At 51.6% G+C, this 114,492-nt stretch overlaps 4 protein-coding genes, 1 non-coding gene and 1 pseudogene across 10 annotated transcripts; 4 read left to right on the forward strand and 2 right to left on the reverse strand.

The window, feature by feature from the left end:
- Nucleotides 1-4,519: 4,519 nt before the first annotated feature.
- Nucleotides 4,520-10,633, reverse strand: ZNF319 (zinc finger protein 319). 4 transcript variants are annotated; one of them, XM_065925422.1, is made up of 3 exons: nucleotides 10,346-10,633; nucleotides 6,375-8,341; nucleotides 4,520-6,148 (listed from the first exon to the last, which is right to left on the reverse strand). In XM_065925422.1, the coding sequence occupies exons 2-3, from the start codon at nucleotides 8,112-8,114 to the stop codon at nucleotides 6,143-6,145; spliced, it is 1,746 nt and encodes a 581-aa protein (XP_065781494.1). In that variant the 5' UTR covers nucleotides 8,115-8,341; nucleotides 10,346-10,633; the 3' UTR covers nucleotides 4,520-6,142. The 4 variants fall into 4 exon arrangements, with proteins under 4 accessions (XP_065781494.1, XP_065781493.1, XP_065781492.1 ...); XM_065925421.1 differs by adding an exon at nucleotides 9,430-9,601 and having other exon boundaries at nucleotides 4,520-8,341; XM_065925420.1 differs by adding an exon at nucleotides 9,430-9,606 and having other exon boundaries at nucleotides 4,520-8,341.
- A 716-nt stretch (nucleotides 10,634-11,349) lies between these two features.
- USB1 (U6 snRNA biogenesis phosphodiesterase 1) lies at nucleotides 11,350-26,454 on the forward strand. 2 transcript variants are annotated; one of them, XM_065925423.1, is made up of 7 exons: nucleotides 11,350-11,543; nucleotides 12,761-12,927; nucleotides 15,616-15,799; nucleotides 20,418-20,471; nucleotides 22,903-23,008; nucleotides 24,229-24,312; nucleotides 25,363-26,454. In XM_065925423.1, the coding sequence occupies exons 1-7, from the start codon at nucleotides 11,446-11,448 to the stop codon at nucleotides 25,465-25,467; spliced, it is 798 nt and encodes a 265-aa protein (XP_065781495.1). In that variant the 5' UTR covers nucleotides 11,350-11,445; the 3' UTR covers nucleotides 25,468-26,454. The 2 variants fall into 2 exon arrangements, with proteins under 2 accessions (XP_065781495.1, XP_065781496.1); XM_065925424.1 differs by lacking the exons at nucleotides 22,903-23,008; nucleotides 24,229-24,312; nucleotides 25,363-26,454 and adding an exon at nucleotides 20,971-21,779.
- LOC136159161 (tigger transposable element-derived protein 1-like) lies at nucleotides 17,230-18,609 on the forward strand (annotated as a pseudogene).
- Nucleotides 26,455-39,966: 13,512 nt separating the features above from the next.
- On the forward strand, nucleotides 39,967-61,151 carry MMP15 (matrix metallopeptidase 15). Of its 2 annotated transcripts, XM_065925425.1 has the most exons (10): nucleotides 39,967-40,777; nucleotides 51,983-52,131; nucleotides 52,779-52,907; nucleotides 54,212-54,519; nucleotides 54,852-55,013; nucleotides 55,909-56,162; nucleotides 56,732-56,870; nucleotides 57,761-57,911; nucleotides 57,997-58,112; nucleotides 59,242-61,151. In XM_065925425.1, exons 1-10 carry the CDS (start codon nucleotides 40,616-40,618, stop codon nucleotides 59,709-59,711), a joined length of 2,040 nt encoding a protein of 679 aa, XP_065781497.1. In that variant the 5' UTR covers nucleotides 39,967-40,615; the 3' UTR covers nucleotides 59,712-61,151. The 2 variants fall into 2 exon arrangements, with proteins under 2 accessions (XP_065781497.1, XP_065781498.1); XM_065925426.1 differs by lacking the exon at nucleotides 51,983-52,131 and having other exon boundaries at nucleotides 40,693-40,777.
- A 10,547-nt stretch (nucleotides 61,152-71,698) lies between these two features.
- TRNAG-UCC (transfer RNA glycine (anticodon UCC)) lies at nucleotides 71,699-71,771 on the forward strand. The gene has a single exon. It is a non-coding gene; the product is annotated as a tRNA-Gly (tRNA).
- A 24,008-nt stretch (nucleotides 71,772-95,779) lies between these two features.
- Nucleotides 95,780-109,041, reverse strand: CFAP20 (cilia and flagella associated protein 20). Its single transcript, XM_065920512.1, has 6 exons — nucleotides 108,697-109,041; nucleotides 99,010-99,089; nucleotides 98,208-98,319; nucleotides 97,402-97,590; nucleotides 96,707-96,817; nucleotides 95,780-96,205 (listed from the first exon to the last, which is right to left on the reverse strand). The coding sequence occupies exons 1-6, from the start codon at nucleotides 108,778-108,780 to the stop codon at nucleotides 96,200-96,202; spliced, it is 582 nt and encodes a 193-aa protein (XP_065776584.1). The 5' UTR covers nucleotides 108,781-109,041; the 3' UTR covers nucleotides 95,780-96,199.
- Between the last annotated feature and the right edge of the window lie 5,451 nt (nucleotides 109,042-114,492).

Raw genomic sequence — 114,492 nt, forward strand, 5'->3', positions numbered from 1 at the left:
TTCCAAAGTCATGTGCAAAGCCATGGGTCCACTCACGTGCTTTTTCCATGAAAAATCTCCTGGTTTTCACTTGATTCTCAGGAGAGTCAGTGCCCACAGAGGTTAGGAAACCCTGACTTAGCATCCTCCTCATCACCTGCAGGTTTAAAAATCCCCAGAGATGGAGAGAGGCCACTGAGCCCGAGCCATTGTCTCTACGCCCTTAAGTCCCCTCAGTCCTAGGGGGCTCTTTGCTCCTCATAGACAGATTACTTTAGAAATTCTCCCTGTGGCCATTGCCTTGGGGACAAGCTTCCATGGCCTCACCTCTAGGCCTTCCTGGCCTGACCCCAAGCCACAACCCAGGTCCTGGACCTCAACGCACTACCCCAGCCCAAACCCCATCACCAGTCTCCTTGCTGTTCCAAACACTCAGGCTCTTGCCTGCCTCCTAACCCTTGGTCAAAGCCTTCCTCCCACGTGAAATGCTTTTGCCATCTCTTCCTACCCAAATCTCATCCTTTCTTCCAGGCAGTCCTCTCCCCAGTCTTCCTTTCCTCCCCAGTTCTTCCCCAAGATTATGAGGACAGAAATCATAGCCTCTGGCCCACAGTAGGCTCTTAGGAAATACTGTATTTGCTGGCCCCTCTCATCTGTTCAGTAGGATCTGGGACTTAGGAAGGGGGCCTCGGGCCTCCAAGAACCAACATAAGACCTGGATGAAATGAAACAACTCCTACAAAGTAATAGTTGTGTTTATTACAGAGTAACACACAAAACACATACTCTCACCCTGGGCCTGGCAATAGGGAGGATCGGGATGGAGGAAGGGTCCTGGCTGAGGGAGGGTGGTGGGAGGGTTGGGGAAGACTCTTGCATGTAGTATTTTGTACTGTATTCCAGCAGCTTTGACATTTTTGACCCTATCTTTTGATATACATGAAAACCTCAAAACTCTCTCATCCCAAGTCCTACCTTCGTGCCCAGTTGCACCAGCTTGGGGTCTGGCAAACAGCAGGTGCTCAGTGCTGCCTACAGATGAACAAAGGCAGGAATGCAGACCCAGAATGGGGATGGACATGCACGCAGAGTGAAGAGGGAGATCCCACAAGCCCTGGTCCACCCCCACCCCTCCCCTCGACCTCCTTTTCAAGGCCCTGTGAGGATGACTGGGCATTCCTGCCAGAATCTTTGTAGATCTATGAAAATCAACAGCAGCCAAGGCTTTTCCTAGAGGCATAACCGTCAAGGAACAAAGAATGCACCGGCTTGAGGATGGGATGCGGAGCTTATCACAGGCGAGTCTGGCCCAGGAGGGGAGGCCCTGGGCAACTCTCCAAGGTCTGATCAGTTTGTGGTCCTCGTCTGGGGCCTGCTCTGGAGAAGGGATGAAGTTGGAGGCTGGGAGGTCAGGTGAAGGCTCTCTATGGAGCTGCCTCTGCACAGATGGGAAGATGTGGAACAGTGGCTCCAATCCCTCAAGGAGCTGAGAGCACGCCACGCCCCCCACCCCCACTGTTGGTGAAGAGCTCTCCTGCTCCCCTGGCCAGCCCGGGTGCCAGCACCAGTCCCGGCCATTGTTCCCAGCTTCCTGGCCAGCAAAGAGTAGGTTGGAACCAGCACCCCGGGCTCCAGTGGCTGGAGGTGGAGGCCTGTGAGGTTCAGAGCCTAGGACAGCTCACCCCACTGCCTATCCCCGACCTGGCCTGTCTGGCCCACCTGGCCCACCCCCACAATTCCAGGCCTCTCTCATCACAAACTGTGTGGCTTTGGGAAGCCTCTGGACTTCTCAAGGGTCAACACAAAGCAGATCTTCAGGTCTGCCCGGCCCGTCTCATGGAGATGGTATGAGGCTCCAACCAACAGGTAGATAGGAAAGTGATGGGGATGGGGGGCGGTAAAGACAACCCTGACACTTGAATAGGAGAGCGGGGCTGGCTCCCTTCTGCCTTGGATATCCCAGTCCTCTGCTTTCCTGAGTGACTGCTACATGTCCAACACTCCACATGGGTCATTTCATGGGACCCTCATCCTAAGCCCAGAAGAGAATGTTACTGGCTCCATTTCACAGATGAGGAAAATAAGGCCCAGAAAGATTCAAAAACCTTCCCAAAGCTTTGGTGCTTATGAGCGGCAGAGGCAGGACTCCAGCCAGGCCTGACTGTGGTGCTCTTAACCGCGAGAGCACAGCAGGGCCACCACGGTTCATGAGCACAGGCTCCACTCCGGGACAGCGGGGTCCTCTCCCACTGCCCCGCTGTGGGGCTGAGCCCAGAGCCGGCCACACAAAGTCAGCAAGATGGTGGGCTCCCTGGGAGAGTTGTCTCTGGTGATCCAGCCTGCCCTGGCAATGACTTTGAGGACCCAAGAGAATGTACACCCACCCAAGCCATGCAGGAGGTATTATTAACTCCAAAATGTGAAAGTTATGTTAGTATTTCTCTTTTTTTTTTTTTTGGTTGAGCCTCAAAGCATGCAGGACCCTCGACCAGAGATCAAATGCACGACCCCTGCAGCCAGTGGAAGCGCAACAAACTACTGGACTGCCAGGGAAGTCCCTATGTTAGCCTCTCCCTCTTAGTCCTCTGGCTCTCATCCGGATGTCACCCCTCACCTCAAGGGACCACCCTCTCCCTATGCTGTCAGTGGTTGGGGCAGAGAGAATGATAAGCCAGAGACTAGAGAAGATAGTGCCTGGGGCTTCCCTAGTGGTCCAGTGGCTGAGACTCTCACTCCCAGTGCAGGGGTTCCGGAGTTCAATCCCTGGCCAGGGAACTACATGCCATATGCCACAACTAAGATTCAGCAAAGTCAAATAAAACAAATAAATATATTTTTTAAGAAAGAAGACAGTGCTAGTTTGTACCCCTAGCCATAATGTTGGCCGTTCGCCCATGAAAATTCCATGCTCTAAGGATGGAGTTTTGGAACACAGGAAACTGGGGGGTTCCTGGGTAGGTAGGTGGGAGAGGTTATCTGTGTGTGGTCAGGTACAGTGAAAGGCAGCTGCTTAAGCCAGTTTATGCTGTTTCTGTCACTTACAACCAAGAGAGCAGAATGAGGCAGGTAGGGAGCAGACTGGAGGCCTGGAGAGGCAGGGAGGGGAAAGGGGGGCCAAAGGTTAATCCTGTCACCTTCCCAGATTCAGGTCTCTTAGGAGCCTCAGAGATCAGAGTCAACACCTCTGCTTCAGATGGAACTGAGATCCCGAGAGAAGCAGAACCTACCTGGGACCACCTGCTATCAGAGGTCTAAGACCTGAACCCCCAGGCCAGGGCTCCATTTACTGCCCTGGGTTTGGCCCAGGTTGGAGTCCAGAGGCTGAGGGCCAGGTGGGAGCCCCACTGCTTCGTGAGAGATGGAGTGGGGAAAGAAGAAAGAAAAAGTCATTACAGCCTCTATGTGAGATCTGCCAGGGCTGCTCCTGCCCCTGGCATACGCGAATCACTGTCTATCCAGGAAGGGCAACCTGAAGCTATAAAGCACCAAACACATGCCAGTGCTTCCTAGGAGTTCCTGCAAAGTGGGTGGGCTTTGCTTAAGGTCACTCAGCTAGAAAGGAAGCCAAGATTCAAGCCTGGCAGACACACAAAGGGCCCTGGGCATCACTGCTGAGAGGCAATGAAAGGAAGGAACCACCAACTTCTCAAGGGCAGGTCCCCCATGGCCCCACACGGAGAGAAGCATGGTGTCCTGGTCACATCTGGGGTCCTCCAGCCTCCCCACTAAGCCTCCTGCAGCATTTTGAGTCCCCTGCAGCGGGGGCAACTTCTGGTCCTCTTTCTACCCTCACCTCCACCCCACCTTCAGGGCAGGGATCCCTGCTGACTACACTCCACTAGCTCTCAGACCCCAGGCAAAAGTAGTTGCTTCTCCCTTCCTCTCCCCACCTCCACCCTTGCCTGTGAAAAACAGAAGGAGCCTGAGTTGCCGTTGGCTCCCTGGGGGACAGGGATGGGGGCAGAGAGGGTTAGGTAGGCTGAGAAGGTGGCTGGGTTGGACATGCAAACAGATCAGCCTGTGACAGGGTGAGTGGAAATGAGGCCAGAACGGGCCATCCTTGGGGGCGGGGCCCACAGGCTGCTCCAGGAAGGTTCTGGTTTTCCACTGGAGCCAAGGAAGCTTTCCTGCTTACCGGGCCCAGGCCCCAGCTTCTGACCATCCATGACCTGCTGGTCCCTCAGTCCAGCTCCCTCTACAGCAGCTGCAGCAAGACCCCAAAGAGGTCAAGAGGTTGCAGCCTGAGGGTTCCAAGCATCCTGTGGTTGGCACCGTCAGCAGTGTCACAGCTTCCCCCCTGGGGAAGCTCCATATGCAACTCCACGTAACTCTCACAAGAACCAAACAAGGGTTAACCTCCCCATTTTATAGAAGAGGCAACTGAGGGCTTGCCCAAAGTCACATGACCAGAGTGTTGCAGACTCCGGATTGGAACCCAGCCTTAGACCCCAGTCCCCAGCCTGCCCCCCCCAGCCTGCACACCACCCCCTCCCCACGGCCCAACATCCCTCTGTGGAAGAATGACCAGAAGAAGCTGTGCTTTGGTCTGTGAAGGTCAATGTCTTTACTTCTAAAGCATACATTGGACTCACTATATATTAACATCAAAAGGGGCTATCTAAAATGGAGTCGTTCTTTTTAAAAACTCAAATCCTCACATTTTTAGATAAGATCCAAAATGACAGGAAATTAAACTATACAATGTTATGAACAGTATAACAACTGCTTTTAGAAAGCAAAATGAAAGAAAAGAAAAAGAAAATGAGCACTTGGGACTGTTGTCAGCCTGGGTTCCATGTCTTTTGAGGCATTGTGACTAAAGCCAGCACCGAGGGGAAGGACTGCCCCTCTCTGCGGGCACCGGAAGGGAAACCAGAAGGAGGAGGTGGACGTGGGCTTCTCAGATTTCTGAAGGTGACAGTGGGACAAGGCGGGTCTCCCTGCTCCTCTGGGATTTTGGGGTGGGCACTGATTAAAGTCTCCTTTTAAGACCCACAACCTGGGAGGGGGGTAGGGAGAGGGCAGGGGCAGAGCTGGGTTCAGAAGAATCATTTTGACAGTAAAGATCTTCTGGCCTTCTTGAGAAGAGCCCCAGCCATCAAGTGGTAACAGCTGACTCCATCCACCTGCTGGTTTCCTTAACAACCCTCTTCCCCTGCCCACTCCCTATCCGGGACACCCAAGGCTCCATGAGCCCTGTGGGTAGCCGGAGACCTAGGGGGACCCTAAAAGGACCTGAGGGAGAACACTCTGGTCTTGCAAATAGCTGGATGCTGTCCAGAGCATCTTGGCGGCACAAGACCCCTGGAGTACAGGCCAGCAGCCAGACCGATGGGGGAGGGGGCCCGGGGGCTGGGAGGGTGCTGTGGGGTCAGAGGCATGCCCACGGTCCTTCTACCTCCCCTACCCCGGGTACCCAGGCATGGTCTTGGCCCTGAGGCAGGGCTGGGGTGAGCTGATTAGGGCCACGCCCTTGAGACTTTGGTTCACACGATTTGATTCGAGTGAGCGAGTGACACTTGTTCCCATCCACTGGGAAGATGAAGGGCTTGGCCCTTCCACCTCCCGGGCACCAGAGGGTCTAACAATCCCCTTTTTTCACATCAGCAGTTCTGTCTGGCTGAGGGCACATTCCCCACCTGCACTTGGAACTCTGCCTCAAAGGTGGGAGGGGCGCTTCCAAAACGCTGGGATGAGCCCTCATTGCAAAGGCTCCTTTCCCCAGGGACAGCGCTGTCCCCGGCTGAGCGTGTCATGGAAGAACTTCTCTGCCTCCCCGCTTCCGGCTGGGCCAATCGCTCTCCAAGCAGACCCAGCCCACAGGCGTGCAGCACTGCTGTGTCTCGCCTGTCAGAGCCCTGGAGGGTGCGCTGCCCCTAGCTGAAGTGGACAGAGGGGACTGAGACTCACAGGTTGCCCTCCTGGCCCCAGGATTCCCTCCTGGAGTTAGCCTTCCCCCTTAAACAGCAACCTGAAGGGGGCCACCCTGCGCCCAGGCCCTCCTGTGACCCTCCTCTTTCCTAACCTATCTGCTTTCTCTAGGGAGACTGAAAGGTTTGGGAAGGTTGGGCTAGCACCACCCCCTCCTTGGGGTGGAGAGAGGCCAGTTCGACTTCCAGCCTGGTTCCACTGAGAAAAGCGAGGCTGAGGTCTCTCAAGAGAGTTAATCCTGTAAGGGGAAAGAGGTTTGCAGGATCAAGACCAGCCACGGCCATCTGCCCCCCACCCCCACCTCCTCCAGGCCAGTAGCAGGGGTGCCAGGCACCCACACCCTCCACCTGCCCGGGTGTCCATCCTCACGCCCAGGGCCAGGTCCCGGGGTGGGCGCCAGGGGGCCGGGCCGGGCCGGGCCGGGCCGGGGCCGCAGCCGGGGCTCAGGGCAGGCAGGCGGCTACTTGGTAGGCGCCCTCGGCTGCAGCGGCCGCGGCGCTGTGCTGCGCACTGTGCTCCTGCAGCAGGGCCACGTCCAGGAAGCGCTCGCCGCACCACACGCACTTGAACTGCTGCTCGCGGGCGTGCACGCCCTGGTGCTTGTTGAGGTGCTCGCGCTGCTTGAAGGCCTTGTCGCAGTTGGGGCACTTGTAGGGCTTCTCGCCCGTGTGCACCCTCCGGTGCCGCTGCAGGTCAGAGGCGTACTTGAAGCGCTTGTCGCAGTCTGGGCACTTGAGCGGCTTCTCGCGGGCCGGGTCGCAGCGGTGCTGCACGAACTCGGAGGACGAGAAGAAGCGGCGCTCGCACAGGGTGCAGCGCAGGGGCTTCTCGGCCGCCGAGCAGTGGGCCAGCTGGTGCTTCTGCAGGGCAGAGGCCCGCTTGTAGGCCTTGTGGCACACGGGGCACTTGAAGGGCCGCTCGGCCGCACCCGGCAGGCACTTGTGCCGCAGCAGCTCGGCCGACTGGTCGAAGCCCTTCTGGCACACGGGGCACTTGAAGAGGGTCTCGAGGGTGTGCACATGCTGGTGGTAGAGCAGGTGGCTGGGCTGCCCGAAGCCCTTCTCACACAGGCCGCACTTGAAGGGCTCCTCGGCCTTGTGCGTGCGCCGGTGCCGCATGAGCGCGTACTGCTGCTTGAAGCCCATGGGGCACAGGTCGCACTTGAAGGGCCGCTCGGCGCTGTGCGTGCGCTCGTGCTGCCGCAGGTCCGACGGCCGCTTGAAGGCCTTCTGGCACTCGCCGCAGCGGAAGGGCCGCTCCCCGCTGGGCGTGCATGGGTGCTGCAGCAGCTCCGATGACTCCTTGAAGTGCAGCTCGCACACGTTGCAGCGGAACAGGTGGTGCTCGCCCGAATGCGCGTACATGTGGCGCACGAGGTGCGAGCGGTGCTTGAAGGTCTTCTCGCACACCGCGCACTTGTACGGCCGCTCCGAGCTGTGCGTGCGCTTGTGGTGCACCAGGTGTGACGACTGGCTGAAGCTCTTGTCGCAGAGCGTGCACTTGTAGGGCTTCTCGCCCGTGTGGATGCGCTCGTGCCGGGAGAGCTCCGACAGGTGCTTGAAGGGCTTCTGGCAGATGGGGCAGCTGTAGGGCTTGTCGGCCGACTCCGCCGGGGCCACGGCGGGCGGAGGCGGGGGTGCCGGGGGTAGGGAGGGGGCGGCGGTGGCCTCGGGCTCGGCCGCCTCGGCGGGCTTGTAGGTCTTCTCGCAGATGGAACATTTCACAAGGCCCCCGGTGCTGCTGTGGGCGCTGTGGTGCTGCGCCAGCGACGTGAGCAGCGAGAAGCCCATCTTGCAGACGCCGCAGACGAAAGGTTTCTGCTCGGCCTGCACGCACTGGTGCTCCAGCAGGTCGGTAGCCTGGTGGAAGATTTTAAGACACTGCGTGCACTGGAACGAGCGGTCATGGCCCGCCAGACACTGGTGCTCATGTGGGCTGGACAGGTGCGCCAGGTCGTGACCGCACACGCCACACTTGGGGCCCGGCTCCCCCGCGGCCTGCAAGGGCACGTGCTGCGGGGGCTGCAGGCCCGGCTCAGGCTGCAGGAGGATGCCATAGACCGCGCAGCCCAGGGGGTTCTCAGCCGTGCCTGGAGGCAGCGTATGCTCCGCCAGGGCCGGTGGGGGTTCAGCATGGTGCTGCGGCTGTGGGGGCTGAGGCTGCTGCGGCTGTGTCTGCGGCGGCTGCTGCCAGCTCTCCGACATGCTTGGGAAGATGAAACAGGGTTTGGAGAGTAATGGCTTCAGTTTCCCTGCTTAAGGTGACCCACACCAGAGAGAGAAGCTGCGCAGGATCAGGGATGGACGAGGACTCGGACAAGGCACGGAGCAGGACTGGTCAGGCAGTCCAAGTCATTCACCAAGACAGACTAAAAGGCTGTGCCTACAGGACGGGGGTCTTCGGGCAGGGTGCCAGGAGTGGCAGGGAGGCTCTGCAGAGAAGAAAGAAATCGTGAGCTTGAGGCAGGGACACACAGCTGTTCCCAGGGCCTCTCCCTGATCTGCCTACACTCGCCACATTGACATAAAACACATCAGGGAAGTGAAGGGGGCTCTGGACTGGGAGATCTTCAGTTGCTGGCAGCGCAAGTCCTCCAGTAAAGAGGATGGTGGCTGTCTCCAGGCCCACCCATCCTCAGTTCCCCATCCCTTGGCCAGGCATCCCAATCTCCCAGCTTACTGCCAACCCGCTTCCATTAGCTGTCTCACAAGTGAGTCTGGGGTGATCTGCCCACAATACAAAGAAGTCACAAGTTCTGTTCATGCTCCCAGGAAAGAAGGACGGAAAGACTGACCGGTGAAGGCCTTGGGGCACAAAACAAGAATTTTAGTAACATAACCTTTTTTTAAGAGTGTGCAAAACACTTCTTATTTGGAAGCCTAATACAGAAGATAGATAAAAGCAGAGAGGCTCTGGTTGAGGCCTCCCTGTAGACCTGCCAGCTCCTCTCCTGTCGCTGCCCTGAATTTCAACCCAGGACACAACTGCTCATAAGAACAGACTGTAGATCTAAAAGGCCAGACCTCCCAGATCTGAAGGCCCCTCAGTCAATCAATATTTAAAACACCAGCATGGAATGGAGGCCCATCTCAGAAAACTTCTCCTGTGAGGGGCCGGCCCATACCTCTCTCAATTGTCCCCAGGTCCTCCCCCCTGACTGTGTGCCTGTTCTCTCTTCACACAATAAGGGGGATGGTTTTGCAGGGACCTGAGCCAATGCCTGATGAGGATGAGACCCACAGACCCACACAGCCTTGATGGCTACCCGGCAGAGGTTCCCCAGGCTAGTCATCTCCCAGAGCACCAAAAAAAGCTTTAAATCCTCTTAATATGATAGTGATAAGGCCTACAGGAAATGTAAGCAATTTTGAGTTTGCCTCTGCAATGTGGGATGTAGCATGCTAACCATCCCTGTCACCTTTCCAGAGACAACCCTGTTCCCTTGCTCCAAGTCTGTAACACTTTTGGATAATCCATGGAAGGTAAAGACCACCCAGCCCAGGCAAATCTCTAACTCACCACTTTGTGGCAGCATAAGGTAATGACAGCGAGAGGGAGGAACTTTTAGAATCAGATGCAACCCGCTTTCAGGTTCCCAGCTCCTCTGCTTCTAACATTGAAAAGTTTGTAAGTTTTCTCCGGATGAAAAGAGAAGGAAGGGGATGCCTTCACAAGCCAGCCTGGCCTCTAACTGTTCTGCCAAAGAAACATAAGAGTCAGGCTAAAAACTGTCAGCCTCAGCATCTTTCCGGGAAGGAAAGAAGTGAAGAAGCCGCAGCTCTGAGTGGAGGCAGCAGGTTGCATGAGCCAGCAGGTACCGAAGCCTCCCCAGGAAAGAGGGAAGCAGGACTACTCTGAGCCATGTCTAGGTCAGACTGCGCCAACCCAACTGTTGTTTTTTTTTTCCCCTGGCATGAATGGCTGCCAGACCCAGGGTCCCCAGCCCCGGGCCCCCAGGTTCGCTGCCCATTCCGGCCCCCCCTCCAGGAAGGTGCGGTCAGGAGGCCTCTCTGATCACCCGGCAAAGAGGATGAGAGACTAGGGTTAGGGAGGCAAGGGGAGGCCCCCACCTGCGCCCCACCCCAGCCCTTCCTCTTCCTTGGGAAACCGAATGAAAGCCGATCACCTCCCCGCCGGCACTGCCCGCCGGCCCAGCTGGGCTGCCTCCTGTCAGCCCTCGCCGGGAAATGGCCAGGACGCTGCGGCCCCGGCGCCGGACCCGCGGGCGAGTGGGCCCGAGAAAGGCCCCAGGGCTGCAGGCCGGGCCCGGGAGGTAGCTGTGTGTCGAGGTCGGCCTGGGCCGCCCAAGAGCTCAGGAGGCCGCCGGGTCGGGCCGGAGGTGGGGTTGGGGGGGGACTGCCGGGCCGGCTGGGGAAGGGGTGCGGCGGGCGCGGGAGTGGCCCCCAGACGCGGCCCCGGGCGCCCCGCCGCTCACCTGCTCCGGGCCGCCCGCGGGGTCAGGCGCGGGGCGAGTGGCGACTGGCTGCTCTCTCAGCCGCCCCTTTATTCCGACTCCATCCGCGGCAGCGCGGCCTACGCGCGCTGCCAATCCCCGGCCTCGCGTAGCGGCGGCTGCCGGCCCGGGGGCGGGGAACGGGCTAGCGGCGGCCGGAACCGAGGAAGCGACGTGCGCGGCCGGGATAGCGGGGCCGGGGCGGAGGAGCGCTGGGAGGGCGGGCGGACGGAACGATGGCCTTGCAGAGACCGGCGGACAGGCGGGCGGCGCGGGGGCCAGGGAGGCGGGGCCGGGGGAGGAGCGGCAGCCCGGGCGGCGGCGGCTGCGGGAGGAGCGGGCGGCACGGAGCGAGGCCGCCCCCTGCCGGGGACCCCGCGGCCGGGCCGGGTCGGACAGCCGGACGCGCTGGGTGGCTCTCCGGTCGCTCGGCCGGCACGTCTCTGATGACCTAGGAAGGGCGCTCTGCTTCGGACCACCCTACTCGGCCTTACGGGAGCGAGCTCCCAGGGTCCGGCCCACGGCCCGACCCCTGAGCCTGAGAGGAGAGCCCTCCTAGACCCTCTGATCTTCTGGAACGGACCCCGCCTGTGACTGTTCAGCTCGCTTTTAGGGGAGGAGGGCCCCCAGAGCTCGGACTTTGGGCGGGGCTTGAGGAAGGGGCCCCGGGACCTCTGACCCCCGTCCGGACGGCTAGGGCAAGGATCTCCGCTGGGTCTAGCGCTCTGACCTCTGACCCAGAGACCATCGGCTGCCGGGAGGTCCCGAGTTGCTGCAGATTGCGCAGCGGACAGAGAGGTCAGGACCCAGAGCGATCTCTGAAATGGGCACACGGAGGATGGCCGTGGCAGGAGGCTCCAAGGGAGCGGTCACAGCGAGGCCAGCCGGCAATGCAGCGTGGTCTGGGTGGGTACAATCTTTGCTCCCTTCCTGCCGGGCCCCGCCCCCGCACCCCGCCCCGAGGCGGTGCTAATTTGTGCCCCGCCCCCGGGAGAGCACTTCCGGCACAGAGGAATTCCGGGTGCGGTGAGATTGCCTGCCGACCCTCTGTGCGGTCTTGAAGGTGGGTGGGGGGGTGCCTCATGAGTGCGGTGCCCCTCGTGGGCTACAGCAGCAGCGGCTCCGAGGATGAAGCCGAGGCCGGGGCCCGGGTTCGGCCGGGGGCTGAAGGCCGCAGTCGGTGAGGAGCGATGAAGTCTTTCTGGGGAAGGGTGATTGGGGAGGGTCCGGGGCTGCTCGCGAGGGAAGGAAAAGGGGCACGGGGTGGTGGGGGAGGGGGGGCGGGAAGGAGGATCCAGACAGAGCCCGGTGTGCCCCTACCTGGCTGAGTCAAGGTTAGGAGGCAGGAAACGGGGTGGGTTTGGGTCCAGCCTCGGGCGCCGGCCCACTCTTCCTGGCACGCACCACTGTACCACGCTAGGTCTGTTTCCCCATTTGGAAAGTGTTTTCTTTAATCTAATAAATATTCATGGAGTACTCTCTCCGCGCCAGGCTGGGAACTGGGTACTCAGCAGTGAGCAAAGTAGGAAGTCTCCTACTTTGTGGAGGAGCTTTGGTTCTTAAGTGCCAGGCCTGGTACCAGCGGAGTGCTTTTCAAGCAGCACCTTGGTTCATCTCACTTTATGGATGAGGAAGCGGAGGTCCACAGAGAGCATATGACTCGCCTAAGACCACAGAGCTAGGAAGTGTCAGTCTGGCTCAGGCCTGTCCAGTTAGGCCTCCACAGGTTGCCACTTGCTCCTTTGTTTCCCATGGGGACCAAGTTCCTTCCAAAGTCTGCTTCCAGGAGCGTTGTCCACTCAGTCGTGTCTGATGCTTTGCAACCCCATGGACTGCAGCACCCCAGGCTTCCCTGTCCTTCACCATCTCCCCAAGCTTGCTCAAACTCATGTCCATTGAGTTGGTGATGCCATCCAACCAATTCATCCCCTTCTCCTCCCACCCTTAATCTTTCCCAGCATTAGGGTCTTTTCCAGTGAATCAGCTCTTCACATCAGGTGGCCATAGTATTGGAACTTTAGCTTCAGCGTTAGACCTTCCAATGAATATTCAGGGTTGATTTTCTTCAGGATTGATGGTTTGATCTTGCAGTCCGGGGGACTTTCAAGAGTCTTCTCCAGCACCAGAGTTGGAAAGCATCAATTCTTTGGCATTCAGCCTTCTTTAACGTCCAACTCTTAAATCTGTACATGACTACTGGAAAAAATGTAACTTTGTTGGGAGACACAAATGAAAGAGTGTTGGGGAAAGAGCTTTGTCGTTGTCTAAAAGCTGCACATGGTACCTGGTGAGAAAGACCTGCAGAGTCACCCTGTACGAGGGGTTACAACTTTCCTCGTGTGTACAGACATAGACAATCTAGGAAGCTAACTGGGCTTATTTTCTTTCCTCTTGCAGGGGCCAGAGCCCCCTTCCCAGCCAGAGGTTGCCAGTACCCGACAGTGTGCTGCACATGTTCCCTGGCACTGAGGAGGGGCCTATGGATGATAGTGCAAAACACGGGGGCCGGGTGCGCACATTTCCCCACGAGCGTGGCAACTGGGCCACCCATGTCTACATACCTTGTAAGTAATGCCTGAGGGACACGTGGCTGACACCGACAAGGTGCCTCTTCTGGGAGGAGGCTGACCCCAACCAGGAGGAAGCCAGAAACCTCAACCTCTGACACTGGTAGTGAGAAAAAGACCAACTCAACAGAGAGAGGACAAGTTTCAAGAACTAGGGAATTTTTCTTTTACACTTGATTTTAGTTTTGAATTCATTTTTTATTATTTATTATTAACCCTGTGTATACTGTTCTCCCTGCTTGTGAGGATGTGACCAAGGGAGGGTCTAGGACAGAGTGTCAAGGCCATCGCACAGTGCAACTGTAGCTGGTCCTTTGTTTCTAAGAGGGCTATAGGTGTGCTGGCTTCAAGTCCCACCCCACCCTAGCCCTAATGAGTGAGTGGCAGGCAGAAAAAGCCCAGGCTTCAGAATCTGACCTCACTCCATTACCCACTACTCTGGGTGCCCCTTAGTTAAGTTGTTGGAGTTCTCAGAGCCCCAGTTTCTTCATCTCTAAAATGGGGACGGTAGTAATACCTATATGGGGACAGTAAAATACCTCTAGGACTTCTGTGATGATTAAATGAGATACTCAATGTCAAATTCTTAGCACAATACACAGAGTACGTGGTGGCTCTTACTACTTTGTGTTAGATCAGGTAAACTCTTAGAACCTCCATTTCCCCATCCACAGAATGGGAATGATTCTCTATATTCCATATTCCACAGTAAGTGAAGTGAAGTCGCTCAGTCATGTCTGACTCTTTGCAACCCTGTGGACTGTAGCCTACCAGGCTGCTCCATCCATGGGATTTTCCAAACCCACTAGAGTGGGTTGCCATTTCCTTCTGCAGGGGATCTTCCCAACCCAGGGATCAAACCCAGGTCTCCCGCATTGTAGGCAGACGCTTTACTGTCTGAGCCACTAGGGAAGTCCTAAAGTGAAAGTTGCTTAGTTGTGGCACTTTCATTCCACAGGGCATCTGGGCAAATTGAGTAACTCATCAGGTGTGAGCAGATCATTAACCATGGCGCTCTAGTCATATATTTGGTTTAAAAAAAAGATCTGTGAACATACAGTGGTGTCCTTCTTGTGTTCTTCATCTTTATAAACAATTAGGAACATTCTACATGTCTGTCAGGAGATTCTAGATGTCTAATAAATGTCTGATTAAAGAAATGCACTGTTTCTAATCTAAGGATGGGTTACTGTGGAGCCGTAATCATGAGCTTGCCTTCTGTAATGAGAGGAAGGCTGTCCAACATGTAGTGTTATATGGAGAAAGCTCGGGGAAGAACTGCATGCCCTCATCTTTTTTAAAAAATAAAATATATACATTGGCACAGCACTGAGAAAAGCTAGGGAAATAAGCATCATGTTTGACAGTCTTTGTCTCTAGAGTAGTGGTCTTGAAAATGGGGTATGTGCCCTGAGGGAGAGATCAAGGTGACCTCTTAGAAAGAAAAGCATTAAGACTTTTTAATGTATTTCTCTTTATCTCATCTTTTAAAGTTTCTATTCTTCAGAGTGTACATTTTATAACACAATTTTGCAGTGGAACGCATGTTTGTAATTTATTAATAAATGCACATTGACTGTAGGTATGTGTGCAAGCTTGTTTGACTAATGGCACGTGTGATCACAGTAGTTTGGATAACCCTGCTTTAGATGTGGACTTAAAGGACCCCTGCTTTCTCTGTCACATATTTCTCTTTTTACTCAAAATCTTTTCAAAAAACATATGTATGTATATGTATCAGTTCAGTTCAGTTGCTCAGTCATGTCCACCTCTTTGCGACCCCATGGACTGCAGCATGCCAGACCTCCCTGTCCATCGCCAACCCCTGGAGCTTACTCTAACTCATGTCCATCGAGTCCATGATGCCATCCAACCATCTCATCCTCTTTTGTCCCTTTCTCCTCCTGGCTTCAATCTCTGCCAGCATCAGGGTCTTTTCAGATGAGTCAGTTCTTTGCATCAGGTGGCCCAAGTATTGGAGTTTCAGCTTCAACATCAGTCCTTCCAATGAATATTCAGGGTTGACTTCCTTTAGGATGGATTGGTTGGATCTCCTTGCAGTCCAAGGGACTCTCAAGAGTCTTCTCCAACACCATAGTTCAAAAGCATCAGTTCTTCGGTGCTCAGCTTTCTTTATAGTCCAACTCTCACATCCATACATAACTACTGGAAAAACCATAGCTTTAACTAGACAGACCTTTGTTGGCAAAGTAATGCCTCTGCTTTTTAATATGCTGTCTAGGTTGGTCATAACTTTTCTTCCAAGGAGCAAGCTATATGTGTATTCTATAACCATAAGTACATATTAAAATATGATTAGAATACATAGACATTGGCTGGGCTTCCCAGGTGACTCAGTGGTAAAGAATCCACCTGCCAGTGCAGGAGACGCAGGTTGGCTCCCTGGGTCAGGAAGATCCCATGGAGAAGGAAATGTCAACCCACTGCAGTATTCTTGCCTGGAAAATTCCATGGACAGAGGACCCTGGCGGGCTACAGTCCATGGGCTCAAGAAGAGTCAGATATGATGTAGCGACTAACAACAACAAGATGTAGGCTGCTCTCAAAGTAACTTTCTCTTAAAATCTAGAGTTTAGGTTTAAAATCTAGCCTTTCTCTGCTCCTGGCCATCATGTGGCCATCCTGCTAAGAGAATGGCCCACCCTCTCCACTCTTCCCCTCCAGATGAGGCCGGGGAGGAGTTCCTGGACCTGCTTGATGCACTGCTGTGCCACGCGCAGACATACGTCCCCCGGCTGGTGAGGATGGAAGCCTTCCACCTCAGCCTGTCCCAGAGCGTGGTTCTGCGCCACCACTGGATCCTCCCCTTCGTGCAGGCTCTGAAAGACCGAGTGGCCTCCTTCCAGAGGTGAGTGTCCCATGCTTCTGTCTGCTTCCCCTCCAAGGCTCCTCTTCCCATCCCAAGTTCCCATGGGGATGAACCTGTGGGATGGTGTTACCCTAGCAAGCAGGCCAGACCTAGAGGTTAGCGCGCTGAGTATCTCCCAGAGCTATGTGCTGTACACGTCATCCATGTGACTTTGATATATGAAACAGAACCCGTAAGATGTATGTAGATAAAAAGAGACTTATTACAGGTCTTGGCTTATGCAGTTATGGAGGTCAAGAAGTCCACTATCTGCCATCTGCAAAGAGAACCAGGAGAGCTGGTCATGCAATTCAGTTTGACTCCAAAGTCCTAAAAAATCAGGGGACTGGTGATGTAAGTCCTAATATGAGCCTAAAAGCCTGAAAACCAGGAGTGCTGATGTCAGAGGGTAGGAGAAGATGGATGTCTCAACTCATGCAGGGAAGGGGAGTTTGTCCTCCCCTTTTCCTCTTCCAAGGGATCTTCCCGACCCAGGGATCACACCCATGTCTCCTGCATTGGCAGGTGGATTCTTTTACCACTGAGCCACCTGGGAAGCCCATAACTTGAATACCAATTAACAACACTTAAATACTAAACTAAAGTCATTACATCTTATATTATGTGATAAGGGAGTAAGAGAAGAAAACAAAGATATTTGCTTAATATATGTACAGGCAAATCTTGCTTTATTATGTTTCACCGATACAAGATTTTTTAACAAACCGAAGGTTTGTGGCAAGCCTGCATTGAGCAAGTCTGTCAGCATCATGTTCCAACATTTACTCTTATGTCTGTCATATTTTGGTAATTCTTGCAATATTTCAAACTTTCTCATTATCCTTATATTTGTCATAATGATATTTGACCTTACTATTATAATTGTTTTGGGGTGCCAGGATCCACACCCATATAAGAGGGCAGACAATTGATAAATGTGAATGTTCTGACTGCTTCACCGACCAGCCATCCCCTGCATCTCTGTCCCTCTCCTTGGGCCTCACTATTCCATGAGATACAACAGTGTTGAAATTAATAACCCTACGCTAGCCTCTTAAGTGTTCAAGTGAAAGGAAGGGTCACACGTCTCTCACTTTAAATCAAAAGCCAAAAATGATTAACCCTAGTGAGGAAGACATGTCAAAAGTGGAAGGAGACTGGAAGCTAGGCCTCTTGTCCCTGTTAGCCAAGTTGTGACCGCAAAGGGAAAGTTCTTGAAGGAAATCAAAAGTGCTCCTCCAGAAAATGCAGGAATGATAAAGCAAAAGAGCCTGGAGAAATTTTAGTGGTCTGGACAGATGATGAAACCTGCCACGGCATTCCCTTCAGCCAAAGCCTGATTCAGAACAAAGCCTTAACTCTTCAATTCTGTGAAGGCTGAGAGAGGGGAGGAAGCTGCAGAAAAGTTTGAAGCTGGCAGAGGTCGGTTCATGAGGTTTAAGGTAAGAAGCCATCTCCATAATATGAAAGTGTGAGATGAAACCACAAGTGCTGGTGTAGATGCTGCCGCAAATTACCCAGAAGATCTAGCTAAGATCATTAATGAAGGTGGCCACACCAAGCAACAGATTTTTCAGTGTAGATGAAACAGCTTTCTATTGGAAGAAGATGCCAGCTAGGATTTTCATAGCTTGAAAGGGAGTATCAGTGCTTAGCTTCACAGCTTCATAGAACAGGCTGACTCTCTCATTAGGGGCTAATACAGCTGGTGATTTTAAGTTTAATCCAAAGCTCATTTGCTATTTCAAAAATCCTAGGGCCCTTAAGAATTATGCTAAAGCTACTCTGCTGATGCTCTATTAATGTAACAACAAAGCCTGGATGTCAGCACATCTGTTGACAACCTGGTGTACTGAATGTTTCAAGCCCACTGTTGAGACACCCAGCTCAGAAAAAAGATTCCTATCAAAATATTACTGCTCAGTGACAATGCACCTGGAGACCCAAGAGCTCTGATGGAGATGGACAGATGAGGTCAGTGTCGTTTCTGTGTTGCTAACATAACATCCGTTCTGCAGTCCGTGGATCAAGGGGGTAAATTTCAACCCTTAAGTTTTATTTAAGAAATGCGTTTCATTTAGGTTATAGCTGCCATGGATAATGATTCCACTGATGGATCTGGGCAAAGTCAATTGAAAACCTCTGGAAAGGATTCACCATTCTGGATGCCATTGTGATTCATGGGAAGAGGTCAAAACACCAACATACACAGGAGTTTGGAAGAAGTTGATTCCAGCCCTCATGGGTGACTTTGAAGGATGCAAGACTTCTTCACTGGAGGAAGTAACTGCAAATGTGATGGAAGAAGGAAGAGAGCTAGAATTAAAAGTGGAGCCTCACAATGGGAGTGAGTTGCTGCCATCTCATGATAAAACTTTAATGGCTAAGGAGTTGCTTCTTATGGATGAGCAGAGAATGTGGTTTCTTGAGATGGAATCTACTCCTGATGAAGATGCCATGAAGATTGTTGAAATGACAACAAAGGATTTAGAATATTACATTAACTTAGTTGATAAAGCCGTGACAGGGTTTGAGAAGATTGATTCCAATTTTGAAAGAAGCTCTCCTGTGGGTAAAATGCCACTAAACAGCATTGCATTGCATGCTACGGAGTAATTGTTCATGGAAGGAAAAGAAGGTTGATGGAGCAAACTTCATCGTTTGCCTTATTGTCTTATTCTAAGAAATTGCCATCACCACCCCAGTGTTCAGCAACCACCACCTTGACCAGTCAGCAGCCATCTACACTGAGGCAAGACCCTCCACCAGCAAAGAGGTTATGACTCACTGAAAGCTCAAATGATGGTTAGCAGGTTTAGTAATAAAGTATTTTAAAAATCAAGTATGTAGATTGTTTCTTTAGATATAATGCCTTTGCATGCTAAGTTGACTGCAGTGTAGCATAAACATAACTTTTATATGCACTGAGAAGCCAAAGAATTGTGACTCACTTTATTGCAGTATTCACTTTATTGCCGTGTTCTAGATCCAAACTCACAGTGTCCCCGAGGTGTCCTGTATTTATACTCACAGATGCATTCATAAAATAAGGAAATTCTCATGATGATTACAGTCCTCATTTCTGTAGCTGGTCACAGGATCGCAGCTGATTTTTACAACTACCTTCCACTTCCTAGCTCTCTATTCCCTTTGCCTTTGGCAAGCACCTCAGGTGGTTATGGTTCTTTACCTGGGGTAGTGACCCAAACCTTTATTCCTCAAGGGTCTGGGCCATTACTAGTCCTGCCTGGGTTGGTTGGTGTAATTTTCCACTGGCCTGAAGTCAGTAGGCGTGGTTAATACTAAAAGATCTAACAGATCTCCTGTATCCCAGACATCCTCTGCCTTATTTCCATCATGGAGTTCTAGTCCAGTTTCCCCTTGGTAGTCAGGATCAAGGACCCCAGCCAACATTGGAACTCTTTGTTGATTCAAAGGTGCAGGAGCCCAAGGTGGCAAGTCTTTTTTATTTTAATATTATATATTTGGCTGTACCGTATCTTAGTTGCAGCATGTGGGATTAGTTCCCCAACCAGGGATCAGGCCCTGGCCCCCTGCATTGGGAGTGTGAAGTCTTAGCCACTGGACCACCAAGGTGGCAAGTCTCAACTTGCAGTTCAATGAAAGCACTGTGTCTCCTGTGGGAAGCCTTCCTCCCTCTGGAACTAAGACCTCTGGGCTACCAGAGCATGAAGTTGTGGGAACAGAAAGTAAACATTTTGCTAATGGATCACTCATATTAGTGGTTCCACTCTTATTTCCATCCCTTGATTCCTGGCCCCGTGAATCCTGGCTATGGGAGAATCAGCACCGTATGTGTCTGCTGATTCAGAGCAGATACAGATAGCTGGGTTCTGTTAGAGAATAAAGTAAATGAAAAGTGTTAGTCACTCAGTTGTGGTCGAGTCTTTGTGACCCCATGGACTGTAGCCTGCTAGGCTCCTCTGTCCATGGAATTTTCCAGGCAAGAATATTGGAGTGGGTTGCCATTCCTTTCTCCAGGGGATCTTCCCGACCCAGGAGTCAAAGCTGGGTCTCCTGCATTGCAGGCAGATTTTTTTTACCACCTAAGCAACCAGGGAAGCCCAAGAATGCTGGAGTGGGAAGCCTGTCCCTTCTCCAGGGATCGTCCCGAGCCAGGAATCTAACCCGAGTTTCCCGCATTGCAAGCAGCTTCTTCACCATATGAGCTATGTGGGAAGCCCCCTGTTGTTGCTTAGCCAGGGTCAGAATTGTCTCTTTTTTTTAACCTGCAAGGAAAAAATTGGCCCTTAAGTCATCTATTAACACCAACCTGATGATGTCTTTCTCAGCTCCCATCAGTAAAGCTGAGATAGTCTCAAATTGCTTATCAAAAATCAACTGTTCTTAATAAAGTAAAATTGTTGCTAGCATCTGAAGGAAGCTCTGGGTTACCTGGACTCAGCGATTATTTAAGGTCTTGCCCAGCTCTTGTATTTTAGGGTTGAGTTAACCACGTGTATAATAGGCTGAGAGTACTACATGTGAAATGAGTTAACTGTAGTTTCAAAGTGATATTTTTTAATATAAACTGTTTTCTCTAAAACTTTTTTTCTTAGCATTTTTCCTGAAATGTGGTTCTTCTTCTGAATTTCAGATTCTGCTTTACCGCCGACAGAGTAAAGATTTACACCAATCAAGAGAAAACCAGGTGGGTCTCCCTGCTCTGCCCCAAGTTGTTGCCAGAAAAGGATTCTTTGCAGTATAGACTTGAGGGGGCCTTGTCTGTCTCATTTTTGGGTTTGTTTGTGTTTTAACCAGCTCTATGACTACCCAGGCAGTTGTCGCCAAATCTGAACCTTTCATTAAGAAAAATAACTCCGGGAGCATAAGAGGAGGAGCAGAGGTAGAGAATAACATCTTGGTTTAGTGGGAAAAGCCTGAGACTCAAAAAAACCCTGGGTGCCAGCCCAGCTCTGCCTCCAGTTTAGCGTTGAGCTCATACCTTCAACCTCTGTGACCTGGCATTGCCAAGCTGTCACAGGCGTGCCCTGACACATCTATCAGTGGGCAGTTGTGAGGCTCAAATGAACAGAACAAGTTTTATAAAGGCATTCAAGGATGAGATGAACAAAAGAAATTGTTACTAACAGGGTTTCAAAGCAAACCTCCTTGTCAGATCCACTCACTAAGTTGCCTTCTGCTCTCAGCACCTCTGAGAGGACGGCTCATTCCCTCATTCTGCAAAATTGGTTCAGCACGTCCTGGTGCCAAGGACTTGCTGTACACCGCAGATCAGCAATGAAAAGGTCAGCAGACCCCTTGCTCTTTGGGGTCTCACGTTCTGCAGGGGAGATAAACAGTGAACAAGGAAATGAGACTCTTAGAAACTACTGTGTGATGTGAGTGTGGATCATGCAGCCAAGGACGGCCCTAGGGCACTGGCATTTGCCAACGACCCAAGGATGAGAAGTAATGAGCCTTGGGAAACGCTGCTGAGAGAGCCTCCAGAGGACACAACCGAGGAGGTGGTCTGAGGAGGAAGGAGCCTGGCTTGTTTGAGGAGGCCAATGAAGCGGAACCCAGGGAGCAACTGGGAGAGCGGGAGGAGATGAGTCAGGCTGGGTTAGCTCCTGCCGGGCCTTCAAGGTCAAGGTCAGGAGTTTGCAGGGTCATGGAAGCCACTGGAGGGATCTGCACAGAGACGTGATCCAACTTATGTTTGTAAATGTCGGCCTGGCCCAATCGTGTCTGTGGCTCCCGTGTGGAGACAAGATGTAAAGGAGGTTGAATGCAGGGAGAGAGAGAGAGGAGACAGGTGTCACCATCCAGGTGAGGCGCCAAGGGTGTCATGACTCAGGGTGATGGCAGTGCAAGGGCCAAGAAGCAGGCGCATTCCTGATACACCACAGGTAGAATCAGCCAGCATCTGCAATGAGTCCGATCTGTGCACAGTAAGGGGAAGAACCAAAGTAGATACCTGAACTTGTGGTTTGAACAGCTGGGTAAATAAATGGCCCCACGTCCCGAGGTGGGAAACACCGGTGGGAGGAAAATCAGCTTTTCTTTGTCCCCAGGAGATGTTGCCACTGATGATACCCCCGGGTACCCGTGGGTGGAAGAGGTACATACACAGTCAGGCAGACAGGAGAGGTGCCAGCCGGAGATGGAAACGTGGGAGCCACTGGGCTGTGTGGTGCTGAAACCAGGGCCGGGGTGGGGGCCAGGGGCACACAGAGCAGATTGGAGGAAGTGGGCTGGGCTCGGCGGCCCCTGACCATTTAGAGGCTGGGAAGAAGAGAGGGCGGCAGAGGAGGCTGAACCGGAGGCCAGAGACAGGGTCACACCAGGACCGTGTAGTGGGTGGTCTCTTGGAGCCAATAGGAAAGAAATGGGTTTCAGGGAGAGAGGAACCAGCCGTGTCCGACCCTGCTGAGAGATCAAGGTGAGGCCGGAGAAGTGTCCACCAAGTGCAGTAACCTGGAGGTGGGCGGCAGCTTTGATGGGAGCTGGCTGAAGATGGCGGGGGCGGGAGAGACGGGAGGAGGGGGAGACAGCGGAGGGAGACAGAGCATCCGAACATCAAATCTGACCGAGGATGGAATGGGACTGGCCAAAAACTCAGGTTCAAAGGAGGGGTTTTAAGGATGAGAGTGCTCAGAATTCCCTGGCGGTCCAGTGGTTAAGACTCTGAACTTCCACTGCGGGAGGCACGGGTTTGATCTCCAGTGGGGGGAACTAAGATCCCACATGCTGTGCTGCGGGGCCAAAAATAAGAGAATAAAGATGAGAGTGTGCTAGTGGGAGGGAGTCAGTGCCAGAGAGGGAAGCCCTGGAGAAAGGGACCCACCTGGGAGCGATGATGGTGAGCCTGGGCACAGAAGCGTCGGGTCTGTAGACTTGGCAGCAGCAGATGAAGATGGTTCTACAGGGGATCTCAGACCCTAGGGAAAGAGGGTAGGTGTGCAGTTAGAGCTAGGAGAGGATGGGAGAGCCAGCTCAGAGAGCAGGGCAGTGAAGCGAGCTCATGACCCAGACCTCCCGGCTTCCTTCTGTCGCATCCTCTGCCCTCGTCACGGCTGGTTTACATCCTCAGCGGCCGTGTCTCACACCCGTGTTGCCTCCACTGCTGTCTCCCCCAGGACCTTTGTTGGGCTGGAGGTCACCTCAGGGCATGCCCACTTCCTGGACCTGGTTGCAGAGGTAGACAGGGTCATGGAGGAGTTTGACCTCAGCACTTTCTACCAGGTAAATCAAGGGGCGTCTTTTTTCCTCTCCACCAACCCATCTCTAATGGGAATAAAACCAGCCTTAAAGAAACCCTTGCAGAGCCCTCCAGAACTTTCCCAGGGGAAGCGTCCATTCGGCTGGCCCTCAGAGGACCCATACCCCTGGGGAGTTGAGGGTCTGATGTGGGGTCAGATACTGCCCATCCAAAGTCCAGCATTTCTTACAAATCTTGTTATCTCTTCAGTATGCTCGACGAGATCTATGCCTTCGATTCTGATGTATCCATGCTTATCTTTGTAATTTTTAAGAAGTAGCTTTCCCTAGTATTTTTTAGTCACATCGACACTCCAGGTGGAGTCAAAGCTTCACATCCCTTCCTGTATCTTGCCTTGTGCCCTCCAGGGGAACTTGAACCTGCCCAATTCGAATATTATGGCTTTAAAGGGCAGGTGGTTTTGCTTGATATATTCTTTTAAAATCATGCTGTGATATAGAAGTATGAATTCGAATGGAGCTAATTTACAGTTTTATCGTAACTTTAGATATTTCGGGTTTTGTTCACCTTAAAAAGTATGTCATCTATTGGAATGTTTTACATCAGAAAACATTAAATCTGGGACATGGGTTCTCTTCCATGTCCTAGATGTAAGGACTCAATGTTATGACATGTAAAGGAGAGCCTCTGAGAACAGGACTGTCTTAGCTCAGGCTGCCATAGCTAGATACCTGAGACTGGATGACTTAAACAACAGATCTTTATTTTCTCACAATTCTGGAGCCTAGAAGCCTGAAACCAAGGTGCCATCATGGTCAGTTTCTGGTGAGGCCTCCTTTCTTGGCTTGTCGATGGCCATCTTCCCATTGTGTCCTCACTCTTAACGTGGACACTAACCCCCTCACAAGGGCTCCACCTTCATGACCTCAGCTAAATCCAGTTACCTCCCAAGGGCCCCTTCTCCAAATACCATCACCTTGGGGGTTAAGACTTTAATATATGAATTGGGATGGGGGAGGGGGACACACAATTCAGTCCATAGCAAGGACTGGTGGCCAACATCCATCCCAGCCCAGGGCTATTGTATCTATTCGTGGAGGCACTTGGGATCAACACCAAGGATCTAGTCTCCGTGGATCACAAGGATCCAGCAGGGATACCGGGACAGCTCTTGTCGTGGAGCTCTTGTGTTGTCTGCCATGGCATCCAGGTGACCGCCTGCCTCCCTGCTGTTCCTCTGCAGGACCCCTCCTTCCACATCAGCCTGGCCTGGTGCGTGGGTGATGCGCGTCTCCAGATGGAAGGGCCATGCCTGCAGGAACTACAGGTGAATTCCTGGCGTGAGAGCCGGGCAGGTGCTGAACCCCGGAAGTGATGCTGTGGAAGGTGGGGGGTGGGACGGGGGCTGACAAGCCCTGAGGGTTAGGCCCCCAGACCTGAATCCCTGGGAGATGAACTGGCCTGGCTGGAGAGACCCACATCTCACCCTGCTCCTCTCAGCAGTCTCAGACCAGCGGCAGAACACCACCTGGGAGCTTATTAGCGACACTCACTCACTCACCCCAACCCAGACCTAAAGAGTCAGAAGTTAACAAGATGTCTGGGGATTTGTGTGCACGTTAAAACTGGAGATGCCCTGCCCGAGAACACTGATCTGAGAGGATGCTGCCGACCTCCCCTCAAGTCGCAACCCCTCGCTCGGAGGTCAAAGGCTCGGGTGCTCACAGGGGCCTGGCAGGGGTTGGAAATGAGTGAAACGTGCCCGGTATCCAGAACGTCCACCCTCACACTTATCATCTTGTGACAAGCAGGGGGTAACTTCCACTCTCCCGTCAGTGGCCTCAGAGGAGCTGATCCTCACCTCTCAGAAAGGCGATGGTGGGGAGTTGCCACGCAGGAATGTGGACCTTGTGGTGCAGGCACTTGTTTTTCAAGAGAAGCCAGAAACCTAGATTTTTTTTTAATGTGTAATCCCCCTATTTTCAAATGTTGGCCACCAGTATGTATTTTTTAAGAAAATATTGTTTGAGCCAAACGAAACACATGCAGGCAGAAGACAGCCCCTGGGCCACTATCAGGTGGCCACGTGTGCTCTTGGCCTGATCACGCTGGAGGCGGCACGGAGCTCTGGGCTCCGGCTCCAGCAGACCCAGGTCCCAAGCCTGGTTTTATTGGATTCTGTGATCCAAGACTCTGAGCATCCATTTCCTCGTCTGCCAAGGTGGGATGATAGCACTGACCTCACAGGATAGCAGAGCTGGTTAGACAAGGTAGCCTAACCTCTGAAGGATTTGGGTAGGCTGGCTCTCTTAGCAGTGCCATCTGGGTCCCTGACTCCCCTTAACGCGACTGTCTTCTCCTGGCTCCCGCTTTTAAGGGAATCGTGGATGAGTTTGAAGACTCTGAGATTCTGCTGCGTGCATATGCCGAGCAGATCCGCTGCAAGTCTGGGAACAAATTCTTCTCGATGCCTTTGAAGTGAGCACCAGAGGTCCTCATTGTCCTGGGCCCCTCTGCAGCCAAACAGAGATGGAAGAACCCACTCAGATCGCTGGGGATGCGGCCAGCCCTCCACTGGGGGGCCTGGCTGGAGGAGGCGCAGCCGCTCCAGGTGCCTTCCGGGAGCTGGTTCTCTTTTGGCCCCTTCAGGTTGCAGGTCGGGTACTGCTGCACTGCGGTCTTTCCCAGAAATCACCAGTAGAGGGCAGCCTGGGCTTCCTAGTTCTAGGTCTGTGGTGGTTATGCAAAAAAGCAAAACAAAACAAAAAACAGGGGTCACCTGGTGAGCCCACCCATACTCAGCCAGAACCCCCATGGTAGTCCCGCCAACAAACGGCCGCTCCCCCACACCCCCTTAGGCTGTCTGCATTTGGATGCCATTGGCCCCCAGACGAAGGCTTTTCAAAGCCATCATGCCCTGTCTCATCTCTGCTCAGGCCTGACAAAGAGTGCTTCCACGGGCCTGTCACGCTCCCTCCTTGAAGCAGTGTCGCTTTTATTTATTTATTTTTAGTCTCACCCCCTCCTATGCCAGTGGAGGCCATCTCAGGGCCAAGGCCCAGGGTGCTAATTTGTGGTTTAGCATCAGTTTTCTCCATTCCTACCTCCCACTCACCCCCGGCCAGGTGCCTGGGGAGACTTGAGCAGATGTTTCATCTTGGCCTGACTGATGGCTTTAAGCCAGGCCTCCAACGCTCTGACCTCTGGCTTCCCATCAGCTTCCCAAAGAAGCCGAGGCGCCTTCCCCAGGCAGAGCTCTCTTTCTGCCGCCTCCGGCTGCCTGCTGCGGCCGGCGGGCGTTCCGGGAGCACTCGGAGGAAGGGCCAGGGCTTGCACAGGGTTTTTTGTTTTCCTTGAGCCCTCACCAGAGCCAAGGGCCAGTCCTCTCTCCGGCTCCACCTGGATTTCTAGTGATGGCGGAAGAGACACTTTTATGTTTCAGTTTTAAATTATGTTCAGCAATTAAAACTTAGGGTTTTTATTTTGGACTTTGTTTTGGACTGCTTCTGTTCAACCAGGTGCAAAGATGATTTTCCTCTACCCTCATCTTCTCTAGCCTGCTTCATGGTGGGGATGTACCCTTGGGAGTCTCCGTTATGACCTCTTAAGGTGGCCATGAGAGGCCTTGACGATGCGTCAGTACAGGGGGCGAGCACCTGGCCTGCCAGGCCTGCTCGCCAGAGCGGGGCACGCACGGTACCTGGACCAAGGCATTAGCACAGACATCGAGACACGATCCTGCTGTGACACTTTCATGACACTTTGGGAGTCCTTTCTAGGACCCTCCCATCTATTCTTCCCAGGAACCCCCTGGAGATTAAACCAGGTAGGAGTGATTATTCTGCTTTCCCAGAAAAGCAGGTTCCATGAATTGCCTGGGGTCACGTGAAAAGTCAGACAAGGGCCTAACCTCAGTGCTGGCCTTTGCAACCTGCCAGGCCCACTCTCCCTGCTCCAGCCCAGACCACCCCCTTTCCACTGGGAAGGATGTGGGGAGAAGGGGGCCTGTGGCTCTGGTTCCCACTCTCCTTCCTGAACCTCCATGCTGGCCTCTTCCTGAGGCCTGCTCCCAAATCACCACCCTGGAGAGACCCAGGAAATCACATTCTGTGCCTTCTTCCCCAAGCCCTCTGCATGGAGCTGCTGATTCACCCGGGATTGGCCAGTCAGGTGTGCTGGCTTTTGAGGTCACACGGGCTGGAGAGGGAGATGCAGGCCAGCCTTCCTGGCAGCCAGCTGTGCAGCCAGCGCTCACTGACACCTGCTCCGTGCCAGCCCCTGACCTGGGCAGCTGAGTGAATCAGCCTCCTCCAACCCTCTGGATGCTCATGAGGGGGTGGGGCCGACAGGATGCAGAGAATACCCATTCCCATCTGGGAGATGCAAGCAAAACCACCCAATTTCCTGCAGGTTCCAATTTCAGGATAGAGACCAGCATCTTACAAGGCGGGTGTTGAGGGCATGGACCACCTGATCATCCTCATCAGGGCCCTGGAGCCTCCATCTCAGGCACTCCTTCCTGGGAGGGTCCCCCTCACCCCCCATGTCATGTACCATCACCATTAACAAACCCGGCGGACTGACTGACCAGCAGGTCCCCTGGGGGAGGAAGTGGCGCAAGGATGGAATTAGAGTGCGGCATCTTTGAGATGCGGGCCAAGATCAATAACCGGCTCTTCGAGGGAGAATGGAGGTGGTGATGGAGGAAGCAGGAGATTCACCGAGGGGGGAGGGGCGGCGGGCGGCAGGGCTTGGCAGGCACCCAGACCCTGAGTGCGCTGCTCGAGAGGCTGGATCACCGGCGCCGCGCTGACAGTGCAGAAGCAGCTGGGGCTCTTCCATAAGAGGAGATGTGTTCAGGAGACTGGAGGCGAGACCAGAGCCAGCTGGGGTCCACCCCTCGGCAGGCTGGCTCGGAATAAAGACACGCTCTCGAGGGGGGTTTTATCACACCAGGGAGGGTGCAAAATCAACACATCTGGCCTCAGTGTCCTTAGATGTTCCCCACAGGGCAGGGAAATCATCATCTCCCGGCCCGTTTGGCCCCCTTCCACCTGGCGCTCTCCGTTCTCTCCACACGCCTCTCCAGACCACCCCAGCTTTGTTTCCAAGGAAGAGGGAAATTACCCCAGCTTGTTTTGTTTATTCCAGGAGCCCCGAGGGGCCCGCAGCAGGGCGGCCAGGGGTTGGGGACGAGGGGCTCCAGGCCTGCCTCCAACCCACCCTGCCTTTCCTTTACTGAACGAGGGATCTTGGCTTCTACCTGAGCCAGAACTTGCCTTTTACAAATAAGGAGGTTGACCCCAAAAGGGGAGATCACCTGCTCAAGATGGCTCAGTAAATAAATAAAAAGTTTAAAAAAGGTTGTCCAGTAAGTAAATTTGTGCTGGGCCGGAACCCCTGGCCTGGCTTTGGATCCAGAGCTATTTGTATAACTTCTCACACCCCAGCAGGGTCTCAGAATGAGACTGTGCTGTGAAATGAGGTGTCTGGGATTTAATTCAAAAAGACTCCAGGGTGAAAAGGAGGGGAGGGTTAGGGGCTAGATGAAAAGATTGAGGCAAGATGTGGGTGGTGTTTCAAAGCTGGGTGACTGAGAATAGATAGATGTATATATATATATAACTGAGTCACTTTGCTATACACCTGAAATTAACGTGACACTGTTAATCAACTATACTCCAATTAAAAAAAACAAACTGGGTGACTGAAAGGTCAGAGTTCACAGGGCTTAGTCCCACTGATCCCCTCAGGCCTTGGGGTCTGGCCAGAGCCACAGAACTGCAGACCCCTGTGATGGGTGCAGGTACAAACCTACCTTGGAGCCCTGAGGTAGCGGTAGGGGCCGAAACCAGTCACTAGCGAGAAAACAGTGACCAGCCCTGTCTGACCATGTAGCAGACAGCACTGCTTACAGTTCCTGGGCTCCCGTCCTTACTAGGTACCCCCTAAAAGCAAGCCTTTTTTTTTTTTCAGTTTGCCAGTTGTGAATAAATATTATGAAAGATTGCAGTGCAATCAGCTAAATGGAGACAACCCAGTTGTCCATTTCTGATGACTACACTACATTTCCCAGAAGGAAATTTCAAAGTGAAAACCTTAGAAATCCACTTCCCAAATGAGGGACCCCACAAAAGTTCGTGGAAATGGATGAAATTGTCCCCTTTTGTCCAAACCTCGACTTCTTTTCTCTCCGGATGCTCTGTTCAACACCAGATAATGTCCACTGTTGGGACTGACCAAGACTCTGTGCTCGACCAAACTTAAGTCACGTTCTCTTGAACCCTCTCCCTAACAAGGAACAGAGGCTGAGTTAGAAGCCCATGTTTCTCTGTTTGTAAGTGGAAAGGCACCATGTTTGAGAACATAGGCTTCTTGGGACTTCCCTGGGGATCCAGTGGCTGAGACTCCGCATTGCCAATGCTGGGGTCCTGGGTTATATCCCTGGTCAGGGAACTAGATCCCACATGCCACACCTAAGAATGAAGATGGAAGATCTTGACTGCCACAACTAAGACCCGGTGCAGCCAAATTAATTAATTTTTTAAAAAAACATTAGTTTAAAAAAAAATAAACATGGGGGCTTGTTGATTGACTGAAACTGTCTTCATATTCCTGTGGACCACACGCTTCTACGGCCCTAGTACTGTCTGTCTTCACTGATGATACCTTACCCAAAACTCTAGAGCTAACACAGCCCCTCCTGGGGTTCCTGGAATCTGTTCAAATTAGCCTACCTAAGGGGAAGCCCTAGAGCAAAACAGAACTCAAATTTCTGATGCACGATGGTCCACTTTTCTCACTTGCTATGAAGAAGTCAGAAAGCAGCTAAATTACTCAAACTATTGAAGTTCTTCAACGATGTTTTCGGAAAATATTTTCTGATCCAGTAAACCCCATAGAACCCTTCACAGTGCCCGAGTCCCCCCTCCCAGCTCTCTCTGACATCTGTCCTTCTCCCCAAAATGTCCTTCACCAGCAGCGGACTTGGATTTGATCCCTGGTCTAGAAAGATTCCACATGCCATGAGGCAAATAAGCCCATGTGTCATAACTACCAAAGCCTGTGTGCCGAGAGCCCACACCCCACAAGAGAAGCCACGGCAATGAGAAACCTGTGCACCAGGAATAGAGAGTAGCCACTGCTTGCCACAACTAGAGAAAGTCTATGCATAGCAAGGAATACCCAGGGCAGCCAAAAATAAATAACCTTTTTTTTTTTTTTAATTTTCCTGATCTGCCAAATGAAAAGGGAAAGATTTATTGAAGAACTGAAGACTGTCCTGGGAGCATACTCTCCAGATTCCCCAACTGATGTCAACTCATCCCCCTACCAGTTGACCCTAGGGATGCTGCCCTTTGGTTTGGAAGGCCAAAGGGAATCCCATTTCTGAAGATTCTCAAGAGTCTCAGATGACCCTGATTCTCAAGGGAGAATGAGGGAAGTAAGAGAAAAGTCACCAGAAGCCATCCCACCAAAAGGGAGGGCTCCTGTATTCAAAATTGTAAACAGCAAAGAGATGAGCTGTGGCTGCCCATCTAATTGATGGCCATCTCCATCAATTAGAAATAGCCCAGTAAGAGCACCCGGGGCTGGCTCTGACCTCCCTAACGGCCTCTGCTCTGACCACAAGCTTTGTAAATGGCCTCAGGCCACAGCTCCAGGACACATTACAGAGAAATAGTATTAACAGACAAAATGCAAACTTGTCTGACTCCAGGCATTAGCCCAGCATTATGAAGATGGTATTTCCAGAAAATTGCAAGCTTAGGGCACTGCAGTTAAAACAGCTAGAAGGACCTGAAAATTCTAATCTATGGCAAGCTCCAAAATCACGGTCCCCTCCTTCTGAAATTGTAAGAAAGAAGGGCTTGAGTCTACAAGTGGCCAGACCTCAAGAAGAGGGGAAAGCTATCCCTTAAGATAGAAATGGATCTTTCCATGCCCCTGCCTAGGATTCCCCAATAGCACTGAAAGCCAGAAGGTCTTGAGGGGCCCTGACTGATAATCCAAGATTTACTAGAAAGGAAATGCTCAGCCCCTACTTCTAATCCATGCACAACTCCCATTTGGGCCATCAAAACCCGCAATGGGCAAGGAGGTTAGTTAGTCCAGATCTGAGATTTATTAAAATTTTCAAACTCAGATATGCCCTGATGCCTAGTACTAGCACTATCCCGTCTGCTGTTCCTCCCAACACCCAATACTTTTCAGCCCTCAACTTGTGTTCTGCCTTGTTTAGGATTCCCCTTTATAAGGAATCCAGTACATGTTGCCTTCACCTGGGATAACCAATCACACACCTGGACTGTTCTGCCCCAGGGATTACTGGGGCTCCCACTTCCTTCTCATACATCCTGAATGTCATTTCCAGGGACTTAAAATTCCCAGGAGACTCCTCCATAATCCAACAGGCAGATGACCTCCTATGTTCTGGCAGTCATGACAACCCCTTTTGGACGCTGAAGACCTTTCGAAGGCATTCGCAAGAAAGGGCCGCGAGGAGGCTAGAGACGAATTTCAGCTATGCTCTCTGTGTGTCTGCTATCTGGGTCATGATGTTTCAGCTGCAGGGAAAACTATCTCCCCAGACTCTGCTATTCACCATTTTTCCTCTCCCTGAAAAAAAAGGACAACTGATAGGGTTTGGGGGTCCTGTGGGATATTATAGGCCATGGAAACCTCATTTTTTTTTAAGTATTTTTATTTACTTTTAAATTATTTTTGGCCATGCTGGGTCTTGGCTGCCGCAAGGGCTTTCTCTAGTTGCGGCGAGCAGGGCAGGGCTCCTCTCTGGCTGTGGTGTGCAGGCTTCTCGTGGTGGGGGCTTCTCTTGTGGCAGAGCACAGGCTGCAGGGCAAGCAGGCTTCAGCAGTTGCAGCGCACTTAGTTGTTCCAAGGCATGTGGCATCTCTCGGGACCAGGGATCGACCCACTGTCCCCCGCATTGGCAGGCAGATTCTTAACCACTGGACTACCAGGGAAATCCTGTAATTTCTCTATGACTGCCTCACCCCTCTATTCCATGACTGGGAGGCACCCCCAGTCCCAGTAGTTCAGAACCCCCTTTCCAAAGATGCTTTCCAAGAACCTTAAGGACTCTCTGCTTTCACTCCCCACCCGTGAACTTTCCAAGGACTCCCTGCCTCTTTCTTGTCTGTGCATAAATGAGAGGGTCATGCCCTCAGAGTGTTATCCTAGAAGTGTAGCGGACACCCAAGACCTCTGGGATATTATAGTTTGACCTTTGACCAGCAGCTACGGCATAGCCCCCATGCCTGTCAGCCATGGCTACAACCACCACACTTGTCTGAGCTACCCCCGAGTTAGTATTAGGTCATCTGCCTGATACATATGTCCCCTGTGCTCCACAGACCCTGTCACCTAATGAAAATACACACTACTTTTCTTCATCTGACTTACCTCTCATGAAAGCTACTCTCTCCCGACTACTCTCTCTTCTCACGTTAGTATACATCCAAGTCAAAACCTTAACCCTGCTCTCTTGCTTCCTTTATCCACGGATGGGACATCCCTTGATTGTGTCATTAACACTAGATCATTGTTCTGTCCTAGGCTAGATTTATCAGAAAAGCCCCTCCCCCAAGTTGACCTCACTCTTCAGGTCAGTGGCTCCTACCTCTGGAAGGAAGATGAGGCCTTCCAGGCTGCACAGGCCATCACTGATCAACATAAACCTCTAGAATATCGAGGCTTGCCAAACATCAGTTCAGCCCACATAGCTGAGTTAATTGCTCTTACCTGGGCTTGCCTAACAGCAGAAGGAATGAAGGTTAACATCTATGCTGATAGCCACTACAACTTGGGTTAGTGTTTGATTTTGGTATATACTAGAAACAGAAGATTCATGACAGTAGCTGGTACCCTAGTCAAAAATGGGCCCCAAATAGCAGAACTTCTAAATTGTTATTACCCCAGCAGATCATGACAGTTAAAACTGAAATACATAGCATACAAAAATCCAGATAAAGTACAATAAATATGATAAATTAGCAGCATCTTCCCCAACCACCAAAAAAATCTAAGCAGTTTCCATGCTTTGGAATGGTGCCCCCTTGATCCCTCTTTGAGGACCTAGACCCCAGGGGGATTATTCACCTTCCCTCAAGGAACAGCACTAATTTAGAAGGACTCCTGGAACTTCCCTGGTGGTCCTGTGGCTAAGACTCCATGCTCCCAACTCAGGGGGTCTGGGTTTGATCCCTGATTGGGTAACTAGATTCCACATGCCACAAGTGATCCTGCATGCTGCAACAAAAATTGAAGATCCCTCCTGCTGCAAGTCAGACCCAGCGCAGTCAAATTAATTAGCTTTTAAAAAAGAATGACTCCTAAGAAAATCATAAAAGAGGTCCACATGGCCCAGATAACAGCTTCAGACTCAGAACGAATTTGGATGGGAAAAAGCTGTCTGTTCAAGCCATTCAGATGGACTTTGGAATCACCAAGATGTTTGCTTCATATCCCTTAAGTATTAATATCTCTCTCGAGTCATTGCATGTGGTTTACACAACATGACTCATACAGAAAGGACAGGATGCAGGATATATTAGGTAAAAAGTAGTTTGGACCATTTGGCTTTTATTTGGCTCAAGCAGTTCACTTGCCTCAATTGCCAGAATATAAGTAAAAGTGGGGCAAGAAGGGAGACAGCTCCCCCTCAGGCCTTTCTTTACCGGGAAGTAGATTTTATCCAGTTACCAAAAGCACGAGGCTACCAGTGTGTTCTCACCACTGTCTGCCTGTTTTCTAAATGGGAAGAGGCTTTCCCCTGCCCAAATGCCTCAGCAACATCAGTTGCCAAAGGGTTCCTGCAACAAATCTTCCCTACCTGTGGCATCCCGTCTACCATCTCTAGCAACAGGGGATCACATTTCACTGGTAAAATTATACAGAGAATGGAAAAGGCAACACAATAGTCAGAGAATCCACTGTCCTTAGCATCTTCAGCCATCGAGTGCCACAGAAAGAGCATAGAAATACCATCCTCAAGGCAGACTGGCTCCACTGTCCAAAGGACCAGGCTTACTCAGGCACAAGCCCTGTACCTTGTTCTCAGGACTCTTACATCGTCACCCCTATCTTCAGGCAAGCTATCTCCCTTTTTAAAAAAATATTTATTATTTTTAATTATTTATTTATTCAATGGTGCCGGGACCCAGTTACAACACGTGGTTTCTTGAGTTGCGGCAGTATCTTTCAGTTGTGGCATGTGGGATCCTTAGCTGTGAGGCATGTGGGATCTAGTTTCCTGACCAGAGATTGAACCCAGGCCCCCTTCACTGGGAGCACAGAGTCCTAGCCACTGGACCACCAGGGAAGTCCCAAGCTATCCCCTTAGGAAACAATCACAGGAAGGCTTTGGGGATGCCTTATTCATCTTGACTAGTGGAAGATTCTAGCTTTATTCAATGTGACATCCTTAGATACTGTCAAGAATCAACAAAACACACTTGATCCTAAATCAACAAGTCAAGGTTCCGTTGACTGCCTTCCCTTTAGAACTTCCTGATTATCCTTCAAGTGACTACAATAAGCAGTCTAGTCTTCTAGAAATGCCAATGTCAAAAAAACCAATCTCGAGCCTAGAAGTCTCAGGATTATTACACCACTTTCCTCATCGCTAACACTGCTGTCAAATCACTGGGTGTTCAACACTAGAGTTGTGTTTCATAACTAAAGAAATACAAGAGTCACATATAAGCAGCTCATATAACTCAACGTCAAAAACACAAACAGGGATTCCCTGGTGGCTCAGGGGTTAAAGCGTCTGCCTGCAATGTGGGAGACCTGGGTTCAATCCCTGGGTCGGGAAGATCCCCTGCAGAAGGAAATGGCAATATTTTAAAGTAATTAGTCTCCAACTAAAAAAATAAATGAAAAAAATAAAATAAAGTGAAAACACAAACAACCTGAATTTTTTTTAGTGGACAGAAGAACTGAATAGATATTTCTTCCAAAGAGGAAAGGCAGATGGCCAGTAGACACATGAAAAGATGCTCAGTATCGCTAATCATCAGGGAAATGTAAACCAAAATCACAATGAAAAGGACTTCCCTGGTGGTCCAGTGGACAAGACTCTACCTGCCCAATGCAAGGGACACAAGTTCGATCCCTGGTCTGGGAAGATTCCATGCCAAGGGCAATTAAGCCCACGATCCACAACTACTGAGCCCGCATTCTAGAGCCTGCAAGCCACAACTAATGAGCCGCTGTGTCGCAAGTGCTGAAGTCCATGTGCCGAGAGCCCGTGCTCTGCAACAAGAGAAGCCACTACAGCGAGAAGCCCACGCACCGCAACTCGAGAAAAGTCTGAGCAGCAACAAAGACCCAGCATGGCCAAAAATAAATTTTTAACAGACAATGAAAAAAACAAGGGAGGAGTTCCCTGATGGTTCAGTGGTTAGGACTCAGCACTTTCACTGCCAGGGCCTGGGTACAACTACTGATCAGGGAGCTATAATCCCACAAGCCATGTGACACAGCCAAAAAGAAAAAAAAGGGTGAGAAAAACCACAAGGAGGTATCACCGCACACTGGTCAGAATGACTGTCATCAGAAAGAACACCGGGAACAAATGTTGGCAAGGATGCAGAGAAAAGGGAACGCTTGCACACTGTTGGGGGAAATGGAAATTGGTACAGCCATTATGAAAAATGGAATGGAGGTTTCTCAAAAGTCTAAAAATAGAACTGCCATATGACCCAGCAATTCCACTCCTGGGTATATATACCTGAAAAAAAAACACTTATTTGAAAAGATATGTGCACCCCAACGTTCATAGCAGCATTTTTTACAATAGCCAAAGATAGGGAAGCAACCTAGATGTCTATCAACAGATGAATGGATAAAGAAAATGTGATATATATATTTAATAGAATGCCACTAGGCCATAAGAAAGGATGAAATTTTGCTATTTCAGCAACATGGATGGATTTGGAGGGTATTATGCTAAACGAAATAAATCAGACAAAGACAAACTCTGTATATCACTCACATGTGAAATCTAAAAAAATACAACAAACTGGTGATATAACAAAAAGGATGCAAATTCACAGATAAAGAGAACAAATTAGTGGTTATGGGGCAGGGGGAGAGGAAAGGGGGAAGGGCAATATACAGGTAGGGGTACACACTATTAGCTATCAAATAAGCTGCAAGGATATACTGTACAACATAAAACCCCCAAGCCACTACAGGAACTCTGCACATCCCTCATACAAGTGTAAATGATCCCATTGCCCCTCCCAGACTAATTGCTGAGACCCAGATCAACCACAGGAGGACAACCTTCAAACAAACCCTTTCCCCACCCAAATTTAGCATCCTTTGGTTACCTTCAGCCATCAGATAACTACCTCTATAGCCCCTACCTAACTCTAGATGATTCTTATTTTGTCCATGGAACCCATGCATATTGGCTGTTACCTTCCATCTGGGCCAGATACTGTTACCTTGACAATCTCACCCATCCCCTCATCTTACTCTATTTCCCACCATCTCCTTCCTCTCTTAAACTATCTCTAAAACAGTCATCATTCCTTCAGTTTCATTTCCCCCCACTATAGAAACAAAAGGTATTCAGGACATCATCTACATCACCATCTACAGATACCCTTGTAGATGATCTTGGTTCCGGGGGAGCAATTTAGAAAAAAAGTTATAGAATTGAGCCTACATTCAATCCATCCATGACCTCAGTACTATTTGGGGTCAAAGGTTTGCCACCTTTTGGGTACCATGCCCAGGAATCTATCATCTGGCTCAAGAGGTTAGACTCAACGACAGAACCTGCTCCTTGCTGAAGCAATTCAACTTGTCCTCAGATAACATCACTGGCCTCAAATCAGTGACTCACCAAGGATGAGAAACCCAGCACGCTGTTCTCCATAACTGCATCAGCCTTGATATGACCCAAGAAGGGGGCACGTGCACAGTGATCAGAAGCAACTGCTGCATCTTTGTCCTTGGCAATCTACATGAAATCTCTGCCTTAATCAGGAAGGTTCGAGACATGAATGAAGAAGTGCATGCATCACTTCCATCACCACCCACTGAGGAAGGACAAAGGACAACAGGTCTGGGGACTTCTTCTGGAGGATCCCTGAAGGTCTACGAAGTTGGGCACAGGACCAATTCGGCCTCTAGTCTTCATCTTTCTATTTATCTTCAAGGTATTCCTCTCATCAAATGCCTGGATCTCACAGCACAGCAATTATCAACCCTCATCAAGTTTCAACAGATGATTCAGCTGGTTCTAAATGAATAAAAAGCAACCAAATGAGAAATGAATGTATTAATATAATGATCAGAGGAAAGAAGAATGCCTCTCCTTCCCTTGAACAAGAAGGGGAACTGACAAAGACTCTCTGCTTAACCCAACTCTCTGCTTAGTCAGGCTCCTTTGACTATTCCCCCCATCAAGGCCCATCCCTGTACTTGAATCCAGTTTTAGCAAGAATCTTGCTAAGTCAGTTTACCTGAATACCCTGCCCTTGACACCTGATCAAACTCAGCATCCCCACTCTACCCTGGGGATATGTGATCACTCTCACCTGCCTTCAGCCAGAATGGCCCCCAAAGACTTGATAACTCTTCTTAGTAATTTTCCATCCACCAAAGCTGCCCCACCCCGCCACTTGCTCCTTGGCAGTAAATCCCCACTTGTTCTGGTTGTATTTTGAATCAGGCCCAGTTCTATATCCAAGTCTCTATTGCAATCTCTCTCTTTTTTTTTTTTTTTTAAATAAAATCTGTCTTGGCCATTTTAACTACTACCTGTTCTCTTTAACAGTGCTCTTTTCTGGACTTCCCTGGTAATGCAATGGATAAGAATCCACCTGCCAATGCAGGGTACATGGGTTCAATCCCTGGTCCGGAAAGATTTCACATGCTGCTGAGAAATGGAGTATTTCCCTGCCATATCAGTAAACAAGGATGTCCCAGCCATCAGCGATTCTGTCCCTCCAAATGTTAATTTCTGAGCTACAAGGGCACCCAGGAAGAACAGTACCTATAATCTGGCAGCCCTTAGGCTGCAGTCATTCCCTATGGTGAGCCTTGAGGAACTACGGATATTGACCCCTAGATAGCTGAGATGCATCTGAAAGGAAAGATTTCAGTGACCCTAGACTCTTACATCCTCCCCTACATAGAAAAGTGCTAAATTCCTTAAGTTGAAATATCTGGTTTGACTTAATTAACAATAATCTTTAGATGGTCAGACCACCTGCCCTGTTGCAAACTTCTATATAACCTGATCCCCCCTCACACACACACACCCTCACACCACCCCCCTTCTCAAACCTGTTCTCTCAGGGTCACTTCAGATGCTGTCTTCCAGGCTTTAAGTGCTAAAAATTCTCACCAAATAAAACATAACTCTCAACTTTCAGGCTGTGACTATTTTCTAAGTTGACACTGCAGAGCAACTAAGCCAGTCTGCCACAACTACTGACCCTGAGTGCTGCAACAACTAAAGCCTGCATGCTCAAGACCCAGGAACCACAACTACTGAGCCCTGCTGCAACTACTGAAGCCCATGCACCTAGAACCTGTGCTCTGCAATAGCAGAAGCCACTGCAATGAGAAGCCTGTGCAAAACTGGAGAGTAGCACCCCCCCCCACTCCCCTCGCAAAAACTAGAGAAAGCCAAGCAACAAGGATGCCCCAGCGCAACCCAAAAAATAAATTAAAAAAAAAAAGATTAACCCCTCCCAATCCAATCTGAAGTGAAAACAAAGCCATTTTTAAAAGAAAAAAAAAAAAAAAAAACAGTGCTCTTTGTCTTCACCTGGCAGGTCGGTGAACAGGGCTTTTCTGAAGCCCTGCCAGATCTCTACGGATTTCCAGGTTGGGAGGCCTGCCGGCAACCCGGAGGGCTTACTCTACCGAAACCTGCCCTCAGGTAAAGCTCCCATTTCCGGGGCTGAGAGGCGGCTCCGGGCAAGGCCTCCGCCCTCCTGCCCTCCCGCAGGCGACATCACCTCCTGACCTGACGCCAGACCGTCTGGTCAGGACTTCCCTTGGTCTGGAAGGTTACCTTTGTGAACCTTCCACACCAGGCCTCTCACCTCTAGCCTTCAGCAGCCAAACCAACCAGATCCTTAGATCCATCTTGGAATAGAAGTAAGTGAAAGTCATTCAGTTGTGTTCGACTCTTTGTAACCCCATGGACTGTAGCCCGCCAGGCTCCTGTGGCCCTGGAATTCTCCAGGCAGGAGTACTGGAGTGAGTTGCCATGCCCTTTTCCAGGGGATCTTCCCTACCCAGGCATCGAGCCCGGGTCTCCCACATTGCAGGCAGATTCGTTACCATCTGAGCCACCAGGGACCTGCACTTTGAAGTCCGCTCTGCGGGCAGTTTTGCCCACCCGCCCAGCACCCTATGGGGCTGCACTGTCTCATTTAGTCTGTACAAAATAATGTTTTTTGCTTGGACACCCAACGTGTGCTAGGCCTGGAGCCGGAAGCATATCTTAACTGCCCACCGCAGCCCTTCTCCCTGAGTTCCAGATAAGGACTTGGCGGTTCAGAAAAGTTAAGTAACTTGCCCATCTCCATGCTGCACGTTTGTAGCCACCCAGGACGGCAACCTCATCTCTGTCGCAGGGCATCCAAGGTACCCAACGCCTCACTGGGCAACTGAGAAGAGTCCTGAAAGGGCCAGACACCCCGAGGCTTTTGAAAAGAGGCCTTAGGCCAACCAATCTCTGGGTTTTATCTTTTTTTTTTTTTTCTCAGCCTAAGACCAGATACTTGGATCCCCTTCCAAGGCCCAGCTTCCTGACCTCGCTGCCTCAGTTTATCCCCACCCACGCAGTAGGCGGGGGAAAGAGGCATCTTCTTTCCTCCTTGCCCCTCCCTCTGTGGGGCGGGCCGCTTTGGGGGGCGGTCAGTCGGGCTCCCCCAAAGCAAGGATGGGAGTGGCGGGGGCGGGCTGGAGAGGATTCCCGCCGTCCCGGAAGAGTAAAAGGGGCCGCCGGTCCCGCTCCACCGCCGGCACCTGCTACCTAGAAACCTCGGGCTGAGGTACCGCCCCCGGCCCCCGCCCGGGCCCGTCCGCCACTGGAGCGCTGGCCCTTTAAGAGCGGCGGTAGAGGATCGAGGGGAGGAGGGCCGGGAGCTGCGCGGAATTCGCCGGGAACCTCGGGCGCCGGCTCCCTGGCTAGCTCACTCGCTCCGACCCGCGCCCTGCGCCTCATTCTTAGGCTGCCCGGGGAACCGGGCCGGGTCGGACGCGGGGCGAGCAGGGTTCACCGGCGGGAGGCGCGCGCTCCCGGCAGCGCCTGCCCCCCAACATGGACAGAAGGAGCTGGGCGCGCAGGGCACGCCGCGGGATCGGGCGGCCGGAGCGCTGAGGCAGACAAAGGCTCCGGAGTCGCGCTTGCTCTCCGCCGGGCCCCGGGCGCCGAGGCTGCAGGACTCCGCGGCGGGCGGCTGCGGCCCGCCCTCTCCCTAGTGGGCCGGCTCCGCGCGCCCGGACCTGCCCGGCCCGCTTCTCCTCGGCCGTGGGAATTTGCCGAGGCTCGGGCGGGGAGCCAGGGAGCGTCGCAAGTTCCGAGCCGCGTGCGGGGACCCGGCGCCCGCAAGCGGGCGAGCCCCGCGGGCATGGGCAGCGACCGGAGCGCGCCCGGACGGCCGGGCTGGGCGGGCTGTCTCCTTGGCGGCCGGGAGGCGGCTGCGCGGCCGCAACTGCTGCCGCTGCTGCTGGTGCTTCTGAGCTGCCTGGGCCGCGGCGCAGCGGCGGAGGACGCCGAAGTCAATGCCGAGGTAAGGACCCTCGCCAGCCGCTTTGCCGGGGGTTGGAGAACTTGAGACTGGGGGACTTGAGGGTGGGGAGGAAGCCACGCCCGCAGCTTGGAGCGTGGAGGGGAAGCGCGCAGAGATGAGCCCCTGTCCCGGAGTTGGGGGCGGGGAAGAAGGGGACCGAGCCAGCTGACCCTCTCCAGCTGGCCCTTGGCGGTGCACCTCTTCACAAACCCTGGAGGGTGTAGGGCTTGAGCCCACTCTCTACTCCTCCAGCCCTGTCCTGAACACTGATCCTTCACAACCCGCCTCCCGGGAGCTGCTTCTGCGGCCCCCAGCCCCTGCTCCTCTCCCTTCCCTTCCGGACGCCCGATTCCTCGAGAGCCCTGCAGACGCGCGGTGACGTTGTTTGCTAACCGAGAGGGGGCCGCTCTGGGGACCGGGGTGGGGGTGGGGACCTTGAGCACAGCAGCAGCGCTCCCGCCTAAGAGTTTGGTGACACTGAGGCGCGTGCGGCGCGCTGGGGTAGGGGGAAGGGGTGCGAACCTCCGAGGCAGCCGATCAGGGTTGAGGGGGCGCTTTGGCGACTTTCTCGGACTCTTGCGCGCAAGTCGTGCCACCGCCAGATGGGATCAAGAGGGAAATCGGATCTCATCCGGCGCTTCCTCCACCGGCGCCCCTACGGCCAAGGCCCGGGTCTAGGACGGTGGACTCCGAACATCTTTTCACCAGGAGCCCGCCTGACATCCCTCTGGGGACTCATCTCTGGATCGGTCCAGTGTACAATGTATGATTAGGCGGGGCCTCCTGGCGTAGAGCTGAGTCCAGCCTGCGCCCCCGGCTCCACGGGGTCGCCGAGCGCTGTCCTCCGGACTAGGGACAGTGAGGGGCACTAGCTCCACTGAGTTAGAGCAAAAGCGAAGATGTTTTTTCTCCGACACCTAAAACGCTGCTTCCTGCCCCAGAGAAGAGGTGAGGTTTGGGTGCCTGGTGGAGGAGACACCCTTCTCTGCACGTCCCCGGTAGGCTTGGGCCTCGGTGCCCTTGGGCCAGCCTGGAGCCTCCCGCAGCCGGGGTTTCGGGCCTGAGTGCCGTTTCTATTTGCAGCCAGGCCGGTGCTCCCTCCCAGCACCGCCCCCCCCCCCAACCCGCCCTGCCCCGCGGCTTCCCCACCTCCCCGGCTGCCTGGGAGTTTTTTCCGATAGAAGCCTGCCCTTCCCCGCCCTACTTTAATAAAAGCTCGGAGGAAGGGCAGGGAATTCCTCCCAGCTCAAGTTACACCTCCCAGCCAGTTCCCCACCTGCTCTGCCCTCCCTCTATGGCCTGGCCAGGGAAAGCAGCAGGGAGCCAGGCCCTGGCTGGAGGCAGAGCGGGGAGCCCAGGCCATGCCCAGTCCAGCTCCACCACCCCGCCCCTGATTCAGACAGGCAGGGGCTTATTTGAAGACTCCTGCTGGTGGGAAATGGCCCTCAGCCTGCCTCCAGGTACTGGCCAGAGAGTGCCACTTGCACCCACCTGCCACTCTCTGGAGTGGAATACCAAAGAATTGCAAGTCACAGACCCACCCCCCAGGAGTTTATAATCTACTTGGAAATGGCATCTCTGAACAGAAAGTAATCAGGGACCAAACTGGGATTTGGTAGCTAGGTATTGTGATTTGGCATCTTAGATGGATAGGAACTGGGGCACTGGGACCTGTGGTCCGAGGGTCTTTGTTCTCTGCTTTGCTTCTGCTCCTCCATTACCCCCTCCTCTCCCAGCTGAGTGAGTACCTGCTGCCCAGGGTCTACACTGGGGGCTTCCCTGGGGCCTTTGATGGTAAGGAATCCACCTGCAATGCCAGAGACCCTGGTTCAATCCCTGGGTCGGGAAGATCCCCAGGAGAAGAGAATGGCAGTCCACTCCAGTATTCTTGCCTGGAGAATTCCGTGGACAGAGGAGCCTGGCAGGCTACAGTCCATGGGGTTGCAAAGAGTGGGGCACAACTGAGCGACTAACACCTTTCACCTTTCAGGCTCTGCACTGGGGGCACAGACCATGGCCCTACACCTGTGTGGCACTGATTAGGGATTGATTGACCTGCAGGCCCTCTCCCCAGGGGAAACTTGGGTTGGGCTATTGCCGGAAGAAACTCTGGAAAGTACAGGGGACCCTTGAATGCTGGAAGCCAAGGGAGATGGGGGACTCAAGACGGGTGGGCTAGCCCAGATTCTAGAGTTGGGTTTTGGGTATAGGCTGTTGCTTCTTAGGGTCTCATCAAGTCTGACTAGATCTGGGCCCACAGCCAGCCCATTTGCCCCGAGGCTATAGAAAAACTGTGCCAAGTCCACTATCCAAGGACCAGCTTCAGAGATTCATGGGCCTGGCTACACCCTGTGTCCAGAGTCTCCATCCCTTGGAGAAGGGCTTTGGTCCTTGACCACAGCTCCAGACCTTGGTGCAGGTCACGGCTAGGACTGTCTGAGCTGCTGAGTCAAGGCCAACCCCTCTCTCCCTCCCTCCCAGGGCAGAGTTTCATCAGGCTAAGGAATCAGGCAGTATACGCGTGCAACCTGCCAGTCCCCAGCCTGGAGAGGGCTGTCTTTCTTGGGGAAGCCACAACTGAGCCACTCTGCCCTGTCCCACTCCCTCCCTGGCTGTTAAGCCCCAGTCTGCAGCCATTCTGCATAATCCAGGCCCTCCCTGCCTGACTGAGGTGCTAGCTGCAGCTCCTGACCTCCTCCGCCTGAGAATCCAGGCCCCCGTTTCTGTCCTCCTATCTCTGGCTCCAGCACCTAGTCCACTTAAGTGCCTTTGGCTTTTCATCAGAGAAGCTTTGGTCTCTCCCCACCCCCTACTCATCCCCAGACACACCTCTAGGCCCTCAGCCCTCCTGCTCTGCCCCAGGGAGGTGACTCAGGCTGCCAGAGTTCACAGGTGTGGTGCCCCTGCCACTAAAACATGGGCACACCCACTTTCCCGGAGCAGACTCCTGGGTATCTTCTTGCCCTTACCCAGCAGCTGAGGAGGAGAGCAGACCAAGGAGGGTAGGGGTCAGCTCGAATTCTGCCTTTGACCATCAGGCTTCTGGTGTTCCAGTCTCTGTCCACACTTCTGTGCTGGCCCTTGGGGCCCCCCGGGTGTGCCCATATTAGTGCTCTGTCCTAACTGTGGAGCAGAAGCTGCAGGGGGCCCCCATGCCCACCCTCAAGGAGAAGAGGTGTGATAGTGTGAGGGCCTTGTATTTGAGAACCTACAGAAGCTGAATCTTCTTTTCTTTCTGTGCTCTTATCAGTAGCAAGGCACTCTTCTCCATTCTTGTTTCAAAACCCAGGGAGAACTGTGCTGATGAGTGCTGCCAGGAACTCAGGATCTCATTGGGCCATGCCCTTTATGCCAAGTCCTTCTCCAGGGCCCTGTGTTTGGGCTGCCCTGGGGTCCAGTCAGTCTGCTGCCTCCTTGCAGAGAACAGCCTTGCATGCGCTCCATGTCTGCGTCACAGACCTGCCTGCTCTGACCCCTGGACGCAGACTGCTTCGTTTGCATCCAAGGAGAGTGGGGAGGAAATAACCTAGAAACACACCCAGACACCCCTCCCCCTGAAAGAAGACTTCCCCCAGAATCCCTCCAAATACTTCCTCCAAAATCCCTTCCAATACTGCCCACATTCTCTAATACCAACTCAGAATAGCAAGACTGCCCGGCAAGGATAAACCTCTCCCTGCCAAGCACTGGGTTCTGGCCACCCCTCCGTGCCCTCCAGATGTTCCCTGCCATGGACCCCTCTACCCAGCTGACAGTTTGACTTCTGCCTGATGCCAGCTCAGTTGTGGTGGTCGTTGTGATGGCTGCAGCTTCCCACCTCTGATTAAAGTTGTTGCTATAGACTAAGTGAAGCCCCTCCCCTCCCTCCACCTACCCTCACCGGCCTCAAATAATATGTTGAAACCTAACTTCCCCAAGATGATGATATTTGGAGGTGGGGGCCTCTGTGAAGTGATTAGGTCATGAGGGCAGAGCCCTCTTGGCTGGGATTAGTGTTATAAAAACTCTGAGAGACTTCCCTGGTGTTCCACTGGTTAAGACTCTAGGCTTCCAATGCAGAGGGTGTGGGTTTGATCCCTGGTCAGGGAACTAAGCTTCCCTGGTGGCTCAGTGATAAAGAATCCACCTGCCAATGCAGGAGACGCGGGTTCAATCTCTGGGTCGGGAAGATCCCCTGGAGAAGGAATTGGCAACCCAAACCCACTCCAGTATTCTTGCCTGGAGAATTTCATGGATGGAGGAATGTGGTGGGCTACAACCCATGGGGTTGCAAAAGAATCAGACATGACGTAGTAACTAAGCAACAGTTGACTAAGATTCCACATGCCTTGCGGTGCAACTACAAAAACTGCTGGAGAAATCTCCCTTGCCCCTTCCATCGTGTGAGGACACAGCAAGAAGTTAACAGCCAGACCTAAGCATGCTGTCGCTCTGAACTTGAATTTCTTACTTCCAGAACTGGGAAAAATAAATGTTGTTATGAGCCACCCAGCTTATGATATTTTTATTATAGCAGCCAGGAAGGACTAAGGCAGTTGGCACCTTCAGTATCGTCCCAAGATTTATGTAGTTCACACAGCTGGCTCCTCAGGCAAGGGCCAAGCCCCATGGCCAGCTCTGCCTTGGGCATGGAGAAGTGTTCTCTGGGTCAGCAGAAGCAGAGAGGGCTCGAGGCTCTCTGCTTAGAGCTTCCTCCATCTCACAGGGGGCCCCAGGAGTCCACAGATGAAGGTGAGGACCTGGCACCCTGTCAGCTGCTGAATACTCCAGGCCTGAGGCACACAGTAGGCGCTTTCTGACTGGACAAGCCCCGACTGAGTTAGGCTCATATGAGGCCATTCCCCAGCAGGACCCTGGTTTTAGGGATGCCTGAGCGCTTTAGGGGAGTAGCACAGATTTTTGCAGCTGTTTTTTGGGCAAAAACAGCAGAGATGTACAATGTGGGCCTGGATCAGAGAGACAGAAAGGAACACCTCTTACCAGCTCCCATTTCCCTCATGGGATCAGCAGACAATGAAAACGTACACCTAACTCAACCTCTAGGATCTGGACAGACAGACCCTGGGTCCCAGCCATTAGCCAGCCCTCAGAGATGCCCCCATGGCCCTGGAGGCTGGAGAGCAAGGTTTGGAGCTGCTCTCCAGGACTAACCCTTGAGCCTTGGAAACCACCTTGTCCTTCTCCCAGAAGCTACTGACCACCACCACCCCCACCCCCCAGGGGTGAGAGCCCAACATCGTGTCCACTGTACTTGAGCACGGCGCCTGGTACATAGGAAGTGCTTACAAAACGGTGGCAAAATACAGTGAGAAGCAAATGGCATTTGCTGTTGGGCAAATCATTGACCCCATCTGAGCCTCAGCGAGGTAACACTTAGAGATGGTTCCATGGCATCACTGACTCAATGGACATGAGTCTGAGTGAACTCCGGGAGATAGTGAAGGACAGGGAGTCCTGATGTCATGTACTGAAGTCCATGGGGTCGCAGAGTCGGACTTAGCAACTAAGACAGACAGCCTGTTTCCTTGTCTCCAAAATGAGACTACTAGTAATATCTACTGGATGGTGTTATTGGGGAAGTTCAGTGTGTTTGTATGTGAAATACCCAATGCTCCACACGGTGTCCCTCATGCGGTGCCCAGGGGAGGACCAGGTGTTACTTTTGAGCACCTGCAACGTACTTGATTCCATCCTGGGCAGGGCCTACAGGTGTTCTGTAAGATTTTCACGTTTAATCCTGAATTAGCTCTGTAAGTTTAGGTGCAATCATGACCCCACTATACAGAAGAGGAAGTGGAGACAGAGAAATCACCCTTGATCCTGCAGCCTGGATGGTAGCAGAGCCGGTTAGTGTGGCTTGGAGCCTGAGCTCCCAGCTCCTGGCTGGGTGAAAGGCTGCAGGTCAGAGCCCAGGGTGTCATTTTTTGGAAGCTCCCTGGCCAGACTGGAGCCTGCTGGGCCAGAGCCAGGTGTGAAGGAGGGGTGGGGGTGGGGCCAGGGCCGCCCTCAGCCACGTGAGCCTGGAGCCCTACCCCCACCTGTCCAGCCACACGGGCCAGGCCCACTGAGAAGACCACACCTACAGGGGGGTTTCCAGGTGGATGGCCCAGGCCTGGCCCTCAGCCAGCCCGAAACCGCCAGCCAACTGGGTCCTTTCACCCCACCCCTGCCCGCCCACTGGCCAAAGGACCCGGTTGTTGTTTCTCCAGGTTAAGGAGTGCGGGGGTGGCCCCGGGGTAAAGAAGCGGCGTCCCCTTCCTTCCTGTTTCCCTGGTCAGACAGCCCCACCCCACCCGCTTTCCCTACCCGGAGCCCTGTCCCCACCTACAGCTGTCCCATCTTGAGGGGTTAGATTTGAGCCCCAGAAGAGCAAATGTGTTCTCAAACCTCTTGAATATAGACCATGCTGCCTCTAAAGGAAGTAAATGGTCCACCAAGGACAGGGCGGCCTGGCTTGGGGCCCCCGTAACTGGTCCCAGGACACCATGAAAGGTCTGTGTCCATTGCTGACGGGCCTGACAAGACGCCTTTTGTGCCTGTCTGGGCAGTCCTGCCAGGGTCTGCCTGGCCTGCAGAGAAAGCGGGGTGACAGAAGCCCAGAGCTGAGCCAGGAGAGACCGCTCTTATCGTGTGGGGTTTGATAAGGCCGGGTGGGAGGGGGCTCCACTGATCCGAGCCTGGGGGAGCTGGCTGTGGGGCAGCTGAGGCTTAATGCACATTATTGATCTGGTGGCTCCTTCCCAGACACGCCCTCAGGATGGGGGAGGGCCGGCCTTGGCGAGGTCTCAGCAGTCCTGGGGAGCAGCCCTGCTGATGTGGCCCAGTGCCCAGATCCAGACGCCCATGGTGGGGAGGATTAGACTCCCTCCCCCAGTGCCCTCCCCAGCACTGTGCTGGGCACGATTCCCCAGATGGGCCAGAGCCCAGCATCCCCAGCCTCAGGCCAAGAGGAGCCAACAGCGCTGCCTCCGGGCTCCAGTTCTACCCACAGGCCAGCTGTGTGACCCTGGGTGAGCCGGGCACCCTCTCTGAACCTTGCAGTCTGTGTAATGGGGATGGGCTACTTGTGAGCATTGAAAGGGGTGATGAGAATTGACAGCCTGGCTCCAGCAGATTCTCAGCCCCCGGCTGCTATATTTGTGGCCTCTCCTATAGGGCCAGGGGGCCAGACTTGATGGCTCTACATCTCCTTGCCTGGGGCCAGCCACTCACCTGAAGCTTCCGTCCATACTTATGGGGCAGGGTCTGGAGCTGGAGAAAGAAATGACTGAAAGAGCGGGTTAGTGGGGGTGATTCTCTGACAACAACCTCCCTCCCTGGGCTGCAGGAGGCAGGAGGGGGCCTCGGCCTCTCCCTGTAGAACCCTTCCCTGCCTCCCACTGGGCAGTGGTCCTCACGGACAGGGTCTCCCTACTCTGCTGTTTATGGACCTGCCTGAGCCTCAGTTTCCCCTTGTGAGAAACAGAACTTCACTGCTGGGTTCATCCCACCTGTGAGACGCAGATGACAGGAAAAGGAGTCCTGATGAAAGGGGGTGGGAGGCCGTGTTTATACCGCTAGGAGCAGCAGGGGCCTGAGCAAGCCTCTCCCCCACTTTGAGACCAGCGGTCTGTCATGACTTTGGGAATTGCTCCCCATTTTTGTCGCGTGGCTGCAGGTCTCCTCAGGAGACTGGAGTCAGGGCAGTACCTGCCACACATCTGTGCCTGCCCCAGACCGTGCCCTTTTCCTTCCACCCCCAGGGCTCATGGCACTTAGAACAGCAGGGTGATGAGAAGCTTCCTCCTGGATACTGGCGGAGGCAGGGGTGGGGTGGGGTGGGGTGGGGAGCCCCAGCCCAGCGGGTGATGTAGGCTGGTTGGTGCTTGGTCAGCTCTGAGCCCATTGCTTGCCAGTCAGGCGTCTCCATCAGCTCCTTCGCCTTGTCATCCAGGGCCTCAGCTGTTCTGCCAAGGCCGTTTCAGTCTAGTCCACTCACGTCACCAGTCCTCAGCCTCAGCTTTCTACCCAGGCAGTGGCCGAGAGACATTTGTCACTGGAGAGGCTTGGCTGATACCGAGGTGGAAGCTCTTGGCTTCCCTGGGACTCAAAGGGTGCTTGGCAGTGTGACGGAGGGTCCACAGGCACCCTTGGGCCTTTGATGTCAGCCCCCGAGCTGCCCTAGTACTGAAGGGGCCCCTCTGCCCCTTCCGCCCCGCCGGGCTCTGGACCTCTTCACTGCAGACAGGCCCGGCTCCCTCCTTTGCCCTCCTTTCCCCTCCCCAGGGCCCCAGCCAGCCTCCCCCGCCTGCCCTGCCCTCCTGTCACTCGCCAGACACCACTAATCAGCCCCTTGGTGGCCTGTGATTGCGCTCCCCGGGATATTTTTACCTTATGCAAATAGGTGATGTAGAGGTGCCCTCGTCTGTCAGCTGCAGCCCCAGGCCCTCCCCCCACCTCCAGCCGGATTCCTCTCACTGTGAGAGCTAGCCAGCCTCACAGCCTCTCCTTCTAGATCTCTCCAGGCTTCTTCAGGCCAACCGCGTCCATCAAGGGTGGTGGACGTCCCCCTCTCCAGACCTAACAGGAGCCTCAGGAAAGGTTTCTGTGCTTGGGAAGAAGGCTGTGGAGGGTGCCCGGAACACTGCCAGGGTCTGGGAGCTGGAGGAAGGGGCTGGAGGGGTGAGGGGGGGGTGCTGCAGGGCACTCCAGCCTCCCCCAGCTGCCCTGCACCCACCTGAGGCTGCCTTGTCCCAACCTGGATCCTTCAGCCCTGTCGATAGAGGCAAAAGTCTGCTGTTCTAGGAACAACAGGGCAGCCCCCCACCCCCACCCAGCCTCTCTCATTAATAATACATTTATTGAGCACTTTGCCTGCCCCGCACGGTGCCCAAGACTCCTGTGGACCTCCCCATTTCATCCTCATGGAAACCCATGAGAGGAAGCAGGTCCTGACACCACCCCCTTTCCAGAGGCACAGGAGCATAAAGGGGGCCGAGCAGGCTCTGTCCCCAGAGCCGTGGTGTTTTCTCAGCTCCATGTCTCTGCCTCGTTCGTTGTCCTGTGACTGTCGCCCAGGGCCCTGCGAGCCCTCCAAGCGGAGGCTCGGCATCCTCGGCCTCTGGCCGTCTCCCCACTCTGCCCTTCTTGGCTCAGCCTCCACTCCCTCCAGCGGCAGCCTGGCATGGCTGAGCCGGGCTGTGTGGGCAGCCCGTCCGCTCCGGGGGCCTGGCCGGGTGCCAGAGTGGCCCCGAGGGGAGCCGGTACCTGAGGAACTGGGCGTGGCCCTGGGGCAGACTGATGTGCGCGTGGCCCAGGCAGCTGGCACGTGGCCGTCGGCCCACAGCAGCCTCTGTGTCCAGCCGCCATCTGCCCCGCGGGCCCGTGCTCTGCAGCCTCTGCCTTCCAGAGCCTCTCAGAGCAGATCCCCTCACTCTGGGGGTTTTCAGAGACTGAGGATAACAAGGAAAGCTTCAAAGGACACGCTTCCGTGTGGCCAAGGCCCACAGCAGTCCTCCCACAGTGGTCACCATGATCTCATCGCCTTGTGGGCACGAGGTGGGCAGGGCAGACTCCCCTTTCGCACACCACTCAGCTTGGCTCACTGGGGGTCCCACCGTCGGGTTTCAACTGCAGTGGTCCTGTCTGCTCACAGACTCACAGGTGTGAACTTCTCCTCTGCAGTGGGTCTCCTCGGGGAGATTGTAAGCCCCTGGAGGTCAGCCAGGGCCTCCTCCACGGCCTCCAGCTGGCATGGTGCCTGGCACAGAGAGGGTACTCAGAAACATTTGGTAGGGTGGCTGGCTGGCTGGGTGGACAGACAGACAGATGGATAGATGGATGAAAAGACTTGCCCAAGGACTTGCCTGGTGGTGGAGTGGCTAAGACTCCGAACTCCCAATGCAGGGGGCCTGGGTTCGATCCCTGGTTAGGGAACTAGATCCCACATGCTGCAACCGAGTTTGCATGCTGCAACTAAAGATCTCACATGTCTCAAGGAAGATCGAAGATCCCACATGTGGCGATTAAGACCCAGCACAGCCAAATAAATATACAATTTTTTGGATCTTTTTTTTTTTATATCAAAAAGACTAGCCAAGCAAATTCTGAAGGGGATAGGCGCCCCCACTGTGTCCCAGCTGCTCTTCCCAGGGCCGTCTCATGTTGCACCCACCAGCAACCCTGTGGCTCCCCATCTTTCACGTGAGGAAAGTCAGGCCCAGAGAGAACAGAGTTAGTGGCAGAGCAGAAACTGAACTTCAGGCCTCCAGTCCCACCCTGCTGGGCCTGGGTGGACTCCCTGAAGCCATCTGCTCTCGTTCCAGAAGGCTTAAGGTCTGGTGAAAGTGTTAGTTGCTCAGTTGTGTCCGACTCTGCAATCCCATGGACTGTAGCCCGTCAGGCTTCCCTGTCCATGATTTCCCAGGTAAGAAAACTGAAGTGGGTTCCCTTCTCCAGGGAATCTTCCTGACCCAGGGATCAAATCCAGATCTCCCACATTGCAGGCTGATTCTTTACCACCTGAGCCACCAGGGAAGCCCCATGGTTTTCCTACTAGGTGAGAACTCAAGAGGTTCTAAACCCCATAGGGATCCCAATGGTCTGCTTGGATGGTAGGGGACCCACCCCTGCAGGGGCCAGTGCAGTGATAAATACGGTGACTATGGGCTATCTTCATGAACACAGCTTCCGTCCTCACGGGGGAGGACAAACGATAACCAACCAAGTGAAATACAGTGTATCAGATGGTGATAAGGGCAGGCAAGCAGGAGAGAGGGAGTACAGGGCACAGCAGGTGGGCGTGTTTTCTATATTTGTCAGAGAATACCCCTCGAATAAGGGGAGGAAGCAGAGGTCTGGGGAGGGCACTCCAGGCAGTAGGAACAGCAAGTGCGAAGGCCCGAGGCAAGAGGGAGCCCGGCTGGGCTGAATGATAGGAGTGAGGTCTGAGAGCCAACCTGGGGCCCAGTAGCTCCTGAAAGAATCGGCTTTTCCTCTGAGATGGGGAGTCTTTGTAGGATTCGAGGCAGAGGACTGATCAGACCCGGCCTTTTTTTCCAGCTCTTGTGTGAGAACAGACCACAGGAAGTGGAAGCAGGGAGAGTGGTCCAGAAGCCCACACTGGTGGGAGGTGATGGGGGTGGGAGGTGGTGGGAGGGAGACCGCGCATGCTTGGAGGTCAGGGTGCCAGGACCTGCTGACCAGGCCATGGCCTCTCCTTTGCAGAACTGGCTGCGGCTCTACGGCTACCTGCCCCAGCCCAGCCGTCACATGTCCACCATGCGCTCCGCCCAGATCCTGGCCTCGGCCCTGGCCGAGATGCAGCGCTTCTACGGGATCCCCGTCACGGGTGTGCTGGACGAAGAGACCAAGGCGTGAGTCCTTCCGTCAGGTCATTCCCAGACCCCACTGGCACCCGCCCTCCTTCCGGCCTGCTCTGTTGAAGGCTTGGCCTGTGGAGTTTTCCAGGAAAGGGTAGCCTAGATACGAGGTGACAAAGGGTTTGATCCTCCATGCTAGCTCTCATTGGTTGGGAGGGACCGCTGCTGTCTTGTGTTGAGAAAGCTCCTGAGGCCGAAACTCAGCTCAGCATCAAGGAGCACAGGATTGATTAGTGATGTCTGCCACAGGCTTGGGAATGGGAGGTGCTGTGATTGCCTAGTTAGGCCTTGCTCTGAGTCTGACAGATGCTGTGACCCAGAGCCACATTCTTGATGAGCACTCCGAGCAGAAGGTATCAGGGATAAAAGGGCTCAGGGTAACTCACCTCCCGTTCCTGGGCGTACTGGTAACAGGGGCTCTCCTTTGCAGAGCCTCTCCTAGGCACCCAGTCTTGCAGTACCAGGTCATCATACCATTTTCCTGAGGAGGAGCTCAAAACTTAGGAAGAGTCTTCTCACTGCTGCTGCCCTCATAATAGGTGCAGCTGGAGGCCAGTGGCCGGAGGGTGGGAGATGGTGGACTGCCTGGAAGAGGCAGTGCCCAGAAGCAGGTGTGTTGAGAGGAGGCTTTGTGCTCCCAGGTGGATGAAGCGGCCCCGCTGTGGGGTGCCAGACCAGTTCGGGGTACGTGTGAAAGCCAACCTGCGGCGGCGGAGGAAGCGCTACGCCCTCACGGGAAGGAAGTGGAACAACCACCACCTTACTTTCAGGTAGAGACTCCAGTTGCCCAGAGTGGCATCCCCTCAGGGCATGTTCCTGAAGTGCTGGGACCTCTCCTTCCCTGGGCTGAGGCCGCAGGCTTCCCAGTGGGCTTGTCTGGAAGGCTTCCTTTCCCAGCAGCCCACTGCAGGGTGCCTGGCCTCCCCATCTAATCCCAGCCCCATGCTGCTTAGATCGGCCCCTTCCCCACCACAGTCTCCTTCTAGAGAAGGCTGGGACCCTTTGAACAATGCTCTGTCCTCCTTTCCTCCCTCCCAGCACCCACCAGCAGCCTAGGGCTGGCCTCACCCAACCAGGTGGGCTCTTACACCAGTGAGAACTGGAGGCTTTGGGGGTGTGAAGGATAAGGGACGCCCTGGAGCATCTGGGCAGTCTAACATCTGCCCAGGGGGGATCTGTGCACCGAGTCACCCGCACAAACCCTGCTTCAAATACCCCTCCTCCCTTTCCGCCAAGTTATTTGGCCAGAAACCCCCGTGAGCCTTGAGCTGTATGGCAGTCCTCAAGGGTCCCCCTTTCCTGTTCCAATCCAGCCACGACCCCACCCTCAGCTCCATCTCCTGAGGAAGTGCAGCTCCTAAGGTCCTAAGGGACCCAGGCCACTAGAGTGAACTCAGGATCCATGAGCTGATTCATGACCTCTGACGGAGCTCTGCCCAGCACACAGATGCTTAATCTGCTTTAAGTGGGCAATTACAGGCCTCACCACGCTTTTATCATGTGCAAGCACATGTTCTACGTGAGTTAAGTCATTGAATCCTCCCAGGGACTCCATCATGAAAGTGCTGCCCTCCTTTTCCCATTTTACAGATGAGGAAGCTAAAACTCAGAGAGACTTAAGTTGCTTGCCCAAGGTCACCCCGAAAATGTTAGAGCCCAGCCTTGAACCTGATTCAGCCTGACTTTGGAGTCCAACATTCAGAACCACTTGGCCTGTGTTTCCCAAACCTCAGCCATTTGCATCCCACTTTCTAGGTCTTTCTCTTGGCTGTATATCACCTATACTTTTAATTACTTAATGTTTTCTTAAAATAAGCGTATTTGGCAAAATGCAACCTTATTCAGTGATATCCTAATGAATTCCTGGGCTTGACAACTTGGTTCTTTTTTTTTTTTTCAAATTCACATCAGAGTAAATTAACGGTAGGTATTGATGAGCATTGTCCATGAACCAGCTCAGATGCTATGCCCTTTCCTTGAGACTGTGTATCCCTGCCCCCAACCCAGTGGATGCTAGCAATGGACCACAGCCCCAGCCATGGGCTCACTCATATGTCTTCCCACCCGCCTGCAGTATCCAGAACTACACAGAGAAGCTAGGCTGGTACCACTCGCTGGAGGCAGTGCGCCGGGCCTTCCGTGTGTGGGAGCATGCCACGCCCCTGGTCTTCCAGGAGGTGCCTTATGAGGACATCCGGCTGCGGCGGCAGAAGGAGGCGGACATCATGGTACTCTTTGCCTCTGGTTTCCATGGCGACAGCTCACCATTTGATGGCACAGGTGGCTTTCTGGCCCACGCCTATTTCCCTGGGCCTGGTTTGGGTGGGGACACCCATTTTGATGCAGATGAGCCCTGGACCTTCTCCAGCACTGACCTGCATGGTGAGCACCTCTGGTCAGGGTGATGACAGGGGTGGGGGCTGGGGAGAGTACAGCTGGGGGCTGGAAGGTGAGAGCATCCCCCATGCAGTTCTTGGGAGCATTGATTCTTGGTCTCAGTGTACTGTCCATCATCTCCAAGGGGGGGTGCTAGGGGAAGGAAGGGATTGCTGTACCCATTTTCCAGATGGGAAAGATAGAGGCTCAGAAGTCAGAGTGACTCAACTTCTTCTGAGAGTAAAGCATGGGCAGGCTCTTTGGGCCCCTCAACCCATAGAGTGGGGTGTCCAGGTCCTGGGCCAGGCCAGAGCTGACCCCGCTGCCCACCATGACAGGAAACAGCCTCTTCCTGGTAGCAGTGCACGAGCTGGGCCACGCACTGGGGCTGGAGCACTCGAGCAACCCCAGCGCCATCATGGCACCATTCTACCAGTGGATGGACATCGACAACTTCCAGCTGCCCGAAGACGACCTTCGGGGCATTCAGCAGCTCTACGGTGAGTGGGTGGTAGTGGGGGACAGGGGGCTCTGCATGCCTGCTCTCAGCTCCCAGCCCCATGAAGCATCGGGACCACGGCCACACCCATTTTGTAGATAAGGAAACTGAGGCCCAGAGAGAATTAGCGATGGTCCAAGTCATCCAGTCAATAGCGGATAGTTCTAGAGACCAGTCCAGGGCTGGCTGACTCCAGGCCCAGGCCCTCACCCAGAGCTTCCATGGTGGCTCCAGGGGACACAGGTGGCCCCAGGGCCCCTTACTGCCCCCGTTTTCCTCCTCACCCTGAGGGATAGTCTTATGAGACCCAGGGTGTCCCTGGGGTCCCTGTTCCTCCCACCGTCACACTCAGCCCAAGCGTTCCCACTGAGGCTCTCCTCCGAGCAGTGCTGGTTTATCGCTTCCCAGCTCCTTAGAGGCAGGTAGCACCCCCACCCCCCAACCCCCCACCGAGGAAGCCCCCAGTGGGGAGGTCTCTGGGGGCCAGTTCAGGGGGCCAGTGCCCACCCCGAGCCCTCACTGTGTTTCCAGCCACCTGGGAACCACATTCTTCCCTCCACTTGTGTCTACTGCTTATGGAGCCTCCATTGGAACCGGCCAGCCTCCTAAGAGAAGCGTCCCCAAGGGGAAGTGCAGCCAGGGGTGGCCTTAGGGCACAGTGACCCTAGTCCAGGGTGGGGAGGTCAACAAAGGGGCTGCATGGAAGAGACGAGGTCCCCCCGAGCAATGGTGGTGTGGGGAGGGGTCTGCTGTGGTCAGATAGGGCCTCTCACGTGGGTGGGCTGCCCGTGGAGCACAGGTCTCCCCAGGCCGCCAAGGTTCTGAGTAGGAGAAGCTGGCATCCTGGCTGGGTTCTGGGGTTACCCTCTTCACTTCCCCCTCCCGCCCCTCTGCAGGCACCCCGGATGGCCAGCCACAGCCCACCCAACCTCTTCCCACTGTGACCCCCCGGCGGCCTGGCCGGCCAGACCACCGGCCCCCCAGACCCCCTCAGCCACCTCCCCCAGGTGGGAAGCCGGAGCGGCCTCCAAAGCCAGGCCCCCCACCCCAGCCCCGCGCCACGGAGCGGCCCGACCAGTATGGCCCCAACATCTGCGACGGGGACTTCGACACGGTGGCCATGCTGCGGGGGGAGATGTTCGTGTTCAAGGTCTGGCCCCCGCCTGCGCCACCCCACCCCCCACCCCTTGGCCCAGGCTCAGAGCAGAGAGTTCCCTCCCACTTCCCCCCCAGACTCTTGCCCCACCACCACCCCCCTCACTAAGCGGCCCCTGGGGAGCCATCAGACCCTAGACCAAGAAGAAAACAGCCCGACGGACAAGGGACTTGCCTGGAGTCATACAATAAGCCTAGGGGCCCGCACCCACCTGGGGCTCTCTCTCCTTGTGCCCCACCCCCCAAGACCCCCTGCACCAGACTCTCCCAGGCAAGGGGAGTTGTCCACGTCATCCACTGGGTAAAGGTGATGCTGGAAACCAAACCCAGAGCTGGCTGACTCCAGGGCCTGGCCCTTACTGGCCCTCACCCAGAGCTTCCATGGTGGCCCCAGGGCCCCTCACTGCCCCCTCTTTGCCCCAGTCTGAACATGTTATTAGACCGAGGGTGTTCCCTGGGCTCCCAGGACCCCACTCTTCTCACTGTCACTCCCAGCCCAAGCGTGTCCTACGGGGAGGGGTGGGGGGCCCCCATGCCGTCCACTCACCCCCACATCCTCCCCAGGGCCGCTGGTTCTGGCGGGTGCGGCACAACCGCGTCCTGGACAACTATCCCATGCCCATCGGGCACTTCTGGCGGGGCCTGCCTAGTGACATCAGTGCCGCCTACGAGCGCCAGGACGGGCGTTTCGTCTTTTTCAAAGGTGAGTTGGGGCAGGTGGGAGGGAGGGGGCTGGGCAGCCTTCCTGCCCTCCCCTCTGGCCTGACCTCTGACCCAGCTGGGCCTGAGAGAGGATGGAAAGGAAGGAACGCGTGCACATCTTGTCCTGTCGCCCACTGCGGGCTTACTCAGGGGGACCCGATCCTGGCAGCAGGGCAGGGGTGGGGGGTAGACAGAGACCAGAGGCCCGGGGGGCGGAGGCGGACTGAGGGCAAGTGTCCCCCTTCTGCAGCACAGGGGCCCCACCCCATCACCTTCCTTCCTTGTGTCCTAGGCCTCTTCCATGCCCCTTCCTCATACGAGCGGGTCCCCGAGCCCACTCTGGGGAGCGTCCCTCGGTCTGTCTACAGAGACAGTGGAGCTCCCTCCCCCCAGCCCCCATTCTGGGGCCTGCCCTCCAGGAATGGGGGGCAGCACCCCTGGCCTGAGTCTCAACCAGGCAGAAACTCCTGAAGGACCAGGCTGGGCTCACACTAAAAGGGAGGAGCCTGGGCTGTGTACTGGGGGGCCCCAGGGACAGAGCCCCCAGATCGAGGCCAGACCTCTTCCCTCTCTCTGTGTAAGAACTGTGTGTGGGGACAGTGGATGTTCGAACAGGATCGGAGGCGCGTGTGTACCATGATTGAGTGTGTGGTGTGTGTGCCGTTGTGAGCTGGCAATGTGTATACACGTAAATGGGTGCATTACAGGTGTCCCTGAGTGCCACATGCGTGTAATGCGAGCGTGAGTTGTCTTGGGTGTGGAGTGTCGGTGCTTGTTCTGTGTACCAGGATGTGAGTGTGTGTGTGTGCGTGGTGAGTGTAGCAGTGAATGGGAACAGATTTGGGGACCCAGATTCTCACTACCTGTGCCCGCCCCCAACCCCTCCCATAGGTGACCGCTACTGGCTCTTCCGAGAAGCAAACCTGGAGCCGGGTTACCCACAGCCGCTGACCAGCTATGGCGTGGGCATCCCCTACGACCGCATAGACACGGCCATCTGGTGGGAGCCCACAGGTCACACCTTCTTCTTCCAAGAGGATAGGTGAGTGCCCCTCCGCTAAAGGGAAAAGGCCCCCATCCTCAGGCCCTCCCAGAAAGAACCCACAACTTGGTGCTTTTGGCCACAGGTATTGGCGCTTCAATGAGGAAACGCAGCATGGAGACCCCGGCTACCCCAAGCCCATCAGCGTGTGGCAGGGGATCCCCACCTCCCCTAAAGGGGCCTTCCTGAGCAACGATGCAGGTACCAGGGCCAGCCCCCGCCCAGCCTGCCCAACACCCACATCCCCCCGCCTCCATACACACGGGACAGGGCTTGCCTGCGGTCACCAGCATCAAGATGGCAGGCACAGGGGACCCAGCTGGGCCAGGCGACCATTGACACCATTTACCAAGGACAAAGAGAACTTGAGTAAGGGGCCCCAAATCCCACAGTGAGGAAGTGGTGGAGTCAGGAGTCCAGCCTGTATCCAGAACTGGTATTCAGAGCTGCCCTGCTCCCTGCAGAGCCTTGAGCCTGGCGGGGTTGTGGGGTGAGCTTGGACTCAGAGCCTCAGGAGCAAGAGTCCTCCCAGGGAACCCCCGTTACCTGCCTGCCAGGAAACCCTGATCTCTGTCGTGATAACTGAGCAACGGGGAGTTGTGGCTTTTATTTCTCCAGTGGGGTCTCTGGTGAGTTTCAGAATGCCCATCAGCCTTCAGGTTCTCAAGGGCTCCGGGGAGACCCGGCTGGCTTTGCTAATGTTCAGGTGGGTCACATGGCTTCCATGCACAGTGGCTTCACTCTGCGGCTGCTGTGACCTCATTGTGCTCCGCTGAGCAGGGACACATCTAGTGGCTCAAACCTGGTCCTTCCTGGGGCTTAAAGGATGTGGACAGAATGCCCTGGACCAGAGATCTGGTCCAAGGGGGCATCAGGCTCCACTCCGGGTATGACTGTGTGGCCTTGAGCAAGACACAGTCCTTTCCAGTGTAGACAGAAGCCAGACTGGATCCCCTGACTCTAGCCCCCGACCCAGCGGACTCTAGGACCCCTATCTGCACTGCCCTGGTCAGTGTCAGCATAGCCAAAAAGCATGGACAGATTTCAAAATGTCCAGGGAAGCCAGTGAGAAAGAGGGTGTTTTAAAGCCGGGGCCCCGGGAGGTGGGAGGGGGGATCGGGATGGGGAATACATGTAACTCTATGGCTGATTTATATCAATGTATGACAAAACCCACTGAAATGTTGTAAAGTAATTAGCCTCCAACTAATTAAAAAAAAAAAAAAAAAAAAGCCGGGGCCCCTTCAGCTCGCCCTGGTTCTCTTCGAGGGTCTCTGGCCAGCGGGGAGCCCCCACCTAACACTCCTCTGGCCTGCTTTGCCCCCTGCAGCCTACACCTACTTCTATAAGGGCACCAAATACTGGAAGTTTGACAACGAGCGCCTGCGAATGGAGCCCGGCTACCCCAAGTCCATCCTGCGGGACTTCATGGGCTGCCAAGAGCACGTGGAGCCGGGGCCCCGCTGGCCCGACGTGGCCCGTCCACCCTTCAACCCCGACGGGGGTGCAGAGCCCGGGGCCGGCGGTGACAGCGAGGAGGGCGAGGAGGGCGGCGAAGCGGGCCCCGGCGGCGGCGGCGGCGGCGGCGGCGAGGCAGGGCCGGACGCAGATGGGGGCAGCCGCGTGGTGGTGCAGATGGAGGAGGTCACGCGGACAGTGAACATGGTCATGGTGTTGGTGCCCCCTGTGCTGCTGCTGCTCTGCATCCTGGGCCTCACCTACGCCCTGGTGCAGATGCAGCGCAAGGGCGCGCCTCGCATGCTCCTCTACTGCAAGCGCTCTCTGCAGGAGTGGGTCTGACCCTCGGCGCCAGACCCTCCCAACTCCCCACGGTGCTAAGGGGCCAGGCTGGCCGCGCCTGTGGTTCTGAGATGGCTCTTGGGGCCTTTCATCTGGAGCCTTCGGTGGCTCCTCAGCCCCCTGGGTGGGGGTCCCTCCAGGCCCGCTGACATCCCTGCCAGCCCCGCCCCCTTGTTTATTTATGCCCAGGTTTTTTTTTTTTTTTTGCACACTAATTAAGCATTTCTTCCTACTTGCCTGACGGGGCGGTCCCTCAGGGCAGGGGCTTAGAGGTTTCTCAATATACTTCTGCACCAGACAGGAGGTTAGGCTCCTACCCACCCCTGGCTTAGCCAGAGGAGCAGTGGGTCCGAAGGCCCTGTTGGAAGAGTGGTCCAAGGGTTGCTGGGTTGGTCTCCACCCTGAGCACCCGGGTCAGAGCCGAGGGCTCATGTTGGTTTTAGAGCTTGGTGGGGCCCGACTGGTCTCCAGCCCCCGAGTCTCAGAAAGAGCTTCCACCTGGTGGCAGCCTCAGGCCAAAGGGGGCGGGGCGGGGAGGTGGCCCTCTGATCGAGAGTCCTGTTGAGGTTTGGTTGCGTCCCAGCCCACTTCTAACAACCCCAGCAGTCGGGATTCCTTAGGCCCAAGAACCCTGCTCGCACCTGGCCAGCCCGGGGCCAGCAGCCCCCAGCTCCCCTGTACCTCCTCCCCTCTCTGGAGAAGGGGCCCTGGGCCTGCCTTACCAAGGACCAAAGGGGGTCTGCCAAGGCCCCTCCCCCAAGAGTATCGCCAGCCACGCCCCCCGGGGGCTGGGCTTCCAGTCTCCCGCCCACTCTCTCCGCTCTGAACTGCGACTCAATTGGGTTCTTTGCAGGAACATCCTCCCTCCCTCTGTCACCCCCCACCACCACCCTCAGGGGTCTCAGAAGCCCACCAGCCTCAGGCTCAGCTGCCAGTGTCCTAGTTCCCCCGGGGAGAGAGGGGGTAATGGGTGCTCAGGCCAGGGTTGTAGACGTCCAGAGACGCATGCCCACCAGGCTTTAGGGGTTCCTCCCTTTAGGGGTCCCTCGCTGTCCCCCAGGGACGCTGGTGGGGTGGCGTGGTGGCCAGCAGCTCATCCTCTCTCAGACTATGGGACGGGACTGTGGACCCCCCAGAGGAGCCCACTGTAGCCTGGGGCCGCCCCCGATCTTGGTTTCAACCCTGTGGATGGAGGTGATTTTCCTCCCTGAAGCAAGCAGGAGGCGAGGCTGCCGTGGGAAATGGTACTGTAGAGCCGGCCTGCCGCCCGGAATCCCTGAGGCCCCTGGGGCGAGGGGCCCCTCATGGACTGGCCCCCAGTGCGGGTCCAGCAGCATCCTCCCCACCTCCATCCTCAGAACCACTGGAGAGCCAGCCGAGGGGGGTGGGGAGGGGGTCAGTGTCTGTCTGTAAATAATCTGCACTGATTAAATCATATGGCCGGCGACTGCGCCTCCTTTGTAAGAGGCCTCGTGCTGGAGGCTACAGCTAGAGGGGCTGCAGGTGACTTGGGGGCGGGGTGGGGGGACGTGGTCCCAGCTAGGATTTGGGGACTTGTTCCCCTCATGCCAAAGAGAGCTGATTCCCAGAACTGTGGGGGCTCCTTCCAAATTGGCCCTGGGAGAGGCAGGTCTCTGGGGAACACTGAGAGGTAGCTGCCGTGGATAGACCAGAGTGGGGTGAGGCAAGGTACCAGGGCTGGCCATGCTGGCATCAAGCGGAGAAGGGATGGGGAATGTACTGGTCATTCATTCATGGTGAGAAAGAGCAACCAGCATCCAGCCATCTCAGAACGGTGGGAAAATCAGTCCAGGCCACCCAGCCTTCCCACCCGTCCAGACTGGTTTGGGGCAACCTGAAGACCCGGCTTGAGCAGGAGGAGATGGGAAACAGTGCCACTGTGGAGTCAAACAGTTTCTCTCACCACACACGCTGCTCGGCTGGTGAGGGGCACCCAGCATCTGCCCTCTTTGTTTTTTGTTTTTGGCTGTGCCACACAGCTTGTAACATGTTAGTTCCCCAACCAAGACTTGAACCCCAGCCCTCCACAGTGAGGGCATGGAGTCCTAACCACTGGACTGTCCAGGAATTCCTTACAATGTCAGTTCAGTTCAGTTGTTCAGTCGTGTCCAACTCTACGACCCCATGAACTGCAGCACGCTAGGCCTCCCCATCCGTCAACCAACTCCCAGAACCTACCCAAACTGATGTCCACTGAGTCAGTGATGCCATCCAACCATCTCATCCTCTGTGGTCCCCTTCTGCCCTCAATCTTTCCCAGCATCAGGGTCTTTTCAAACGAGTCAGCTCTTCGCATCAGGTGGCCAAAGTATTGGAGTTTACTTTCTTTTTTCTTTTTTTGGCTGCAATGGTTGACATGCTGGATCTTAGTTCCCTGACCAAGGATCAAACCTGTGCCCCCTGCATTGGGAGCCTGAAGCCTTAATCAGTGGACCACCAGGGAAATCCCATGCCATCTTTGAAGAAGCAGAGTATCTCGTGCTGCGCAGGGAGCAGATGATACTCAGGAGCTCAGGAGAAAGGCATTGCCACCCTCGGGTCTGAGCATTGCTGGGGAGCCTTTTGCTCCATGTCCAGCCTCAGGCCCAGCCTGCTGGGTGCTGACCTGCGCACCCAGGCCCACAATGCTCACTCACAGAGCAGGCTAGGCCCCCACAGCCCCTCGGGCAGGGTCCTCCAACCTGCTCCAGGCCCCACCCTCCCCTGCAGCTGCACGCCCCCTCCCCAGCTCCCTGCATCCCACCCTTTCCTCTCTTTGTGTTGAAAACTGGCTGAAGAGAGTAGGAAACGCTGGCCCTCAGAAGCTGCGGAGGCCTCTCAGGCTTGGCTAGGAAACAGCCTATATGCTTCCCCCCACCCCAGGGGCCTCGGGGAGCGGTGCGGGACGGGAGGGAGGGTCACAGATGGATACCATCGCCGTCAGTCTTCCGGTGGCGGCAGCCAGGTCTGCAGGCCCCACCAGGTCCACCTCTTGCCTGAAACCTTAGGGGTCACCCAGAAGCCCAGAGGTCAGCAGGCAGGTGGAGGGCAGTGTGGAGGCACAAGGAGGAGAAAGGACAGGATGAAAGGCCTCCTGGTTGAGTTCTTCCTCCGAGGTCGGCCAGAGGAGACTTGGCAGAGGCCTCACCTCCTCAGGAAGTGGCCTGAGGACCTTCCACCCCCGAGCTCTGGTAGAATCTCTCAAAGAAACCCAGCGGCTGCAGGAACAGCTTATCTCAAGAGTTCATCCTCTCTGGGGGTCTCACATGGGTGAAGGTCTCTGAGGGGAAAAGGGTGGTTGAAGCACCTGGGCCCTGCCTCCCCATCCCCAGACAACCCAGTGACCTCCCCCCTCCTCCCCAGGATGAAACAGAAGCCCGCATCTTTAAAGGGTTTTGTTTCTTTAAATCAAGCTGTAACCTAAATCACCTTGGGCCATTCCCAGCCCCCATTCTGTCAGTATCTTTCGTTTCTTTATATTTTGCTGGTTCCCAAGTAAAACAATTAAGACATTAGAGATAAAAAAGAAGAAGAAGAAAAACATAAGTTGCCGGCACTCCCCCGGCCAGTGTTGACTGCTTGGCATATTTCCTTTCAGCCTCTTTTCCTCTGCTTTTGCACAGCGTGGAGTTTTAGAGTCCAAAACATCCTGGGCTTCAGCCCTGGTGTTCCTGGTACTTAACCCTCCATGGAAGAGATCACGTGACCTACCCCACCGGCTGCTGGGAGGACTCTCAGAGGATGTTGCTTGTCCAGTGCTGCCGAAGGCTCAAAGTGTGATCACGACTCCAGTAATCTTGCGTCTTCCCCTGCTTACATTTCACTCCTGAAATGAGCAAGGCCCAGACAGGTGAAGTGACCTGGCCAAGGTCACACAGCCAGGAAATGGCCAATTTGAGCCCAAACAGACCGACTTGCACAGTAGCCCACCCCCCAACCCCCATGCTGCCGGAGAATCCAGCAGGGATGAGAGGGCCCCTGCCCACCCTGGCCTTCCCTCCTCACATGTTCTAGACATTGGAGACCCCAGGGCCACCAACAGAGCCTCCTTTCAGGCTGGGGCAGGGCCGAGCTGGCTGCTTCCTCCCCCTCCAACTTGGCAGAAAAGCCTTTTTGTTGTGGCTCACATAGAGGCCATTCTCCTCCAGCTCACGGAAAGGAATGGCCGGCTTCCTGTCCATCCATAGCCGCCCAGGCTGCAGTGGCCCCCCACTCCATGTATGTCCAAGAGGAGCAGGGCTCCCTGCCCCTCCACCTCCTCTAGTTCTGCCTTGGGGGCCTGAGGTTGCCAGGCTTTGCCCCTTCATCCGTGAAACCACACCAGGGGGCTAGACACTGCCTCCGCTCAGCTATTCTGGCACATGCTGGGGATTCCAGGCCTCAGAGCACTCTCAGGGCACAGCAGTACCACTCTTGACCCCCTGCTCAAGTATATGTGCCTCATAACCCACAAAGTGCTGGCAGAGCCCCCTGCCAGGCTGCTTGCTCTGTCCCAAATGTTCTCTGCACTTGCTTGCCTCTGTGCCTTTGCTTGTGCTGTTCCCTACCACTGGAAAACCCTTCCCTGCACATTAAAAAAAATTTTTTTTGTTTATGTATGTATTTGTTTGTGCCCAGTCTTAGTTGCAACACATAGAATTTTCAGTCTTCCTTGCAGCATGTGGAATCTAGTTCCCCCACCAGGGATAGAACCTGGGACCCTGCATCCAGAGCACAGTCTTAGCCACTGGACCACTGGGGAAGTACTCTGACACATTTTATCCTATTCAAATAGCCCAGATCCTTTAAGGCATCCTTAATCCTTTAAGATTAAGGCTTGCCTATTCCGGATTTCTTCCCTTCCTCCTGAAGATGATTGAGCTTCCTTCCACCCCTAGCTCAGCCAGCACTTGTGTCCTGACTATTCCTTGCCTTTGACTCCAGTCAGCCCATCCTACCAGGCACCCAGATGCTGTGTGTGGCTCCATCGCTCACAGGCTGTGTGTCCTTGGGCAAGTCATCTCACCTCTCTGAGTCCAGACTCCCATCTATAGAACTTGGCTAATAGCCATGCCTATTTCATCCAGCTGTGAGGCTTGATGAAGCTGATCCATGTAAACACTTAGAACAGCCCACAGCAGGGTCTCAAGAGTTAGTCACTAGTATCTCTTTTAGGAACAGGTACCTGGTGGACACTAGACTTCCCAGGTGGCTCAGCTGTAAAGAATCCTCCTGCCAATGCAGGAGACTTGGGTTCAATTCCTGGGTCAGGAGGATCCCCTACAGAAGGAAATGACACCCCCTCCAATATTCTTGGCTGGGAATTCCCATGGACAGAGGGGCCTGGTGGGCTACAGTCCATGGGGTCGCAGAAGAGTCAGTCATGACTTAGCAATTAAACAGTAACAACCTGGTGGGCACCAAGGAGATGTCCCTCCTTGACTTCCTTCAGGAGTGTTTGTGGGATGGGGTCAAAGGTCGACAAGCCCTGGAACAGGTGCCGGGAAGAGGAACATTCCTGTCCTACCAGCTTCTCTCCTCAGCTGCCAAGGCCTCACCCTGCCGACCTCAGGGGCCCAGCCCCTCTTTCCATATCTTAAGCACGAGGCCCCGGCTCAGGTTTTTTCCCCCAGCTCTCTGTCATCTTCCACCCCTACATTTTTCACCCACCTCACTCTTTGCCAGAAATAGCCTCCAAACTCCCCTTCTCTTGCAGACAATCTAGCAGGCCCCTCCTGGAAAAACTATATCATTCCCCTGCCAGCATGGATCATGGCAATAGCTGGATTCCATTAAGAAATTATTCCGAGTCAGTGGAAAGGGAGGGGCAACTATGCCCCCAATAATTGCATCATAAAATTACACTGCACCATCCTAAAACCTGTCGACTTCAGCCAGATCAAGCTTCCTTTACAGACTAAGACCATGAGGCCTGGACGGTGGGCTGATTCAGCCACAGTCACTCATGGAGTCTTTAAACTGATGTCCAGCGAGACTCCTGCAGCCCCACCCTCTCTCACCACACACCCCACACTACCTCCCCACCCCTCGGGGGGCCTCCCTCTTCTTCACTTTGGAAGAACTGAGGGCAGAGTGTTGTGGTTATTCCAGGTTTCCTGTTAAAGGGCATTTGACACAGCTAGTGAAGGGTCCGGCCCTCTGCAAATAGCCCCCTCCACCACCACCCCCCTGCCCCGCCCCCCCGCCTTGTTCCAGGAGAACAAGACCCCCCTCCCCTTCCTCCCAGTCCATGGATTCTGGTAGAGCTGGCCCCATTCCCTTGGTGGCCAGAGGATCTCGTGACCTAAAGCCCAGCCAATCAGAACCCCAGTACATGATCCAGGGGTGGGCAGAAAACCCAAATCTGGCCAATCAGGGACTCCCTGTGACTTTTCCTGGAATCCCAGGAAGAAAGAAGTCATGTGTCTGCTATTGAGCTACTGGAGTGTGACTCTGGAGTTGCTAATGGATCATCTCACCACCACACATAGACAGCTTTCCTCAGAGCAGAGACAGTAAAGAAAAATAGAGCCTTGAAGACTCTAGAAGGCACCTTCTGAGCACCTGGATCCAGCTGTGCCTAAAGCTCTTGCAGTTACATGTACTAATAAACTCCTTTCATTTCTTAAGCCAATGTGAATTATTATTGGGCTGCTGTTGTTTGTCCTCTGATGCCCAGGGTGCCCTGAGTTCCAAACTTGTGCTGAGCTTGACACATTCCTCTTGCCAATCTAAGACTCTTCTCAGGAAAGCACCAAACCCCAGGGTCACATAGCACCATCTCTTCAACACTTGAATATTTACTTGGGTCCCTGGCACTACCCCCCAGCCTCAGTAATGCTGCCTAAAACAACACAGGACCCCTGAGTATTCACAAGAGGCCCTGGGAATCATGTAACCAAATGGGGGCAGGTGAGGGAGTAGGAAGGGTCACTTAACTGTAACATGGACTTTTTCAGATTTCATAAGGTAACAGATAATGAGGAAATCACAGAAAAGTCAAAGCTGTCTATGAAAAATGCCAGCAATTTCTAGTCTCCTGCCAAACAACCGTAACTTTTTTTTTTTTTTTCTGTGCCATGAAGCTGATGGGATCTTAGTTCCCCACCCAGGGACTGAATCCATGCCCCCTGCAGTGGAAGCACAGTGTTAGCCACTGGACCACCAAGGGGGATCCCCAACCTTGACAATTTAAATGTAAATTCTACAGGCTTTCCCTTATGAGTATATATTTTATTTTTTAAAAGTAAGCTCATACTTTTGAACTGTGCTTTTGATGCTTTTGAACTGTGGTGTTGGAGAAGACTCTTGAGAGTCCCTTGGACTGCAAAGGAGATCAAACCAATCAGTCCTAAAGAAATCAGCCCTGAATATTCATGGGAAGGACTGATGCTGAACCTGAAGCTACAATCAGGGCCACCTGATGTGAAGAGCCGACTCATTAGAAAAGACTCTGATGCTAGAAAAGATTGAAGGCTGGAGGAGAAGGGGACGACAGAGGATGAGATGGTTGGATGGCATCACCAACTTGATGGACATGAGTTTGAGCAAGCTCAAAGAGTTGGTGAAGGATAGAGGATCCTGACGTGCTACAGTCCATGGGGTTGCAAAGAGTCAGGCATGACTGAGTGACTGAACTGAGGCTCATACCAGACATGTTTTTTTAAACCTTTCTCATTTACTAATTTGGATGAGTAACTTGACCTACAGGAGACCTTCACTTTATTTGTTCCTTGAATTTCTCTGAGCATGCTCTATTTGCCAGTCATGATGAAATAAGTGAGTAAACAGTGTATCTTCAACCCCTTTTCATGTCCACAGGTTGATTTCTACAACATGCTTTTTGTTGGGTGCATTCTATGAACTCCCTGGAGCTGTTTCCTCAACCAAAACCATAACAGTTACAGATAACGTTTTGGAAAAATCCATAATTAGAAAATAGTTCTTGAGGACTCACACTGTACCAGACTTTTTTTTTTTTTTCTTCAAACTTTAAGCTTTTTATTTTGTATAGGGGTATAGTTGATTAACAACGTTGTGGTCATTTCAGGTGAGTAGCAAAGGGACTTAGCCATATATACACATGTATCCATTCTCCCCCAAAACCCTGTCCCATCCAGGCTGGCACGTGACATTGAGTAGAGTTGTGTGTGCTATACAGCAGGTCCTTGTTGGTTATCCTTTTTGAATATAGCAGTGACTGCCCCAGACTTCACCCATTTTACTGAAGTGAATCCTGATAAGAACCCCATGGGGTAGTTCTTCTATTTGTACTTCACACCAGGGAGGTATGGAACTTGATCAGTTCACACACGTCAGGGAGGTGACAGAACTTAATCAAGGTCACACTGCTAATCAATGGCAGAGCTGCAACTCATGCCGCACCTGCTCTCAATTGTTTACTTATTCAATAAACATCTGCTGCTGTTAAGGGGCGGGCCCAAGGATCCAGCGGGGAGTAACACAGAACCCTCATGGGGCTCATATTGGAGGGAAACAAGCATCCCAGGCAGAGGTAACAGCCCGTGCAAGAATCCTGAGGCTGGACCAAGCCTGGCAAATCTGAGAAAGAGAAAGAAGACAAGCAGGGTGACAAGGAAGGTGAAAGAGAGCGAGAAAGAGAATAAGACCAGGCCACAGGGTCAAGAATTGGATTTATTCTAAGCCTGACAAGAAACCTTTGGAGTATGGGAGGGAGGAGGCTTTGATTTTATTGCAATAGAATATTTCTCTGCCTACTGTATGCTCTGCTAGACCACCTTTGCAACATCCATGATTCTTGCCTCTAGAGAATTTTCTAGTTGTGAAATCAAAGTGGACTCACCAGCCCACAGTGTTCTAAGGCTTTTATTACATACTGACAAAGTACCCTCCAGAAAGGTCACACCTGTTTCTACTTCTCCTCGGCAGTGGCTGAGTGCCCATCCCCCCCAACCCCGACACACCTGGAATGAGATCACCTTTATCAACATGACTGGCGGAAGCAGTATTGTTTGGTTGGTTTTACTTGTAGTTCTTTGCCACTGAGTTTGAACATTTTTTGCATGTTTGTTGTTAACCATTTAGAAGTTTTTTGTTTTTTTTTTTTAGGGGAGGGAAGTTTGGCCTCCTTATGCCCATTGCTCAGTTTTCTTTGGGGGCATTTCTTCTTATTGATTTGTGGGAACTTTTTATAGTGTGAGGAAATTGACCCTTTGTCAATCAATGAGTTTTAGAGCCAGAAAGTTCTTAGCCCAAGTTCCGTGTGTACAAACGGGTTAACTGAGGCTCAGACAAGAATGGGTACCGGTTCTAGTTCTAGTCAGTGCTCCGAGCTCTCCAGGGTCTCACTGGTTCCAGAAAGATGCCTCTGCCAACTGGGTTCATTGCCTGGAGAGATCCCCTTCCCTGCTGGTGTCTTTCCCTGCTCCTGCCCCCAACTACCCACCAGATTCTCTTAGAGGTTTCAGGTAGATAGGAAGACATTCTGCAGACCATTGGCTCTGTGTGTGCAGGTGATGTCACTGATGAAGGAATGGGTCTCAGAGAACAGAGCTTAGTTTCCTGGGTGGGGAGAGGGTGAGGATGAGGGTAAGGGGGTAGTACCCCCATCCTTCCCTTGGCTCCAGATACCAGGAGGGGCCACAGAGTCTGGTTGGGAGACTAACTGTGTGCACACCCTGCACCAGCAATCTTCCTTGGCTAGTGGGGGACCACAGGAGCATGAAACATGAAGGGGATGTCAGAGAAGGGGCAGTGGGGTGAATCAGAAAAAGTTCTAGATCAGGGCTCAGAAATCCTGGGTTGGAGACCAGATTTGTCTGGACAACTAACTCTGAGCTCTCAGCCTTTGCCATGAGATGGGGCTTTTTTCCCCAGAGCCGGTGCTAAGAATTGGTGGAACGAAGGACTTAAATATGTGCAAATATGAAGCTGTGTTTACTTTGGTGGCAGCGGTGCTTTTGCCTGCCCAGCACCCATCTTCCCATCTCTTGGCTCCTCTAGGGAGCTACCCCTTTCCTACTCTGAGTTCATGAAATGCAGAAAGGCTGCCCCTCTCCCCAGTTCCAGGGGCAGGTGAGACCCAGGTGGAGGCAGCCCCCTATCCCCACCTCCATCTCTACCTGGGATGGGAAATGTCCAAGTCATCTCTGGCCTTTGTCCACACATGGAACTGCCTGCGTGAAAATGAGTAGCACAAAGGAAGAGAGACACAAGACAGAAAGATGGCATTGTTTGAGCCCCTGGATACAGCCAGACCTGATGGCCACCCCCCTCACACTTAGAAGAGACAATAAGTACTCTCTTTGGTCATTCCAGTTTGAATCAAAATTTCCGTGATTTGTAACTCAAAAGAAAAATACAACCAAAGACAATTGTCATTTAATTCAGTCCTTCAGTGCCAAGTCTGGGACTCAGTCACAACAGACTTGTCCCAGGTCACATACCACTCAGCTGCAAAGTGAGAGTTCTGGAAGCCCAGACACATGCCTCCATGACCTTCCAGCTTCTTCCCCTGCTGGCCTGGTCAGGATGTGCAGCCCAGTCACTCTCCCTCACTTCCTAGAGGATTTGCAAGTTAACAAAAAAAAAAAAAGGCTTTGTAAACACATGATCTTGGGTTGGTTTGTTTGTTTTTTCATAAACAAATCAAGCAGAGTGTAGATCTGGGTCTAGGGTGGCCGTGGCACCCCACAGGGCTGGTCTTGGGCCTCGACTTGCCCTTTAGTGTCCAGTGATCCTGATCACACCTCTGTTAAGCCACTAGAACATTTTGATGGGTCTGTGTGAAGAGAATTCTGTTTTGTGCCTGGCCTGGAACTGATACAGCTGGAGAGAAGGTGAAATTGCCAGGTCCCTGGACATGTGTGTTGTATTTGCATACTTGCTTCCACGTTGCCCTTCCAGGTCATATGACAGCTCACCTGACCAGACTACTGGGCGCCCCAGTGGGAAGTTGGGGGCATGGGCCTCCCTCCAGGGGTCCCTGCACTGCCCCTGAGGTGCAACCTCAGGTTCCGGCTGATGGACAATCACAGCCTGGGGCACCCAGGGCCACCTCTGCCTGGATGCATGCCCAGGAGCACGTGAGGGGCCCAGGTCCCACCAGCCACTAGCGGCCACTGCCAGCTGAGGCCAGCCTGGGGCGCCTTCCCCTGTCTTGCTCAGGGGCAGGACAGAAACCTGATGAGCGTGTTTTCACCAGGGTGAGAGTTTCGGCCCCTCTTTGGGGACTGTTTGTGTTTCGGGTCACACTGTTTGCTGCCCCGCCCCCTTCTTTCCTCTGCCAAAGTGACATTCCCCGGGGCGGCCAGAGCTCCAGGAAACTGGCAGTCCCTGCCCTGAGCTGCCCAATGGGAATCTCCTTTTTGTATTCCAGCCACTTCCATATCCTCAGTTACATTTCATTCTATCATCACAGTCCAACAAATGGTGAGTACAGCCTTCACATCACAGATAGGGAGTTGAAGCCCAGCAAGGGAGGGTAGCTTGCCCGAGGTCACACAGCAAGTGGGGGCTGAGAACATGAAAACTGATCCCCACCCAGTATCCACTCCCCACTTCCCAACCAAACGCAAACTCAACCATGGACAAGGACCAGAAAAGTGTCAGTCCCTCAGTCATGTGAGACCCCATGGACTGCAGCCCGCCACGTTCCTCTGTCCGTGGAATTCTCCAGGCAAGAATACTGGAGTGGGTACCATTCCTTTCTCCAGGGGATTTTCCTGATCCAGGGATTGAACCCAGGTTTCCAGCATTGCAGGGAGATTCTTTACCATCTGAGACACCAGGGAAACCCAGCAAGGGTCAGGCCTGATAGCAATCCCACCCTCTCCAGTTCATCCATTCATTGAACAAATACTGAAACATCCCAGGCACCAACCAGGTTGGCCCTGGACCAAAGCCCACCCACCTCCTGTTTTTGTAAATAAAGTTTTGTTGGAACACAGCCACTCCCCTCCATCTGTTTAAGTGATGGTTGCTTTCTGCTGCAGGCAAAGTTCAGTCAAAACAGAGAACAGGGGACTTCCCTGGTGGTCCAGTGGCTAAGACTCTGCACTTCCAATACAGGGGACCTGGGTTCGATCCCTGGTCAGGGAACTAGATCCCACATGCCACAACTAAGACCCTGTACAACCAAATAAATAAAAATATTAAAAAAAAAAAAAAAAAAAAAAAAAAAACAGAGAACAGCTGGCCTCCAAGCTTAATATATTTACTATGGGGCCCTTTATGGAAAGAGTGTGCCCAGGGCCACATTATGACTTTCTAGGTGCTTTTGCACCTTGGTGAAACTTCCTTGTAAAGAACTATATATATTTATGTACACATGAATCTGAGTCCCCCTAAAACCAAATCCCCTTACTGAGTTTATGATTAATATCTCTATCCAAAACTTGACCCACCTGCCCTGTCTCTTCTGTCTTCAACCTCTTTCTTGTACCCTCTGATCTCCGTCCTGTGCTAACTGAGCCCTAATCAACCTGAGTCAGATGACTCAGATTGCTGTTGTCCGTAACATCATTAGTGTTCTAAGGTTGCTATTGCAGATTCACCATTAATATACAAACCTGGGTTGTTTCTCCAGGGCAAGATGAGCTCATAGACAAGCCCTCTAGCCCCACCTGAACCATGGACCACCTGGCCAGAGAATCATAAGCTCAAGACATCCTGATTCCCAAACTTGCGATTAAGAAATGTCACAGAATGTCACAAGCCAAAGATTAATCACACTTCCTTTGTTCTTAACCTTTAAAACACCCTTAACTCAAAGACCAAAATGGAATGGATCTGAGGCTTGGCTCCCACTTCCTAGCTTGGTGCCTGCGAATATACCCTTATTTTGCTGCAAACACTGGCTGTCAGAGTTTGGCTGTCTGCACTGCACCTTGGGCACAGGAGTCCTTGCTCAGTTATGTACACATAAAATTATGGATATATAGACATAGGTATAGATATATCAATGTGTGTACTTAATTGGCTAGTCATGTCCGACTATTTACAGCCCCATGGACTGTAGCCTGTCAGTCTCCTCTGTCCATGGAATTTTCCAAGTAAGAATACTGAAGCAGATTGCCATTTCCTACTCCAGGGGATCAAATAGATACACTTAATTATATTTTATGACCCTGTTAGTAAAAAGACAAATATAATCTAGGCATGATTGTATTCTCTTTCTACTGTTTCAAACCAATTCCAACATTTCCATGAGTCCCTGGAATGCTTGTGGACCCCAGGCACTTCACCTGTTCTGCCTCATGGAGAAGTCAGCCCTGAATTGGCCACAGGTGGACCCCATATTGCTGAGAGTAGAGCCCCAAAAGGAGACACCCCAGTATTTAGTCCTCACTTTGGTCCTTAACCTAACAGTAGGGGTCACATGGAGAAGTTTTGACAGCTCTGAAGGGAACTATTCAGGACTTAAAGTGATTGCATACATTTCTTAGGATGAAAAATTGTATTCCCTTTCGAATGCCTATATTTTATATTTTTAAATTTTCAATTAGTTTGGTGGGATAAATAATAGACACACACAGGTTAAAAATATGTTGAATGCAAAAAAAAAAATGTTGAATGCCCCCAATGATTTGCAAAAGAATATAAGGCTCTCTTCTACTCCTGCACCACCACCCCCTTCCTATCGCTGGTGTGAGTCCTTCCAAGCAGACTGCATTTTCAAGATGTATGCACAGTTTACCACACAGACTGTTCCACTCTTGGCTTTTTTCCCCTCTTAAGTCTACATTCTTATGCATACATTCATCTTGTCTTTATTGAATAGCTCTTTAGCATTGCACTGAATGAATATATCATAATTAGGATGTGTGGGTATTCCCAATATTTTTCTCTTTATTTTTGACCTCTTCACATAGCTTGCAAGATCTTAGTTCACTGACTAAGGATTGAACCCAGGCCCCCAGCAGTGGAAGCAAGGAGACCTAACCACTGGACTGCCAGGGACTCCCTCCAGGATCGTTCTTTCTCTTAAAACATAATTTTACTTGTTTATTTGTTGGCTGTGCTGGGTCTTTGTTCCTGCACCGGCTTTTCTCTAGCTGCGGCAAGCAGGGGCTTCTCTCCTTAGTAGCAGTGCGTAGGCTTCTCGTTGGGGTGGCTTCTCTTGTTGCGGAGCACGGGCTCTAGGGCACACGGGCTTCAGTAGTTTCAGTACACGGGCTCTAGAGCACGGGGTCAATAGTCGTGGTGCACGGACTTAGTTGCTCTGGGGCGTGTGGGATCTTCCTGGACCAGAGATCAAGCCCGTGTCTCCTGAATCAGCAGGTGGATTCTCTACCACTGAGCAACCAGGGAAGCCCCCTTCAATATTTTTCTATTACAGACCTGAAGCAGAGAATATGTCTGTACAGACTGGCTATGCCTGAATATTAGGCAACGTTTTTCCGCTCCAGAAAATCTCTCTCAGAAAAGAGGACGTCCCTTTACTGTATATATAAGTTCTGATAAAGGCTCCCATTACCTGAGGATTTCTGATTCCTTTATTTCAAAGAAGGAAGTACTACTTGTGGAAGACACAATAGCCTGGAATGACCTCAGTGAATTCTAATTTGAGATATTTATGGCGGACACTCAACAGGATTGGTTGTGGGGGAGAGAGGAGGCAGAGGCATTTAACACACATGCCGTAATTTTTCCTGGGGATGTGACTTCACAGTTGCAAGTGTTAAAATAACACTGTAAACAAATCTTTTTCAAGATTACTTTAGAAAGCAATGCTTTACAATTAAGAATGTCCCTCACCAGACACCATTATGAAAATGAAGAGGAAGTCGCAGAGCAGAAGAAGATACTTGCAATCTGTATATCTAACAAAAGATCTGTATCCAAAATATATAAAGAATATCTGTAAATCAAGAAGGGGAAAAAGATGATCCAGAAGAAAAATGGGCAGAAGACTAGGTCAGCACTTTATTTAAAAAAGGATATTCCCATAACCAATAAACATACGAAGACATGCTTAACTTCATTAGCCATCAGGGAAATGCAAATGAAATCAACAATGCAATCCTGCCATCTACTCACCAGAATGGCTAGAAGGAAAACAGAGGATAATGCCAAGTGTTGACAAGGACGCAGAGAAACCAGAACTCTCATTCCCTGTTGACAGGAATACAAATTATACAACTTTAGAAAACTGTTTGGCATCATATGGGAAAGCTGGACATACGTACACTCTCTGAGCCAGCAGCCTTGCTCCATATGCAGCAAAAATGCTCACATATATTCATGAAAAGGCATGTTATGAAAATTCAAAGCAGTACTATGATATTGTGATTGATAATAAAAAAAATACACGCTTGGTCTTCCTCTGGGTTCCTGGCACACAGCTTATAAATCTCTTGGAATTTCCTAAGTGATGAGAGCAATAAAGGTATCCTGTTACTCTATTGAAGTGACTTTTGGAAAGCCCCAGGTAAGCTAAGATTGGGAGCAGGTTGTCAAGGGAACCAACCACAGGATTGGAGGGTTGGAGCTTTCAGTTCTACCCCAGTTTCTGGTGAGGGAAGAGGAGTCAGTGATTAAGGTCAGTCACCAATGGCCAATGATTTGCTCTGTTAATCCAACATAATGAAGCCTCCATAAAACCCCCAAAGGGTGGGGTTTGCAGAGCTTCCAGGCTGGTGAACACACAGATGTGGGCAGAGTGGTGCTCAGAGAGGACATAGATGTTCTGAGTCCCTTCCCATATACCTGCCCTATGCATCAAGTCCATCCAGCTATTCCTGAGTTGTTGTTGAGTCGCTAAGTCATATCTGACTCTTTCGAAACCCCATGAACTGTAGCCCGCCAGGCTCCTCTGTCCGTGGGATTTCCCAGGCAAGAATACTGGAGTGGGTTACCACTCCCTTCTCCAGGGAATCTTCCTGACCCAGGGATCAAACCTGGGTCTCCCGCACTGGCAGGTGGGTTCTTTACCGTCTGAATCACCAGGGAAGCCCAAGACAAGTCTAGTAAAATGTAAATTGCAAAGCCTCCATGGTGGGTCAATGAATGTTCATTGTACGATTCTTTCTACTTTTTCGTATGTTGAGAATTTTCATAATAAAATGTCTTGGGTGGAAAGAGGTTCAGTAATCAGGGATGTGTAAATTGTGAGAGTCTATGTGCCACCCCCTGCATCGAATCACAGCAAGACTCTATTTTCTACTCTCTGGATTGACAAAGACGTTAAAGACTCGGGGTACAGTAGACACACAAAAGTGTGGGGATTCTCACACTAGGTGGACAGAACCGTGATGGTATCCCTGCAAAGCCACTGGCCCTGACACCCCGAGTGTTTCCTTCCTAGCCCCTTCCTGCCCTGATATTCTTGTTCTTTACATACGATGTATACAACGTTGTATCCTGTTTTCCCCTCAGTTTGGTATCAACATTTCCCCCCTTCTTGAAAAACTCTTTGTAAATATTGTGCTTAAAAGAAAACAGGTATTGCAGGATTTGGGTGTGTGTGTGTGTGTGTGTGTGTGTGTGTGTGTTTTAATGGTTACAAAGTTCACTGTGGAAAAATTAGAATGTTCAGAAAAGAATAAAGAAGAAATAAAAATCCCCTGATACTCTCTGCTATGACCTTTTGTCGGTACTCTTTTCTGCTCTCTCTGTGAGTATGCGTGGGTACACACACACACACACACACACACACACACACACACACATTTTTATGTTTGTGTGTATTTTAACAAAATTGGGATCCTACAGGATATTGTGTTTTATTGTTTGCTTTTCTTAATAAAGTTCTTCTGGGGCATGGTTTTACAGGCTGCCTGGTTCTCTAATGAGGGATCTTGTTGTTTCTCCATTGTTGGGGTTTGGGTAGGGTCAGCCTGGTGCTCACCACGCCCTTGGGGAGCCCAGAGCAAGGACAGGCCCACTGACACCCATTTAGAGATGTGCGGGCCTCTTGGGTCAGAGGGCCCGGCAGAAGCACCCCCTGATCTGGGGGAGCCTCCTTGACCTGGCCGCTGGCCTCTGGTCTGGCTGCCCCAGCTGCTCCCATCACCGCCTGGGTCCCAGCTCAGCTGGGAGCCGAGCCCATCACGGCTCTTCCCTCGGGGTTCCGCTGCCTGTCCTGGCGTGTGCTGGCCTGTCCTGAGCTGCCCTTGTCTGGGCCGGGTGGGGTGAGGGTGGGCCCCGCGGCCTCTGAGGACTGTGGGAAGAGCCGGGCATCTGAGGCCAGTGGCCAGGGAGACTTTGCTTCAGCAGAGCCTGTGGCCTAAGAAGCCTCCTCGGTCCAGCCCTCGGCCTGGAGGAAACCCCTGCGCCCCAGGCCTCATTGTATTGTCAGGATTTCCTGTTTCCTGACCGCCTAACCTATTTATGGGCCACAATGGCCGCTTCCCAGGGGAGGCCCGTACTGTACTTGGGCCGGTCTCCACAGATCCCGTCGTGGGCCCGGCCTGGCCTTTCTCTGGGGCAGGGACCCTGAATGGGTCACTTCACATGCTAATCCAGTAGGTGGACAGAACCTGGCAGACATAGTGTGAGGACTCTGAGGCTCCATCTGGGCTCAGCAGGCTCTCCATCAGCTGCAAACGCTGTGTGGGGCTGGGTGATGGCTGCCCTAACTTCTCATCTCCTACTTCCCTTTCCTCCACCACAGGTCCACTCCCTGCGCTGAACATGCCCTGCCTTTTCCCGGGCTTCCCTGGTAGCTCAGAAGGTAAAATATTCACCTGCAAGGCAGGAGACCCGGGTTTGAGCCGAGTAGAAGGGAGTGGTAACCCTCTCCAGTATTCTTGCCTGGAGAATCCCAGGGACAGAGGAGCCTGGTGGGCTGCAGCTCATAGAGTCAGATATAACTGAGTGCTTTTTCCTGCCCCAGGGCCCTTGCTTGTATTGCACCTCTGACATCTCAGGTCCTCAGCAATTAAATCAGGCAAGATTGACTCAATGGACACAAGTTTGTGCAAGCTCTGGGAGACAGTGAAGGACAGGGAAGCCTGGAGTGCTGCAGTCCATGAGGTTTCGAAGAGTTGGACATGACTTAGCGACTGAACAATAACAAGATATATCACATGAAACAGGCACTGTTCAGCTCAACAGTTCTTACTCAACCTTCAAGACCCCGATTCAAATGTCACCTCATCCAGCAGGCTTTCCTGTGCCCCTAAGACTGCCTCCCCATTCCTCTTCCCCAACCTTGATATCATTCTATCAGCGAGGCCACCAGGTTGATTCTGTGGGTGTCTGAGCTCAAACTCCCTAGAAGCAGAACCTGAGATGCAATATTTATGCAAGTGGTTTATTGAGAATCTCAGTTTGTGTGAAAGTGAGGGAAGCAGGCAACAGGGCAAAGGAGGCAGCCCAATAGAATACGGCTTCAGGAGAACTCTTGCCTCAGCCTGATCCCCCGGGACTCCGGAGGGTGAATGGTACAGAAGACGCTGTGGATTCTGCAGGCTGGGGGACTGCGCTGCTATCTGCCCACATCGGTCAGCCTCAGCTCATTACCTCCTGGGCATCTGTGGGTTATGCGGCTCCCGTCAGCCAAAGGCAGCCTCAGGAGGGGGTGAACTGAGAGCAGCCCACTGCACAGCACCAGACGCACCAGCCTGGGGATCCAGGCACCCGTGAGCAGCGCCTGCCTCAGGGGAGTCCAGTGTCCCCACCAGGTGGGAGCTACCCAGGGCTGCTATGGCATCTGAGGCACCCCAGAGCTCAGAACTGGTCACCCGAAGACAGACACGACATGTGACAGCTGAACCCAAGGAGGGCAGCGGCTTCAGACCTGCTACTGGCTGACCCAGCGGCCCAAACCCAGATGTGTGGGATCACCCTACCCCAGTGTCTTCCCAGGCCTGGTGTCTACGCTGCCCGGCCTCATCTCCTCTGGCTGTGTCCCACCTCCCTCCCCGAGGTTGGGCTGGCTATGCGTCCAGCAGGCTCTAGGAGAGCTGCAAAGCCTCTTGCCAAGGATGCTCTGGTCCCTTCCCCAGCCCTGTCCACCTCCCACTCCTCTCTCTGCCTTGGGCATCATCCCCACACAAGTCACCCCTAGACGGGCGAGTGGAGTGGACTGCTAGTTGCTCAGTCGTGTCCAATTCTTTGCGACTTTATGGACTGTAGCCTGCCAGGCTCCTCTGTCCATGGGATTCTCCAGACAAGAATACTAGAGTGGGTTGCCATTCCCATCTCTAAGGAATCTTTCTGACCCAGGGATCGAACCCAGGTCTCCTGCTTTACAAGTGGATTCTGAGCCACTAGGGAAGTGGCAAGCAACTCCCTAAATCCCTCTACCTTCTGGAAGCTTCCCCAGACCCAGACTCAGGAAGTAGGTGATACTGGGGAAGGGGCATGGTTTGGGCTACTTCCTGTCCCCTGTTGGGGGGTAGGGGGTGGGAGGGATGGGGATGACCAAGGAGCTGGTCTCAGGAGCCTTGTTCATCCAACCAAAGGCCATGGGGTCTAGACCCTGATGAGGGGGGTTGGGGTACAAAGCTGGGGTCTGGAGAAGGGCTGGGTCCCTCCAAGCAGCCAGTGGGGGGAGGCATTCATGTCCCGGAAAGGGGCGGGGCCAAGGGGCTGTCCAGAAGCCTCACTCAGCATCCTTACCCCGTTCAGCCCCCTCTTCAGGGAGGGGTGGGAAAAGCGGCGGGGTTGGGGCCAGGCAGCAAAGCGGGAGGAAGCAGAGTGTGCCTGTGTTGATAACCCTACCAGGAACCAGCCTGTGCTTAAAGGAAGGAAGAGAGAAAAACAGCCCACACCCGGGACCACCAGGCAGGAAGCCGGAATCCCAGCCCTGCCTTACGTGCTTTGCAACCTGAAGCTCCGGGCCCCTGGGCCTCAGGCTCCTCAAATGAGTGACAAGGAGTTGGAGCAGGTGGCTTCTGGGGATCCTCTGGGCCAGAAAGGGCCCCGGTCCCTGGAGAGAGGTGGCTCTTCACAGGGACAGGACAAGGAGCCTCAGAGCCCTGGAGGGAGAAGGAGGCGCCCGGGGGCAGTACCTGAATCAGTCAGACCGGGCTCCAGTCTCAGGACAGCCACTGGCCTATCTCTGAACTGGGAAAGGGGCACGGTAACAGCAGCACCTGTCACCAGAATGGTTAAGTGCACTGGGTATCCAGGGGCCTCGGGGATATGTTCCCACTCCACCCATCTTGGCATCTGTGACCCTTACATCAGCCCTATTAGGGGAGCGGGACAAGGGGCACGCCCATATCTCAGATGACAAAACGGAGGCTCCAGGTGCTCAGCTCAGGCTGCCTCTTTCCCTCTGAGGCACCCTGCCTCCCCCACACCCATGGCTGCCGGCGATGATGGCCAGGCAGCACCTGTATGCACATGTGTGCACACACACTCACACACATGCTCACACACACGCTCACACACACACCCTGCCCCCTCTGCAGGGCCACCATGGGCTCAGCTCTGCTGAGGTGGGAGTTGGGAGAACTGCACGGTTTTTCCAGCTGCTGGGCTCCTCCAGCCAAAAGGGGAGGGAGGAAGGAGTGGAGCTGGTGGCAGGAGGGGGGTAGGGTGGGGGTGGAGGGGTGAAGTGGCGGGAGGCTGCCTGTTCCATGGAAGGATGGGTTTTTCCCTGGAAACACTCCTGCCCTCCACCGCCTCCCCCAGCTGCCTTTTCCTGGAACAAAGGCTGGGGGTGGAGAGGAGCTGGTCCCACCTAGACAGATGCTGTGACTCCTGCCAGCCCGCCTTGACCCCAGAGTTCTGGCCCCAATCCCATCGGGGAACTCAGGCCCCTGACCACCATTCTGCCTCATAGGGGGAATCCGAGGCAGATGGTCAGAAAACCACCTCCCTTCAAAAAATTGGGTCCTGTCAACCCAGAATAGGATGGTGCGGCCCATGCCCTTGGAGAGGGCTTGGTGGCCAGTCCCCTGCCTCGGGAAGGCCAGAGCTCCAACAGGGGGGCACTTCTCTTGAGGGCCTGTTCTGTTGTTTCATCAAAAAGTTCCTGCTTCTGTCCAACTCAGTTGTCCCCAGTGGAGGACAGACCAGCCCCCGCCATGCCCCCTGCCTCGCTCCTGGGCCAGCGAGGATTGGGGTGGGGTTGTGGGGCGTGGGGCGGGCAGTGGGAGGTCAAGGCTGGGGAGGTCTGGGGAGAAGCCCTCTGGCTTTTCACCTGCTCTGCTTTCTGCTCCGCGTGGCTCTGGCTCTGGCCTAGGTCTCCCTCATCCTCTCCTTCCCCCGCTCTTTGCCCCTTTCCTGCTTTCTCCCCATCACCCTCTCTCTTCCTCTGAATCTTTCTTGTTCTCTCCTTCATGTGTGTTCCTCTGTCCTGGGCGCTCTCTCACGTTCACTTTCCTTGGCTTTCTCCTTCACTGCCTTGGTCCTTCTCTCTTTTCCTCTCTTTCTCCCTCCTTTGCTCCCCCTCCCGGTGTCCCCCTCTCTCCCTCTAACTCTCCAGCACTCCCCTGCCTGAGAGCCAGCTTCCTGCAGGCATCTCCCCCTGAGTTGTTCCACCAGCTCCCCAGCCTGCCCCTCCTCCCTCAGTGCTCCCCCAGGGTCTCACCATCCCCCACCCCGGCCGCCATGTGCTCCCCACTTCCGCCTGTCTCCCTGCAAAGGCAGGTCTCTGTCCAGGAGAGAATGTCAGAGCTGCTGTGCGAGGGACCTGACGCAGATTAGGGCTGAGAAATCCAGGTAAAGATGAGCCTGGAATGAACAGACCCAAGAAGAGGCCAGTGGAGGTGGCACCCCAGAATAGCAGAGCTGGGGTGCGGGGGTTCTGAAATTACCAACACAACCCCTGCACTTTGCAGCTGGTAAGTCGGGGGCGCCCACTGCGGGGTCCGGGGCAGGCAGCCCCCCGAGCCAGTGGTGCAGAACTCTCTGGTCGATGCCAGCTCAGCAGGCAGCCCTGCAGCCCAGCAGACTGTAAATCATCACCATTGTCTGGCCTGGCCCCAGTCTCGCCCGTACTTTAAAAGGAAGGACAAGAATCTCCCAGAATGCGGCCCCTCTGCCCGCCAGTCCAGAGAGGGCTGACGCGGCAGAAGAGAAAGGGGGTCTTTATGCCCACAGGCAGAAGGGCACTGCATCCCCTCCCAGTCCCCCGACATTGCCCTCTGGTGAAAGGAGCCTCTGTGATGCTCCCTGAGACGGGCCAGAGCAGACACAGCATCCCCCCCAGACAGGAGGCAGGAACAGGCGGCTGGGGGTGGTGTGGAGGTCTCTGCCCCGCAGCGAGGAGGGTCACAGGCCACACTGGGGGAGACCTCTGGGCCCACGGACCTGAGAAAGAAGCCCTGGGTAGAAAAGGAGAAAAGAGACACTCACACGGCGGCGCGGAAGCGGGGTTAGAGTGGTCATGTCCCGTGTCCACACAGCCCTGACCTTTCACAGCTGCGGAGGAGCGAATTCCTGTGGAACTGGTCACAGAGGAGGGGCAGCGCCCCCCGCCCCCTCAGCCTCGCTGACCACATTCTCACCTCCTCCGAGCCTCACCCACTCTGCTTTCCCTGCTTCTTGAGTCACTGGGCATAGTCCATGCAGGTACTTTGCAATGCTGTCCCTCCATGTAGGACGCTGCTCCCTGAGTCTACACTGTCCATTGCCTCAGAGGCGGCCACTTGGACCCCTTCCCCACCCCACCCCCACCCCCCGGGGCTTTTATCCCACCTCCTCACCTTCCAGCCTCCTGTGTCATTTCTTAGGTCTGTATTTTTACACAAAGCCTTTTAAAAATTATTTCTTTATATTTGGCTGCCCTGGGTCTTCTTGGCTGCACGAGGACTTTCTCTAGTTGCGGGGGGAGGGGGTCTACTCTCTAGCCGCAGTGCACAGGCTTCTCATTGCAGTGGCTTCTCTTGTTGCAGAGCACCAGCTCTAGGTCCATGGGCTTCAGTAGTTGTGCACGGGCTTCATTGTTCCACGGCATATGGGACCTTCCCAGACCAGGGATCAAACCCCTGTACCCTGCATTGGCAGGCCGATCCTCAATCACTGGTCTATCAGGGAAGTCCCTATTATGTCTGTATTTTTTGGGTCAGTCTCCCCAGTCACAATGTGAGTTTGATGAGGAAGCCTGCATTCATTTCCCATTTATCTCTTGTCCCAGTGCCTGACACACAGTAGGTGCTCAATGACTATTTCTTTGAATGAACATATAGATCATTTCACTTCTCCTTTCTCCTACCCTGAGGGGGAGGCACAATGGTTCCCCATCCAGAAACTGAGGGATACTTCTCAAGTTATATAGTGGAAAAGAAGTGGAACTAGGATTCAGATTCAAGGCTACCTCACTCCCACAAAACCATGCCTTTAATCCATGTGTTCACTATCTCCCTGTGACAGCCACCCCCACACACCAGGACTCGGCCAGATGGAACCCCAAGGAGAGAAGGGCTTAGCCCTGAGGGAACGTTTGGACTGCCCCATGCCTCCCTTACAGGTTGGAAGGGGGCCCAAGGCCAGGTCCTCCAGCAGAGCTTGGTCCCTGTGAGAAGAAGGGAGCAGCTCCCCACTCCCCCACACCTCATCCCTGCAAGTCTGCCCCTGCCCAGCTGTGCATCATTAGGCTGGGTTCCTGCTCTTTCTGGAAACTTCTGCCAGTGGGGCAGCAACACCTGCTCAGCAGGTGCACCTGTGAGCACGAGTGAGAATGTGCAGAAACGGCTCCTGGGACCGGACCGGAAAGCCACAGACCCTCTGCAAAGGCCCGAAACTGGCCAGAAGTTGGGGTGGGAAGGGCTCCAGGGAAAGGCTTGGTCCCCCTTGGCTCCCAGCTGGAGGGAGGGTTCAAGTTGGGGCTGCCAAAGACATGAGTCAGCTGGCCCTGAAGAGCCAGGCAGCCAGGGAGTGGAGCCCCCAGGGTCTCCGGGGGCCTACTCCATGGGTGCAGATGGTCTCCCCAAGTTAGAGCAAAGCCACTCAGGCCAGGAGCTGTTGAAATCTGTCTCATCCAAACCTGATCCAAAGACCTGGGTGATGCTAGCAGTGGTCCTTGAAAAGGGGGCTTCCTTATAAAGGATAAACATGGGGCTGCCCAACCTCTCCAGACTGCCTTCATGCCCCCAACCTACCACCCCATCCCCACGAGTCCACAGCGTCCCCTAGGGCCCCTCAGGGCCAGGGCCAGGGCCTTAGCGGACAGCGAGCTGGGCCCTTCATCGTGCAGATGGGGAAATCATCCCAGGGAGGAGCAGTGAGCTGCCAGGGGGTCACACAGTCAGCCAGTGGGCCCCAGGCCGCGCACCTGGCTCGGCTCCAAGGACAAGCGGCTCAAGCGCAGCTGTCTCTCGTGGTGTGGGTTGGATGCTCTGGCAAAGGCAGGCTCTGACCTTGGAGTGGAGATCCCAAGCAGCCCCATCTCTCAGCACCTCCACCCCAGCCACATGGAACTTCTTGCACTTCCTCAAGCTGGCTCTCTGTAGCCTTTGCCCATGCCGTCCCTTCTGCCTGGAAGGTCATCTCCCCTTTCTTTTTCCCGGAAAATCTGTGCCCATCCCTCAGCTCTCAGCACAAACCTTAGACACGGCTTCCTCCAAGGAGCACTCCCTCTCCTTCCTCTTCCATGAAGCCAGGGCGTTGATGCCCTGTCTGGGTTTCTGCCCATCGTAAAAGCTTCGCTCCCAGCTCCCAGCACTGTGGCCGGTACACAGCAGGGGCTTAATGTTTGCTCAGGCAGGGGGACTGTGAATGAACCGATGAGCGCCTCATGGTGGAGGGTTTCTAGGATTGGGGGCAGGCCACAGGGAGCACGGCCCTCCTCTTTCTCCACCTTCCCCCTCTAGACAGAGGGGAGAAGAGAAGGTACCACTCTCTCCCCAAGGACCGCCTTCCTCTTGGAGAGGCCGACTCCATCCCTGTTCTGTTGGGCCCACTTCTCATCAAGTCCAGCTGCTAACTGGCCCCTTCTCTATTTCCCTGTTCAAATTCCAGACAGAAGGACTTGACGGCCATGTCCTGGGTCACTGACTAGCCCACAAGTTCATCATCTAATCTTCTTCTGCCAGCGCCCCAGGGGCCACCTGCCAGACAGCTAATTCACTAAAAAAATACTTCATTTATTCATTCAAAAAATTTGCTCTGAGCACTAAAATGTGCCAGGCACTATCCTAGGTGCTGGGGACACAGCAGGGAAGAAATAGGACGTGGGCCCTGTCCTTTCAGGAGCACAGTCCTGCGGGCTGGTCTCTCTTCCCTAAATTTCTGGGCGCCTCCATCTTCCTTCCTGGAAAAGATGTCTTCATTTCTCCTCTCCGAGAAACCCCTTGAAGCAGGCAGAGACACCTGGACCAGAAAGAGGCTGACCACCATGACATCCATGAGGATGATGAACTGAGAACAACTGTCGCCATAACACCCGCCCAGGGCTGGGTCCTGCCCTAAGCGCGGTCCCCTCATGCTCTCCATGAACCCTGACAACAGGCCTGTGAGGCGAACGTCACTCCTGTCACTCCTGTTGCTGTAAAGCGGGACGGCTCAGTCGCTGAGTTCACAGGGCTGGTGAGCAAGCAGTGGAACCAGGATGCAAGCCCGCACTGGCACACGCTGCAGGGAAGGGCTTAACCACGGGCCACTTGGCTTTTCCAGGCTTAGAGCAGGCACATCCATTCATCTCCCTGCCCTACAGTGACCCCAGAGGGAGGAAGGCCAGATGTCCCAGAGGCTCTGGCCTCCATCAAACTTGCTTTCTGCAGGGAGGGTGGCGCTGGGGAGGGCCTGCCTGGAAGAGAGGGGACTATGACCAAGCAGCCCAGTCGCTTACAGGCAGCTCTTTCAGGGGGAGACACCCCTACCCCTACCCTGCAGCCCCAGTCCGGGTCACGGGGACTCCTGGGGCCCATTTGGAGAGGCTATCTCCACCTTCCCCACCCTCTCCAGCTGATACCAACTACACTCAGGACATGGGCTCTGTTTTCTATATCCCCCATCTGGGGCCCACTTCCCCCCACTTGTCCGTCACTCTCCCCTACACTCCATCTCAGTGAGGACCATGACCTCCTCCCCAACACCCTCCGTAATTAATCATGACTCTGGTTCTGCTTGCCCACCCCATGGCCAGGCCCCGACACGACCATCCACCTCTCCTGGTCAGAAGCCAGTGACCAACTCAAAATAACTATTTCCCTTCCCTCCAACACAACTGTCTTTCCCGGGGAGGACAACAGCTGCAAGGGATTAGGTGTGGGGAATGGAACCAGAGAACCCCCCCACCCACTGAGCCAGAGGCTGGGCCAGGGAACATGAAGTAGGAACCTGCCCCACCCCAGTGTCCAGCACCCAGGGCTGCCTGCCCCCTGGAATAAAGTCCTCTTCCCCAGGAGCAGGAGGTGAAAGAAGGGAGCTGAGCGCCAGCGCCTGCCCCAGCTCAGCCCACCTGTGGCCAAGACTAGACCCCCCAGCCTGAGGTTGCTGCTTGAAAGCCAGATGTAAAGACCCTGCGTGATCTGGTAACAGGAAGCCAGAGTTCCCACTTCCAGGCCTTTGCTCCTGTTTTTCCCTCTGCCTGGACTTGCCCTTCCTCCTATGGCCTGGGGTCCACACCTCCTGGCCCCCAAAGTCCTCCTCCAGAGAGCCTTCATGTGGTAAAATCTCCTGCCCAATTTGGAGTCTATTGTGGGATGAATAGACTCATCCCCCCACACCTCTAACAAAACTTACAGACTGGACGTTACACCTTTTACCTGATCACACCACCATCTCTGATGGTCCTGCTCATGAGAATGAACCCTGGGTGAGGGCAACTCAGTGAGAGGGCAGGGCCACCCTCAGCTGGAGGAGATGGGGGGGCTCTTTGAAGACTCCGGAGTTGAACTGAACTGGACACACTTCACTTGGAGCAGTGACCCTTCAGCCAAGATCAGCTCAGCCAAAGACAAGGGCAGACGTGATGGGGCTGGGGAGCGAGCTCTAAGCTGAGACCCCAGGCAGGGATGTGTCACAGGGGCGCCAGCCTTGGTACACGTTTTCCCACCACGTGTTGGGCTGCGGCTTCTCTGGGCCTGTGTCATTCTGCCCTGGGGCCACTCAGAGGTCACCTTGCCCCTCACTCGCACCTGCGGCTCCTCCTCACTCCGCAGACAGACACCCATGGTCCCTGCGTCCCTTCCCTGAGGCAGCTGGATGGATCGTGGCTTTCTCCCTGCAGGTCCTGGTCACAAGGGCTCTCAGGCCACACTTTCAGGCCAGCCCCTCCCTCAGCAAACACGAGAGCAAGAGCTGGTGTGTCAACACACCTTCGTCAGGCAGGAGGCACGTCGCCCTCCCACCCCCAGCCCGTCATGTCTGAATAAGGTTACACAGTGACCAAGGTCAGTGACTGAGGTCAGGAGTAAAAGGCAATGCTCATCCCTCGTATGGTTTTGAATTTGCATCCCACTCCTGAGGCTCATCACCTAAAATCTACCCTAAGTGTTTGTAACTAAGCTGCCGATCCCTTGTGGCTCAAAGGGAGGTCTGTGGATCAGCAGCATTAGCACAACCTGTGAGCTTATTAGAAATGCAGAATCTAGGGGCTCACATCAGATGTGCTGAATCGAAACTCGCGTTTTAACAAAATCCCTAGATGATTCCTAGGCAACATTAACGTTTGGGAAGCCTGCTCAGATCCACCTTTAAGGAAATGATTCAGCTACATTGAACTTTTTTGTGTGTCTGAGTCTTTGTGACCCCATGGACTGTAGCCTGCCAGGCTCCTCTGTCTGCAGGATTTTCCAGGCAAGAATGGAGTGGGTTTCCATTCCTTTCTCCTGGGGATCTTCCCAACCCAGGGATGGAACCTGGGTCTCCCGCTTTGCAGGCAGATTCTTTACCGTCTGAGCCACCAGGGAAGACCCTTTTTTGATAGTGGTGGTAAAATTGTGTTCTGTTGAAATAAGCATTTAAAACAGCATTGTCCCATCAAAATTTCCTGTATCTGCATTGCCCAATATGGTGGCCATCAGCCACATGTAGCTACAGAACACTTGAAATCTGGCTAGTACAACAGAAGGGTGGAATTTCAACTTTATTTTAAATTAATTAAAATTTAATTTAAATAGACACAAGTGGCTAGTGGTTACGGTATTAGCATGAACCCACTTCATTTTCTTCAGGTCTGCCAACCCAGGAATCTGCTGCCTGGAGCCCCTCTCCAAGAAAATATGCACAGCCCTGAACTCCTTGTTACAGTGTGAAACCATGATATAAGAAGAAACGCAGATTTTGGTCTTTGGCTCCAGCTCTTGGCCAGAGCTCCTAAAACCTTTGCAGTTTTGTAAACTCCTAAGCAGTAAAGGTGCTTCTGTTCTGATATTTGGCCTTTGACCTCAGTTCCTGACACAGAGGTCTAAATCCCTGGGAATTTTCTGGGTGATAGGAAGGTCTTGTTCTAAAGAAGTGACTCTTGGTGGGTTCCTGGATGGGAGCTGGTCACCTGGAAGACCAAACCATAATTAGAAGTTCAGAACTTTCAGCCCCTCCCCATCCTCCAGGGAGAAGAGTGTGGCTAGAGATTGAGTTAATCATTAATCACACCTACGTGATGAAGCCTCCATAGAAATCCCTAAAGTATGGGCTTTGGGGAGCTTCTGCACTGGGGATCACACTCACATACAGAAAGATGGTGCACCCCAACTCCACAAGGACAGACGTTCCTGCAGTCAAGACCCTTCCAGACCTAGCTTTCTCTGTCTCCCATCTGTATACTTGACCACATCCTTTACTACATAATAAACTAGTAAGCGCATTTATTCTGTGAGCTATCATGGCAAATTATCAAACCTGAGGAATGGGTCAGGGGAATTCCCAACTCGTAGCTCAGTCAGACACGGGTGTGGGTAACCTGGGGGCCCACTACTGGCAGTCGGCCTCTGAGTTGGGGGTGGAGGGGGCTGTCTTGTGGAACTGAGCCCTCAGCCTGCGAAATCTGATATGAACACCAGGCAGACAGCATCAGAAGTGGATTGTAGTAATGGGGCTTCCCTGGTAGCTCAGGTGGTAAAGAACCCACCTGCAATGTGGGAGACCCGGGTTTGATCCCTGGGTGAGGAAAATCCCCTGGAGGAGGAAATGACAGTCTACTCCGGTATTCATGCCTGGAGAATCCCATGGACACAGAGCCTGGCGGGCTACAGTCCATAGAGTTGCAGAGTCGGAGGACTGAGCGGCTAACACACACATACACAAACACACGCAGCTGGTGCTGGAAAACTGGTTGGAATCAGAAGTACTGTGTGAATAGAGGAAGACATCGAAGTTTTTCTCTTGCATGGTTTCACAGACAAGGCGGGAAAACTGGTGCCTCTGAGGACCAGGGAGCCCCCAGTTGCAGGGAAGGTGGCAGCCACCCCCGGTCCCCACACCAGGTGAACTCAGTCTCCCAGGGAATGAGTGATGCCCTGAAGCATCTTCAGCCTCAACCGCTTCCTCAGGCGAGGGCAGTAGAGAGGGACAAAGCTAATGCACAAATCCCACTGGGAAGCCCGGGGGCCCCTCAGGGGCTCAGCTCCCCTGCACCATTTCTCTTCCTTAGGGTTTCCTGGGGGCAAGGGCCTCTCCCCCCCCGCCCACTGCTCTTCCAGCCCACTGACCGGAGTGAGCACAACTTGTGGGAACGAATCTCTGCTCCCTGTAAGCAGTGCGGGTATATATCAGAAATACCTTTCCCTAAGAAATAAAGAAGGAGAAATTCTTTCCACTGGGGAAGTGAGTCAATTCCAAAATATGCAATAGCCAGAAACATTTTACGTGTACCTCTGTCTGTCCCCATTAATATGGGGCATGCATGGGGAGTTGGCAAGCCCAGCCATCCAAGACCTTCAGAACGGTTTAGTCTGGAACTCAGATGGGACGGGCAGCTCATCCCTCCTCCCACCTGTGGTCCTGCTGTCCCCACGGGCTCACAGTCCCCACACAAGAGCACTGTGGGAGAGCACGCAGACACTTCACCAAGCTTTAGGAACAGGTGACATGAGTCTTTTTTTGCATGCTCACTGTCAGTTTTGTATTTGTGGTCTGAGACGTGCTTTTACAATACACCACATGCGGTAGCTGGCTTGGAGGGGACAAATTTCACCTTTCCTCTACCTCCTCTGACAGAGGGGCCCAAAAGTCACCAGGACCCACATGTTGGCTTAGGCCAGTTTCCAGCACCAAGAAGAGAGGCCCAGGCTTGGGAGCATGCTTTAGGTTTCAAGGGCAGCACCGGATGGGAGGTGGATTTGAGGGTGACTTGGAACTCAAGTAGTCACATATGGATGTGAGAGTTGGACCATAAAGAAAGCTGAGCGCCCAAGAATTGATGCTTTTGAACTGTGGTGTTGGAGAAGACTCTTGAGAGTGTGTTGGACAGCAAGGAGATCAAACCAGTCAATCCTAAAGGAAATCAGTCCTGAATATTCATTGGAAGGACTGATGCTGAAGCTGATGTTCCAAAACCTTGGCCACATGATGCAAAGAACTGACTCGTTTGAAAAGACCCTGATGCTGGGAAAGATTGAAGGCAGGAGGAGAAGGGGACAACAGAGGATGAGATGGTTGGATGGCATCACTGACTTGATGGACATGAGTTTGAGCAAGCTCTGGGAGTTGGTGATGGACAAGAAAGCCTGGGGTGCTGCAGTCCATGGGGTCGCAAAGAGTCAGACACGACTGAGCAACTGAACTGAACTGAACTGGAACCCAAAGGCTAGTGTGTGTGTGGACTGATTCTACTGTATTTCCTGATTTTACTGTATTCCCTCCCAAATACCAGGAGGATTCACAGCTTAAGACTTTATGGAAAAAAAGAATTGGGGGGAACCCATGTGATGGAACTCACAACGGCCCGTATTAATATTTATTACCCTCATGCAATAAAACAGCAGAGGTTCTCAGTGACATTTTACACCCTTTAATAAGGGGTTCTGTCCAATGTGTTTCCATATCCCACCCTTTCACACTGTTTTGCTTTGCTTCAGACACCATGGATACCAAGAAGCACAATTTTTCCAAAGCTCACGCTCCATCCAGATGTTCAGTGCCTTATGGATTTACAATTTGGAAGGGCCTCTATTGCAGCCCAGAGGCACTCGTGGTTTGCATTACAAGACTCCATATTTTCAGGTTACAGAAAAGGAATAGAGATATAAAGTTATGCACTAGAGTTTTGTAGAAAGGCAATGTAAGGCTCTGGGAGATAGGGGGCTGTTATGGACACATGTGCCAGAGTTGGTTTACTTTATTTACACTCTCCTTCCCTCCCCGCATATGACTTCTCCACACTCAGAGGTACCACATCAATGCTTGCTCGCTCCACCTTGGAGCAGCTTCAAGTGACAGAAACACCAAAACCCACCAGGGGCAGATGTCGATCTGGGCCAGATTTAGATCTCCTGAAAGAGAATCTGCATTTTGATAAGCTGGGCCCCAAGAGCCTGCATTTTAATAAGCTAGGACTAAGTCATCTAAATTTGACCTTTTTTTTTTTTTAATTGAGAAACATAATCAGAAGAATATATTCAATGGTGTGTGTAATTCAAATAGTAATGAAGCAAACATTGTTGAGTAAAAACTGCCCAGGTTAAGAAATTAAATATTGATGGTCCTGAGAAGCCCCTAGAGTGCCTTCCCCAACACTTTTTTCCGCCACCCCCAACCCCACTTCTAGGCAAAGCACACTCCTGAGTTTTGAGATAGTCTTCTGCCTGTTGCTACAGGAGTCCCCAAAGGGATACATTCCAAGACACCCTGTGGACGCCTGAAACCCTGGAATAAGCATGAGCTCAGTCGTGTCAAACACTTTGCGACCCCAGTGATTATATAGCCCACCAGGCTCCTCTGTCCATGGGATTCTCCAGGCAAGAATACTGGAGTGGGTTGCCATGCCCTCCTCCAGGGGATCTTCCTGACCCAGGGATCGAACCTGGGCCTCCTGCATTGGCAGGTGGATTCTTTACCACTGAGTACATTCCAAGACCCGCTATGGATGCCTGAAACCCTATATATACTACTACATATACTCCTTTTTTCTGATATATACATGTCTATGCTTGTACTTAGTCACTCAGTCGTGTCTGACTCTGTGTGACCCATTTGAATGTAGCCGGCCAGTCTCCACTGTCCACGGGATTTTTCAGGCAAAAATAGTGGAGTGGGTTGCCATTTCCTTCTCCACAATACATGCCTATGATAAAGTGTAATTTACACTTTAGGCACAGTAAGAGATGAACAAATAATAAAACAGAACATGTGTAACAATACACTGTAATGAAAGTTATATGAATGCGGTCTCTCTCAAAATACCTTAGTGTACTATACTCCTCATTCTTCTTGCAGTATGAGATGATAAAATGCCTACCTGATGAGAGGACTTGAGGTGGGTGACACAGCATTAGGCTACTACTGACCTGACAATTTCAGGTGGAGAATCATCTTCTTTAGGTGATCCTGTGTCATTGAGCCATGACAAGGTCGATGGTGGACGGTCAGAGGCAAATGATGGTGAGGTTGGACATCCCAGGTGCAGCACAAGATTTCATCATGCTACTCAGGGTGCTCCACAATTTAAGACATGAATTATTTCTGGAATGTTTCATTTAAAATGCTTGGACTGCAGTTGAATACAGAGAACTGAAACCAGGAAATGCAGAACTGGGGATAAAGTGGGACTACTGTATAGACTGTCATTTATAAATGCATCCTAAACAATATATTGTTTTGTCTAATTAAAAATTGTATAGAAGTAGAATCATCCCTTCTATATTTCACCTTGCTGTCTTCATGCTGCGTTATGGTTGTGTGGTTCTGCTGTTGCACCTAGCTGTAATTTGTCCCTTTTCATGGCCGTATAGTATTCCCTTGGGTGAAGTTAACACAAGAGATCTAATCTATTGTTCATAGGTGGACACCTCACCCCACCCAGCTCTTAGGTAAGTTTCATGTGTTTTATAATGAGGCTATTGTTAGGAGGAAACAGCAAGCTAAGAAGTCAAGTGATTTAAGAGCCTAGCACAGGAGTTAAACAGCATGAGTTTGAAACCTGCTTCTCCCACCACTGTGTGAGCTTGGGCACAGTAATCTCTGGGCCCTGGTTTTCTCATCAGTAAAATAAGAATAGTTTCTATTTCAGTATCATGATAATTCAGTAAAACAAATACATGTAAAGTAGTTAAAAGTCAGTCTGGTCCATTCAAATACTTTCAGTTCAGGAATGGGAATGGTGACTTTATCTTACTCCATATTCTATATGCTGTTTGAATTTTCCATGAGCCTATGCTACTTTTATAAGCCATTAACCACAAACCTTTGCCCCGAAGCTTTCTATCCTCAGGCTCAGGCCCTGAAGTTCAGCTAAAGTGCAACCATGAAGGGACACCCCAGGCGAGCCCTCACCGCAGAGGCAGAGCTGAGTCTAGTCTTCCTGAGCAGCCAGTTCTGGCCTGACCCAACCTCCCAGACAGACATTATCTTTGTTTGTTTTTTCAATATTTTTGTTTATTTGACTGCACCGGGTCTTAGTTGCAGTGGGCAGGATCTTTTAGTGATGGCTTGCAAACTCTTAGTTGCAGCATGTGGGATCTAGTTCTTGACAAGAGTTTCAACGCGGGTCCCCTGCATTGGAAGCTCGGAGTCTTAGCCACTGGACCTCCAGGGTATCCCCCCACAAAGGCATTATCTGCCCCATCAATGCATCTATGAAGAGGACAGCCAGCCACGGAGGAAGCAGGGGAATGCAAGCACACGGGAGGACAAGGATGTTATATGACTCCCACCAGGGTTCTAGGTCCTTGTTCCACTCCTGCCACCATAGGAGTCGCTCAGCCCGTAGCTCTCCAGGTTACAGAGTCCTCATCAGCAAAATGTGGGAAGAGAGGGCTAGACAGGAAGAGCTCTAATATCTTTTTCAGTGAATTCCTGACACCTGAGGATTTTGGCTAACGCTGCTGAGGAGCTAAAGAAATCAGCTCAGGGGGCTATTTCCTGGCATATTTGCCTCCTTGAGAAATGCCCCAGGAGGTGGCTGGACCAGCACAGTCAGCCTTACTGGCCTGGCTGTGGGGAAGCAGTCAACACGCTGGTAGCAAATAAGGGTCGTGGCAGCAGGCTCTCCCCCTCGATGGGCCCTGTTGGGAACGACTGCATGCCTGTCCACTTAAGTGCACACCAATTAACCAACACTCCTCCTGGGAAGGGAACTCCTTCTAAAACACACACCATGGCTTCCAAGGAGCCAGCTAACACGACCCTGCCTGCTCGTTTCCTCAATCCGAGGTCACTCTGGCCCCGGCTCCGTGCAGGAGGCCTCGGGGCCCTGCAGCCTGTCCCTTCATTCCTCCTTCCCTTTGCCCCATAATTAGCCGTCGTCATCTTCCTGGGGAGCGGAGGGGTAGGGGCCGTGGCTGGTGCCACAGTTCATGTTGGCCGGGGTCCAGCTTAGATAATACACCCCATCGCCCTCCACACCCCCTCACTTCCTCTCGGATGGATATGTGAAGCATCTGTGAAGGCAACAGCTGCCGCCTCCCACCCTGAAGAGGGTGGTGAGGTAATCCCCGAACTTAGCCTGACAAGGGCCTGGGGGAGAAAGGGGCTCTGTGTGGAGGGGAGTGCGTGACTGTTTCTCCGGACTTCCAGGAGCGCTCCGCCGATGGCCCGGCACCGGAGAGAGATGAGAAGTTGACCGGGTTTTCTCGCCTCCACAAAAGCAGCTTTCATCCCACAATAGACTCCAGATTGCAGGGGAGATTTCACCACACAGCGGCCGGAGACAGAAACTCTGTTGACTCCCGGAGCGCCCCGCCCCCACCCACTTCTGAGGATCCCCCTGTAACCCAGAAGGCTCAGGACAGACACACGGGGTCTAAGCACGGGACGCTCGGGTGTTGAAGGATGGAGAAGCAGGGTCAATGTTCAGATGTGGCTGGGGGTGGCCCTGAGAGAGCAGGCTGTCACCTGGGCCGACGGGGTCTCTGTGACAGAGCCGTGGGGACTCTCCAAGGAGAGCCACTGTGGCGAAGGTGGCTCCATCCGGTTGGCAGAGGACGAAGGCAAAGTCATCTTGGCTGAGCCCACCTCAGTGTCAGGCCCCCAACGACCATGAGAAGAAACAAGAACTCAGTGAGTGTCTGAGGCAGCAGCCGGGTACCCTCCCCTCCAGCCCTCCACATCCTGAGTCTCAGCCACGCTTACCCAGAGCCCACGCTGGAGGATAAGGATGTGGGACAACAGGGCTCCTTGCCACTTAACTTCTCAGGAGGCAGCCATGGTAAAGACCAATTCAGCCCCGTTGTTTGTTGTTTTTTTTTTTTTTTAATACTTCTAATCTAAGTCAAAATGCCCACACTTTCATTTACCCCGTGGGATGAAGCCAAATCCAAGGGAGGGTAGGTAAGAGCATGGTATCCAGGGTGGCCTTTTGTTGTTTTTTGACTTTGAAATTTTATTACAAGTACCACCTCAAAGAAAATGTTTTATAGTATTGAACACAAAAAAATTATATAAGCAATAGCACCATTCTCTCCAGTAGTAATCACGGCACAGTTCTTATGCACCCTATGAGATCTTAGAGGTGTCGTTACATAGGCTCTTCTCCACCCCCGAATTGTTTTCCCTTCAGAAATATTACATACGGTAGTGTTAAGTGGTCAACTTTTGTAAACATAACTATCTGTGGCAGGGTCATTTCACCAGCCCCAAGCACATGCTGTAGAATAACAGGGAGCTGGGAGAGTGGTGTTAAGATTTCAGTTCTTTCAAGTGAGTCCAGTGTTTAAAAAACACTTTTCCTCTAAGTTCCTAAACTCGAGGTAAGTACTTCATCTGGAGCTCAAACAAGGAGGCGGTGATCAGTTCCAATGCTGAGGAGCACTAGACGTGCTGATGGTCACACAAGGGCAAGTGAGGCTTCAATGTGACACCTTCCCAAGGGGTGTAAGAGCAATCTGGAATACGTGCCATTTTGTCTAAAGCTCCACTTGAGACCCGCCCCCCGCAGAATAAGATGATTCTAGGTGATACGAAATTCATGTTTCTCCCCATTTAGTTTATCTTGGGAGTTGTTCCAAATCAGAATCTATAGATGCCCTGTTCTTTCAGTGCTTACTGCAAGTTAATTCACCACATGAATGTACGGGATGTTCTTCGCAAAGAGTTCTATTTTCATCCCATAAAGAAAGAGAAATGTCACCAATGTAAAAAAACACACACACACACAAACCAAGAACAAATTTACAAACCAAGAATATAACATTTTATTCATTTCCAGATTATGAGCGCTACACAGCATATACATATATTTAGATAACATATAAAACAAAGAACAAACCGTAGGAAGAAATATTGGTCTGAAACTGCCTTACGGGACCATCTTTAATTCTGTAAGTTCGTGGTAAATCTATCTCCCCACACATCAAGGCAGGCAGCGAGATAAACTCCAGCATTCACATATCAAAGGACAGCTTATCCCCCACTGTACTTACAACGCATGGCATAGTCACTGGCGTCCACAAGGGATGCCAAGCAGTAGGTAAAAGAACCATAGCACAGTGAACTAATATAAATATCTGTTTTTTTGCATTGTCCTCCAAATAGTTTCCTTTTTAAACTAAGAGTCATATCCAGGGTCTATCCCTTGAGCTGCATTCCAGTTATTGCTAAAGGGGAAAGAAAAAAAAAAAAAGAACAAATGCATCAGTTTAAGTTATTAGAAAATAGATGGTCAATGGCAGTGACCCCCTACCTCTAGGGGACACTCAAGGGGATGCTGGCTCATGGAGCGGTGCATACGTGCCAGCAGTGGGCAGGCCCAGAAGCACCCGTCATCATGCCAGAGGGGTTGATAGTTGGCTGATAGTAACTGGGGCTGATGAAGAGGTTCAGATGGAAGATATTCTGCAAGGAAGGCCTGGGGTCAGGAAGGAGCAGGATGTCCCCCAAGAGGGGCAAGGTCACTTCACGGAGGTGAGACAGCAGCTCATGGGATTATTCCTGACTCCCTGCTGGTGGCAGACCTAAGAACTTCTGATGTAAAGGCCCTCCATACTCCATGTCAACAGAGAGAGGCTCTGCACCTGACCTTGTAGAACACAGCCCTTTTCGGGGACACAGCTTCTCCAACTCACTATCTGGCCTTCCTCTGAGGAAAGCCGGCTCACCTTTGCCTTGTTCTGAACTGGGAGATACAGTTTGAACTCTGCTGGCAGTTCGTCTTCTGAGTAGAGTCTGTCTGAGAAGTAAACCCGTCGGATGCGGCAGTTTGCATGGATCTGTGAATGTAAGACTTAAAATAAGTCTCTTAAAGTAAGAGGCAAATTATGACTGTCTTTGTTTTTTTTCCTGACTCTCCTCCAGCCCCCTCACCCCGCATGGCGCTGTCATAAGCATCATCTCTTTGGCATCTCCTCAGCTTGGCTTAGGCGGAGATTCTGACAAGTGGGAGATGTTGCTTGTTGTATTCTCCACCATGAGGCTTCCCTGGTGGCTCAGTGGTAAAGAATTCGCCTGCAGTGCAGGCGATGTGGGTTGGATCTCTGGGTCAGGAAAATCCCCTGAAGGAGGGCACGACAACCCGTTCTGGTACACTTGCCTGGAGAATCCCGTGGACAGAGCAGCTTGGCGGGCTACAGTCCAGAGGGTTGCAAGAGCTGGACACAACTTAGTGACTACATCACCCCCACACTCTCTACTATTACTGAGCAGATGCCTGAACAGGTCCTGAGCCTCTGCGGTGAAAGCCCCCTGAACAGTGACTTGGGAACTTTAGCCAGAAAGCCACAGAGTTCTGTCACCTAGGTCACAAACCAGGTGACCCTCTCCCGTTTGGGGCTCCCTCTGGAAAAGGAGCCAATACCTGCACCCTGAGGGTCTCAATGTAGTTTGTGCCATAGGCCCGCCGAGTGAAGTCTGACAGGTTGAATTGAATCTGGTTCCAGCCGTCGTCCAGCCTCATGGGCATGGTACAGATGAAGGGCTTGACCCGGGTGGTGCTCTGGTAGTTGCTTGCCCGAAACCGCCGACGCACATTCTTATCATCTAGTACCTACGAAATATGGAGAGGAAGAATCACAGTAATTCCATCTTGGAGCAAACAACCTTGGTAAGACCAGGACCTGAAACTCCCACAGCCTGGTTTCCCAAGGCTGAGACCCAAGGGAGAATAAACAGACCTACATGGGTCACACTGGACGCAGATGGCCCGGAAACAGCGAGTTTATCTTGTCTGTTGCCAGGACAACATCAGCTGCTTATGACATATGACACATGCATCAGGCCCTCAGACCATAGCATGATTCCATAAACATTCTTCCCTTTGAAAAATTAAAAATGCTGGAATAGAGACCAACAATAGCCAGCCTCATATTCAACAGTAACTTCCCAGATAGATACTCTTCCAATCCTTAAGCTTTGAAATCTTAGAGCTATTGATTAGATTTTCTGGATGCGTTACTGCTTCTTTTAAAACTTGGCATGAAATTCGGATTAGTAATACTGAAATTATGTCATAATAATAACGGCAGAATCAAGTGTATGGCAGAGGCAAAAAGGAATACATTCAAAAGGATAAAGATACTTTTCCTGCAGTCACTTTTTTCCCATAAATTGACCGGCCACCTCTGGTATAGCCGAGAGTGTACAGAATCACATGCATATGCTTACCTGTACTTCAAAGGTAAAATATTTCTTCAGGTTTTTGATGATCATGACAAGGAAGGGAAGTTTAATTCCCAGCGTTTTCTTTGGGTCTGCAGGACACGTGATATATGTGGTGCTGTAGAAAGAGGAAACACCAATAAACACACCACCAGCCTCTTCCTTTGTCACATGCACAGCAGTTAATACTCAGCCCAAGAAGGTAAGCTGGAAGGCAGATCTAAAAGATCCAAAGATCCCTCAACCCTTAAGTTAAGCTAATGTTTCTAAAAAAAGTGCCAGACTCTGGAACAAAAGCTTAACACAGCACTAGACATCAATAAGAAAGTATCTGAAAAGCAAAAGCCAGGCCAGCAGATCGGATGAAGTTTTTCCACACGTGAGAAAAGATTTACTTCTGTTCTAAGAAACTATTAAGTGATAGAAAACCAAAACCAAGACCACTGTAACACTGAAAACTATGCCGACCACCCACTGGATGATTCCTGTAACACCCTCACCTCCCCCCAGACACACTGGGGTAACTAAGACCTACCCAGCCCTTACTATGTGCTAAGCAGGTTTATATATATTCACTTATTTAATCTTCACAATAATTCTCTAAGGAAGATGTATTGTTCTTATTCCTATTTTACAGATGAGGAAACAGAAGCCTAAGGGATACAGTAACTTCGCAGGGTGAGCCCTAAGTACTAAATCCACTCGGATTTACACTGGGCAGTCTTGCTCTGCAGTCCCTGCTATTAGCCTCTGTCATGTACTGCCTCTGGGCATACAACGTCTCTGGGAGAACAGATTGGCAACCTACCTGACATTCGTTCCTTCAATCTCTAGCACCAGGGACTGGATGTCATTATCAGTGATTCTTTTGATGTGGCCATTCCGTACCTACAAGGGAGAAAATTAAACTGGTGAGTACTGAAATATTTGGCAATAATTTTGTTAAGGTTTCGAAGGCTGAATGCAACTATTTAAAGAAAACTACAGTAGCCCAAGAGGCATTAACACAGAAGTTTGTGACATGGTATGTTGAAGTTTATATGTAAATAAGCCATGCAATTACCTCAAGACAGGGCCCAATCAACCACCACAGGAACTGCAGATAACTGGGCCATCTATAAATCAGGACCAATTTCTTCCCAAAGAAATCAATTCAATTTCAATTTAGCTAATGTTTACCAAGTGTCTGCCAAGCACTAGGAACAATCCTAACATAAACAGCAATCGTAGTCCTAACAAGACCAACAACAAAAATCACACGGTCAGACTTCCCTGGGATAAGACTCTGCCTGCCAATGCAGGGGACACAGGTTTGATCCTTGGTCTGGGAAGATTCCACGTGATGTGGAATAACTAAGCCCGTGAGCTGCAGTTATGAGCCTGTGGCTCTACAACCCAGGGGCTGCGACAACTGAGCCCCCGAAGTCCGTGCACCGAGAGCCTGTGCTCCACGGCAAGAGAAGCCACCGCAACAGGAAGCCCGTCCACTGCAAGGAAGGCTGGCTCCCGAGCGCTGCAACCACAGAAAGCCCGAAAGCAGCAGTAAGGACCCAGGGCAGCCAAAGATTAAACAAACAAATAAATGTTAAAAAAAAAACACAAGGTCATTGGTGTTGTTTCCACTTGACACATGTGGACACTGAGAGGCAGGACGTGCAGATGATGGGCCCTAAGTAAGGAAGGCAGGAGTAACAACCAGGCTTTCCACTGCCCGATACTGCCTCACACAGATAGTTCTTTGGCCAGAAACGCCAAATGCTGAGTGTCAATGACAGGGAGGGTGGCAACCCACAAGTGAACATATTATTCCCCGAGGTTTACTCCGACTTCGCGCTTCCCTATCTTCTTTTCCCTAAGTTTCTACTTTTTCAAGTATGAACTCAAGTCCCATCTGAGTCGCACACAGAAGCCTTCTTTAGCATTTTCAGCCTACACTGACCTCTCTTCTCTCTGATTTGTTTCCTGGCTCACACAGCCCAGACTACATAATTTAGCACTTCAGCCTACGTTGTTTTGTACTGTTTGCAGCATATATAGGGGTATATGATGGAGAGGAATCATTATTCAGTACGGACTCCTCCTCTCAAAAATTATTTAGGAAAGCACAATTATCTTCAAGTATTACATTCGAGCAGTTTATATGGACAGAACAGAGACACACGAAGGCACTTCTGAGATGGGGCTGGCCTCTTCGGGCTGAATGTATTAACACATGAAAAAGATCAAGCAAGGTTAGAACTGCATGCACCAGAAAGGTAAGCATGTGGTCTCTTAATGGGTAGAGGGAAAACAGCTGCCTGCGTTGTCACAGTCAATGACTCATCACGTGGCTCACCATTAGACTTGCGTATGGGAGAGAAAACCGCATTGACTCTGACAGTTACACTGTTTAACATGGATTATTGGTAACACGGCATTCTGTCTTGAGACCTCAGTCTCTGAGCTTGGTTACTGTGAACTTGATCCACATGTGGTGTGCCTGGTATTCCCCAGGTGACATCGGGTATTACTGCCCATCTTTTTCTGCAAGATGTAACTGAGTCTTGTCGCCTCAAAAAAGTATAAGCTTAAGGGTAAGGATAGAGTATGAAACACTGTATGTTCTACAATGCTTAGTACTCGGCTAGGCATAAACTAAGCATTCAAATATTTGCTGACTTCTGGAATTTGTCACGCTAAGAGTTGGCACATCTGAAGAGATTCAAGGAGGGTTTTTTAAAAATTCCTGGATGACATATCCACCATGAACTATTATGGGAGGCTAGAGATCCCAGGGTATATCGCAAAGACAGTGCAGTTGCCAGCATCAAAAATGCCTTCCCACAAATCCCCCTTCGGGACCCATTGTTAGAGACAGAATTCTGGGTGCATGGGCCCCGGATCTCTGCCAGGGCAGCATTTCTGGATTCTCAAGTCACAGACATCACATTGAAGTGCTTCTCAAACAAAGCTGGCAACATCCAATGCCCTCCTGCTTTGAAATCTGGGCCTCTTTCCAGAGGAGATTAAGAGCACAAAGACTTGGATCTGTGTAGCACATGCCAACACTGCCCACCTCATTCCCCATATAAATGCTCCCAAAGTGGCAATATTCCTCCTCTATTTGCTAGCCCACAGCTGCTGTGGAAAATCAGGCTGACTAGTTGGTAAAAGAGGAATTCATCCAGAAATTTTTCCATATAATATGATGTAGTCACATTGATAAGAGCTGACAGTACCCCACTAATTTTATAACACACTACTAATTATTCTCTGAAGAGTAACTTCATTCTTAAAAAGGTACAGAAGGCAACAAACCAAACAGATGGTTAAAAACAAAGAATTAAGTAATCAGAGTCCAGAAACTACTATTGCTAAAAGGCAACATGCTGCAATTTATCCAACATTGTTTAAAAGTGTGACCTCCTGGAATTCTCTGGGGTCCAGTGGTTAGGAGTCAGAACTCCCAATGCAGGCCGCCTGGGTTGGATCCCTTATCAGGGACCTAGATCCCACATGCTGCAACCAAGAGTTCACTAGCCACAATGAAAGGTCCCTGGTGCTGCAACTAAGACCTGGCATAGCCAAATTAAAAGGAAAAAAAAAGCAGCGTGATCTCAGATCTTACATCCTGGATGGCCTCTCAGATCACAGTGGACAGGAAGCCTCCCTCAGCTCCAGAAAACTCAGCCAGATTACACAGGGAGGAAATGTTAGGAAACTTGCCTTTTGCCCATCTCAAAGTTTACAGCATACAACTTCACTCCAGTAAATGTGACCACTCAGGTCTCTACAGAAGAAAACAATGCCTTATACTGTAAGCAGAAGCCAACAGACTAAAAGCCAAAACAGACTTTGTGTGTTCTTATAGACTTCTGGCCCAGAGGCAAATTAAAGTTGGATTGTCAGAGCTTAAGAGAAATCTCTTTCACATCAACATCCACACTCATAAATTTAATTCTTACAAAATTATTTAATGCAGCCCATGAAAACTCAAGAACCCAGAGGAGAAAAAGGCAGTTTTTTTGAAGGAATACCCACCAGTCTCTCTAGAGTTTTAACTTGCCCAGTGGTGAGAAGAGTCTAAATAGAGCTTTGCCCAAGAACAAAGTTCAATCCTCAAAGAAGAAAAGCACAGGTATTGTCATATCACAAACTGCCAGAGCTTTAAAATCAAATTGAGTTGATTTCTTAGTGAATTATGATTTTTCTTCTTCATTAAGTTTTAAGCGCTTGTAGATACAAATTCACTGGAAGATAAGAGTGGAGTGGGGATGGGGTGCAATTAACCAGAAATATGAGCAGTTAAAGAGTAGGAAACCTCCCCAAACCTTTCTCTAGGCTCTCAAACTAGGATCAAAGAAGAAAGAGAGGTGGTCAATTTGTGGCAAGGCGTCCCAACACCCTGGCAATCTGGCTGTCACTGCCTCATCTTGTCAAGGTCTTCCAGGAAGCAACCCCCTCCCCAGTCCAGCTTCTGACAAACACGGATACTAAGATACACAGCCTCAGAGAGCATCGACTTCCTCTCCTTACCTCCTTCCAGTTCAGAGGCCACCAGGCAGGCCTCGCTGTGAAATGAAGATAAAATGAACTGGGTAGCATTTATTGCTTGTGGTGTAAGTAGGTTTTATTTTACTTCCTTCATCTAAATTAGAAAGTATCTTTTGTTTCTGAATTGTTGTGTGTGCTCAGTCGCTTCAGCCATGTCCGACTCTTTGCGACCCCATGGACCCAGAGCCCACGAGGCTCCTCTGTCCATGGGATTCTCCAGGCAAGAACATTGGAGTGGGTTGCCATTACCTCGATATTCCTGACCTAGAGATCCAAGCTGCATCTCCTGCATTGCCGGTGGATTCTTTACCACTGAGCCACCGGAGAGCCCTCTGACTTGCTAATTCTTTTTATTTCATGACACATTCCTGTAGTGTGACCTATAAGTGTTTCATTCCTCCAAAATAATAATAATAATAAAATAAAGCCAAGCTTACACATTTTAATTTCAGGAACACCTCCCCTCCCACCCCCACTCCCACCCCCACCTATGAGCTGGAGGTACTTTAGAAGCTTCAGAACCCCAGGCTACTGGCAATTAGCAATCAGAATGGGTCTCAGCCTCTGCAGACAGCAAAAGGGAGCCTTCAAGCCCTTTTTTGCAATCACTCTCCCAGGCTTTCCATGGTTGCTGGGGCAACTAATAAAGAACACTGATTTTTTTTCTTTCCCAATGTAAGCCCCAGGGAAGAGGGTCAAGCTGAGGCGGGGAAAATACTACTGGGATGGGGAGGAGGCTGTCCAATGCTGCCTTAAAAATAACAGGAGCTGTATCCACTCCCTACTCCCACTTTTCTCTGGCCCCACCCACCTATCGTGGCAGACAGCTGAGCCCGTGGGCCATCTGGCACCCTAGTCTTAATGACACATGTTCCAATTTACATTAAGCCTTTAGAGCTGTCCATTTCAGCAGGAAAGTTTCCACCCTGAGCTAGAAGCTGGGCTCTAAGTCAGAAAACAGGCAGAGGGAGACCTCTGTGGGGAGAGCTGGGCATAGCGGTCTCAAGGCCTGGGCCTTGCAGGCGCCAGCGGGTCAAAGGCTGCTTGCTCCCCTTTAGCAGCACTTAACCAGGACTAACCAAACAGCAGACAACTCTGCATTTACAAACAGCCTTTTAACATAAGGACGATTTTGTGTACCATAACCAGTCTCTTCCTAACAATGCCGTGAAAGGGCAAGTGTAACTAAAATCCAGGCCTTTGCCCAATTACAGTAAAAGCTATCATTAGGAATAATGAAGAACATCCTCAGACTGACCCAGGGATAATCTGAAAAAAAAAAAAAAAAGTGCTAGTACGTTCATGTCCAAATGCTCTCAAGTCTACTAATGGAAACTGCATTAATTTAATATGTACTAACAAGGTTTGCTAATTACAAACTGCGGTGTGGGAACTTTTTTTTCTGCAAAGAGACTTCATTTTTAAAATTAGGAACTGAACGGGAATCTAGTATCTTCCAGCAACAACCACAAAAACTATGGTTCTAATACTCTGGGAATGTGGAGGATCAGCAGCAGCTGAGAAAAAGACAAGATGAGAGGAAAGAAAGACAGAGACACTTGTATGAATTAACAATCTCATGTAGCAGACTTTAAGGATATTACCGGTAAAGGCTCAAAGTTATATGTTTTATACCAGCCTAAGTGGGAATGGAACCTCCTGGTATATTCTCTACAAATCAGAAGTAATGTTTACATTAAACATAAAGAGCCCTTTAATAATGTAGTATTTGCTGATCTCAGAAGTTAAAGGATTATTAAGAAATCCCTGTATATGCGTTTGTGTTTAGTCACTCAGTTCTGTCTGACTCTTTGTGACTTTTTGGATTGTAGCCCACCAGGTTCCTTTGTCCGTGGGATTTTTCAGACAAGAATATTGGAGTGGGTTGCCATTTGCTCCTCCAGGGGATGTTCCCGACCCAGGGATCGAACCTGTGTCTCCTGCATTGCAGGTGGATTCTTTACCCCCTAAACCATCAGTGTGTGGGTGCTCAGTCGCTTCAGTAGTGTCCAACTCCTTGTAACCCCAGGGGTTGCAGCTCCCCAGGCTCCTTTCTCCCTGTCAGTGGGCAAGAATACTGGAGTGAGCTGCCATGCCTTCCTCCAAGTGATCTTCCCAACTCAGGGATCAAACCTTCATCTCCTGCATTGCGGGTGAATTCTTTACTGCTGAGCCCCGGGGAAGCCCCTAATTTCTCCTACACTCTTGGTTTGAAAAGCTACAAAGGTCTCTATCAGGAAGCTTACCATCCAGCCAGGAATACAGATCTTGAGAAACTAATTTCAAGCTTGATGAAAAGGAAATAGAAGTGGATATAAATTAACCTAACCTGAGGAAATGCCTTTGAGCTGTGACCTAAGAATAATTAAGGCGGAAAAGGAGTGGGTCCCAGCAGAGGGGCTGGCAAGTGCAAAAAGCTGAAGCTGAGAGAGACCAGACTTCTTTCAGCTCAGTAGGAAGTCACTGCTAGATGGGGAGGTGAGCCTGGAGAACTAGTTAAGCAGGTACCAGCCCACAGGCTATGTGTCCTGAGAGCCATGGTTTTGGACTGGGAAAGCCATGGCACAATGACTAAATTATTTTAATTTCAGAAATCTGAATTTCCTGTACTTCCTATTCCTAGGCATCTGACTATTGGGCTCAGTTATAAACTATTCCTTTACTCTTGAGCAAATGCCTCAGTTCCCTGCTTTATTTAATACTGTATGCCCTAACTGTTGCTAAGCATTTATATACCTCTTCATTTAATCACCGTAACCAGGAGAAGCAGGTGGCGTTATTACAAGATGAGAGAACTGAGTGAAGTACTTGCTGAAGGTTCCACAGCCAGGACACTGTGTCGGAGCCAGGACGCAAATTCAAGGTGTCTGACAACACCTAGCACTGGGGTTTCCAGGTAAGATACTAGTCTTCCCCTTAAGGAACCTGTAGTCCAGTGGAAGATACACAATAAATAGGCAACTGCCACACGGTGTGATACAGAACACCACAGGAGCGCACAGGAGACCTAACTTAAGTTCCCACTGAAATAATGTTTAAGCTGAGAGTTGAAGGATGACACGGGGGAAGGGCTAACGTCAGCATGTCAGATCAACGGAGGTGTTGTAAATGTAGCCACACCCACAAAATGAATTTGCAAATTCACTATTACTATGACTATGGCATTCACTTCTCACATTCACAAGACACAGAGCCTAAACAGAAACTAAACCTAATTTTTCCAAGACTGCACTTCGCTGTAAACAAATGACAGAAACTCTCTCTCCATAAATTCAGGAAGAATAGTAAAGTTTTGCAAAATCAAAATATGTAATAACTAAAAACAGGCACTTATAGCCAAAAATGCACCTACTAGCAGAGGGCAGGGGCATTTCTAGGTAAGGGGCATTTTTTTCTTCCATCAACCTTTGCCCTTATTATAACTCTGCCTTATTCAGAATCATGGGAGTGGGGGAAATGTCTTCTCTAACTCTGTATCTTCCCAAATCTACACAATGCCTCACTTAGCTATTGCTCAATAAACCCTTGTTAAGTATATCAATGCCCAGCATTTCCCCTTCTGGACTGGATTCCCAACACTGTCTGAGGACTTCACAATATAGCTGAGAAAAGGCACACATATACACCAAAGTCTATGGATATGGCCCCAAACTTTCCCTTTTTTCCTTCTTTTCCTTCCCTTGTCCCAAGGGGAAAAATTCACAGATAAACACTTTTCAATCTAGTCTAAATAAAAAGAGTAGAAACATTTAACTCCCTATTACAAGAATTTTCCTTAAAATGAGAATTCCTCTAAAGGTTTTCTTTGCCAAAATGTCTGCTTAATTTACTCGACATAGCCCTGCCAGGTGATCTAACAATATTTTCACACACGTTTATGTCATTGAGGTACCATCTGACCTCTAGTGGCGTTGTTAAGGGACACAGTGCACTATGGTTACTCTGCTTTTATATTCTGTATTGTAAACATGTTGACTAGACAAAAAACTGCAGTTGAAAAATAAAACACACCACAAAAGATCAAGCCCAGAAGGGTTAAAATGGGGCAACTCTGATAGAAGTTTCACTTAATACAAATGCTGAAGCCTCTCTAACACTGGAATCGGACTTAAGTTCTTTGACCTGCTCTGAAAACCTCTTCTCCTACAGCGAGTCCCATTCTTTATTTCAATTGCCTCCTACTGACACTTTTGTTACAACCCGAAGTTCAACTGGCACACAATCCACTCTCTCAACTTTGGACAGTCCATGATTAAGTCAAGACAGGTGGCTCAGTGATAAGGAATCCAGCTGCCAATGAAGGGGATGTGGGTTCAATCCCTAGGTCCGGAAGATCCCCTGGAGAAGGAAATAGCAAGCTACTCCAGTATTCTTGCCTGTAAAATCCAGGGGGTTGCAAAAAGTCAGACACGACTTAGCGACTAAATAACCGCCACCACAACACCTGAGAAGCCATCATGCTTACAAAGTTCCCAGGTACACTCATTTTGAGCTCTCTTTGTAGAGGTACAATTTCAGAGTTTACAAGGTTTTTTAATCCAATGCGAACAAAACCATGGAACTGACAAAGTCAGTAATGTAGGAAAGCAATTAAGGAACTGCTTTCTTGTGTAAAAAAAGTAAGTCCCAGCATTAGATGTAGTCTGGGAACAGAATCACTGAGAAAGAAGAGAAGTTGATCAGGTTTCTCACACATGCATAAGGCTAAACTCATTACTTTCAGATCTTTCAACTATCTCATAAAAATGACACTGTGAATACACCACCCCGAAAGCTGATCTCAGAACGAAGAATTGCATAGCAGCAACAGGCAGAAAGAAGGCTGGCTGTGTTCTGTCTCTCCATGGCCGAAAAACTTTCATCTGTGGATGCGGGAAGACGAAGACAGGGACTTGTTCTGAGATGAAATCCAAGATTCTTGACCTCATTGCCAATAAACTGCTTATTTAGATGATCCCACATCCTTCTCTATAAAAACAGCATTCAACATACCACCTCTCTCCATTTTCCCTGGAGGAGTGCAGTACTAAGTCACCTGTCTTCCACGGTAAGAGTGCTTTATATTAACTTATATTCAAAAAAGGATACAGATAACTTAGAATTTGCCTAAAAAAGGAAATAACATAGTAGTTAAGTGTGAACCAACTCATAGACTGCTAGGCACACATGCCCCCTAATCAACATCTCCAGAATGTGGACAGGGTCACCATCCCCTGGAGTCAGCGGAAGTATCACCCAGTGGATGCCTGAATAAAGACGATGAGGCTTGTACTTGGCTTTGAGCACCAAAGCCAAGTACTTGGCTTTTTGATAAAAAAGACTTTATCACCATCTTGCAATTTTCCTGATGGAGATCAATCACTGAAGGCAGAGCACAGACCCCGAGTCACAGTGAGTGTGGAGCAGGTGCCAAAGACCACCGAATTCCGGCTCCGTTGGGATCAGTGAGAGGAAGGGAGCAAATGAATGAAACCCAAACTGGCTGTGTCTCTATAAGGGAGCCTGGGACAATGACTCTGTGTCCAGTGCCCAGCACAGCGCCTGGCACAACACAGGGTATCAGTAAATACTTGCGAAATCAGTGAACAGCAGTTTCTTTCATCTGCACTTTCCCAAAGCAGCCTCATGTGACTTGACGCTTTTCACGCTGTTAGACGGGTACTATCAACCCCACCATATAAGTAGGGGAATCTAAGCTAAAGAACCGCCTGTCTGTCAAGTCTGCGACGAGGGACACTGGTCCACACCGTGGCCGCAGGACACTTAAACTCCAGCCACGCCCACCCCACATGCACCTCCTCTGCTTACACGATGCCCTCACCTCGCGCCTCAATCACCCCAGACTGGGGCCAGGGCACAGCAGAGATCTCCTGGCCTCCCCCAGGCCCCAGCTCGTCACAACTACCTGCCACCCCAGCCCCAGCCCCGAGACCTCGCCCCGCCGCCGGCCTCAGCCCCTGACCTTTTTGTCCCAGATCTGCAGGGGTTTGCTGCCGATGCTGTAGAGAATGGAGAGGAAGCCGCTCTGGAATGTGTTTTTGAACATCTTGCCGGCGGCCTTCTCAGCCTAGCCGAAGCCGACCTAAATATGGGCACCAATTGGCGAAGGCAATACAGGGGGCTGGCTGGTCCGAAGAAGGGAAGCTGAGCTCCTGACCTCCAGATCGGCGGCCACAGATAGCTGGACTTGGACGCGAGACACTAAGTCCGTGAACCTACACTCCCAAGAGAACCAAACCACCCGAACACGGAAACCACAGCAACTGCCGCCAGCGCCGCACTCCCCTCCTTAAATGGAGGCGGCGGGCCTCCCGCCACCAGAGATGAATCCCTCCGCTCCCCTGAGCCCGCCCACTTAGAACGCAGAGCCCAATCCCGCCACGGGGATCACGGACTTCCTGTTCCTTTCGCTCTTAAGCCCCGCCCTAGTGCCGCCTCCTTGGGAAAAGAACTCCCTTGCCGAGGGACTATTTTCCCATCGTTGTCCCAGAGCCGCTTTTAGAAAGCGGAAGGAGACAGTATAATAGAATGGGTTAGCACCTGCGTGGTGTCAAGGGAACCTGACGGGGATGGAGTCTAAGGGCGTGAAGGCCAGGTTCCGCCCACTAGGGGCTAGGAGGAGTTACAAGCGGAAAACTGGGGAAAGGCAGGACCTGGTGTCCTGAGACTAATTGCTTGTTGGCCGAGTACAGGATAAGGTTAAAGCAGCTAACAGTATTGCGGAGTAAGTGTGCTAAACGCCTTATAGGCATCATTGCTTTAATTATTGACCGGGTCGCTATGAATATGCAGCATAACCTGCGGAATGAAGTCAAAGCAATCCTTGAGGAAAAGTTACCATCTTAAATACGTGATTAGAAACAAGAAGGTCTGAACATTAAATGCAGAAATTAATGCAATTAAAATAAAGTTGGTTGACTTGAATCAACAGGTGTCCTTTTTTTAAAAAAAATCAATTCTTAGATTCGTTTTTAAAAGACATAAACTATGATATTTCAAATGTGGAAGAAACACCAAATGTTGGAAACCATCACTCGCTGAGCCTCTAGTGTATGAACTTCGAGTCCCTCTGTTTTCAGCCTTCCTTCCAGGCTCCATGTCAATCAGCCCACAACATCCTCTACTCCTGTTAACCCGTTACCCTGGGCAAAGTCCAAATCCTGTTCTATATTTGAAGTCCCCAGAACTCACCAGGGGAGGCATTCAGGTTTTGTGGCGCCTACTGTGATCAGGCTTCCCCGGTAGCTCAGGGGTGAAGAATCCTGCAATGCAGGAGCCATAGGAGACTTGAGTTAGTTGTCTGGATCAGGAAGATCACCTGGAGGATTCTTGCCTGGAGTATCCCATGGACAGAGAAGCCTGGCAGGCTACAGTCTATAGGGTTGCGAAGAGTCAGACACGACTAAAGTGACTTAGCATGCACACACTGACCACCTCTATTTAAGACAGTTTTGTAATATCATTTTGTAATTAAGAGAATAGGATATTTGAGTCTTCTTAATCATGACTGATAGAAGGATTCATAAAGCATGCAACTTCACCCACATATGTGCTGCTGTTTGTGCTAGTAGCACTGCTCCTTGTTTGTGCCCTCCAAACACAGGGATTGATCAATTCTATTTTGCATGAGTCTTATTTTTTTTTTAGTTTAAAAAGGAGAAAAAATATGTAGTATGTTTAACTATACACCCTGCATTTTTTACTTTATTGCTGATGGGAAGGAAATTCTGTCTTGATCCAGCTTTGATGAGACTCAAATCTTCTGCTCACCTTTGGAGATTTTACAAAATTATATGAACTACTTGAATAAATTTCTAAGGCCCCTCCCAGGGCCTTGGAAGGGACACAACAAGATCAATCAAGCAAGCTGATGAAAAAAATGAAAGTGCTTGCTTCTCTTAACTACTCATTCTCAGTGAGTATCCATGTGAAAACTGTGTTGTTTTTCCTTATGTGGGGGTTCAAAGTTTACTTATGATCATGGCCTTGGCTAAGATGATTTGATCAAAGGTATAGAGGACATAAGTGAGTGGGTTTGCTCCTACTGTAGACTTGATTTTGGCAAGCTAGGAGCTTGCCAGGGGCAGTCTGTGTCTTATGGGCACATATCCCCTCACCTACCACAGTACCAGCATGACAGACACACAATGAATGAATGAATGGATTAGTGTTAAATGGTTACCTCTGATACTGCCTTCTTTTGAAAGTAATGTAGAACAAATTTAATCTAAAACCACAGATGTCTCTCACGGAAACATGCATTAAACACTATACAGTCAACCCTTGAAGAGTACAGGGGTTATTACCACTCCAGCAGTCAAAAATCTGTGTGTAACTTATAGTTGTCCCTCTGTATAAGACTGCTTCCTCCATATTCCCAGTTCTGCATTCTCAGATCCAACCAACTGTGGATCATGTAGTATTTATTATCGAAAAAAATCAACATATAAGCGAACCCTGTAGTTCAAATCCAAATTGTTCAAGGGTCAACTCTTATTTCTTCAAGACTATCTTCTCTTTATCAAGAAAGTTAGGGACTAAATACATGAAAAATCTTGATATGTTGCTTCCTTCAACGATTATGATGAGAGCAAGGTGGACGAGTCAGTTTCAAAAAGTAATAAATGAAAAAAGCAGAATTTAATGAGGTAGCAATTACAATCTAAGTAGTGTATGCAGAGGCTCCACTGATGTTAATCAGGCCATTAAAAGATGCAGAGGAGGTAAAAGTAAAGTAACTGCATGAGGTAAAAGATACGAGGTGGTATTGAGAATCCCATTACTATTACTATAGGATTGACCAAAAATTTCCTTCAGGGTTTTCATACATTAGTTTGTATGGGAAAACCCCAAGTGAACTTTTCGGCCAACCCAATATGAGCAGGAGGGTAGAACCACTGCAGAAGCAGCAACCAATTCTGTGCTCAGCCCAGAATCTCTGGCCATGAACGAATTAGAGTCCTGCGTTTAGATAGAATATCTCACCTTGGTGGCATAGGTGTCAAAATACAAGATTATGGGAAGTAAATCAAATACACAATATCAGTAATCCATGTCAAACAGAGGAATACACTTCTGATTATTGTGATGTTTTGTTGTTTAAGATATTTGAAATAGCTAACCCATTTAAAGGATTAGAGGATCTGGTACTTTGAATTTAATTTGAAATGCTTAAAGGAATTTGAAATGAGACCTGTAATTATAATTTTAAAATGCTATGAAAGTTTAATTAAGTTTGTAAACAATGTTTAAAAGATTTTGATTGATTAAATCTATGAGTTTAGACTTAGATATGTTAGTATTTGAATGCTTAGGAAGATTTCAGCAGATTTTAGGTCTTTCATATTAACTATGGGAAGTGTTTGTGCAAATCAAGCAGATTAAATATGTGGTTTACTTTCAATCTAAGGAAACTAGATTAAGTATGTGGGTAACATGTATGGTTTAACCCTGGAGTCCCCAACCTCTGGGCTTTGGACCAGTATGGGTACCTCTTGTAAGATCAGTGGTAGCATTAGGTTAGAAATAAAGTGCACAAAATACGCTCTTAAATCATCCCAAACCACCCCTCACCCCTACCTCAACACCCTGCCACCCCCAGTCCATGGAAAAACTGTCTTCCATGAAACCAGTCCCTGGTGCCAAAAATTTAGGGGACTGCTGGTTTAACCCATTACGTTTTGAATTAATTGAACATCAATCAGAGATGAACCAAAATAAATGTTCAGATTTACATACAAAACCAAGCAGTCTGTAGTTATAACAGGATTTGTAAAGACACAAGACAAATTAGACTTTTAATCACACAGTTTAATAACTAAGATATTTAAAAAAAAACCCACCTGAAACTGTAAAAATATTTTAGTGCACAAAAGTCCTAGTTACTTGTGAAAAACCAGTGGACAGCATCTATTCATATCAGTCCAAGACCAGAACTCCAAGCACCTGGCCAGTAAAGGACACAAGGGACTTGCCGCACACAGTGAGGCAGTTTCTTCTTCACCCCTCCTTGCTGATGGGAATGGGGGGGTATAGTGGTGAGATGAGGGGTTGTGCCTGGAGAATCACCGCTTAGCTGGGAGCAAAGATGGAAGAGCACCTGAATGACTGGGGTGCTCAACTGGCAGACCGCTGAATCCTAGCTCCAGCCGTTATATCCGAAGACATTGGTAAAAGAGCCAGTGCCAGACAGATGAAGCTCCTGCTCATCTCAGAAAGAAGTTCAAAGGGGGACTGTGTTGGGACTCTGCATGTTTTTGTTATTTTTGAAAACTTATTTTTAAACTTACATACACTAAAATGTACACTTTTGGGTGTGGTTTTGACAAAGTCATATAACCATCACTATTTAGGATACATCGCCCTCCAATTCCCTCATGCTGTCTGTCCCTTTGCAGTCAAGCCCCCCAACCCTGCAGCCCCCCAACCTTCACCCTTGGGAACTGTGGGTCCGTTCTCCGTACCAACAGCTTTGCCTCTTCTGTGCCTATGTGCGTGCTAGGTCGCTTCAGTTGTGTCCCATGAGGCTCCTGCGTCCGTGGGATTCTCCAGGCAAGAATACTGGAGTGTGCTGCCATGCCCTCCTCCAGAGGAACTTCCCAATGTAGGGATCAAATCTTTGTCTCCCTCATTTCCTGCACTGCAGGCAGATTCTTTAACACCGAGCCACCAGGGAAGCCTTTTTTTCCTTAATGTCATATAAATAGAATCATCCAGCCTTTTGATACTGGCTTCTTCACTTAGAACAATGCATTTGAGATGCACATTAAAGTTTATAGAAGAATCTGTGAAGAGTTGCTCATGCATTCCACCACCCAGTCCCCTCTGGCCAGGGATATTTTAAAACATTACTACCTCTCTGCATTCTTAACTTTGAAGGCTTCTCCATAGCATTTCAAACATTAAAAGGCAGCCATTTTTCATATTTAAGATAACTTTTTTCTCTTGTAATTTTTTGGAAAAGAACTTTAGAATTTGATTCTGAAATTATGTGATTATTTCATGATTGTGACTTGCCATTAATTATCATGAGAAAAATATCATTTTAAAATCTTTATTTCAAGGCATGTGGGATCTTAGTTCCCTGCCCAGGAATTGAACCCACTCCCCCTGCATTGGAAGCTTGGAGTATAAACCACTGGAGCACCAGAAAATTCCTGAAAAAAATATTTTTAAAAGCAAATACTGAATTCTCAGTTCACAGGATTGGAATAACATCGTTACACTTGGAAAATTCATAGACCCTGGGCAGGCCTGACAGAGCCCAAGAATTCCATAGCTTAAGGCATTATGGTGCCAGCGTACACCAGTGAGAGAAGGGAACAGAAGACTGCTTTTTCTGAACAATGCCCTTCCTAAAAAAAAAAAAAAAAAGAAAAACATATGGCACAGTGATTCTTTTTTTAAGATTTTATCTCACAAATACAGACTGTGTAAAAATATTGTGCAAATCTGTTCACTGCAGCAATACCAGCAATAGTACTGGTAAGGGTCTATCCATAAAGAACTGCTTCAACTATGGTACATTCCACAATGGAATACTATACAGTCATGAAAAGGGGTGAGGTAGATTTATACACGCTAATAGTAAAATTTTCCCGACTAAGTGAAAGCACAAGCTGCAGAAAAAGAATGTAAAATCTACCTTTCTGATAAAATTCATTATAATTTCAAAGTGTTAGTAAATGCATAGAAAAAAAATGAAAGATACACATCAAATTTGATTTTGGTTTCGTTTTCTCCATGTCTGGAGCTCCTG

The sequence above is a fragment of the Muntiacus reevesi genome, chromosome 2 (assembly GCF_963930625.1).
Source record: "Muntiacus reevesi chromosome 2, mMunRee1.1, whole genome shotgun sequence".
Taxonomy (NCBI): Eukaryota; Metazoa; Chordata; class Mammalia; order Artiodactyla; family Cervidae; genus Muntiacus; species Muntiacus reevesi.

Excerpts from the sequence above, each read along its gene's own strand:
- ZNF319 (XM_065925419.1), bottom strand. The coding sequence starts at position 8,114 with ATGTCGGAGAGCTGGCAGCAGCCGCCGCAGACACAGCCGCAGCAGCCT.
- USB1 (XM_065925423.1), top strand. The coding sequence starts at position 11,446 with ATGAGTGCGGTGCCCCTCGTGGGCTACAGCAGCAGCGGCTCCGAGGAT. Across the intron at positions 11,544-12,760 it reads GGGGCTGAAGGCCGCAGTCG|GGGCCAGAGCCCCCTTCCCA; the intron begins GTGAGGAGCGAT and ends TTCCTCTTGCAG. Across the intron at positions 20,472-22,902 it reads ACCAATCAAGAGAAAACCAG|GACCTTTGTTGGGCTGGAGG; the intron begins GTGGGTCTCCCT and ends TGTCTCCCCCAG.
- MMP15 (XM_065925425.1), top strand. The coding sequence starts at position 40,616 with ATGGGCAGCGACCGGAGCGCGCCCGGACGGCCGGGCTGGGCGGGCTGT. Across the intron at positions 54,520-54,851 it reads CTCCAGCACTGACCTGCATG|GAAACAGCCTCTTCCTGGTA; the intron begins GTGAGCACCTCT and ends CCACCATGACAG. Across the intron at positions 56,163-56,731 it reads GGGAGATGTTCGTGTTCAAG|GGCCGCTGGTTCTGGCGGGT; the intron begins GTCTGGCCCCCG and ends CATCCTCCCCAG.
- CFAP20 (XM_065920512.1), bottom strand. The coding sequence starts at position 108,780 with ATGTTCAAAAACACATTCCAGAGCGGCTTCCTCTCCATTCTCTACAGC. Across the intron at positions 99,090-108,696 it reads TGCAGATCTGGGACAAAAAG|GTACGGAATGGCCACATCAA; the intron begins GTCAGGGGCTGA and ends TCTCCCTTGTAG. Across the intron at positions 96,818-97,401 it reads TTGAGACCCTCAGGGTGCAG|ATCCATGCAAACTGCCGCAT; the intron begins GTATTGGCTCCT and ends TTACATTCACAG.